Consider the following 144179-nt stretch of genomic DNA (forward strand, 5'->3'; position numbering starts at 1 on the left):
TGGTTATACAGGCAGTGGTAAGTTTGTGTTGAATGGCCAGTGGTAAAATAACTGGTGTGAAAACTCTTTCTCTTGAACTTGGATAGGTAACTTGGAATGGAAGGTAGAGTATAACTATTGGGCAATGACAACCAGAACCATAATAATTCCAAGATAATCAACACAGTATGGAGGGTAGGGTGAATTTTCCTATTGACTTATTACAATAGTCCTTAAGCACCCTCACAGATGCCCTGTTTTATCCTGGGGTATCCACAGTCACTGAGTGGGGGACATATATTACAGTAAAAATCACAGGGACTGCAAAAAGTTAGGTACACGCCCATATTTCTCAGTCACTGCTAAGTTATGGTGTTATTCTTGTGTCATCTCTCTCTGTTTCACACATCAGTTTTTACCCATTATTTCCAATTCCAGTTATCTCCCCGGTATTAGTCTTACTCTAATGTTAAGCAGAATGTGACACCATGTCTTCTGTTACTGTTTATTATTATTGATTTTAGAACATAGAGCTTTGTGCTTTGCAGGCCTGGGTTCTAACACTCAGCTACTTTGTCGACACTCGTCCTATGTACCACTGGAGAATATTTAAGGAATCTCTTTATTCTGATTATTCTTTATAACCTAACATACACTATCTGAATTTTAAATCAACATGAACTTCATTATACTATATAAATCAGTATAATAATAATAATAATAATAATAATAATAATAAATTATTCCAGTTATTGAGATGCCTAACTTTTATCTAATCATTTTTAAAGCATGGATAGGAAGGTCTCTGTGAGTTTGAGAGCAACATGATCTACATAGTTAGTTCCAGGATAGCCAGAGGTACATAGTGGCACACTGACTTGAAAATAAAATCAAGAAGCTATGAGCAAATAAGTGCAGAATTTTCAGTCATTTGTTTTAGTCATTTAGTTTTATTCTCATGCTGTTATTTGTTATTCATATGTTATTATTTTATATTGCATTTTACAGAGTAATAGTATTAGTAATTCCTCATTAGTTCCCACTGTAACTTTTATATGTGTAATGATAAGAATGCATATTTCTGGTAGAATCATAAAATCGTGGTGTATCTCATACTTGTGAAATTAAACTGAGAGCTGGGGCAGTATTCTATTATGTCAAATCACACTTAGAACACTGTATTTATTTACAATCTTGAAAGCCTTCTTTGCACCTTGCACTTTTTTATGGAGGGAACATTCATGTTGAAGTGAAAACTAAATTTTAAAAAGATGTTTTTATTTGTCTCTTTTTATTTTGTGTATATGAATGTTTTGCTGCCTGTATATTGTGCAATGTGGGAATTCAGTGCTTACAGTGGTCATATGAGGGTTTCAGTGTCCACTGGAATTGCTTTCACATTTAATTGTGGGCCACCAAGTGGGTACTGGGGACCAAACCCAGGTCGTCAGCAAGGGCAGCAAGAGTTCTTTAACACTGAGCCATCTCTCTAGTCCCCTCAGATGAAAATTAATACCAAAAAGCATACAAGTACATAACAACAAAATAAAAATATCAGGTGGTGGACACAACTGTGTAAGAAGTAAATGTGTTTGACAGCATGTATCACGGCCTTATAATCACAGACTGAGGTCACTGTGTTTGTGATACACTTGCCACTTTCATGAGCTTTTTGTATCCACTTTGCAACAAAACAGCTGTTGGATTAAAGAGGCATTTATCCTCAATGTTTTTCAGGTCAGATCATGACAATATCCACGTAATACAACAAAAAAAAGGAAAAAAAAAAACAAGGAAATTGTCAAACTAAAAGGATAACAGGGACTCAAATATTTCCACGGCTATCTGCCATATATACACTTAACTCATAAAAATTTTATTTACCTTTATACACTCAATCCTTAACAAATAAACACAGTGACTATTTATTAGTGAGAATATTGGGGTTCAGTGGATGTGACCAGTACCTTCTTGCCTTGTGTGCAATGTACTACGCCTGTGAAAACAAATATTCATTACCAGAATTGGGCAGAGTGACCTTACAGATGTGTGCATAGGAGTAGTCACAAACAGTCATGGTCTTTGGTCCCTATTTACTTTACCATTTTTCTTCACTAAAATGAATGCAGGTGGCCACTGAAATACTCAACTCTAAAAGATGTGGTACAGACATTTCCTAGTCACTGTCATTCAAGGAGTCTTCAAGGCCACAGCAGGTCTTAGCGTGGAGCATCTTGTTGATACTTCTCCATCCTCACAGATGCAGTGGGGTAGGTACATTGGCATCAATTTCCTAGAAATGGGCCTGGCATCTCAGCAAGGAAACAGTGCCAGGAAGGTAGACCTTTGAAAAGGATCCTGGGATGTTGTGTTTTTAATGTGTCCAGTGTTGGATGGTGTGTATCCTAAATAATGTCAAATGTCCTATATACATGATCATCATATGAAGCAGCCAATGCATAAATAAAGAAGATACTTATGACACTGTTCTGACAAACATTTCAATGAATTCACAGGTCAGTCAGTATCAGAGTTCACAAAAAACTGTATGGTGTTTGTTGGAAAATTGGTATCAAATTGTTATTACATGAGTTTCATGTCCAGATATCAGCTGCCATTCAACCAACAAAGTTAAACCATTCTCATTTTTATTTATGATTTATACTTTATACTTTTTTAAGACTTAAAACTAATAACCATGAATTGCATGGGATTTCTCAGGGAACCCATCGTTGGGAACTCAGTGGTATATAGCAAAAACCAACAGTGTAAGTTTTTAAGTGGTGTCCATGTATATTAAAGTCTATTGTGTGTATATTGATTATTTTATCATGGGCTGTTAATTGATCATGTGGGTGAATTTCATGGTGATGCTCCTAAGACTACTACTATATTGCACATTCCAAATTTCTTCAGTAACAAAAAGAAATTTACTTTGGTGTTGTGTTGGTTTGAATAGGTAGGTATGTTCCCCACAAACCCATGTGTTTGAAAGCTTGGACTATAGGTAGTGACAGTGTTAGGAGGTGTGGCATTGCTGGAGCAGGTGTGGTCTTGTTGGAAGAAGAGTGTCATTGTGGGTCAGGCTTTGAGTTCTATATGCTCAAGTTATGCCCAGTGTGGGACTGAGTTCACTTCCAGTTGCCTGTGGATCCTGATGAAGAAATCTCAGCTACCTCTCCAGCTCCATATGTGCCAGCACTCTGACATGTTTCCCACCATATAGATAATGGACTAAACCTCTGAAACTGTAAGATAGCCTCAATTAAATATTTTCCTTTATCAGGGTCATAGTGTGTCTTCACAACAATGGAAACTATAACTAAGACAGAAGTTATTCTTAGGCCTGGAGTTATTGCCATGCACATTTGTATTTCTTCTTCTTAAGCAGATGTGATCAGTTTTGCACAACATTGGGTGTTACATTCAGGCACATTGCCACGATAAAAGGTTTATCTACAAACAAGCCCAAACTTGGTATTTCATCCTTTATTTTTCATTTTATTTTCTTTTATTTTTAGTTAGCTTAAATGTACCTAGCTTCTTTAAGGCTTCTTCATATTTAATGTTTTAGTTGAAACAATCCTTCCTCTCCTCATCTCACTGCTCCTATTCCATTTATCCATTGCATGCACATTATGTTCCTTCTATTCTCAGACCTTTTATGCTTTCTTTCCTTCCACAGCCTCTCTCATGCAGACTCTTTTTAACTCTCTTATGGCCCAATTCTAGTTTGTTGGGACCAACATAGGTTTGTTCCACATAAACATGTATATCTTACACCTATATAATGAAACCACGTTGAGACAGAATATATGCCAGTTACCTTAATGGGACTGTCCTACCTCACTGAATAGAATGCTTTCTATATTCTGCTGTAGACATCCCCTAGGGTGTTCCACAATGCCGATGAATGGAGAGTGTGTACTGTGTATCTAATAGTTCTTAATGTTATAGCTCTTATATCCACTTAATTTTAACTTTTTCAGGTCCCAAGATTGTTACCCAATTTTGTTCCACTTCTTGATTGTTCAGTTGACTGTCTTTGCATGGCTGATGATTATTCAGAGCAATTGTGCCTTATCTGGGACTGTATGGTTCAGCCTGGTATTGATTTACAGCTGTTTTTGTCTACTTCTTCAGGGTAGTCTCAGCTACTTAAGAGGATTTCAGACACCTGGAAACCTTGCAATATATTTGTTCTATGGGCTGTCATTTTTCACTGTCTCTCATGGGCCCATGTAACATCATCATGAATGTTTCATTTTCTATGAAACTTGTTGGCTCTCATTCCATCGTTATGGACATCCTGAGTTATTGCTCATCCTCATAGTGATTGATATACATGGAAAGTAACTAAACTTGTCAAACTTTTGAGGAAGAGGTCGGTTTAAGTGTTCAGACTGGCCTTGAACACCTTAGCTTCAAAGAACTTTTGTTTCAGTGTTCCAGTAGTCCAATCAATTTAAGGCTTTTCCTCCACTACAGGTTGTAAATATTTGTCAGTATTTTTCTGACCAGATGAATTGTGTGTCCATATTCTGAAGGTAATTGTACCAAATCACATAATGGACTTGTGGAATCTGGCAATCAGAATTCTTTTCTTATCACAAATTACAATTGGAATGCTGGGAAATTCCTCTCTAATTTTCTACTATCTAATCCTTTACTGTAGAGAATACACATTAAAGCCCACAGATTTGATTCTCATGCACCTAATGGCAGCCAATGCCTTGATCATTCTCTCTGCAGGAGTGCCCCAAACAATGGCAGCATGGGGATTTAAACATTTCTTGGATGACTTTGGATGCACGCTCCTATTGTACATTCAAGGATTTGTTAGGAGTGTGTCCATTGGCATCATGTGCCTCTTGAGTGTCTTTCAGGCCTTGACCATTAGTCCCAGGAAGTCCTGTTGGAAGGATCAAAAAGTCAAAGTTGAAAAGAACATTGGCTGTCACATTTTCCTCCTCTGGGTCATGTACATGTTGATAAATTTCATTCATATTGCATACACTTTTGTCAACAGGAACAGCAAAAATGTGACAAGAAGACGAGACTTTGAATACTGTTCCATCGTAGTTCAATATGAAATTTCTGAATATCTCTATGCAGCACTGGTGGTGCTCCCTGAAGTCTTCTTTTCTGTGCTCATGGCCTGGTCCAGTGGATCCATGATTGTCATTCTTTATAGACATAAACAGAGGGTCCAACACATCCGTTGCACTCATGGTTCCAGGAGAATTTCCCCTGAATCCAGAGTCACCCAGAACATTCTGATCTTAGTATCTACCTTTCTAGCTTTTTATACTTTCTTCTCCATCTTAAGAGGCTTCATTAGTCTTTTGTATTATCAAAATTGGTGGCTGATAAACATCAATCGCTTAACTTCTCTCTGCTTTCCATCTTTTGTACCATTTTATCTCGTGTATCATTACTCTATTGTATCCAAGCATTGTTTGGTCTGGATAAGGAATAAAAAGAATGTAATCTCATTTTAACTGTGGAAATGATATGTTTTGCTTGGTACTTAGTTGTTTACACACCTTTCACACTCAAAAGGTCAATACAGGAAGTTACATTGGTAAATTTTTGTCTTTTTAGGAGTAGCTGAATTGATTATGGCCATTTGTTAGGTGATTAAATAGCAGCCTGTAGGATCAAATCCTAATGTGTGAGGCCCATTGTACTCTTCCACTTGAAGGGCTGAGAGTCTTCCCTTTGCCCATCTGATACACAAAGGAGCCAGCAAAAAGATGCCAATAAAAAAAAAAAAACTTTTATGTGGCTTTCATTCTGTCAGGGAATCTTGGCTGCTTGGTGATTTCACTGGGAGCTGTCTATCCTATATTCTAACTGCACAAAGATGGAAATAGGGCATGGCCATGAACTTGGGACAAGGTGCCCATGTCCCATCAAAACTGCTGTGGTCTGCACCAATATAAGAAGAAAATAGGATTGATATTTTTCATCTATACAAAAAGCAATTCAAAATGACTGATGGTTTTGGAGTAATTCTGAATTTGGTTTGCTAGTATTTCATAGAGAATTTTAGAATTATCAGAGATATTGACTTGGAATTTCCTTTGCCGTTGTTCTGTCTTCTCTGGTTTGGCATCAGTGTAGTGCTGGCTTCACCAAAAGAGTTTGATAGAATTTAAAACATCCATAATAGAAATCATTCTGTTGCTTCTCAAATAAACAGAAAATGGAACAACTATTTGTCCCAGCATTCTGTTCCTGGGCATATACCCAGATATCTCCATATCATTCCCTAGAGACATTTGTAATTCTATTTTCATTACTGCTCTCTTTATTATCAAAAGGAAATGTGGGCCGCTTACATATCCATATATGGACAAATTGATAATCATATTTGTGTCCATATACAAAATGGAATATTATTTGACTACAATGAAGATGAAATCACAAAATGTGCATGAAAATGGATGGAATTATAAGGGATAATATTCAGCCAGGTCACTTATCATACAGATATGTTAAGATAAAAAGGTAGATAATTGAATCTACTTCTAGAAAGCAGCTTCTAGTTTTTAATATTTTATATTGGATTAGATTTTTGTATGTTGTATACAAATTATGTATATTGATACAAAATGGAGTTGATTTTGTTAGAAAATACTGTACACATACTTCTAATCTTGTTCAAGGTATTGGACCTATACAGCACAATTAAAAATGTAATGCAAATTGCTAGGCCTTGAAAATTATTATTACCTACTAATTAGGATATAAAGAAATCCAAGTTGTATTTAGTCACTCACCTATTACAATTGAAGTCACATTAGGTATATTTTCAAAGTCAAACAGAAATGTATTTTAAATAAACATGTCATCTTCAAACACTTCAGAGATCTACAGAATATGGCATTTAAGATGTTTTAATAATGTAGATTATTTTTTATTTATGAATATGAGACATGTCTTCACCTGGCAGCACCAATCTACTTCAGAGTAGACGATGGGCATCAAAGAAACTCCATATGGAGTTTACTTTCTTTGTGGCATGGTAGCCACTGGGCGAGAAAGTGTCCTTGCCTCAACGACTGACAGTATGCTGTCCAAAATGGACAAACAGGACAAAAATTGAAGGACTGCCAGTCCTTGCCAAGACAAGGTAGGAAGGCCCTTTAAAAAATCCTATTTCACAGGAGTCTGTCAGATATGCTAGGTCTGTAGGCCAAAGATGAACACTCCAACATTGCAGAGAGTTCTTGTGTGACTGTCCAGGCAGCCAATTATTTGTCATAACTCATATTTTTTTGGAAGTTGCTTGCTTGCTCTTTGCTTTCTTAGGTAACATTATTTCTTTCTTGGATCTCTGAGGGAATAGAATATTAGATAGTTATAGTTATTGTTATCCTTGTTAACATATTCAGAAAAGAAACTCACTAAAGATATATAAAGCATGTAAGTTTGGAAGACATCAAAAGATAGATCCTTCTGGTTCTCTCTGAGTTCAAGGCCACAGTGGGCTACATGAAATTGATCAAGTATAGGAGAGAAACAGAGCCAGGCAGTGGTGACACACACCTTTAGCCAGCACCTGAGATCTCATGCCTTTGTTTGGGAAGCACACACTCCTTTAATCCTAGGAAGTAATATGGCAGGGCAAAGAAAGATATATAAGGCATGAGGAAACAGGAACTCACTCTCTTTAGGCTGGGGATTTTGTAGAGGTAAGCACTAGTGGCTGGCTGTTCTGCTTCTCTGATCGTTTAGCTGTCACCCTGATATCTGGCTCTGGGTCTTTTATTAAAAGACTATCTAAGATTCAAACATTATCTCCTGTTTCTACGTCTTTGCTAAGTTCTATTATACTATGTTTTATTATATTTGGATCTTGATATGTTACATTCTCTAACATTCCATCTTTTCTTATATCAAATAGGCACCCTGTTATATTGAAAATTTTATGTATGAGGACTGTATTTACCTCCTTTCCTCCCATTCTCTACTCCAACTTTCCCTTGGTCCCCTCTGCTTCCTCCCAAATTCATAGGCTCTTTTTAATATATATATATATATATATATATATATATATATATATATATATATATATATATATATAAAATTATAATCTTTGAAGTCTACATAGTATTGGTCATATGTTTATATTTTTATGGCTGAGGACTTGGTATTGGATTAACATTTAATGGATTCATTCCCAGGGAAGACTAATTCTCCCTCTTTCTGAGCCCATTAATTACCTGTGGCTTTACTTTTTTCTTTGGTTTCTTTTCTTCTTTTTTCATGGAGATTTTTCTTTCTTCTTGAATATAAATTCATCATTCATACATGATGTGACATTGATTAAGATGCACTCTCATGAGAATTATATATTGGTGTGATACATGTAGTCCAGGTGTTGACATTTTTCTACTGGTAATGATCCTACCAGAAAGAATTGCTAACACTTTTCATATTTTCACCCAACAATAGGCATTTTCCTGTTGAAATTTTAGAAAATGTAAGCTTATACCTAAGTCTTACATTATAAGCACAATAAATGGACAGAACCAAAAGAATGGGAATAGGATTTGCAGTGTAAATGTGAGATCGCTGAATTCTGACATTTGTTGTTTGATATTACCAAGTCCATCAGAGCCTGAAAATTGAGTTGTAATTCTGATGATAAGAAAGGACAAAATGTTGGAAAGCATGCAGCTGTTGGTGCACTGGCATTGACCAGCCACCTAGTGTTTCTATTTACAAAGCATAAACATGGTTAAGATGCCAGGAGTTGTATAAAGACCACAAACCTGCTCACCAGGACAAGGATGGTTTAGGTGGCTCTAGTCACAGGAGATGGACAACGACACAGAATTCTGAAAAGTTTTGGATCCTCTGCTTGTGCTTCAGCAAGAAAAGCACCAGGGAACCATTGGACCACATCATGATTACCAAACACATGACATCCAAAGTTCTCAATAAGATGACAAATAATGTGTAGATTAGATTTTTAAGCTTTGGCCATACCGAAATATAGAAACTTTCTAATCCCTGTGCAGTTTCTTCCATCGCTCATGTCTGTCACAAGCACAGGAATCAAGCCATTTACCATTAATTTCAGGGCAAGCACAGGCAGCCAGAACTTCTAATGATGTGTCTCTGTCTTTGAACTGTACTTGGCAGTCCATGAGGTGATCAAGATCACCTGGAATAAATTTAAGATTGATTTGGATCCAAGGGATACTCCTCTGGCAACTTTATAAAAAACAAGTTTACATGCAATGTTATCTAGAAAATATGTCTAACCAAAAGCAGCCATTTTCTGAATGATTCCTTTACAGAGAAGAACCATGAAGTTAGCCGTGGTCAGGTGATTGACAATTAGGTCGTTTGGCCTGGCTCTGATACCAGAGAATACATCAGTGATGAAACGGCAAAGCAAGGCTGAGTTAAACATTGTCCCCAGTGCATTCCGAGTCAGGAAAAGGATCCCCATGGCCATGTCTGTAGATGACATTCTGTTATATTACTGTGACTATCAATAAATGTAAGATCCAGAGAACACTTGATAGACACACAGGACTACTTTCTTCATGCCATTCTAAATACTGTGTTCACCTTCAACCAGTACATTCCAATCTAGAGGAATTAGAAAGTGTCTCATTTTCAGAAGAAGCTTCCTAAGTTTAAAAGTGTGCAGACTGTAGTGAACGGGCATCCCTATAGTGTCTTTCACTTTGAGTTGGCATGTTGCACAGTGCCTCATTTCAATATTTGATTTGAATTTGTTGCAGCACTGATAGATGGATACAGTTAGTGAACAGCTCACAGGAGACATGTCTCCCTATCAACCATGTAAGTCTCTGGAATTCTCAGGATTGGAGGCATGCATTTTACTCACTGCACCATCATTCTAACTCCAGATTCACCAGATCCCACCAAGGGTAGAAGACTTAACTAGCCTGAGAACAGCTGCAGCAAATGAGATTACAATGTTTGGAATACATGCAACACTACCATTCATCACCTTTTAAAACATTTCTTGTTTGAATATAAAAAAAATTGTTCATCTGGCTTTTCTTTCTTTGTTCCATTTTATAAATTCCTTCCCTGTGTTATCAAACAATCCTATTGAAACCTGAAATATTTTTAGACCTGTATTATGAAGGTATAAAATAAAATAACCCCAGGACAACAATGCTGTTCATGTGAAGATAAATTTTACATACAAAATGAAATAATTAAAGGTAAAAATAGTCTCATAGTCAGAATTGCAGTCTCGTGAAATTTACCTATATTTTTATAACTAAGGTACCATTATTCACACCTAGAAAACGATCAGTAATATACTACAGTTGTCTAAACATGTTGCAAATTAAATTAAACATACATATTTACAATATATAATATTTCATATTAAAAGGGACAACAATATGTTCTTTGTCTGTATATATGTCCAAGGAAGTACACAGAAGACAAAATAATATCTAGCAGTTAGAAACTCAAACAGTAGCATTGCTGTGAATGGTCAGCTTCAACTATGAAAATGTGAATTTGGTACAGAGAGAGAAACCCCATTAGAATTATTTGCTATTGGTTTCTACCGATGTCTGCCTTTTCTACTATTTATATATATGTGTGTGTGTGTGTATATATATATATATATATATATATATACACACATATATAAATATGACATTAGATCCTTGTTACTATTGCTTTCCTTTACAATGTGAACACAGCCCTCAATTCCTACTGGACACTCAGATTTACACTAGGAAAAAGAAAACCATCAACTTCTGGAAGCCAGAGTTTGTACATTTAAGCAGGGGTGGCTCAAGTCTGTACGAATCTCCTCCTTTAGCTCACTGTTGCTGCTAAGCATTGTAGTATCTTCCTGAATACCAACTGATATTTTTCAAAGGGAAAGGGAGAAGATGTGAACCCATAAGCACTGTCACACTTTGTTTTATTCATAAAGGTCTTACTTCCCTCTTTCTGGTACAGACCTATAGCTAAAACTATAGCAAATAGTTTCAAGAAGAGCTGAATAGGACTGTAAGAGCATCTCATGTACAGGTTTCTTTAACCCTTATTATTCTGAAGCACATGTGGGATCATTCCCTCTGCTTACAATCTGCCTTTTGCTGTGTCTCTCGGGAAAGGAAAAGACCAGTTCAGAGCTGCACTCACATGGCATGCAGCAGACTGTCCTAGCTTCTATAATTCTGAGGGAAGAATTTAAGACTTACTTGTGAAAGCAGATTTCTGTGATGGCTGATGCTGCCTGCATTGGACCTCAGTGGTCACAGGACAGACAGCCTGCTGTGGGATGTTCTGTATGGCAAATGTGTTGCTCTGATTGGTTAGTAAATAAAACACTGATTGGCCAGTAGTCAGACAGGAGGAAGTATAGGCAGGACAAGGAGGAGAAGAATTCTGGGAAGTGGAAAGCTGAGAGAGAGACACTGCCAGCCATCGCCATGACAAACAGCATGTGAAAATGCCGATAATCCACGAGCCATGGGGCAAGGTATAGATTTATAAAAATGGATTAATTTAAGCTGTAAGAACAGTTAGCAAGAAGCCTGGTATGGCCATACAGTTTGTAACCAATATAAGTCTCTGTGTTTGCTTGGTCGGTTCTGAGCAGCTGTAGGACTGGCAGGTGAGAGAGATTTGTCCTGACTGTGGGCCAGGCAGGAAAACTCTAGCTACAAACAGCCTGTCTCCATATAGGTGAAATTTCCTGATAGAGTGTGACTGATATGTCGTTATGTCATGAACTCATCTCCTTTCTGGTCAAGATGAGGTCATAGGAGGTAACCATGACATTGCCCGCTGAGGGAATTGATGTCACCCCTGAATAAACCTTATTTCCATCACAAACACTTAGAAAGATTCACATGTTATTGATCTGCAGAGGGACATGCTGAAGATTGTCTGCATTCTGCTCTGCTGGGTGTTAGGACACAAAGGCAAACCAGGGAGCTGGAGAATAGGGATGGATTTTGAGGAGGAGTGAGTGATGGTGAAAAGGGAAGCAGTTGGATGGGTTTTGAAATGTAGAGCCAATCTCACCAAAATTACTGAACAAACCAATAGAAAATGGCCACCTCCCCCCCACAAACAGAATATCAAACCAAAATATTTTCCCAGGATGCCAAACACCACCCACAACAATTTTTTATAGGAGCAAGATGGGATTACATAATGCCACTTTCTTCAAGTTCTGTCACAACCTAGGGAATATATTCTTATTCTGTTTGACAATTTCAGTATTCCCTATGAAAATGAAAATTCCACGTAGCATAGCTTGCTTCTGTTATGGGTTAGGGTTGCTCAGAGATTCACCCTGACTATGAATAAATGTTAATAAGTAGAAGCTTTTTATATAGTTACTGGAGTGATTGGGGGGCCTGGTCTGCACCTGAGAGCTCTGCTAAAATACAGAACTAACCCTATCCATCCAGACATTGTAAAGGCAAAACTCACAAGACATATACTCTGCTTCTGTGTAGATAGAGGCTTATTTCAAAATATTTTCTTGTATATGTCCTAGTCATTTCTCTGAGTAGAGTAAGGAAGTTTGATTACAAAAGTAGAAGTATCCATTATTCTTATCTATTTTCTCATAAGAACATGAGATTTTATAAGCTCAATCTCTTTTAAAAATAGGTTCCTATGTATGGAAAAATGGGAATGAGCTGTTAAAAAAGCTTATACAATTTAGGGATATTTGAGTTTCATATATGCATCTTGAGCATAGTAATTGAACCCTTAAATGTATTGGACAAGAACCTGGCATGGTCATATCTGATGAGAACAGAAAAAGTCATAAAGCCAGCACATCTGCTTGACAATGATCCAGGAATGCTGAGCCCCAAGATGGCTGACATGCCACCTATTTTCATCTCCACCTGTTGCATACTTGAGGCACTTTTAATATTTGTACAATTGGGGATATTGGATTGATGGGAAATTTCTTATAAATCATTTATGCCTTCTCCCAAGAATGTTGCTTCTAAGCTTTCCCAGAACAGTCATGAACATACTATTTCCCCCTGCTTTAAAGAAGATATCCTTATCTACTTGAAGGTCTTCCTTATGCCTTGGAGGTTGTGTCATGAGATTTGGTGGGCTAGAGGAGTTGCCTACAGATCAGATTACAAGCCTCTTCCCAGTATACACTCAGACAATTACATGGTAGTAACAATGTAGGTTATCTCTGCCCTACACAGAGACTTATACTTATGGGCAAGGAATGATGTAGAATGATGATAAAAGTATGAAACATCAGGATCTCTCTTTCTTAGAAAAGTTAGCTCATGCAGCACCTCTATGGTGACACATGACCAAGGAAGAACAGAATGCCAGGAATAGACATATAAACAAAATTTACAAAGATAGAAATGTGAACATAGTACAGACCAGAATTTGAATAATAACTGCAGTAGCTTTGGCCTGAGGATTTTTTTTCCTGGGCACTCTGACCATTAAAAGTTAATAATACATGTCTTGGGACATAGCAGTATGCCTGGGTTGGCTTGAGAATTTTGTTTCGGTCTAGTGTCTTGAAGCAACAAGAGATAACAGCCTGAGAAAGGACTGTCATATGCCTCTATATTCTTAAAAATTGGGTTACGGAGTCAATGAATAAAAATGATAACTCTGTTTACCAGTGATGTTAAAACTGAGGGAAATGTTTGGAACAGATAACTGTTCTCCTATGGTTTATCAGTGATGACTAAAAGATGTGCAAGAGGTAATGATTCTTTGTATAAGTAAATCCTGCGAGAGAGACGGGTTGCCAGACAGAGTAGGAAGAGTCATACTGAGATGTGCTTTCTCTCTGTCAATCTCTTGTAAAATGAAACTCAGAAGTATACCATGTCTGATTTATCTGCTGCCAGTTTTGCATTCACCCATCCCTCATCTGGACCTGTACAAAAGCAAGAATCTACTTCTGTAAGTAAATTACAGGACTTCTGTATGTAAATTACAATTCGCAGAGACCAAAATCTCAGAGGCCAATGTGTTCATTCTTTTACTATGTGGTCAAACGGAATGTTTAGCATGTGTTGCACTGTAAAATTAATAGATCTGTAGGGTTCTAAATCGTAAAGAATGAGCATTTAAAAATATGGTGAAATAAAGTGTTTGGCCCACACTGGATAGAGAAACCTCAAAAAGATGAGGGAAATGATTTAAAATTATGTGGAGGAGAAACCTGAAATAAACTTACACAAAATCAGCTAAGTCAGGAGGTAAAGGAGGAGTGTTAGTTAAACCATAAATAAATAGCTCTAAGGTATTTCTGGAAACCATTAGGTTGTATCTTTTCCACACTCAGGTTTATACATAAATCACTGAAACAACACAGAGGGCTTCCACTTCCTATGGCTCCTCACATCCGTGGAAACAAGAAATCAATGCCCAGAGGTGCAGAAGGAGAAACAAATTGCTTATGCTGAGAGACTTTTAATTGAACATTTTTAATTTCTGAAATAATGCAGGGGATATTTAAAGCAACAGGAGAACAGTGTAAGAAAAATAGCAGTACTCCGACAAAATTTGGTTACAAGTAATAGCCAAGGTTATTCTCCAGGAGAAGCTTAATATCACAGATTTGTCGTGGGTTCAATGCTCTTCTACATTTCATCTAGTAATGTTTCCTGTCTCTTCCATCCTCTCCCCTAGCGTCATAACTCCTCCCTACTCCTGTTTTCCTCTCCTCTCCCCTCACCTCTCCTTTGCTCTAATTTCCCCTGAATTACTCTTTCTATCCAGGACCAAGTCCTGGTCCCCAGAGATTTCTTTTCAGGAAAAGAAGAATGAGGACCACTCTTGAACTACAGATTCTATAAACTGATGTTTTTCTGCTTAAACTCCTTCTGCTGGCACCCAAGTTCACAGAACTTCATCCAACAAATGTTGCTTCTCCTTCCAAGCCATCAGACCTTTTATACATACATCAACACTGAATGTTACATGGGTCACCAGGATACTATGATAGTGGCAAGCTATTTGGGGTACACAAGATTAGTGTTCAGCCATATTTCTACAGTTTTCCAAGACTTCTAGTGAACACAGAGATACTCGTGTGGACTGAATGCTTCAAAGTCTGAAGGACTTTGCCTTGGTTTCTCAGGACATGAAAGGCACACAGTGCCACAGGGGCCATGGACTCTACTTTGAAATAGCTATAATGCATTCCTGTCAAGGTAACTATACCAGTCCAACTTCTGCACAGAAGGCGAAACTTTTTGTCACAGCAGCAAAATGAGAAAAAGACAATGAAACCCTTGAAACTGGAGTTTTGTTAGGATGAGGAAACAAACACCACTTTATTTTATTTTACTTTGTATTATTTTATTTTAGTTTTATCAATGTTCATTGTACATGAATCCACATTACAGTAGAGCTTTTCATACAAAAATATATTTCACTGAACACATTTCCCTCACACTCTTCAGCTGCCATATTCTTGCTCCTTCTGTAGGTCTGCATTGTTCCCCTGGACAATTTTGCATATACATACATATATATTCATCTATATAACATCTATGCACCATAAACAGGAAAAGAATATGTGTGACTGGGTTTTCTTTTCATTTATTTCTTTTCCTTTCTGTTTTCTTTTTTTCATTTTTTTGTGTCAGTGTCTCTCTGCATTTATTTGCTATTCAGGAAATCAATACATAAGCCAGGGTGGCCTTGAACTCACCAATATGCCAACCTTGTCTCCTGAATACATATGTTAAAGGTATGTGCTGTCATACCTATGCTGTAATTGCTTTATCTATGACTGTCTTTATTCGCTTAATGTTTACATCAATTTTGCAAGAGCAATATAAAGTTGCCCTAGTTAATGGTTGAGAAGAAAACTATGGAGTATATACAATCCATTTTTGTTGGATCTCTATCTGGTTTTCATTTCAATGAAAATAATGGATGTGTAAATGGAATTTTGAAATGTTACTGCTTTATGGAGGGAAATCACCCTTGGTGCTTGAACCCAGAACTAGTCAGTCAGTTCATCGATTTTAGAGGAGAGTTTGTATTCTCATTTTTACTAAAATAGAATAATTGCTTACTGCATTCTAGATGTCTATTTTTATACACACAGAATAATATAGGCTTCTCACTTCATCAAAGGAATGTGGTTGAGAGGCATCTAGGCTGTTTACAGTTTCTGGTTATTATGAATAATGCTGCTATGAATATAGTTGAGCAAGTGTCCTTGTGGAATGACTGAGCATTCCTTGGGTATATGCTCAAGAGTGATATAGCTGGGTCTTGAGGTAGATTGATTTCCAATTTTCTGAGAAACCACCATACTAATTTCCAGATTGGCTGTACAAGTTTGCGTTCTCATCTACAGTGGAGAAATGTTCCTCTTGCTCCGCATCCTCTACAACACAAACTGTTATCAGTGTTTTGATCATAGTCATTCTGACAGGTGTAAGGTAGTATCTCAGAGTTGTTTGGTTTGCATTTCCCTGATGACTAAGGATGTTGAGTTATTCCTTAAATGTCTTTTAGCCATTTGTGATTCTTCTGATGAGAATTCTCTGTTTAGCTCTGTAGCCCATTTTTAATTGAATTGTTTGGTATTTTGATGTCTAGTTTTTTGAATTCTTTATATATTTTGGAGATCAGCCATCTGTCAGATGTAGAGTTGGTGAAGATATTTTCCCATTCTGTAGGCTGTCATTTTATTGTACTGACTGTGTCCTCTGCCCAACAAAATCTTCCCAGTTTGAGGAAGTGCCATTTATTAATGGCTGCTCTCAGTGTCTGTGTTACTGGTGTTATATTTAGGAATTGGTCTCCTGTGCCATTGAATTCAAGACTATTTCCTAATTTCTATACACTCAAGTTGATTGTAACTGGATTCATGTTGAGGTCTTTGATCCACTTGGACTTGAGTTTTGTTCATGGCGACAGATACTGATCTATTTACAATCTTATACATGTTGACATCCAGTTATGCCAGTACATTTGTTGAAGACGCTTTTTTTCCCCCATGGTACAGTTTTGGCTTCTTTGTCAAAAAATCATGTTTTTATAGGTGTGCAGATTAATGTTGAAAAAAATCATGTGGTTTCCATGTTATGGATTAGAGGCAGTAAAGAGAGTGGGAACTGATTAGAGCATAATCAGTTATGCTTAAATTTCATAAATAAAAGAGATAAATCTTAATATTTAAATTGTGTGCTTCATGACAAAATCCACATTTTTTCCACTTTTCCCAGAATATTTTCATGCCATCATTATAAAATTAATTTGTACTACATAATAATAAGTATTCTAATGCTGTGCTCTCTAATTGTGATATCATGCTTTTCCTTTTACTTCTACTTTAGTAGATCTTCTTCTCAAATTTAACTGACTATGTTCTTCTCCTGAGTCCTCTAAAATGAGTCCAATTAGACATTTAAATTAAAGACAACCAAGAACAATGTCAATATCCTATAAGGTTTAGGGGTCTATGGTACTTAGATGGCATGTCCCTGTTGCTGAAGATACCATATACTTGAGCCATAGACCATGAAGAATCAAGCTGATGGTGAACTGGAAGTTTCATCCCTACTTGCTAGTTTTCATAGTGCTTGAAGTAATCATAAATTTTACCCAAGAGTCAATCCTGAGAGCTATAACAACAAACCTGTTGTAATAGGGTCATGAACATCATGGGAGTATCCAAACCATTTTATAATTGATTTGAAGACCAAGTTCATAAGATGGAACCTATGCCTGGCACCACTACCAGAGATAAGAATATGTGCCTAGAGAGTACATAGACGCTGGCGAAGCAAATAATAGTATTATTCTGATAAGTTTTTATAGTAACAATCTGCTTTCTATACTCTTATGTTCATAGAAAGAGATTAGTAGAACTCTCAACCTTAACCAGAAAAGCTTCATTTTGCACTCCATGGTAATTATCACATAGATTCACAATTATTCTAGGTTATGAGAATAAAAGATTCTGGAGGGTTCAGATTAAAATGGTGAATCTATATCACCCCCTTTCCTCAAAAGTCTCAGGGATCATCATGGAAGGAGAGGCAGAAAGAGTCTAAGAATCAGAGTTGGCAGATGATTCCAAGGAAACTGGTTTTGTTCAGACTCAACAGGGCACTTGCACATATGAATTTACTTGTTAGGACAGTATGTACAAAACCTGCAAAAAATCAAGCCAGACAAAATCCCAGCACAGTGAAGTATTGAGAGATGCTGGTAGCAAAAGGCCATGGGCGTATACAGCAGGTGATGACTAGTGTTCAAAATGTTAACCAATCAGAACCAAAGGTTCTGGTAGGGAATGAAGCCTTCACTCATGGTGTGTTTGACTTATTGCCTTTTGAATGAACTGGCTGTTTCTTGTAGAATTTTTTATGCAATTAAAGCTATGATATTTTCCCATTACCTTGCATCTTCATGTAATGTGTATATGTAATCTCATGATTCCGTGTCAATCTTACGGGCACATATATCTGTGGGTGGTCAGGAAGATGACATTTCATGTAGCTGTATATTGTTGATATATAGGGAATATACTAGGATATGCCTCATGGACAGATCCATTGTCCCACAAGACTGTAGACACTTAAACCTGCTTTGTTCCTTTCCCTCAGATAACAGAACATAATAATCTCTGATCAGTCTAACACAAACTGCATGCATCTAGCTCACTTGTACATCAGAGCATGTTCAAACTAGACTAAATACCTCTGTATGTAGATCATCAGTTTAAAAATATACAGCTATGACGAAGGTCAGATTTTTAGTGGTCTTACCAAGGATACTAACACAAAACACCCTAAGAAAACCCTGCAAATTATTTGCTTGCCAAGTATGCTGATAAAAGCCTATGTCTCAGCTTTTGTCGTCCTGGGCACTACACCCTCTCCCTCTGTCCTTAGACCTTGGAACCTTGGATTACCATGGTAACAACTGTGCAGTTTATGATCTAATCTGGAATGTGCTATGAACTTGAGGGTTTTGAAAAACTTTTCTCAGGATTGCACGGAGTCTCCTGTTATAAATGAAAGGATAGATAGACAAGAGAGGAGCTACGAATAAGAGCTGAAAAGAAGATGTAGAGAAACAGTAGCACAAAGAGAGAACAACAGAGAGATCAGAAGCTTACTTGAAACAATAAAATGGATGGACTGAAAGTGCACGATGTGCATACATTTATTCATACCCTCAGATAACTAGAGTTTTCTAGCTGTTTGTAGATTCTTCCTGGACACAGGGAGAAAGCTTTTGGGGCAGGATCCTAAAAGCTTTTGTTAGTGGAGGAGGTCTGGAAGTACAACTTCTGGCTCAATATCTATTGGCCAGAGATGACTTCTGGGAGACAAAGTGTCAGATTTCTTTGAGTGTTCAACCTTTAAGAGGCTAACAGTGTTTCCATGTGTGTCCCTGGATTAGGCACACACTAGATTCAGTAAGTAGACTCAGTGTTTGTTTTGAAGACATGAGATTTGGAGAGAATGCTGGTGGAGGGTATTAAAAGTAATATGGAAAGGAGATAATGGGAGTGCACTGGCCTAAAACTTATATACATGTTTGAAATACTGAAAGAAACATTTTAAGTAATAAATTTTATAAATCTTTCTTTAAACAAATTTGATTTGTGCTCAAGAAGTCAGTGAAACCTCTATTCAAGGAGACAGATAAACTTCACTAACTTTTTTTGAAATAGACCATAAAGTTTTTTTTGTTTTTTTTTTTTTTTTTTTTTTTGGTTTTTCGAGACAGGGTTTCTCTGTGTAGCTTTGCGCCTTTCCTGGAACTCACTTGGCAGCCCAGGCTGGCCTCGAACTCACAGAGATCCGCCTGGCTCTGCCTCCCGAGTGCTGGGATTAAAGGCGTGCGCCACCACCGCCCGACCTGACCATAAAGTTTTTAATGCCATTCGCAGGAGACTTATTCAGCCTTGAGAGATTATGAAAACTCAATGCCTCCTAACAACACTTTGCCTCTAGAGAGATAATAATAAGAAACTCAGAAGTGTCTTTGTTAATGAGCATCTGGAAAAGTTTCATGAATTATTTTGTCTCCCAAAGCCAACACTGTCATTGTCACTGCAGATGAAATGAAAATTGCAGTTCTGGAGGGAGGTGAGGTCACAGACCTCTCCTTCAGGTTTAAGCTGACTCTCTTGCAATTGCTTCTTAAGAGTCAGGATCAGCAATTACCCCACCATCCTGCAGATGATGAAACGTGGTGAGTACTTTGTATTTCAGGTGGAGTGGAAGATCCAGCAAAAGGGCAAGACCTGCATAAGTGCTCATGTCTGGTAATGGGATTCTGCAGTAGAACCAGGTCTGTGGAACAGAGGGAGAAGGCACAGGCCTAATTCATTAACTAAAGAGTGACTGAGAAATACAGAAGTGTTCCTAACCTTGTACCCCTCCTTTTTGGTTCTTACTGCAATGTAAGGTCCCCACCAAGAGTGACTGTTGGTGGAATAGGACATCTGCAAAGGTGCTGAAGGACAATTGTAATAAGTCAATGTGATAATTCTGCTTACCTTCCATGAGTGTTGATTAGCTTTGAAGTATTATTATTATGAGTGAACTTATATTGGTTTTGTTCCCATGGTGGACAATAAAATGTGACTATAAGAAGCACACAATCCTGGGAATATTCCAAATATGAATATGTTTCTAGAGTAAAAAAAGTATTGTTATGTGACACTTCATTTATCATCTGGTTATACAGGCAGTAGTGAATTTGTGTTGAATGGCCGGTGGTAAAATAATTGGTTTGAAAACTCTTTCTCTTGAACTTGGATAGGTAACATGGAATGGAAGGTAGAGTGTAACTATTGGGAAATGACAACCTGGACCATAATATTTCCAAGCTAATCAACACAGTATGGAGGGTGGGATGAATTTTCATATTGACTTATTACAATAGTACTTTATCACCGTCACAGATGGCCTGCATTATCCTGCTATACCCACAGTCACCCACATTGTGGAACTTAAATTACATTAAGAACCTCGGGGACTGGCACAAGGTTAGGAACACTTCAGTATTTTCAGTCACACCTAAGTTATGGAACTATTTTTTGTCTTCTCTTTCTGTTCCTTGAATCAGTTTTTAACCCCTTATTTCCATTTCCATATATCTCCCCTGAATTAGTCTTACTCTAATCTTAAGCAGAACTTTGATTGTTGTGTGGGTTAGCATAGGTAGGTATGTTCTCCAGAGATGCATGTATTTGAATGCTTGCACTATTGGAAGTGGCATGGTTGGAGTAGGGGTGGCCTTGTTGGAGGAAGAATGTCAGTGTGAAATTGAGCTTTGAGGTTTTCTAATCTCAAGCTATACCAATTGTGGGACTCAGTTCACTTTCCGTTGGCTCTGGCTTATGATGTAGAATTTTCAGATGCCTTTCTGGATCTATAACTGTTGGCACATTGCCGTATTTTCTGCAATGAAGATAATGGACTAATCCTCTTAAAGTGTAAGGCAGTCTCAATAAAATATTTTCTATGAGAATTGTCGTCAAGGGCTCTCTTAACAGCAATAGAAATCCTGACTAAAACAGAAAGGGCTATCAGTGATTGGGGTATTGTTCTGATATGGCCCACAATGTTTTTGTTATAGTAAAACAGACTTTGGGAATATGGACTAGAAAATCAGTTAAATGCTTTAAGTGAGGTATAATGGGCCATTCTAATAGGATTATGGAAGACAGTAGTGCTAAGTATGATCTGAAAAGTGGGGGCCTGACTCAAGAGGGCTCAGAGGGGAAGGATGTTAGTATTTGTCCTAGATATTGGTCTTGTGATATTTTGGTGAAGAATGTGGGTGCTCTTTGCCCTTGGCAGAAATGTTTGCATGAGGCTGAAATGAAGAATTTTTGGGTTAATTCCATTGGCAAATGAATTCTAAAAACAGCCTAGTATTGACTGTCTTCTATCTATTAGAGTTCAATCTTACTCAGATTTATAATGAAAAGGAGCAAGCTGAGCAGGGAAAATACAAAATGGGCAATTTGATGGTGAAAGTAGTATCAGGATATGGAATGGAGCTAAGTCCTGCGTTCAAGGAGATAAACAGATTAAGAAGGGGAATAATGGGAAAGATGACCTCAGGGCAAGATCCCACTCAGGTCAATTTCCAACTCTTACAACATAAATGAAAAAGCCCTAGAGCCAGGTGTGGTTGTGCCCACCATTAATCCAAGGATTCTAAAGGCAGGTGTCTGTGGATCTCTGAGTTTGTGGCCAGCATGGTCTACAGAGCATGTTTCATATTAGCCAAGCTAAGGCAATGAAGGAAACCATTAAAAAAAGAAAGCTGTTGAAGATGTAATTGAAAGATTTCTGACTTCAAGGCCAGCCTGTTATGCAGAGGAAGTTTAAGGACATCTAAGATTAGGAGTGAAGGAAATTTTGGAAAATAGAAAGCTGGTGAAGCTTCATTCAAACAAGGTGTATATTTTCCAGCCTCAGAAAGCAGCAGAATTTGGCAGCTAAGAACATGTGGCTCTGGCTTTAGAGTCAAGCATAGAAGACAGTGGATATGGACTGGAAAGCTGCTGAGGCCAATCATGTTAAATGTATGTGCTAGCCTTGGTGCCTGGAGAGAACATTGTCTAAAGCTGTCAAGGTGAATCCTGGATTTCTATGCAGACCCTATATGTTATAGATTCCAGAGGTGTGGTGTACCTGCCCAGCAGAGCTGCTAAGGGGCAGTGGAAACACCCTGGGACAGAGAGTGATTTGTACTCAATAATGTTGAAAGAAGTTGGAGATCTAAAAGCATTTTGATATGGAGATGAAGGATTTGATATTGGCCCATGAGGTTTTTGAATCTTGCTCAAATCCAATATCACATTATCCTCCCTATTCTCCACTGTTCCAGTGTATGTTAGAAGCATGTGATCTGTTTTTGATTTTAATTAAATAGGAGATTACAGTTAAGCAACTGCATGAATCTCAGTAGAGAATTTTAACTTCAGACTTTAAAACATTGTTGAGACTCTGATAGACTTTGAGGACTCTTGAAGTTGGACTGAGTGCATTTTGCATTATATCGTGGTTATAAGACAATGGGAGCCATGCAGTGTAGTGTAGTGGTTTGAATAAGTATGACACCCATAGTTTAATGTTTTGAATATTTGGCCTAAAGTGTGGCATTATTAGGAGGTGTGGCGTTGCCGGAGTAGGAGTGGCATAGATGGAGGTGTGTGTGATTGTGTGGGTTGATGTTTGAGGTCTGTCTCATATCCTCAGGCTATGCCCATTGTGGGAGTAATTTCACTTCCTGCTACTACAGATCAAGATGTAGAACTCTCTGCTGCATTTACAGCAGCATTTTTGCCTGCATGTTGCTATTGTTCACACCATGAGAATAGTGGACTAAGTCTCTGAAACTGTAAGCCAGTCCAAATCAAATATTTTACTTTGTAAGAAGTGCTCTCATCAAGATGTCTCTTCACAGCAATAGAAACCATAACAAAGGCACAAGTTATTCTTAGGACAGGAGTGATTGTCGTGTAGGTTTGTGTTTGTTCTACTTCAGCAGATGTAACCAGTTTTGCAGTGTTTGTAATTAGACTGAGGGGCATTGACAGACTAACAGTTCTTAGTTTATCTCAAACAAGTCAAAGCTTGGTATTTTCATGCTTTTTTCCTTCATTTTTTTGTTCATGATTTATATTTTAGTTTATTTTAATTAGCTTAGATGTAGTTAGTTTCTTTTAGTCTTTTCATATTTAGTGTTTGGTTTGAACAATTCTTTCTCTCCCCATTTCTCTGCTCCTATTCCAGCTTATCTGTTGCATGAACATCAATTTCTTTCTGTTCTCATATCAGGTCTGTTTCTTACCTTCTCCAGCCTCTTTCAAAGAGACTCTTTTTAACTCTCTTATGGGTTTTCTTCTAGTTTATTGGCTCAACATGCAATTATCCCCCTTAAACACATTTTTCTAATACCTATAAATAGTGAAATCACATTGGGACAGAATATGTGGTATTGATATTTCTGGGCCTGTCTTACTTCACTTAATGGAATACTTTCTATTTTCTGCTCTAGTTATTCCACAGAGTGTTCTACAGTGCCAATGCATTGAGTAGGGAAACTGCTAGTATTTTGTAGTTCTTAAAATCTCACCTCATTTACCCATTTTGTTTTAAGTCCTTCGGATCCCAAGACACATAGACATTTTGTTCCAGTTCTTGATTGTTCAGCTGTCTAACATTGCATGGCTGATGATTGTCGGGAGCACTGGTCATTTCCTGGGACTGCATTGTTCAGCCTGGTACTGATTCACAGCTGCTTCTACCTGGTTCTTCAAGGAGATCTCACCCTGATTAAGGACCCTTTAGATACTTTCTTCTACATGAATAGCATATGGTGTGCTGAGAATTAACTCTGACATTACTGAACTGATAGAATATCTGACCCACTGCCTTCTTTCTTAAGATTTCCACACTGAGACTAAGGATTGGTTCATGATTTTACAAAACACTGTTTCAATATAGACTCTAAAACTTCCTGCCTTATCTATCATTCATCAGATGTTGTCATCCTTTTCCATTTATGGTAGCATTTTTGCCTTACTCAAACTGTTGTGCATTATGTCAGATGTCATCATATCCGATATTCCAGTCTCTCTACCAGCACTGACATACATGTGCTGGCATGTATGTCTATGTGGTATGATTTCTTAAAGTCATTTCTTAACATGATGTTAAGTTTTCATTTAAAGCATTATTCTAATGTATATTGTGCTTTCAATAATTTTTTTCTCTTTGGCACTCAGCATGACAAATGTCCAAATTGTGAGTCTGAATTAAGTGGACTTGCTTACTATATGGAGAGAAAACATCTCACAGTGAAGCCTCACATTCATTTTACAGGGAACATTTAAAGGCAAACATACCAGGACAAGTATATTCTTGTTGGCCTTTTGCAGGGGCGAGTAGGTAGTAGAGCAAACAAGCAGTTTAAAAGAAGCTAAAACATGTAGTTATTTGGGGGCATTTCAACATAGGTTTGTAGAACATGGTTGGGTACATTTCCAAGAGACTTTTGCTGGAGGGAGTAGAAAAGGGAGAGTGAGTTTCCAATTAAACCAAAGATGGCTCTCCCTGAGTCAAGATGAAAGATCCATTGTCATGTCAGAAGAACATAACTATGTTCTGAGTGGTTTTATAAATCTCTCATTCCATATAATTTATTTTTAGTCAAAATATACATTATTCAATAATGTATTTATTTTTTCTAGACTTTATTGATGTTTTCTTTTATACTATGACTAGAAAATATCCATATATTCTGGAATTCTTGCAATATATTTTGTTCTATGGGCTATCACATTTCACTATCTCTCATGGGCCAATGTCACATCATTGTGAATGTTTCATTTTCTATAGAACTTGATGGTTCTCCTTCCAACTTATGTATGCTCTGAGGTATTGTGCAGTCTCACAGTATCATACATGGAAAGTCTTGTCAAATTTTAAGGATGAGATCTGTTTAAGTGGTCAGATTGGCCTTGAACACCAGAGCTTAAAAGACCTTTTGTTTCAGTCTCTCAGTAGTCCCATCAATTAAAGGCTTCTTCCTCCACTACAGACTGCAAATATTTGTCAGTATTTATTTGAGCAGAAGAATAGCAGTTCCATATTCATAAGGAAATGATGCCAAATCACAAAATGGACTTCTGGATTCTGGCATTCAGAATTATTTTCTTATCAGAAACTACAACTGGAATTCTGGGAAATGTCTCTCTAATATTCTACTATCTGGTCCTTTACTGCAGAAAATGCGTAATAAAGCCCACAGATTTGATTCTCATGTACCTATTGACAGCCAATGCCTGGATCATTGTTTCTGATGGAGTGCCCCAAACAATGGCAGCTTTTGGATTTAAGTATTTCTTGGATGATTTTGGATGTAAGCTCCTAATGTACCTTCAAGGAATTGGTAGGAGTGTGTCCATTGGCACCACCTGCCTCCTGAGTGTCTTTCAGGTCTTGACCATTATCCCTAGGAAATCCTGTTGGAAGGAACATAAATTCAGATTTGAAAAGAGCATTGGCTGCTACATTTTCCTCCTCTGGATGACATACATGTTCATAAATTTCATTCATTTTGCATACATATTTGTCAATAACTATAGAAAGAATGTTACCAGGAATTGGGATTTTGAATACTGCCGCATTGCAGGGAAGGGTGACATTGGTGGCTCACTCTATGCAGCTTTGGTGGTGTCACCGGAGGTCTTCTTTTCTGTGTTCATGACCTTGTCCAGTGGATCCATGATTGTCATTCTTTACAGACATAAGAAGAGGGTTCAACACATCCGTAGCACTCATGGTTCCATCAGAAACTCCCCTGAATCCAGAGTCATCCAGAACATTCTGATCCTGGTGTCTACCTTTCTGGCTTTTTATAGTCTTTCCTCCATCATAAGAGGCTACATTGCTCTTTTCTATAATCAAAATTGGTGGCTAATGTACTTCAAATCCCTCATTTCTCTCTTTTTTCCATGTTTTCTACCATTTTTTTTTCTATATCATTATTCTTTTGTATCCAAGCTTTGTTTGTTCCGGAAAAGGAATAAAAATCATTTAATCTCATTTTAACACTGGAAACAACATGTTTTGCTTGATATCTAGTTTTTCTCCTATGTCACACTTAAAATGTCAATGCAGAAAGTTATGTAGGTAATATGCTTTTTTTTGATTTCCTGAAATGAATATGTCATTTTGTCAGCTGGCTGAATGTGCAGCCTACATGAGCCAATCCTATTCTGTGAGGCCCATGGTAGTCTCAACTCGCAGCTGTGAGACTTCTGCATTTGCCACCTGATGTGTAGAGGAGCCAGCATAGTGCTCACAACAAACATGCCCTCCTTTTGGTTTCATTGTCTCAAGGAACCATGGCTGCTTTGAGATTTCACAGTCAGCCTGTTTACTTTAATCTATCTGCATGAATACTGAAATAGTGCCTGGCCATGAACTTGTGATCCCAGATCAACGACCCATCACATCTGCTCTAGCCGGCACCAATACCAGAAAAAATAGGATTAGTATCTTTTTCCTTGTACAAAAACCAATTCAAAATGACTGGGGGTCTTTCCTGTAACCCTGAATTTTGTATGAATTTTACCCTTCCTTTGCCTTTGCTCTGTCTTTACCTCCTACGGCATCAGTGTAATGCCCTTTTCACCTAAAGATTTTGGAAAAATTTAATATAGCAATGATACAAATCAATTTTTTGGTTTCTCAAATAAACTGAAATTGGAACTACTATTTGACCCAGGTATTCCACTCCTGGACACATACCAAGAGAACTCCATATCATACCCTAGAGACAACTGTACACCCATATTCATTGCTGCTCTATTTACTCTGACAAGGAAATGGGTCCATGTCCATGTGCATAAACAAATAAATTGATAATTAAATTTGTTGTCATGTCCAAAATAGTATATTATTTGACAATGTTGAAAGGTGAAATCAAATGGGTAGGAAAATTGATGGACTTACATGGGTAATATTCAGCCAGATCACACATCTCAAAATGAACATAAAAATCATGTTTTTCATCATTTGCAGATCTTATCCAATAATGTCTACAAGTATATATTCAAATGGGTATCAGTATAACATCAGTATAAGATTTAGAAAGGAGAGCTGGACAGGTAGTATTAGGTGATGACCTGATAAAAAGATCCAGGATTTATAAAAAGGATATAAACATAATTATTTTTCAATTTTCTACTTTGTAATTTTTTTCAATATTTCTGGTGCAAGAGTCATAAAATACAATTATCAGTGACAGTGTAAAACCATAAGCAATGATTAACGTCTTTTATGACTATTCTAGCTGTATCAAATTTCAGTGAAATGTACAGAATTTTTCCACAAGCAAATGTTGCTATCATTGGTTATTTCATTGTTGCCTTTTAACACATTTATTTGTGAATTTATTGCAATAAACTGGTGTTAGTTGAAAATGAAACAGTATCAAAATCTTTCCAAAGATGCAGGAATGGTTCCACATATAGCCATCAGTAAATGTAAGGCACAGATGGACTCAAAGTCAGCAATGACCTGATAATGATATTAAATGCCAGAAAAAAAATTTTGTTTTTCTTTTTGAACATATTATTGAAAATGGTTTGTACTCTCATATAATATATCCTTATTATAGATTTATTTCCCTCAGTATTTCCCAACTCCTTCCACCCTTCCATTCCATGCAGATCCACACCTTTCTGTCATTAGGAAAGAACAGGCTTCTAAGACACTACAACAAAGCATAAAAAATAAAATATAACCAGATAAAACCATCACATGGAATTTGGCCATGATAAACTAACAAAGGATACAGCCCAAGAGAAGGCACAAGAAACTTAGACCCATTCATTCACATAACATGAATTCTATAAAAAATATTTAAATGAAAGGTATAACATTTTTTTTCAGTCTCTGTGAATTCATATGAGATTTACTTATTTAATTTAGAGGACCTTTCACTCTTGGTGTCATCCATCCCTTCTGGCTTTTATGCCTTTCCAGTCTCCTCTTCCATGGATTCCCTAATCTCTCAACAGCAGGATCAAATTACACAGTCCACTTGCCAGACCGGATGTCAGAAATATTTTAAAAAATACCCTTCATTATAAATGCTATAGAGTGTCTAGGGATCAATAGATCATAACGTGACCTAAGAGAAACTTCATTCTATGAATCTACATGCAAGTGTTAGGACCAAAGAATCTTATATATAATAGCCACATGATTACTGACGACCTCCAGTTATGTTTAATCTTCAAAAGTGTACAATAGTTTTTGGGATAGTACTGTAATTAGGGAATGACCTGAAAAACAAGGCATTTTTCTTTTTTATCTATATTTATAAAAGGAACAGGTTTGGGGAAAGATAAAGTCATGTGGATGGAAAAATGAACACAATAAAATGAAGGGAACTGGGAAGGACAGAGCAACTGTGGACATGAGCTGAAAGATTTTCCAAAAACAATGACAAAGACTCTATGTGTCAAGAGTATATACTAGTGCCATAGAGGAGTTATAAATGCCCAAAACTTGAGCCACAATGCATTTGGAGTAGAATATGGAGGACATAGGGGATGATCTAAGATATTTGAGTTGGACTGAGGCAGAGAACAAGAGAATGGAAGACACAGATGATTGACAATGGTCTAAAGGTTATGAAGGTCACTACAAAGTAGTTTAAACTAATGAAAACACCTACTACCCCAATGAGTTTTTAGGGTGGAAAAGGGATGCCATAGAGACTAGTGACATATGCTGCTATGTAGTGAATTTCTAAAAGTCACTATGGTAGAAAGATGATGGAGCTAGACATTGCTATCTCAATGGCACCACAAAGCATCTATTCTTTTTCTGACACAATATATGTCTATAGTACAAACCACCCATCATTTCTGAGAAGGTATATGACACTAATATTGTATTATCTGTATCCATGCCCTATGAATGCCCAGTTTGAGACAGGCTAATAGCTATCAACAAGTTCAGATGTCTTCTAGATGCTGAGATGGTGGATGTAGAGCTATGTGATGAAATGATTGTGCCTGTCTTTGGAAGGGTACATGCATGATGAGACTCACTGTTTGTGTAATTATTATGCTATAATAAAGAAGATCTAACATCATAGGGGTCCATGCTATGCTGAAATCTCCCCATCTGGGAAACAGTGACTGACAGTCCAGATGGAAAGAAGCGGTCAAACTATTGCTGTGATTTGTCCACTTTACCAAAAGCGTTTATGAGATTCAATAGAACCCAAATGAGAACACACATCCCATTCTTCATATAAATAAAAAAACAAACCGTAAAATTCATGTGCAACACAACAGACCTAGATAGAAAAAAATCCTGAACCAAAAAACAATACTAGTGGAATTGCTATTACAGATCTTAAGAAATATTACAGAGACAATAAAAAAATGTTGTTGACATAAACACACACATGTAGAACAATGGGACAAATTTGAAACCCAACATAAGGACACATAATGAAGCCAGTTAGTATTAAAGAGTGTGCCAAAAGTAATAGGTGGAGGGAAGAAAACATCTACAACAAATGATTTTGGAAAATTGAATTTCTACATTGGAAGAATGAAATGTACCTGTCACTTCACTCAAAACCTAACTCCAAAAGGAACAAAGGCTTCAATGTGAAACTTAAAGACAGAAACTGCTAGGAGAAAATATAGGCAGGATCCTGCATGGCATAAGTGTAGGAAATGATTTTCCTTTTTTCATTTAATAAAATTTTTCATTCATTTTACATGTCAAACACAGATCCCCCTCTCATCCCTCCTCCCACTCATCCCCAGCTTCCTCCCCCGAACCACTCCACAGACCCTACTCCAAAAGGTTAAGGCCTCCCAAGGGGAGTCAGCAAAGCCTGGTACATTCACTTGAGGCAGGACCAAGGCCCTCCCCACTGCATCAAGACTGATCCAGGCATCTGAATCATCGCTAATGTGCTCCAAAAAGCCAGCTCATGCAATGGGGAAAGATCCTGATCCTACTGCCAGGGCACCCTCAGACAGACCAAGCTACACACCTGTCTCCTGTATGCAGAGGACCTAGACCAGTCCCATGCATGTACCACAGCTATTGGTCTTAAGATCATGAGTTCCTACCAGCTTGGTTCAGTTGTTTCTAGAATCCTCATCATGAACTTGACCCCCATTATATATTATACACATAACCCCAATATACAAATTATATATATAAATATAAATAGATATATAAGCAATATATATGTATATATATGTTGCTTTTATATATATATATATATATATGTGTGTGTGTGTGTGTGTGTGTGTGTGTGTGTGTTGCTTATATAAACCCTCTTCCCTGTCTTTGATTGGACCACCAAGGCTCAGCCTCTTGGTTGCCTGTAGTTCTCTGCATCTGTCTCCATCAGTTACTGGATGAAGGCTCTATGACAGGGTATTCACCAGTCTGATTAGCAGTATAGGCCGTTCAGGCAAACTTTTTTGTTGCTAGCTGTCTGATCTGGGTTCATCATGGTGGATTCTTGGGAATTTCTCTAGCACCAGGTTTTTCCCTTACCCCATTATGTTTCCCTCTATCTATCAAGACATCTCTTTCATTGCTCTCCCACACCATCACACCCCCATCTTGACTATCCCATTCACTCATGTTCTCATCACACCTCCCCTCCACTCTATTGCTTGCCTCATCCCCAGGTTACTCATGGAGATCTCCTCTGTTGCCCATTTCCAAGGTGATTGATATGTCCCTCTTAGGGTCCTATTGTTTCCTAGCTACTCTGGATCTGTTGGTTGTTGTCTGATAATCCTATGCTTTTATTTAGTATCCACTTACGAGTGAGTACATACCATGTTTGTCTTTCTGAGTCTGAGTCTCTTCAATAAGGATAATATTTTCTAGTTCCATCCATTTACCTGCAAACTTCATGATGTCATTATTTTTTACTTCTGAGTAATACTCCATTGTGTATAAGTACCACATTTCCTTTATCCATTCTTCGCTTGAGGAGCATTACAAATAATGATGCTATGTACATAGTTGAGCAAGTGACCTTGTGGTAGGATTGAGTATTCCTTGGGTATATGCCAAAGAGTGGTATCAATGAGTGTTGAGGTAGATTGATTCTCAATTTTCTTAGAAACTGCCATACTGATTTCCTAAATGGCTCTATGAGTTTGCACTCCCATCGATATTGGAGGAGTGTTCCCCTTGCTCCATATTCTCTCTAATATTAACTGTCATCAGTGATTTTGATCTCAGCCATTCTGACAGGTGTAAAATGGTATCTCAGTGGCATTTTGATTTGCAGTTTCCTGATGACTAAGGATGTTGAACAATTCCTTAATTGTCTTTTGCTCATTTGAGATTCTTCTATTGAGAATTCTCTGTTTAGCTCCGTATCTCATTTTTTCATTGAATTGTTTGGTATTTTCATGTCTAGTTTCTAGAGTTCTTTATATATTTTGGAGATGAGTCCTCTGTCAGTTATGGGGTTAGTGAAGATCTTTTCCCATTCTGTATGCTGTCATTTTGTCTTTTGCATTACAGAAGCTTCTCAGTTTCAGGAGGTCACATTCATTAATTGTTGTTCTCAGTATCTGTGCTACTGGTGTTATATTTGGGAAGTGGTCTCCTGTGCCAATGTATTCGAGGCTAATTTGAACTTTCTTTTGTATCAGGTACGATGTAGCCTGATTTATGTTGAGGTCTGTAATTGACTTTGACTTAAGTTTTGTGCATGGCAATAGATATGCATCTATTTGCAATTTTCTATACATGTACATACAGTTATGCTAGCACCATTTGTTTAAGATGCTTGCTTTTTTCCATTGTACAGTTTTGTCTTCTATGTCAAAAATCCATTCATAATTATGTGAGTTAATGTCAGGTTCTTCAATTTGATTCCACTTGCCCTCATGTCAGATTTTATGTCAACACCAAGCCCTTTTTATTAGTATTTCTCTATACTAGAGCTTGAATTCAGGGATAGTGATGCCTCCAGAAGTTTTATTTTTTTATTTTTATTTTATTTTAAAGGATTGTTTTACCTATCCGAGTTTTTTCTTTTATATGTGAAGGTGGCCTTCTACTTGGGGCATAAATGTTCAGAGTTGATGAATTTTTGATTCATCATCTTGATATTTTTTCATGTGATGAATATGTAATGTCCTTCTTGATTTATTTTGATTAATTTTATTTTGAAGTCCATTTTGTTCAGTATTAGGATAGCTACACCAGCCTGCTTTTTAAATCCATTTGATTGGAATATCTAGAAAGCATTTTCTTTTTAGGACTCCCATTTGTTCAGGAATTAAGGAAAACAATATATTTTTCTTATTAATTATAATTGTTTCAGATAATTTTATATATATATATATATATATATATATATATATATATATATATATATATATCCAAGAAAGTCTTTATTTCCTGTCTTTCACACCTTATATCCCTTTCTCTGGCAAGCATTAAAGTTGTGTATGCTTCCCAAGTACTGGGATTAAAGGTGTGTGCCATTACTGCCTGGCTCTGTTTCTCTCCTAGACTGAATCTATATCATATATTCCAGGGTGACTTTGAACTCACAGAGGTTCATAAGTATCTCTGCCTGGTGAGTGCTAGGATAAAAGGTGTGTGCCACCACTGTCTGTCATCCATGTTTAATCTAGTGGCTTGTTCTGTTCTCTAATCTTCAGACACACTTTATTAGGGTAAAATATATCACCACAGACATGTGCACAGGTATGGAGAGCCATGTTGATAGAGGGTTGCCCTGAGGGCTTAATGTGTATAGAGTCAACACAGCTTCTTCTCTACAACCAGGAATATGCTTGGCAGAGTTAGTAGTGAACTTGGGCCAGAAGTTAGAGCAGCTATAGCTACAAATCCTGAGAAAACAACTCTTAGCACCCTAAGGGGCAATGGTAATCATTGCAAGACCACTGTGTGCTTGATCTCTGATGTCCTTGAGATATCCCATGTCTCCATGTGCAACATTGCTTAATTCAGCATCCCATTGACTTTGTCTTATTGTATAGCAGTGTCTCCTTCTTTATCTTACTTCCATTGTCTTCATTACTCCTTCCAGGAAAACTACAGATAAGATGTACTTCTTAATAAACTTGTTTGACATGAGACATATCTTTTGTAAAGCCATCTAGTCTCAAACATTATATTTCTTGTCCTCCTATCACCTTATCTTCTGACCCCCTGTTCCCTTCTCCCAAGACTCTGACACTGATGAATGACTTACTTGTCCAGGTCCCAAGGGAATACACAGGAGAACTTACACATACCCAGAAGCATATGCACCATTTTTAAAATATTATATGCAATTTTCATATCATTATCCAAGGTGTTTTTTTAATGCTTTTTAAAAAATGTCTTGGAAACTTCATTCAGTTATATAATGAAATATGAACCTTTATATATCCTCTATTCACTCTCTCTGATCCTTCTTGTATCCCTTTTTATATCAACCATCTCTAAAATCCTATCATTCTTTTTGACAGCGTATAACACCATTTAGTGCTTCCTAAACAAGCATGAGTGTAGGATCATCCACTAAGTATAGGAAACCTACCAGTGACTATAAACTCCAAAGATAATGATTTCACTTATCCAGTAGCTGTCAACTGCCAATAGCTCATCAGTGAGGCATTGGTCCTGAAGAACTTGTGCTCCACAAATGCATAAAATTAAAACTAGTATTATAACTAAAGACCTCTGTATGTAAATCATAAGTTTAAAACTTTACAGTTATGGCCAAAGTAAGAGTTGCAGTTGTCTTACCAAAGATATTAACACAAAGCACCCATAGAAAACTCTGCAATTTCTTCATTTGCCAAGTATCCTGAAAAATGGCTATGTCTTGGGGAATTTGTCACTCTGAGCATTGCACCCCCTCCATCTGATTTCAGACCTTGGATCCTTGGTTTACCATGGTAAAGGCTATGCTCTTTATCATCTATTCTAGGAATGTGCAGGGAACTTGAGAGTTTTGAAACTTTTCTCATCATTGCAAGGAGTCTTCTGTTAGAAATAGGTGGATAGTCATACAAGAGAGGAGCTAAGAATGAGAGCTGAAAAGAAGAGGTAGAGAAGCAGTAGAACACAGAGAGATGAGCAGAGAGATCAGAAGCTTACTTAAAACAATAAAATCAGCCGGGCGGTGGTGGCGCACGCCTTTAATCCCAGCACTCGGGAGGCAGAGCCAGGCGGATCTCTGTGAGTTCGAGGCCAGCCTGGGCTACCAAGTGAGTCCCAGGAAAGGCGCAAAGCTACACAGAGAAACCCTGTCTCGAAAAACCAAAAAAAAAAAAAAAAAAAAAAAAAAAAAAAAAAAAAAAAAAAAAAAAACAATAAAATCAATGGACTGAAAGAGAATGGTGTTGCATAGATTTATTCATAACCTCGGATAAGTAGAGTTTTCTAGCTGGTTGTAGATTCTTCCTTGCACACTGGTTGAAAGCTTTGGGTGCAGGACCTTAAATGTTTTATTAGTGAAGGGTGTCAGGAAGTCCCACTTATGGCTGAATAATATCTATTGGCCACAGATGACTTCTGGGAAACAAAGTGTTAGATATCTTTGAGTATTCAACCTTTAATAGGCTAACAGTGTTTCCATATGTGTCCCTGAATTAGGCACATACTAGATTCAGTAAGTAGACTCAGTGTTTGTTTTGAAGACATGAGATTTGGAGAGAATGTTGGTGGAGGGTATGAAAAGTAAACTGAAAAGGAGACAAAGGGAGTGCACTGACCTAAGATGCATACACATCTATGAAATAATCAAAGACACATTTGAAGTAATAAATTATATAAATCTTTTTTAAACTAATTTGATTTGTGATCAAGAAGTCAGTGATACCTGTATTCACTGAGATAGAGAAACTTCACTAACTTTCTTGTGAAATAGACCTCAAAGTTTCTAATGCCATCCACAGGGGACTTAGACTTGAGGAATCATGAAAACTCAATGCCTCCTAACCACATTTTGCTCTGTGGAGATATTCACCAGAACCTCTTAATTATCTTTGTTAATGAGCAATTGGAAAAGTTTTGTGAGTTATTTTGTTTTCCAAAGTCAACATTGTAATTGTCACTGCAGATGAAATGAAAATTGCAGTTTTGGAGAGAGATGAGGTCACAGACTTCTATCTCAGGTTTGACATGACTCTCTTACAAGTGCTTCTTAATCCTCAGTATCTCTCCTATGACCCTACCTTCCTGCAAATGATGAAGCCTGGTGAGTACTTTGTATTTCAGGTTGGGTAGAATATCCATCCAAAGGGCGAAGTCTGCATAAGTGCTTATGTCTGGTAATGGGAATCTGTGGTAGAACCAGGTCTGTTGAACAGAGAGAGAAAGCACAGGTATAAATCATTAACTAAAGAGGGACTGAGAAATATACACATGTTTTTAACATTGTTTCCTCCCTGTTGGTTCTTACTACTATGTAAGGTCCCCACTAAAGATAACTGTGGGTAGAGTAGGATAATGCAGGCCAACTGTGAAGGTACTGAAGGACAATTGTAATAAGTCAATGTGATAATTCGGCCTATCTTCCATGAGTGTTGATTATTTTTGAGGTATTATTATTATGAGTGAACTTATTATGATTTTTTTCTAATAGTGGACAATATAGTGTGACAATTAGAAGCACACAACCATGGGAAGGTCCCAGATGTGAATGTTTGTGGAGTTAAAATATATTCTTATGTGACACTACATTTTCCATCTGGTTATACAGGCAGTGGTAACTTTGTGTTGAATGGCCAGTGGTAAAATAACTGGTGTGAAAGCTCTTTCCCTTGATCTTCGAAAGGTAACATGGAATGGAAGGTAGAGTATAACTATTGGGCAATGACAACCTGGACCATAATAATTCCAAGCTAATCAACACAATATGGAGGGTAGGATGAATTTTTCTATTGACTTATTACAATAGTCCTTAAGCACCCTCACAGATGGCCTGCGTTATCCTGGGGTATCCACAGTCACTGAGTGGGGGACATATATTACAGTAAAATTACAGGGACTGCAAAAAGTTAGGTATACGTCCATATTTCTCAGTCACTGCTAAGTTATGGTGTTATTCTTGTGTCATCTCTCTCTGTTTCACACATCAGTTTTTACCCATTATTTCCAATTCCAGTTATCTCCCTTGTATTAGACTTACTTTAATGTTAAGCAGAATGTGACGCCATGCCTTTTGTTACTGTTTATTGTTATTGACTTTAGAACATGGGGCTTTGTGCTTTGCAAGCCTGGGCTCTACCACTCAGCTACTTTTGTCAACACTCGTCCTATATACCACTGGAGAATATTTAAGGAATCTCTTTATTCTGATTATTCTTTATAACCTAACATACACTATCTGAATTTTAAATCAACATGAACTTCATTATACTATATAAATCAGTATAATAATAATAAAATATTCCTGTTATTGAGGTGCCTAACTTTTTTTTTTTTGTTTGTTTGTTTTTTTTGTTTTTTCGAGACAGGGTTTCTCTGTGTAGCTTTGCGCCTTTCCTGGGACTCACTTTGGAGACCAGGCTGGCCTCGAACTCACAGAGATCCGCCTGCCTCTGCCTCCCGAGTGCTGGGATTAAAGGCGTGCGCCACCACCGCCCGGCTTTTATCTCATCATTTTTAAAGCATGGGTAGGAAGGTCTCTGTGAGTTTGAGAGCAACATGATCTACATAGTTAGTTCCAGGATAGGCAGAGGTACATAGTGGCACCCTGACTTGAAAATAAAAAGAAGAAGTTATTAGCAAATAAGTGCAGAATTTTCAGTCATTTGCTTAATCATTCAGTTTTATTCTCATGCTGTTATTTGTTATTCACATGTTAGTATTTTATATTGCATTTTACAGAGTAATAGTGTTAGTAATTCCTCATTAGTTCCCACTGTAGCTTTTATATGTGTAATGATAACAGTGCATATTTAGGGTAGAATCATAAACTCGTTGTGAAATTAAACTGAGAGATGGGGCAATATTCTATTATGTCAAATCAAACTTAGAACACTGAGCCCTGCTGGCAGGGCAGCTCTTTTGGTGGTGGCTGGGCTGATTCACAGGGCCACAGAGAAAGTCTCCTGTGCCAGCATCCCTGGTGCTGGAGCAGCCTGACTCTGGCCCAGAAACTTTCTGCTAACCTCCCTGCCCCAAACCCTTCCCTACCAAGCGCCCTGCCTGTCTCTGTCCCTACACTCTGCCCATTAGACACAGATCTCCTCCCTGAGAGGTTCCTCCATAGCAGCAGAGTGCTGCCTTGGCTGCAGATGGAGGAAGCTGTCTGAAGGCCTAGATAGCTGCACTCAGCATGATGCTGATGCAGCTCCTGGACCTTCCCTACAGGATTTCTGGGGCATCAGCAGAATTCGCACTCTGCAATATAGTTCCTGAAGGCTCTCTGGGCACTTACAGGGTCCGGACCATGCTCTGCAGCTTCCTGGTTATGCACAATTCCTCAAAGAAGATTAGCTGGCCACTGGAACCTGTGAGAACCCTAGACATGGAGAGCAGCCCGCCCCAGAAGAAGATCACCTAGCAGAGAGCAAGCTGTGCATGCAGAAAGGGCCAGATTGCAGGCACCATGGGAGGTTCATCTGCTTGTGTGGACAAGACCTGACAGGCCAAGCCCAATATTGCCTGTGCAGCATCAGTCAAGGCCTCTCAGAAGCTAAAAGTGCTATGTTCTAAGATGGGCATAGTCTGTCTTCCAGAACATTTACTGGCAGCATGAATCTGTTGAGAATGCTGTTCTCATGAAAGAACTTCCATGGCTCACCATAAGGGGTGGGGTTTAGATTTCAGTGTGAACACTGGGGGACACAATCAAGATTTGGCATTTTGCAATTATGCAAACTGTTAATGCACTTGTGCAGCTTCAGGCAGGTCCCCTGGTGTCTCTGATTTGTGGGCAGAGAAGAAGCAGAAAGCTGTGGTGTGAAGCCTTCCTGCAGCCTGGCCCCTCCTTTGTGGCTTGGCATCATTGTCTCCCTGCAGCCAAGATCTGCACTGAGGATCTGCAGCTGACTCTGCTAACATGGGAGAACCACAGGTGAAAGTTTCAGCTTTGCACTTTGACAGGTACACACAGCCAGTATTATTATGTATATGTATCACCTGTAATTGAGCTACCCAAACAGTGGTAGGCTTCTGACCATGCTAGGAAGACGAGAGCAGACCACATCCAAATTTAGCAGAAGAAAGAAGCAGTAAAAGTATGGATGAAAGTAGGGAACTACCAAAAAAAAAAAAAAAAGAAGAAAAAAATGCTTTAAAAGCCGGGCGGTGGTGGCGCACGCCTTTAATCCCAGCACTCGGGAGGCAGAGCCAGGCGGATCTCTGTGAGTTCGAGGCCAGCCTGGACTACCAAGTGAGTCCCAGGAAAGGCGCAAAGCTACACAGAGAAACCCTGTCTCGAAAAACCAAAAAAAAAAAAAAAAAAAAAAAAGAAGAAAGTAGGGAACTAGACAAAGAGTGAAGTTGGCTAACTTGGAGTTGGTAAATAATAGAAACCAGGGATGGGGCAGGAGAGGAAAGGCAGAAGGCTCAAACCATCACATCAGGAACAGGGGCAGGTGTGTCCAACTTAGAGACATCGAGAGGGTTAAAGAGAACATTGCAGACAACTGTCTGAAGATGTCTGAAAAGGACACTGACATCCACAGGAAGACATAAATAACCAATCTGAGGTGAAGAATGACAAGAAGAATGAGAGAACTGATGAGCTCAAAGCCTCCTAATGAGAAAGTCCCAGTATGCCAGGCAACAGTGGCACATGCCTTTAATCACAGCACTTGGGAGGTGGAGGCAGGAGGATCTCTGTGAGTTTGAGGCTAGGCTGGGTTACAGAGTGAGTTCAAGAAAAGGCTCCAAAGGTACACAGGGAAACCTTGTCTCAAAAAACAAACAGACAGACAGACAGACAAAAAAAGTCCCAGGCCATGATATTTCTAGTGAAACAAAAAACCTTCAGAGAATTGGAACCAATTGTCTTCAAAGTCTTGGGAACATGGACATGTTGAAACCAATTGTATAACTTGCTCTGAGTCAGTCAAAGTTCTTTAAAAGAGCAGAACCAATGAAAGAAAAACAGTATTTTTCAGATTTGGCATACACACTGTGGTCTGGGTAGTCCAAACATAGACATCTTCACATTGAAGAGGCTAAGAACCCTCTAAGTGATCAGTCCACAAGGCTGAATGCCTCAGCAGTCCCATTGGGATGCTGGAGGCCTGGAGGATTCTGGAGACCCACTGTTCTTCAGTCCACATTGGAAGGCCAAGGAGCTGTTCTGGTGTCATCAAAAGGTTCAGAAGTCAGGCTGGTAGCAGTCGCAGCAACAACAGAGCAGCTATCAGCAAGAAGGCCAAAAAACAAATCTTTTCTTACACTTCCTTCTATCTGAGTCACCAATGAAAGGTTCCTCCACATTCAGGCTGAAGCTTCCCATTCCAATTAACATAATCAAAAGACTGATCACAGACATGCCCAGAGGCTAACCTAACCTTGACAGTCTCTCCAGGATATACCCAGAAGCTGACAGTATTAACCACCACATTCTGTGAAGCTGGTATTATTCTGACAGTAGAAGAAGCAGCAGACATTTGAAGAAAAACTGTAGGCCTTGGACACCTAAACACAAAAGCTATTCATGCTGTAAGAAACCACATTTGGTTGGAAGGACCAGGTACCATATCCCTGTGGAACTCCTCTCAGGAATGCAAGTTTGGCTCAACACATGGCAATTAGAAAACTAATCTTATATTTCCCCTGGGAAGAGTGACTCAGGACTTGCAATTGACTTTAGAGAACATAACTTATGAATAATAGAATAACACCATTAGAGATGAGAGAGAGACAAATGACCTAAGCCATAGTCCAGTGCAATAAGTTAGAAGGCACTTTTAGTTTGTTACCCACAGATCCACAGATTCATTGACAATAGTCTCTGGATTTTTTTATAGGTTCATGTCCACATGCAGGGCAGGAAGCCCATTTTTCTGAGAATATGTCCTTAAAAGAAGTCATTAGCCTTCTGAAAGATCAGCAATCAGCAAGAACTTCAACACAAGAGAATGCAATGACAGCTTTGCCAATCTCCCAGACATGTTATTGGCAAGAGTTGAGTGTCAGGAAGCAGCATAGAGGAGGAGTATTGTGTAGGGAATCCTTCTTGGGCACAGTTTCATGCACTGTCTTATTTCTACAGGACAGGAAAACAGTGAAGATATCCCAAGCAATCCCTGGAACACTAGTGAAGTAAATGATAGTGTTAGTAGTCCTGGAAATGAGATGGACTCCCTTTCCATTATCCAAAAAGGTCACTTTCCTGAGCCTAAAGACAGAAGTGTTTCTGATGGAAACCCTCAGAATTCCAGAAGATCAAGTCAAGTCAACTGCAGTTACCAGGAAGAATCTCAGAAGGCAACTTCTTCTGAAGATAGATGTCCCTATGGAGGTACAACCAGAGATTGTCTCCAGGCCAGAGCAGACTGAAGACTGCTGGGGTCATGATGCAAGCTCCACATGTGTGGGTCATAAAGAGAAAAGCCATAGAGACCCAAAGACATATAAATGTGAGGAATGTCAAAGAACCTTCAAATATCCCTGTAATCGTGCAGTCCACCAGAAAGTACACAAAAAGAAGAGATCATTTTTCCATGCTGAGTGTGGTAAAGGTTTGTGTAGGCACTCAGACCTGAGAGTACATTAGCTCATACACATGGAAAATAAGCCTTTCCAATGTAGTACATGTGGAAAGTCTTTCAGCAATCAAACAAATCTGAAGGCTCATGAGAGGATTCACACAGGAGAGAAGCCCAACACCTGCTCCCTGTGTAACCATAGCCTCCACCAGTCAGCCACATAACACCTTCACCTGAGGAATTGCCACAAGTCAGACTGAACTGTGTCCCTCCTCTCCAGAGGTTAGCAGGGCTCCAGCTCAGTGTCTCATGTGCACATGAAGAAGCATGTAGTTTCAAGACAGCAAATAGCGATTGAAGTTGTGACATGTAACTTCTGGATTGTTCCATCTACCTGTTGTCACGTTCCAGTGCCATGTGTGTAAAGAAGATGAGTCTGTTTTCTGCTCAGTAACATTTTTCTAATGACTTAAGTTAGCTTGCAATTTGTTACTGATATATATATATATATATATATATATATATATATAAAATAAAAAGATGGAACTGTAATACAATTGGCTCTTTTTTTATTAAAGAAATTTTCTACTCATACTAGATACCACTCACAGACCCCACCTCCTCCCTCCTCCCATCCCCCAGTCCTCCCCACCAAGACACCCCCCATCCCCACATCCTCCAAATCAAGGTCTCCCATGGGGAACAGTAGAGACAGGCACACAGAGCCTAGGCAGTTCCAAGCCACTCCCAGCTGCACCAAAGCTACACAAGATGAGACACAGCAGGCACCGGGCTCCCAAAAGCCTGCCCATGCACCAGGGATGGATCCCAATCCCCCCAGCCCGATTGTACCCCAAAAAGTTCAGGCTAAACAACTGTCTCCCTTAACCAGAGGGCCTAGTCCAGTCCCATGGGGGTTCCACAGCCACTAGTCCACAGTTTATGGGTCTCCACCAGTGTGGCTGGTCATTTCTGCATGTCTTCCCATCAGAGATAGGGGCTGGGGATATAACTCAGTGGTGGAGCACTTGCTTAGCAAGCATGAGGCCCTGGGTTAGGTTCTCAGCTCTGAAGAAAAAAAAAAGGTATGGAATCTGAAGCCAGTTCCCTAAATAAAATTGTCTCTTACATATATTTTGTGTGGAGTGTTTGTGATTTTGTATTTGTCTGGTTTTTTGCCTCAGTTACCCAGGATGAGAGTCCAACAGAGGACTTAGTTTTCATTTCTTTATTTTTGTCTTGTTTGAACAGGGTCCTTCTTATCAGGAGCTTTGTACCCCAGTATATCTGGTACTACAGATTGTAAACATTCTCTGGTCTCCTGCTCTCCATGTGAAAGGGGTTCAAGTCAGCACCCTGCCATTCCTTCTAATTTTTTTCTACACTGTGAAGATTTCAGACTTATGTCTTAGGCTTGCATGGCAAGTGCATCACTCTTTCAGACATTTCCTCTGACTTTTTCTACCAGGCAATCACAATGGTTCAGAGGAGACTGCCATACTTATTCCAATGTTGTAACACCATACTTTTCATAGCTCTATCTACATGACACCTAGAATATAGGGAGTAGAGTTGGTTATATGGAAGCTGGCCAGACAGGAGGATAAATAGATTACAAAATGCAGAGATTTTTCCATGAATAAACTCTAAAAACTGTAGCCAAGAAAGGAAAAGGGAATAATAGCTATATTGAGAAACTGGAACTCTGTACATAGTTGAACCCAGCCTGCATAGAGTCACTGAGTTGATGATACCTTTATGTGGTTGATTTCATTGAGGAAGCTGAGCTGAGTTCCAGTGTCATGTAGAAATGTTGAGGATGAATTATGACTTTCTCCTGATGTTCCTGGTTCAGCCTTAGAGTAGGAAACCAGGAGGTTTCAATTGTTAAAATCCAGAATTTATTCAGTTGACATAAATTCCAACAGAATTTATGCATTTCCACATTGAAGTTATTATTGTTGGGGCCCTTGTGACTGATTTCTCACCCAGCATTTTCCTTCAAACCCTCTCCTTATGGTGGTGTGTTCTCTAGTCTTTCTTTCCTTGTGAGACTTTGTAAGTTGGGTGATTTAGGCTTCAAGATTTCAAAAGTAAAGTTACATAGATTATGGTTTGGGGGATATTTCAGTCTTTATAATCTTTCAAGATTCTATCTTTTTGGTGATTACAGATTTTGGATAAGGATCATAATGTTCCTTATGTTTCCAAATAAAACATAGCCTAAAGACGGTGGTTAAGTCCTGTACATCTGAACACCAGAGGACAGAACTCAGCTGATAGCAATGAGATATCCTGATGGCATGAAGCACTCCCACCATCTTTGCACCTGGGAAGTGTGAGCCGGGGGATCAGACGTTGAACCATTCTCTGCTACAAAGTGTGTTCAAGGCCACCTTGGCCTACCCAGAGGAAATCAATAAATCCCTTAATGAATGACAAGAAAGCCAAGGGAAGAAAAACAAACATTTCAATGAAATCCCTAAGACAGCTCAAAAAGAAGCAATAAAGCAAATAGAAACTGTGGGATTTCGGGAAATGTAAAATCTAGGTAAGCAGATGGGAACTACAGATGCAAACATCACCAACAGAAAACAGAGATGGAAGAATCTCTCTTTTTATTTTCAGACAGAGTTTCTCTGTCTAGTTTTGATGCCTGTCCTGGATCTTGCTGTGTAGACCCAACTTGCCTCAAACTCACAAAGATCCACCTGTATTAGAGTGCTGAGATTAGAGTCATGTGCCACCACTGCCTGGCCTGGAAGAGAGAATCTTATGCAATGAAGACACTATAGAAGAAATAGATACTTCATAATTTGTGAAAGAAAATGTTAAATCTCACATATTCCTGACATAAAACATCCAGGAAATCAGGGAGTGTATGGAAACAACAAGCTTGTTTGTTTTTCTGTTTAGTGCTGTTTTGAGAGACATTCTGTTTCTGTAGCCCTGGACTAATCACTCTGTAGACCTGGGTGACCTCGGCTTAGATATTCACCTGCCTGTGTTTACTTAGTGCTGGGATTAAAGGTGTGTGTTGGGATTAGAGGCCACTGACTTCTTCCAAACATTCTAATTGTTAGGATGAATTGTATCGCCTGCAATTTTCAAGAAGGAGGTAAACAGTGACACACAGTGGCATGTTTATTATTCTCATGAAAACAAATATTTTCATTGGAATATTTCTTCTGACTAACATGGTGTTAATTTACTAAAATCCAGAATATCATCAACAGGAATAAATATTAATGCAGAAAAAATGAAATTTTTATACTGAAGATTCAATCATTGTTGCACCTTTTGGCTAATCCATATGCAGAATTTGGAATTCTTTCCCTAGCACACGACAATTTTTATTCTCCCAGGAGAACTGCAGCTTGAGGTTTAATATTCAAAAATTTTGGTGTTATAGTTTAGAAGACTTTAGACTTTATAAATTTTAGTCACTGAGCATCCAGCTTGTCTTGGAAGATGGCAATTTGAATTTTGCCTTTTGTGTGGATATTAAGCACATTTTGCTAAAAGATCAAAATCTTAGATAATAAGACCCCAACCATGAATTTCAGGTGATACAATTGAACCTAACAATTAGCATGTTTGGAGAAAGCCATTGCTAATGGCACACACGTTTAATTCCAGCACTGAGGAGACAGAGGAAAGTATATGTGAATTTGAGGTCAATCTGGTCTACATATTAGTTCCCGTGTAGCCAGCGGCACATAGGGAGACAATATTTCAAAAAGCAGAACAGCAGCAGCAACAACAACAAAAATAAAAACAGACAAATAAACAACAAAAAAGACCCTTCAAGCAGTGAGGCAACTCTGGAACCCCAGACCTGAGTGGTTTGAAGCCATAGGATTGTAGTGCAAGGTCATTCTCAACCACCTAATGAACTTGTGAGCAGGCTAGCCTACAAATCACTTGTTTGTAAAAACAAGCCACACCTGTTGTATGATATTTTGTTTGTGTTCTGACAAATAAAGCTTGCCTGGGGATCAGAGCACAGAACTAGCCAATAGTAATCCATAGAGGCCAGAGAGTGGTGGCACACACCATTAATCCCTGCACTTTGGGGGAGGAAGCAGGAAGATCAGGAGTTCAAGGCCACCTAGGTTACTGCAGATTGATTCAGTCCAAAAGAGAAACAGAGCCAGGTGGTGGAGCCACAAGCCTCTAATCTCAGCACTAGGAGGTGGAGACAGGCTCATAAAGCAGGTGGAGATAGGCTCTCAGTGCCAGTCCAGGCTGAGGATTTGAGAGACAGGAGCTCCCCCACTCAGTCTAAGGATTCACAGACACAGGATCTCTTCACATTCAGTCTGAGATTTCACAGAGGTAAGAAGTGGCTGGTTGCTCTGCTTCTCTGATCTTTCAGCTTTCACCCTCAATATCTGCCTCTGGGGTTTTATTGTTAAGACGATTTAGGATTGCTTTTCAACACCAAAAAATATTTTTTAAAAAGAAACAAAAAGGGATGAAGACTATAAAAGGAAGTCAACTTGAAAAGTACTTCAGATTAAGCAGAGCAGAGGACTGTAAACACTTTCTACCACCCCCTGCTTCCTGGAATCATCCTTGAGATTTATCCAAGAAAGAGTTAAGTTTGGAGAATAGAAACATTACCCTTCTTTGTTACCTTGAGTATGTGTGTGTGTGTGTGTGTGTGTGTGTGTGTGTGTGTGTGTGTGTGTATGTGTGTGTGTATGTGTATGTGTGTGTGTGTATGTGTGTGTGTGTGTGTGTGTGTGTTTGCATGATTACTTGTGGGTTGTAGGATATTCTACATCACAATTATGGGAATATATTTTAAAGTCATAATGCAGTTTTTCTGATAACCTTTATTTTTATTTTTCTTTCTTTCATTTTCTTTGTTTTTTTTTTCAAGCAGGTTTTTTTCATGACACATACTGGCTATCCTGGAAATCACTATGTAGACCAGATTAGCCTTGAACTCACAGAGATCTGCCTGCTTTTCAGATATCTGCCTGCCTCACAGAGATCTGTCTGCCTCAGCCTCCTAAGTAATGGAATTAAAGGCATGTGCCAGCATTCCCTGGCTAGGACATTCTTTCTGATCAAGACTGTTGCATTTAAAATTCTGAGGGCTACTCAAGAATAGACATGTGCTTCTTTTTATTAAATCCTTTGGTACCTTGGGAATTGAAGTTTGCCCGTCATTGACTTTTATCATTTTGTATTAAAGTGTTGCTCTGGGGCATTTAGAATGGGAGACAAGGGTGAAACTTAAAATTTGTGGTTCAGCAACAATAACTCTGCATTTTACAAGGGTGAACAGGTACCCCTGTGCTACTGCGTACCTTGCTGTTTCCTTATTGCAGGTCTTGCCATCCTCAACAGAGGATATTTCTCCCTGCTGAGTCAAGTGCTGTTACACTCACATCTCCTCTTTGTTGTGGTTGCTAGAAGAATTTGTGTGGGCATACATATTCTTAAGAAATAATGATAATACCTGTGTCAAGACTCTTAGTTAATCTTTGACTTAATTATGTGTCTTTTCTCTTTTTCACTTATAGAATTAACACATCCACAAATTGCTTAAACAGTTCTTCAAGTCACAAGACAGATACTTGACTGACAAAGTTGAATTTTTTGAGGACTCTCAACAGAATGGCTTCACACCTCAGAGACTCCTCTAAGCCCCAGTTACCAGAAAATGACCCTTTATTAGACTGCATGGAGTTTATTCCAACCCAGGTTTCTCCTGTGCAGTGGGAAGAAGGTATCTCTAACTTGCCAATTCCTCAGCTCAACTTTCCCCCAAATGACAGTGTCTCCTGTGCAAAGAAGGAGCTGTCAGCACTCTGGGAGATGTTTAACTCCTGGTTGCAGCCAGAAAAGCATAGCAAGGAGCAGATGATTTCTCAACTTGTCTTGAAGGAGTTTCTCATCACTGGTAAATGCAAGGACAAGTTTGCCTTTAAAGAGAAATGGGAATCAAGTGACAGAAACATGGGGAGATTCATGGAGGGTTTGATTGATGAGTGCTTGAAGCCTCCTGTCATGGTGAGTACCTTGGTTGAGAGATAGTTAAGTCAGCAATTAAGACAGTCATTTTTTTTTGAGGAAACTTAGAAAGTTGTTTTTGTTTTTAAATTGTTAAGACTGTATCACTGCACCACCACCAACATGTTTCAAAAAGAGACTACCAAATGTTCTATATTACTATGAATAAAACAGAAAAGAGCCCATGGATTGTTGGATGGATATAATTATAATTAAATTATTTACATGATGGCAGAGACATTGGGATAAGACATCTGAGCAAAGCCTTTATCAGTTTAGAAAAGATACCTTGGGCTTTGAAGTTGGCTCATTTAGGGTGCTGGTTACATCCTAATCAGGAGTACTGAGTTGCCATCTCAGCACACATTTAAAATTCTGATTCTCAGAAGTAGCCTGTGATCCCGGGACCTGGGGGGCAAAAACTTGAGATTTAATTCAATTAATAGTCCTCCAAATTATCTACTACAAATCATTAAGAACACCTGTATATATGATTCCTAAGTTTCAGGATGCTAGAATATTATTTCTGATGTTAAACTATAGCTATCAAATACATATTTAACACTGACATACCCGTAAGATATACCTTGATGAATAATGGTGAAGAAATGCAAATTTTGAAAACCCCAAACTGAACATAGATGTAATTACATTGGATCTTTTTAAACATCTAGGTTTGCATAATGCTTAGTCACTGACAGAAATGGCCAATGTGGTGACATTTTTTAAACACCCCATAAACACATTTCTAATGTCATTGTACAAATCTCTTCCTGATTAGACCTATCAAACCTTACTGTATTTCACTAAGACAGAAATTTTGTTATAGTTTCCATAACTTGGCATGGGGAAAGGGGACAATCCTTAGAATAATGAGAAGCCATTCTTTAAGGATAAAAGTCCTTATTTTCCAGTTTGGGCCAACCTCATCTTTCCACAAATACAATGACCAGTTGAAGAAAATGTTGTGGCCATGCATTGCAGAAATATAACTTTACCTTTTCCCTGGGAACTGTGACTCAACACTTGCAAATACATTGTGAATAGGGACTTTAGAGAACATAACTTGTGAATGACAGAATAACACCATCAGATATGAGAAATAGACAAATGACCTAACCAATATTCCAGTAATGCCATACAGTCAGTTGGTGGGCAGGATTTCTGTCATCCACAGATCCACAGATTCATTGGCAATTGTCATTTGGCTTTGTTTACAGGTTCACATCGCCATGCAGGGGCAGGAAGCCCTCTTTTCTGAGACCATGTCCTTAAAAGAAGCCATCAACCTCCTGAAAGAGCAGCAATCATCAAGAAGTTCAACACAAGAGACTGCAAGGACACCCTTTCCAGTCTCCCAAGACATGTTATTAAAAACAGGAGAGTGTCAGGAAGCTGCACAGAGGAGGTGTATTGTGTAGGGATCCCTTCATGGGCACAGTTTCATTGAGTATCGTATTTCCACAGGACATGAAGACAATGAAGATGGCCAAAACAATACCTGGAACACTAGGGATGTAAATGGTGGTAATAGTAGTCCTGGAAATCAGATCGACTCCCTTATCATTATCCAAAAAGAACAATTTCCAGAGCCTGAACATGGAAGGGTTTCTTATAAAAAAAAACCCTCATAATTACAGCAGAACAAGTCAAGTCACCTCCAGGTACCAGGAATAATTTCAGAAGGGAACTCCTCCTGAAGATGTCCCTATGGAGGTACAATCAGAGATTATCTCCAGGCTAGAGCAGACTGAAGACTTCCAGATTCATGATGCAAACTCCACTTTTGAGAGTCACCAAGACAGACTCCACAGAGACCCAAAGACGTACAAATGTGAGGAATGTCAAAGAATCTTCAAATATCCCTGTAGACTTTCAGCTCACCAGAAAACACACAAGAAGAAGAGGTCATTTTTCTGTCCCAGGTGTCATAAAGGCTTCCATACTTGCTCAGACCTGAGAATACATGAGGTCATACATAGGCAAAATAAGCCTTTCCAATGTAGTACATGTGTGAGGTCTTTCAGCAGTCAAACCAAACTGCAGACTCATGAGAGGATTCACACAGGAGTGAAACCCTGCACCGGCTCTGTGTGTAACCGTAGCTTCCGCCGGTCATCCACATACCGACGTCACTGGAGGAGTTGCCATAGGTCAGACTGAACTGTGTACCTTGCAGAGCTACAGCCTGTGTCTCGTGTGCACATGGAGAAGTATGTCGTTTCCAGACAGCAAGTGTCCATTGAAGATGTGACATGTAAGTTCTGGATTGTTCCCTCTGTCCAGTGTCACATTCCTGTGCCATGTATAGGTAAAGAAGGGGTGTCCTTTGTTCACTAACATTTTTCTAAGGCCTTAAGGTAACTTATAATTTGTGCCTGTTGTATATTAAATAAATCAATAGAACTGTAATACAATTGCCTCATGTATATTTTGTGTGGGGTGTGTTTTTGATTTTGTGAACTTTTTCTGTTTTTTTTTTTTTTTTTGCCTCAGTTCCACAGCATGAGGAAACAACAGAGGACTTAGTTGTCAGTTCTTCACTTTTGCCTTCTTTAAAACAGGGTCCTTCTTATTAGGAGCTTTGTACACTGGTACATCTGGTACTACAGATTCCAAACATTCTCTGGTCTCCAGCTCTCATCAGTACAGAGGTTCATGACAGTGCCCTGTCATTCCCTCTGTTTTCTACCGTGTTAAGGTGTTAAACTCAAGTTTTAGGCTTGCTTGGTAAGTGTATCACTCTTTCAGCCATCTCCCATCCCATAAGTGCTTACTGCTTACAGTCCAAGAATGTACCCCCACATGAGTGGGCAGGGTTCCAAAGTAGTATAAAAATATTCAGTCGATTGCAGTGGTTCAGAGCACCCTCCATACTTATTTCATTAAGACTATAGTCTTCATTGCTCTATCCACAGGACACATAGAAAGTTGGATATATGGAAGTTGGTCTGACAGGATGATAAATAGATTACAAGATGCAGATGTTTTCCATGAGTGAACTCCGAAAACTGTAGGCAAGAAAGGAAAAGAGAATAATAGCTATTTTGAGAAACAGGAACTCTGTGCTTAGCCTAAGCCAGCACGCCCAGGGTGATTGAGTTGATGGCACCTTTGTGTTGTTTTTATTGAGAAAGTTGAGAAGAGTTTCCAGCATCATGTAGAAATGTAAAGGATGATATAGGACTTTCCCCTGATGTCCCTTGTTCAGCCTTAGAGTAGGAAAACAAAAGGTTTCAATTATTAAAATCCAGAATTTCATCAGCTGACATCAATTCCAACAGAATTTATGCATTTTCACATTGACGTTTTGATTCTTTTCTTTTCTTTTTATTAAGAGATTTTCTATTTATTTTACATATTGTAGCATGAATCTTAACAGGTCTTATTAATGAAAATGAACCTGGAGCAAGGTATTGGGGTGAAGGGTGGAAGATCTGAGAAACAGAATAAGCTACAGCCACTTCACCTTGCCAGTTCCTCAGCTCATCCTGTTTCCTCAGACTGGAAGCTCTGAGTCCTCATCCAGAATGAATCTCAGTTGAACTGTTGATCAAAAGCCTAAAAGCTTAACCAGCCCAGTTCCTGGTTTTCATGCCTTATATACCTTTCTGCTTTCTGACATTACTTTCTGGGATTAAAGGTGTGAGTCACCATGCCTGGCTATTTCCACTGTGGCTTTGAACTCACAGAGATCCGGATGGATCTCTGCCTCCAGAAGGCTAGGATTAAAGGTGTGTGTGCCACCATTTTCTGTCCTCTATGTCTGTCTAGGGGCTGTTCTGTTCTCTGACCCCAGATAAACTTATTAGGGTGTATGATATATTGGGGAACACAATATCACCACAATATATCAACCACAGATTCCCAGTCTTCCCTCCTCCCACCCTCCAGAATTCCTCCCCAACCCACCCCCCATTCTCACCTCCTCCAAGGCAAGGTCTCCCCAGGGGAGTCAGCAGAGCCTGGTACATTCAGTTGAGGCAGGTCTAATACCCTCCTCCCTGCACCAAGGCTGAGCAAAGTGTCTCATCACAGACACTCGTTTCCTAAAAGCTGGCTCATGCACTAAGGACAGGTCCCAGTCTCACTGCCTGGGTGCCCCCTAAACAGTTCAAGCTAATCAACTGTCTCACTTATCCAGAGGACCTAGTCCAGTGCCATCGGGACTCCTCAGCTATTGGATCACAGTTCATGTGTTTCCACTAGTTTGGCTAGTATAGTCTCTGTACTTTTTCCAATCATGGTCTTGATATTTCTTGCTCATATTATCCTTCCTCTCTCTCATCGACTGGGCTCCTGGGGCTCCTCCTGGGGATCAGCTATGGATCTCTTCATCTGCTTCCCTCAGTTACTTGATGAGGGTTCTCTCATGACAGAGTGTTCGGCCATCTGATCACAAGAGTAGGTCAGCTCAGGCACCCTCTCAGCCATTGCCTGTAGTCTATAGTGGAGTCATCTTTGTGGCTTCCTGGGGACCTTCTAGCACTCTATTTCTTCCTATTCGCATGGTGCCTTCATTTAAGGTGGTATCTCTTTCCTTGTTCTCCCATTCTGTTCCTGATCCAACTAAGACCTCCTGCTCCCCTAAGATCTATTTCCCCCAACACTTGCTCTCCATTACTCCCCACCCCCCAGTTTGCTCATGTAGATCTCATCCATTTCTCTGTCGCTGGGCAAACTGTCTTTTCTAGAGTCCTCTTTACTAGCTAGCCTCACTGGAGCTGTGAGTTGCAGTCTGGTTATCCTTTGCTTTACCTTTAGTATCCACTTATGAGTGAGTACATAACATGTTTGTCTTTCTGAGTCTGGGTTACCTCACTAAGGATGATATTTTCTAGTTTCATCCATTTGACTGTAAACCTCATGATGTCATTGTTTTTCTCTGCTGACTAGTACTCCATTGTGTATATGTACCACATTTTATTTATCAATTCTTGAGTTAAAGGGCATCTTGGTTGTTTCAAGGTTCTGGTTATTACAAATAATGCTTCTATGAACATAGTTGAGCATGTGTCCTTGTAGTTTGATTGAGCATTCCTTGGGTATATGCCCAAGTGTGGTGTAGCTGGGTCTTGATGAAGATTGATTCCCAATTTTCTGAGAAACTGCCATACTGATTTCCACAGTAGCTGTACCAATTTGCACTCCCACCAACAGTGGAGGAGTGTTCCCCTTGCTCCATATCCTCTCCAACATAGCTAACTACAGTGATTTTGATCTTAGCCTTTCTGACAGGTGTAAGATGGTATCTCAGAGTCATTTTGATTTGCATTTCTCTGATGGCTAAGGATGCTGAGCAATTCCTTAAATGTCTTTCAGCCATTTGAGATTCTTCTGTTGAGAATTCTGTTTAGCTCTATAGGCCAATTTTAATTGGACTGTTAGGTATTTTGATGTCTAGTTTCTTGAGTTCTTTATATATTCTGACTATCAGCCCTCTGTCAGATGTGGGGTTGGTGAAGATCTTTTCCCATTCTGTCAGCTGTTGCCCCCGCCAGCAGGGTGTCAATGGGGGCGACCCACCTGTGGGAGATAATGAGAGGGATAGGGGAGACATGAAAGGACAACAGCAAGACAGTGTGTTCTGATCAAGCTGCAAATTTTATTCTCCTCAGCAAGGCTTATATAGCATGAGAGGGGGCAGGAAGGAGGGAAGGGGTGCACAACGTGCCGTACATGCAGGTGAAGGGGGACGTGCAGGTGAAGGGCTACGTGCAAGTCGTGCAAGTCGTGAGGCTGCTAGGTGGTAAGGTCACTGGTCAGGGCCCATTGTTCTGTTGCTATGCTACCTGACCTGCCTGACCTGTTCTTTATCTTTGGGGACATCCAGTTTAGGGTAGGGGCTTGGTCTCTGGCTTAGCTAGTACTTTTCCATGGTCCATGTGTGGTCTCTGACACTTTTCCCATTCTGTCAGCTGTCATTTTGTCTCATTTACCGTGTCCTTTGCTTTACAGAAGCTTCTCAGTTTCAAGAGGTCCCCTTTATTAATTGTGCTATCAGTGTCTGTGCTACTGGTATTATATTTAGGAAGTGATCTCTGGTGCCAATGCATTCAAGACTACTTCCTGCTTTCTCTTCTATCAGGTTCAGAGTAACTTTCATAGTACCTGAGATGCATGCAGGGTGCTGGAGGAAGAAAGCCACTAATAGTCCTACCCAGCGGTGAACACTTCGATCTACAGTAATGATTGGCATAAGAAGATACTGACATGGGTAGATTTTTTTTGTGACAAAATTATTATTTGGATAACCAGCAACTTTCTGATTGTGTTTAGGGATTCCTCCACAGGAAGCCTGGTGCTGCATATCTGGCCAGGAATCCATGATTGAGGATATACAGATCCCATGGATGACATTACTGCTATTACTTTGCTAAATGGACATAGTGTCAAACAACCCTCTACAATCATATATCTTTACCTCTAGATTATTACAATATTCCAAACTCATCAGAGAAGTTACTTTGTGCTGTGAAGGGTGGTCTTCACACTGACCAAAGTGCAGAGAATAAGTGACTCTGTAATGATATGTCACAGGTAGGATATCTGTATCTTCCTCCTAACCCCAAGGGTCAGATATCATCATGGAAAAGGGGGTGGAAAGATTGTAAGGGACAGATATCAGGGAGGATCAGAGAAAAAACAGTATTGCTCTCTATGACAGAAACACTGCACTCATGAACCCAAAACAACTTGGATGCATGCATAAGACCTGTACATGATCAGGCTTCTCAATATTCTAGCATGAGGAAAGTATTCATGATACTCCAGCCATGACTGAGGAGCTATTGACATTTCAAGGGTTCTAGAGAGGGAGGGTCAGTTTTCCTTAGGAGAGGCCCCAGTAGGTCAAACGAGGTCCAGTGCATGGCCTCACACACTATGTGTATATGGACAACAGAAATTGGATGTGGTTGGTTATAAAAATAGAGGACATGAAGTGCAAGGACTTGGGAATGTGAGGGTGGATCTAGAGGACTTGGGAGGACAAGGAAGTGGTGAACATATTAAAAGTACATTGTATTCATAGATGATACTCTCAAAGATATCATAAAAATACTTTATTTAAAAACTATAGCAATAATCTTAATTCTCCCTTCAGTATGTGCTGACAAATATGCAGGTATACACTACAATTAATTGAAAGGAAGTTCAGTGCAAAATAACCCTATATAAAAGGCCATACATTCCCTATCCATACAAATTACTTCATGTGTGGAATGGAGTACAGCATAGTTCAAAAACAATGAATGACATTTGCACAGTGAAATTAATCTAACTTTTAGCAAGTGTTCCTTGAAGAGAGGGAGACAAAGATTATTCACTGCACCTCTTTCTTTCACACCTATTAATTCAATTGTTCTTCAGAGTTTAAAATTACCTGTAAGGATGTCTGAGCATTAGAAAATGCTCTCAAATTGTCCTATTAAAATGATCAAGCAGATCCCATAGGAGGCTGCTCAGTCTTCTCTCAGAGATCAGGCCTCAATGTCAGTTTCCTGAGACTGAGCAAGCAGTTTCTGGGAGGGACATGAACAAAAGACAATTAATCAAGATGTCCCTGCCAGCAGGACCGGGAGATAGGACACACCAAGCCTGTGCCACTGAGCCAGCCCCTACAGTCAGCACTTGCTAGGCCAGCCAGTCTCCACAGCAGATCAAAGACAAAACCTGGGACTTGTCCACACCTGCCCAAAAATGGATAACTATAACCCCAAACAAACCCTAGCCAATTAAAGTTACTAACATAATTGCCACTCACATAAACCAATCCCAAGTCTGTTCCTATGTAGTCTGAAGACACTAAGACTCCCCTTGCTTTTCCCCCTAGGAAAACCCTGCCCCATTGCTACTCAGAGACTCTCCTGATCTCCTGCTACATCAGACAGACAGAGACCAGGGTTAACCCACAACAGTAAAAAGACTTTGCTTTTGCATCAGATTTGGTCTCTTGGTGGTCTTTGGGGGACTCTGAGTACAACACTATATTCAGCAAATTCATATTTTTAACATGGGCTCTTTGCATGTTCTGCATCCCTCCTTGAGAAACTGTAGACTCCTGGAGATATTTTCTTCCTAATTCTTCATAATTGCTTCATTGGAATTGTTCTTTTGTTTGGACAAATTTGAACTGACACCTAATTGGTAGAGAGTCATTTAAAATTTCCTCATTTCTTTATGTACATGATATTACAAATTGAGAGTTGGGTTGAAAATGACTTCTGTAGTAAGAAAGGGGACCAGGGAATAAGAAAGCAATAAATCAGGGCCCCTTGTATCATCTCAACAAAGGATAGACTCAACAGTTCAGCAGAGCACTTGCTACTGTGGCATCACACAGTGTGAAGGTGAGAATTACTTTCATGTGTAGATATAGATAAATAAATATAAACTTGAGATTTTCCTGGGTAGGGTGAATTGACTATATTGCTGTGATTAGAATTGAGATGAGAAAGATTTTAACAGCAACTGTCTAGTATTTACTGCTAGATGTAGAATGAACTGTGTCCATGCCTTCCTGTGAAAATCTAGTTATTTTCACAAGATCCCAAAAGTAATCCTGATACCTTTACACATTAAAATACAATCTTGTAATCTTCTCATTTCTTCTTTCTTTCCTTTTCCTATATATTCAATCCATCCTTTTTCCTTCAGTTTTCAATGTACTTTTGATAAAAAGTTGCTAAATTTCCATCAGTAACCAAGGAGCTATTTGTGATTGATTGTTGCTAGGACAGGTAAAATCAATTTTCTTCAATCTAGTGAACCCTTGGCACTGGAATGTGACAGAGGGCAGGAGGCAAGCAGGAGAGTCTGAGACACAACATAGAAAAAACAGGGACTGAAGCAGGTTCATTTCTGTTTGCAGAGAGAGTGGCACGTATTTTCTTTTTGGAAAACATGAGGTTTGATAGACATGAGATGAAGACTCTGGTCTGGGGAGGAATTAAAATTGCGTGACCAAAAAGTGCAAGGTGATTGATGGTGTTCTTTTCCCTTTCTTTACTTTTTTCCCTGTCCTTTGTTTAACTTTTTATCTTTGATTTTGTTGTTGCAACATGTTTTCTTTCAGTCCTTTCTTCTCATAAACTCACAAAATCATTGTGGTTGGCCTTGCACTACAATTCTCATCTGGGGTTGAAGATTGCCTCCCTCCTTCAGGCATCCTTTTTGTTTGTTTTTCTCTTTAAGGCTCTTTTGAGAGACTTTCTGTCTCTGTAACCTTAGCTGGACTGGAATTCACTCTGTAGTCCAGGTAGGCCTCAGTTCAGATAAGCTCTTGCTTCTGTTTATTTAGTGCTGGGATTAAAGGTGTGTGCAGAGAATAAAGGCACCTGACTTTCTCCAAGCATTGGAATTGTAAGGCTGAATTGTGTCCCGTGCAATTCTCATGAAGGAAGGGAATAGTGAAACACAGGGGTATGTTTATGATTCTCTGGAAACAAATGTTTTCACAGGAACGTTTCTTCTGACCAACATTGCTTTAATTACTTAAAACCCAGACTATCATCAACAAAAATGAATATCTATGCAGATAAACCATGCATTTTTGCATAGAAGATTCAATCATTGTCACACCTTTTGGCTAACCCATTTGCAAACTTTGATCATCTTTTCCTATTATGTGGATTTTTTTATTCTCCCAGAAGAACTGAGGCTTGAGGTTTCAACATTCAAAATTTTAGTGTTATGGTTTTAAAGGACTTCAGACTTCAGAAATGTTAGTCACTGAGTTTCAAGGCTTCTCCGGGATGATTGCATTTGGGGTTCTGTCTGTTTGTTGGGATTAAGCACATTTGGATGTAAGACCACAATCTTTGGGGACAAGACCTCACCATGTGGATATCAGGGAATGATATTAAACCTAACAATCAGCATGCTTGGAGAAATTAATTCATAGTGACAAAAGCCTTTAATCCCTGCACTTTAATCCCAGAGCAAGCATTTGTGAGATTGAAGTTAAACTGGACTACATAATAGTTACAGTACAGCCAGGGATACATAGTAAGACAATGTCTTAAAAAAAAAAGAACAACAGCAACAACAAAAAGTAAAGAACAGACAGAAAACCAAAATGAATTCTTGAAGTAGTGAGACATCTCTGACCCCCAGCACTGAGTACTTTGAAGCCACAGGATTGTAGTGCAAGGTCACTGTCTATAAACTAATGAGTTTGTGAGCAGACTTGGTGACAAGGCAGCCATTTGCAAAAACAAGCAAACCTCAAAAAAATGAATAGCAAATTAAAAAGACAGGAAAATTCTAGTTTTGTATATACATTTTAATTCCACCTCAAACTACAATCCTCCTCCCATATCTATCATACATCATGTAAAACAAGTCAAACATCTTCACTTTGTCCCTAGGAGATGAGCCCAGGAAAGCCTGTCTTTTCTATGTTGTGCTTCAGACACCTCCTGGACTCTTCTCTCTCTGTGTCTCATTCCACTGCCAAGGGCTTTACCTTGTTCACTGCAGCATTTGAATTCCAAACCCTCTGGATATCAGAAAATTTTAACTAGTTTGGAATGAGACGTATGTCAGAAGTCATAGTAGGTGGATGACAATCTTTATATTCCTTTCAGCATGTTACTGTCCCCTTTCACTGCAGTGACTGACTATGCTTGCTTTGGATGTGTTCTCCTTCCATGGCATAATCCAGGATTGCATAGAGATGCAGATCTGGGGGCTGAGGAAGGATTCCATGTGTAATTCAATCAGAGGGGCAAGTGTCTTTCCCGTTTGGTTAGCTGGTTTTGTTTTTTTTTTTCTGCTCTAGTGAGGCTTTTCCCATAGGCCAGCCTGAACTTGGTCTTCCCAGGCTACTAGACCGTTCTGGGACTGGAGACCCTCCTGCTCTACTTAGTGAATGCTAGGATGAAAGTGGTGACTGCCACACCCACACACAGGAGGTGTGGTCCAATCTCATTTATTATCAAATTTATTGCCATCTCAGATTGAATTACTGAAGCCAGACACTATAAAAGGAAGTCAACTTGAACAAAACCTCAGATGAAGCAGAGCACAGGCCTGGAAACACATCGGCTCCTAGTGCCAGCTGGAATCACTGGAGAAATTCACTGCAGAAAGAAGTAACTGAGAATAGGAACATTTTCCTTCTTTGTTGCTTGAGTATTTATGTTTTGTGATTATTTGAGTGTTTGGGGAGAGGCTGCTTCACAATTTTTGAAGATCTCAAAGATGTAGTGTGGTTCTTTGGACCTTACTGATCAAGGGTTTGACCTTTAAAATTCTGAAGGATAGAATATGCTTTTTTATAGACTTGTCTTTGCTATTCTTTGAGTTTAAAGTTGTTATTCATTCAGTTTCAAAGTTTTTCTTATGAAAGTTTAGCTTTATGGCACTTTAGAATTTGAAACAAGTGTAAAACTTAATATTTGAGTTTCAGCAACAACAACTTCACCTTTTATAAGGAGGGAACAGCTACAATTGTGCTACTGATCACCCTGCCAGCATCTACATTCACATGTTAATAGGCATCTCAGCCATTTGTCTTAAGTTTCTTTGGGGCAAAATAATACTGAGACAGGATGCTGGGTGATAGGGAAAGGCCCCCCAGGAGCAAGATCATGCCACTTGCTTATACTTTAATAGCAACGAAGTCCCATTCCTTCTGCATAATTCTTTGCCATACCCTTTGTGCTCCAAGGACTGACAGAAAAGTTCTAATCCCAATTCCTAATTGCTTCTTTGGAGTTTCTCATGTAGTTTGCTTCTCTCTCTCTCTCTCTCTCTCTCTCTCTCTCTCTCTCTCTCTCTCTCTCTCTCTCTCTCTCTCTCTCATTCACTCACCTTTTTGTTTTCTGAGAAGAATTCAGGACCAAGGTGTTTAAACGTTCCTTAAGACCCTTGTGGAGATGTTGTCATGTGTCTAGGGTTGAGCTGGAAATCACCTCTCCTCTGGGAAAGAGCACCAGGAGATCATGAACATGTAAATGAGGGAGAATATCTCATCACAGTTACAGCAGAGTCTCACTTCTCACGGTGATGCACACCATCATGATACCATCCAGCACTGAGGTGAGTGACCAGAGCTAGACATTAGAAAGCACTCCTCGGAGTTGCCATGCTCATCTTCTTGAAATCACCTTACTTTCTTCACTAGTGCCCCTCTTTATCTTAGTTGTACTTAATATCTACATTAAGAATTATTTCAACTGCTCTGCTGAAAGGAAGCAAGATGGGAGGGGATGAAGGAAGTAGAAATCAAACAAACAAAGATGATTCAAGGAGTAGATAGGGTAGGGAAAAGGGACTCTGGTATTAGCTTTGGAAGTGGGAACTTGAAAAGGCTTTTGGATAGAATTGGAACTATTTTCAACTCAGGGAAAAGTAGATGGTCTCTAATTCTCCCTAGGATGTGTCAACCCTTTTCTTCCATAAGCTGTTACAAAGCCTCTCTTATCCCTGATATCACCTCCTTCCATGCTTCTGTCTTTACTTCGTCAGCCTGTGTCTCTGTCTCTGTCTCCATCTCCCTCACCCTTTCTCTATCTCTTTCTGAATGTCTCTTCCAAGTTTTCAGTTTTTTTATTTTGTTTTGACTTGGTTTGGACTTTGGGTTTTTAAGATAGGGTTTATTTCTTTTCCTTTTTTTTAAACGTTTGTAGCTGTAAGCTTATTTTATTTTTTATTTTTGTATTAAGAAAATATTTATTTTACATACTGACCACAGATACCTCTCTCTTCCCTCCTCCCACCCCCTCAGTCTTTACCCCCAAACCACCCTTCAGTCCCTCCTTGGCCAAGGTAAAAAGCAAGACAGTTATGTAGCTTGATCTGCTTAAGGGCCCCCCTAGCAGTAGGAACAGGATCCATCCCTGGCTCATGGACTGGCTGTTTGGAGCAAGTTACCTACGGTGGGACACCTTGGACAGCCTTGATGGGTGGTGGGGCTGGGATTTGGACCTGCCTCAACTAAATATAGGGTTTCTCTGTGTAGCCCTGGCTGTCTTAGAACTGTCTTTGCAGACCAGGTTGTCCTCAAACTGTCATTATTTAATAGCATAATTTACTATGAAAGCAAAATCTTATTTTAATTTAGCTTCGTTTTTAATTATCATATATAGTATTAGCTTTCATTATGACATTTTCAAATAAATTTATTTTTGATTTTCCTCTTCTCTTCTGTTCCTCCTATAGCCTCTCACACCTCTACTTATTCTTTAGAATCCTTTTCACTTTAATGACACATTTGCCATTTCCCTCTTCTTCAATTCCCAACAGTTTTTTTTGTTTGTTTGTTTGTTTTTGAGACAGGGTTTCTCCATGTAGTTTTGCTGCCTGTCCTGGATCTCACTCTAGACCAGGCTGGCCTCCAACTCACAGAGATCCAGCTGGCTCTGTCTCCCGAGTACTGAGATTAAAGTTGTGCGCCACAGCCACCCGGTTTCCCGAATAGTTCTTTTTCCTTCATCTTTTGATCTCCTTTCTGGTTGCATAGCACATAACCACTTTTCCATGTAGTTTCAGAAAATTTTGTGATTTCCTTTTCCTTTATAGATGAACAAAATTCCAGTTCTATTATCTGCAGATGAACATCTAGGATGGACATCATTTCCTTACTATTGTGAGTACTGTAGCAGCTTATGTGGAAGTGGAAGCATCTCTGTGGTAGGACATAGAGTCCTTTGGGTGCATTCCCAGAAATTACATGGCTGGGTTATATTATAGTCCTACTTTTATTTTATTGAAAAGTCTTTGTATTTATCTCTATAATGAACAAAGTACTTTACCCTCCTACAAATATAGAGTGAGGATTCCTTTTCCACATCATCAGCAGTATTTGTTGTTGTCTATTCTGGTGTTGTTAATCATTCTAAGGGGTGCAACAGAGTCTCAAAGTATTTGTAATTTGCATTTCCCTGGTACCTAAGTATGTTGTACACATTTTTCTTTAGAAAAATTATTCATTTTACATACTATCCACAGATTACCTATAGGCGGGACTAACTGAGAGGAGAAAAGAGGAAACAGAAAGGCAGGAGAGAGACCTGCCAGCTGCCACCATGACAAACAAGATGTAAGGTAAGCCAGGAGCCACGTGGCAACTTATAGATTAATAAAAATGGGTTAATTTAAGATATAAGAACAGTTAGCAAGAAGCCTGCCATGGCCATACAGTTTATAAGTAATATAAGCGTCTGAGTGATTATTTTATACGTGGGTTGTGGGACTGCAAGGGCTTGGTGGGACCTGGAGAGAAGCTCTCCAGGTACATAACCCTCTCATCTCTCCTCCCGCTGCCCCTATCCTCTCCCCCACATGTACCCCCATCCCCTCCTTCAAAAAGAAAAGACCTCCTTTTTTCTCAACTGAATGTACCAGGCTTTGTTGAATACTTTTAAGAAGCATTTACTACTAATGTGTAGTTTTTCTTTAAAGAAATTCTTGTCCATTTAATTAAATGTGTGTTGAGTGGAAAGTGTGTGGAGCGACGGTTTCACCTTTATTTTATGTATATTCTAGGTTTTAAGCCACTGAGTGAAATACAGAAGTCAATGAATTTCTTCCATTCCGTAGGTTATATCTCCACTCAGCTGATAGTTTCCTTTAATGTGCAGAAAGCTTTTAAATTCCTGAAATTCCGTGTATTAATTCTTGGTGCATTTCCTGCACCCTTGAGCCTTGCTGCTTCCACCTATACCTTATATTACTAACATTTTCCACTGAGAGTTTTAGCATTTCAGCTTTTGTGTAATGTATCACTATTTTTTTCTGCAGGGTGAGGGGATATGGACATAGGCCCATTCTTTTACAGGTGGATATCAGTTTTACACATAGTCATTCTGGATCAGAAGATCTGACCACTGAATCATACCAAATATTCAAGAAAGAAGTGACTGTGTCCTCATGAGATTCTTCCTGAGAATAGTTGAGACTCTGCATGGTAGTAGGGAATACCAGATCTCTCATTTATCCCTCTTACTCAACACCGGTCATTCCCTGTGTGGCTATGTATCTGCCTAGGTCCCCAGATCCTTGAACAGGATTTGCCATTAAGAATCCCCAGGGGAGACTTCGCCCTGGAGGAGATGGGAATGAGGGATGGGGGAGGGCAGGGTGCGGGAGGAGGGAGGACAGGGGAATCTGTGACTGAAATGTAAAATTAAATCAAATTATAAAATTTAAAAGAAATAAAAAAAGAATAACAAAAGTTGATGGCACAACACAAGGGAGATGCATTAACACTCCAAATGGAACTTGGTTATCACTTTTAAATTTTGTTGAAGAATAACAATACTAATTGTATAGTGTTTACAACATTTTACTTTCCCGTGCATTCTGCACTACAGTTCGTTTCCTACATTTGCTTAGCAGCATTATCTCCTACTTTTATTTATGTTTACTTGTTTTAATTATATCTGATTGTACAGTATGTGATAATCTCTCAGTGCAACTTAGATGTGCATCCCCTCATTGTATTCCCTTAATTACTGGTGATGTTGAGTCTCACTTTGAACACATGTTGGACATTTTTGAAATGATTTTAGGAATTTTAACAAAGTCTGGAACCCATCTCTTGTTTGTTTTACATTTTAGGTTTTTTTCAAGTTTAGTTTCAAATATTCACTTTATGCTAGAGTGAGTAAGCATTGGTTAAGAGTACATACTGTTGTTAATTTGGATCTGAGTTCAGTTCCTAGCTCCTACCAGTGGCTCACAATTGTATACAAATCCAGCTGTAGCAGATGCCAAGCTTCTGGTCTCTGTTGTCACTCACACTCATTTGCAGGCTCCCAAACACACATATAATTAAAAACAAGACAAATCTTAAAAGCCATTAAGCTGATTAACACCAAGTAAAGATCCACTTTGGACTACAAACTGGTCAGGACAATTTCGAGATGACTAGCTCAGATGTTCCAGCCTGACAGACTAATCGAACAAGGACTTGTGACAAGCCTTGAAATTTCCTGTTATGCAGAGACTGGACAACTGATACAGGACTTGACAATTAACCCAAAAGTTTTCTGTTCAGGATGCCCTAAAGATGTCTTCACCCCTAGAAAGAGGAAGTAATTTTAAGGAAAATGACACCCACATTCCCAAGAGGTGGGATGGGAGGTTTTTGGTTGTTTAATGAGTTTTGGATATTGTCATTGTTTATGATGGTTGGTTACAAGTTGTTAATTGCTAGTGGTTAGGATAAAAGCTGATCATGGAGATTAGATTCAGAGTTTTTGTTTAAAAATAGATAAAGAGCCGGGCGGTGGTGGCGCACGCCTTTAATCCCAGCACTCGGGAGGCAGAGCCAGGCGGATCTCTGTGAGTTCGAGGCCAGCCTGGGCTACCAAGTGAGTTCCAGGAAAAGGCGCAAAGCTACACAGAGAAACCCTGTCTCGAAAAACCCCCCAAAAAAAAAAAAATAAAAAAAATAAAAATAGATAAAGAAATAATAGGACAAATGGGTAGATCACTGAATCTACACTAAAAAAAGGGGGGAAGATATAAAAATGACAAAAGGTAGATTACTGAATCTATTATGAAAAGAAAAAAAATACTTTTAAAAAGGAACTACTTGTTTTAAATAAGATAAGTAATGAAAAATTTTTGTCTGAGTTTATCAAATGTTACTGGACGTTGTTAATATATATAATGGAGTTTTTATCTGAATCTGTCAAATTTTAATGGACTCGACATCGATAATGTAATCTTGACTGTATATACTTATTGGATAGTTTTTCTTGTATTAGTTGTAAGCTTTTTTCAATTTTAGACAAAGAGAGAGGAAATGTGGTGGTATTGTGTTCCTCAAAATATTGTGTACCCTAATAAACTTCTCTGTGGTCAGAGAACAAAAAAGCCACTAGATACTTAAGATAGGCAGTGGTAGCACACACCTTTAATCCTAGCTTTCGAGGCAGAAATCCATGTGTTCAGGATACAGCCAGGCATGGTGACACAAGCCTTTAATTCCAGAAAGTGAGCCTTTAATCCCAGGGAGTGATGGTAGAAAGCAGAAAGGTATATAAGGCGTGAGGACCAGAAACTAGAAGCATTTGGCTGGTGAAGCTTTTAGGGTTTGAGCAGCACAGTTCAACTGAGAGCCATTCGGGTATGAGGACACAGAGGCTTCCAGTCTGAGGAAACAAGATCAGCTGAGAAGTTGGCCAAGTGAGGTGGCTGTGGCTTGTTCTGTCTCTCTGACCTTTCAGCGTTCACCCCAATACTTGGCTCCGGGTTTGTTTTATTAAAAGAGACTCTTTGAGATTCCTGCTACATGGATGGAACTAGAAAAAAATTATCATGAGTGAAGTAACCCCGAACCAAAATGATAAATATGATAAGCATTCCCTTATAAGCAGAGATTTGCCAATAAGTAAAAAGTAACCAAGCTGCAATTCATATACTTAGAGATATTAGGGAAAAAAAGAGGAGTCTAGGGGTGAAACATGGATCTCCCTGGGAGGGAGAAATAAAATAGATATTACCTGCAGACTGGGTAGGTAGGAACAAGAGTGGAGTAATGAGGTGGTGAGGAGGATGGGGGGCAAGGAGAGATTGCAGGGAGAGACTGTTGGAATTCCGGGCATTTTGAGGTGGTATGGAAAACTAGTACAGTAGAAATATATTGAAATTTATGTGGGAAATCCTTTGAGAACTTCTAATAATGGGGGATTCAGAGGCTCAACTGGCCATCTCTTGTCACCAGTCAGGGCTCCCAGAGGCAGGACTAGGTTGTATTTAATTGAGTTTTGGCCAATGGAGTTCCATGGAAATCCCCAAACAACCTAGGCTGTTACTGACACAAAGGTTGTTTTCCTCAAAGTGGCTCTGGGGTCCCAATGCTGAGGACAACACACACACAAATCATTGAACATGGAGAAGGAGAACTGGTGTCTACATAGAGCCTTCACATTCTACATTCTAGTCTCTTTGGTGCAGGAAGGTACTCTGTAGAATCCCAACAGAGAAATGTAAACACCAACACAGTCACAAAATTTTTGACCTGTAATCTTTCCTGCCTGCAAAATACTCTAGGGCAATTGTAGAACAAACTTGTGAGAGTAGTCAACCAACACCTGATATGATGTAAAGCACACTCCATGAGAAAGACGACTATAACCAACATTGCTTGAGTAAGCAAGAACCAGAGACTTAATGGCCAGAGAACTAGGGTAAAACTGTTTATGAAAAAAAAGTATCAGTACAAATGACTCCTAATGATATTCTGCTATTCTCACAGAAATTTTAACACTCAAAATTCACAGCATTGTGGTTTTAGAGGACTTTAGATTTCACAATTTTTAATCACTGAACTTCATGCCTTTTTGGGGATTATGTCATTTAGGGTTCTGTCTTTTGTGTTGAGGTCAAGAAGTTTTTTCAATTGAGAGCACAGTCTTTATGATGAAAATCTCAGCATGTTAATTTCACAGCATATAATTCAACCAAACAAATAGAGTGCTTTTAGAAAACCTGTCATTGTGGCTGTGGTAGTTTGATTGTAATTGACCCCCATAATATCATAAGGAGTGGCAGTATTAGGAGGTATGGCTTTGCTGGAATGGGTATGATCTTTTTAAAGGAAGTGTGTAATTGTGGGTGCAGGCTCTGAGATTTCCTATGCTCAGTATACTGCCCAGTGTGTCAGTTGACTTCCTATTGCCCCAAGATGTAGCACGCTCAGCTCCAGTACCATGTCTGCCTGCATGCCACCATGCTCTCTGCAGTGATGATGATGGACAGAACCTCTGAAATTGTAAGTGAACCATCCCATTGAAATGTTTTCTTTATAAGAGATGCCATATCATGTTGTCCCTTCACAGCAATGAAATCTCTAAGAGAGAAGTTAGTACCAGTGACTGGGGTATTGTGATAAGCCTGACCATGTGTTTATTTGGAGTAATATGGACTTGGGGACTATGGATTAGAAAAGCAGTTGAACATTTTAAGAGCTGCTTGATGGGCCATTCTTGGAGGAGTGTGGAAAAAAGTGGTACTGACTGTGATTTGATGGACTATGGGGTGTGGGGAGGGATATATCAAGAGGTTTCAGAGGAGAAGTATTTTATTATGTTACCCAATGTTCATTCTTGTGATATTTTGGTGGAGAAAGTGGCTGCCTTTTCACTTTATTCAAAGAATCTTTCTGAGGCTCAATTGAAGAGTTTGGAATTAATTCTGTTGGCAGAAGAAATCTCAAAACAGCATAGTAGACTCTGGTAACTATAATGAACATTTATAATGAACAGGAACAAACTGAGCAGGGTAAAATACAAATGTAAATTTCAAGAAAAAAAGAACAACAATAAGTGGAATGGAGCTAAATCCTGTGTTCACAGAGATAAATGCATTGAGAAATGGAATAAAGGTAATGGTAACCTCTAGGCAAGATCTCACACCAGGTAAGTTTCCAACTTGGGAAAGGAGCTGAAGAAAATCTTAGAGTCAGATGTGGTGGGGCACACCTCTATTCCCAGAACTGGAAAGGCAGAGGCTGGCAGATCGTTGAATTTGGGGTCAACATGGTTTCCAAAGCAAGTTTCAGGACAGCTAAGCCCAGGCATAGAAAGACAGAAAGCTGATGAAGATGTTGTTTAAAGTGTGTGTGGGGAATCTTCCAACCTAGTAAGAAGAAGAACTTGGCAGCTTCAACCATGGGGATCTGGCATTAGAGTTAATGATAGAAGAAATAGAATATGGAATTAGCCTCTGAGCCAAAGGAAAGCTGCTGAGACCAAGCATGTGTCAGAGATGTACTTGAACGGAGGCCTAGAAAGGCCATTTAGTGAAGGTTTGAAGTGAAAGCCCAAATTGCCTAGGAGAACCCAAGGTATTATAGATGCCAGAGTTGTGGGATACCCACAGAAAGAGCTGCTAAAAGAAAGTGGAACCAGGCCAAAGGTAGGAAGTGTATTGCAGTCAACAAAACTGAACAGAACTGGACATCTGAAGATCATTTCAACATGAGACATGATGGTGCCGTTTGGAGTTTGCCCAGCTGGATTTTAGTCTTGCTTTGGTCAGTATTTCCTCACTATGCTCCCTTTCCTATGTTTGGAATGATAATGAATATTCTGTGCCATTATATTTTGAAAGTATGTGATATGTTTTTTCTTTTGATTTTATAGAGGATTATATTTAAGTGATTGTATGAATCTCAAGAGACTTTGAACTTTGGACTTTTAATCATTGCTGAGACTGTGACAGACTATGAGGACTTTTAAAGTCAAACTAAATGCATTTTGCATTTTGATATTATTATGATGCAATGGGGGCCAGAGAGTGCAATGTGGTAGTTTGAATATAATTGTCCCCCATAATCTCATAGGGAGTGGTACTACTAGAAGGTATTGTGAGGTTGGAGTAGGTGTGGCATTGATGGAGGAAGTGTGACATTGTGGGTGAAGGCTTTGAGTTTTCCTGTGCTCAGGATACTTACTTCACAGTGTGTCAGTCAACTTCCTGTTGCCTGCAAGATGCCTGCACTCTCAGATCCAGTACCACATCTGCCTGCTTGCCTCCATGCTCCCTGTCATGATGATAATAGACTGAACCTCTGAAACTGTAAATGAGCCACCCTAATTAAATGTTTTCTCTGTAAGAGTTGCTGAGGTCATGGTGTCTCTTCACAGCATTAAAAATTCTAACTAGGACAGTGCCACACACCTTTAATCTGAGCACTCAGGGTACAGAGGCAGGTGAATCTCTGTGAGTATGAAGGCAGTGTGCTCTACATAGCAAGTTCCAAGACAGACAAGACTATACAAGGAGACACTGCATCAAAAAGACAAAATAAAACAATATAGACTAGCACAAAATAGGTTGCTTGAAGTAGTGGAACAGCTCTGAAACCCCAGAACTGGGGAGGTAGAAGCCATAGAATTAGAGTCCAAGGTCATTCTTAATTACTTAGTGAGTTTGTATGCAGACTGGCTTACAAGACACCTTTATGCAAAAACAAGCAAACACCAAATAAATAGAAAAGGAAAGAAAAAGATGAAGGAATAAAAAAAATCTATTCATTTTGACCACACAGTTTTATTTTCTCCCCAGACTAGAGTGTTCAAGTCATGTCTATCAAACATTATGTTTTCCCAAAATGAAACAGTTGCCTCTCTCTGCCTACACTGCTGAGCCTGGTCCAGCCTGTCTTTTCTATGTAGGGCTGCAGACACCTCCTGGGAAATGCCTTCTGTCTAATTCCACTGCCAGAGGTTTTCACCTGTTCATTGCAGCACTTGGGATCAAAACTATGGAAATCAGGAACTTCTGACAGGTTTGGAATGAACACTATATGAGAGCACAGGATCAGAATTCCTGGGAGATGGAAGTCAGTCTTGATGCTCCCTAAGTGTGGTACTGTCCCCTTTCACTACAATGACTTGCAATGCTTGCTTAGGATGTGATCTCCTCCCAGAAAAGCCTCAAGCATTGCACGTGAGACACAGAGCTGGGCCTGAGTTAGGATTCCATCTGTGACTGAACCATCTGGAAAGGTTAATTTCCCCTGTTTTGTTTCCTTGCTAGTTTTTGCTGCTGTTATGTATGCATCTGTCAGGTAACAATGAAACCAACTATAATGGTTAAGCTTTACTCTTTTTTTTTTACTTTAATCATGTGTCTCTTCTCTTTTTAATTCATAGGTTTTATACATCCACAAATTGGTGAAACAGATCCTTAAGTCACAAGGCAGATATGGAACTGTCATGGTTGACTCTTTCTGAGGATCCTCACCAGAATGGCTTCACTGTTCAAAAAATCTATTAAGCCAGAGTCACCAGCAAATGACCTTGAATTAGACAATGCAGAGTTCATTCCAAGCCAGTCTGGAGAAGAAATCTCTAACTCCTCAGGCACACAGCTCAACTTTCCCCCAAATAATTGGGCAAAGCAGGGGCTGCAAAGATCCTGGGAGATGTTTCCCTCATGGTTGTAGCCTGAAAAGCAGTGCAAGCAGCAGGTGATTTCTCAACTGGTCTTGGAGGTTTTTACCCAAAACTGTAAACTATGAGGACAAATTTGTCTTGAAAGAGAAGTGGGAATCAAGTGGCAGGAACCCTGGGAGGTTCACAGAAGGTCTCTTTGATGAGTGTTAGAGCCTCCTGTCAAGGTGAGTTCCTGGTGTGAGAGATCGCTAACTCAGGAAGACAGTCATTTTGAGAAGAAGTACTGAGAAGGTGTTGTAGTTTTTTTATATTCATGAGAAAGTACTGCCCCCAACAAAACCATTACCAGGGAGAATACCAAGTGCCCTAAATTAGCATAAATATAGCAAAATAAACCCTTTGCTGGTTTGAGGGACACACTTAAATGTAATTTATTTACATGGTGACAGAGAGACTGGGGAATTAATATTTGGGAACTAAAGTCTTTATCCAAGCAGCGTGTAGTCCAGAAACCTCTTTTTTTGTTTTGTACCTGCAAAGGCTAAATCCACCATGCAGCTTAATGTGCCACTTGCAGAGGCCTCATTCCTGCCATACTGCAGGTCGAGCGCACACGCTAGGAACCTACCAGTAGCTCAAACCAGCAGCTGCCGCTCATTTGAGAGAGACAATTAGGAACTGTTTTTAGCTCCGTTTTAGAATCTTTTTTCTCAGTTTTTAGATGGAAACTCTTGCCACCACGTTGGACGCCATTTGTTGCTAGAGTTTTCCTGCCTGGCCCACAGTCAGGACAAATCTCTCTCACCTGCCAGTCCCACAGCCGTCAGACCCAACCAAGTAAACACAGACTTATATTGGTTACAAACTGTATGGCCATGGCAGGCTTCTTGCTAACTGTTCTTACAGCTTAAATTAATCCATTTCCATTAATCTATACCTTGCCACATGGCTCGTGGCTTACCGGCATCTTCACATGCTGTTAGACATCGTGGCAGCTGGCAGTGTCTCTCTGACTCAGCCTTCTACTTCCCATCTTTATTCTCCTCCTTGTCCCGCCTACACTTCCTGCCTAGCCAATGGCCAATCAGTGTTTTATTTATTGACTAATCAGCAACACATTTGCCATACAGAACATCCCACAGCATACATTGCACAATCATTGCACAAATCACTTCTGAGAGTTATGGTGTTTTTGTTTAAATATTTGGGTGGTTTGGTTGGTCATTTGTTGTTTGAGACGTGGTTACATTGTGTAGCCCTGGATGGCCAGAAACTCAAGGAAATTATACATCCTATGTTTCCCAGGTACTGGAATTGTCAATGATGACCACCACTTACTGAGGTTTATTTGAGGTTCTTACTCTATACACAAGTTCTCACTTCACATTTTGTTTAATTCCACATTTATACTCTTTACAGCTTTGGCTTTGTTTTAAATTGAGAATTTCATGACTGAAACCAATTCCAGGTAAACTGCTACCATAATGTCCAGTCATGTTCCTAAGAGCAGAGGCGGTGTGCATCTGTGGAGACAATGTATGTGAGGTATGTGAGGGAGGATCAGATGAAGTTAGGCCCATGTGGTAAACAGAGGCTAGCCCCTAAAAGAAAGGCTAATCATCCTTCAATGTCTTGACTAGTTGAAGACAACACTGTAGCCTGAGCTCACAAGAAACTAACTTTGTTCCCCCCCCACTTAGGAACAGTGATTCAACACTTGCAAACACAGTGTAAATAGTGACTTTAGGGAAGAAATCTGGGGATGTCAGGATGACATCATTAGAGATGAGGGATAGACAGATAAACCAGCCCACAGTCTGGGGATCCTGTGCAATCAGGTTTAGGTCAGGGATTCTGTCTTCCACAGATTCATTGACAATGGTCATCTGGCCTCCATTACAGGTTCATTTCTCCATGCAGGGACGGGAAGCCTGTAATTGGTTTTCTCTTTACACTTTGGGGGCCCAGCACCCAGCTCCCAATTAAATGCATGGAGGCTTATTCTTACTTATTAGTGCCTGACCTTAGAGTGGCTTGTTTCAAGACAGCTTTTCTAACTTAAATTATCTAGTTTCTCTTAAACTACATTATGACTCTGGGTTTTTTACCTTCCTTTATTCTATATAGCGTTCTTTCTTTCTTAATTCCTAGCTTTCTGTGTGACTGCCCCGGCATCCTCCTTTCTTTCTCCTTTTCTCACTCCTGGTTTTTCTATTCTATTGATCCTAGATTTCTCTTCCTGTTTATCTCTCTGCCCAGGGCAGCCATGCCTATTCTTTTTTATGCTTAGCTACTGGCCATTCAGCTCTTTATTAGAACAACCGGTGTTTTAGACAGTAAAATAACACAGCTTTACAGAGTTAAACACAGGCAACATAAAAGAATGCAACACATCTTTGCATCATTAAACAAATATTCCACGGCATAGACAAATGTAACACATCTCAAACTAATATTCCACAACAGAATCCCTTTTTTCCTCAGAACGTGTACTCAAAGAAGTCAAAAGCTTTTGAAACAACAGAAATCAGCAACAACTCCAGCACAAGAGAATGCAAGGACACCCTTGCCGATCCCACCAGATACATTCTTGGCGACAGTTCAGCAGGGAAACTGGACGGCAGAGGGGTATTTTGAGGGTATCCCTTCCCAAGCACAGTTTCACAGACTCTCCTATTTCCCCTGGGCATGTAAAGAGAGATGATGGCCACAACTCTCTCTGGAATGCTGAAAGATGTGGTTGTGTGCATATTCTCAAATGTGATTGGCTCCCTTCTCATTATCCAGAGAAGGCAGTATCCTGAGCCTGAAGATGTTGATTTTTCTTTTGGAACACCTCAGGATGTCAGAAGAGCAATTCAAGGCACCTCCAGCTATAAGAAGAGTTCCTATGGGTCCCTGTATACCAGAACCATGAGAAAATTTCCACATGTACAGGTCAAAGCTCCACAGAAACCTCAAACCTTACAAATATGAGGAATGTCCCCAGATCTTCAAATATCCCTGTAACCTTTCAGTCCACCACAGAAGACACAGAAATGAGAGGCCATTTGGCTGTCCCATTTGTCAGAATGGTTTCTATCAAGCCTTAGATTTCTGAGTTCATGAGATCTGACATAACCAGAGAAGCCTTTCTCACGCAACACAAGTGGAAGTTCCTGCAGACACAAGACCAGCCTGCAGGCTCACTAGAGGATTCACACAGGAGAAAAGCCCTACACCTGCTGTCTGTGTAACTGTAGCTTCTGCCAGTCATCCACATACCACCATCACCTGAGGAATTGCCACACATCAGACTGAACTGTGTACCTTCCTCATTAGAGGCTAGCAGGACTGACTCCTGCTTCAGGGTCTCATCTGCACATCAAGAAGCATGTGGCTTCTAACTAGCACTTAGCCAGTGAAAATTTGTCATTTCACTTCTATGTTGTTCCATCTGTTGTCGCTTCCAAGTGGCATGTAAAGAAAATGAGTGATTTGACAGTTTGTTCACTAAAATTTACCAAATGCCTAAATATTGACTGTTATCTTAATTCTCATTAGTAAATAAATGTTGATGCTTCTGTGTATCTCCTGTGTGTTATGTTTCATGTGTGTATGTGTGTGTCCTATGTGTAAGTGGGTACCTCTGTGTAGGGCTGTTGGGCCTTACCTTCCACCTTATTTGAGACACACTCTCTTCTATGATTTGAACCCCAGGTGAGGTGACTCAGAAGCTCACAGAGATCCTCTTGTCTTCATTCTCCAACCTCTTAGGAGCTCATATGATAGATGTCTCTGCCTCTGGATCTGCCTTTCAATTTTTTTTTTTATTTCACGTGTGTGTGCTTGAGTATATATATATGTACATATGTGAAGAAGCTCCTACATGTCAAAAGGGGCATCAGATCCCCAGGATCTGGAATCACAAGCTCTTAGGAGCTGTTCTATCTGAGCTTGGAAGTGAACCTTGGTCATCTGCAAAAGTGGGAAAGGCTCTTAACCACTGAGCCATCACTGCAACCCTTGGAAATGTGTTCTAATGTTGTTCCTTAGATACAAACTCAGGTCATCAGATTTCTACAACAAACACTATTATCCACTGAAATATTGTCCCATCTCTTGAATGCTTCTCCTTTGATATGTTAATAGGCACCTCAGGTAGGCATTTTTCCTGACTGTCTTTGCATCCTAACAGTTTTGAGTTGTGGATACTATCTAGGATACAAGGTGATAGGAAAAGTACCTCTTGGGGCAAGGCCATGCAGCTTGCCTCTATTTTAATAACAATGGGGCTCTGTTCCTTCTGCATGCCTCTCTGCCATATGCTTTGTGCCCAAAGGACTGACAGAAAAGTTCCCATTCTAATTCCTAATTGCTTCCTTGGAGTTGCTCATTTTGTTTTCTTTTGTGACATGACCAAGGTGTTGGAAAGTTACTTCAGATCCTTGTGGAGATGCTGTCATGAGTCTAGAAGTGAGTTGAAAATCACCAATCTTCTGGGAAAGAGTACCAAGAGATCATGAACCTTTAAATCAGGGAAAGTGTACCATCCCAGTTATAGCAGAGTTTCACTTCTCATGGCAACACCTACCATCATGGTGTCACCGAGGACTAAGGTGAGTGACCAGAGAATAGGCATACCAAGAACTAAATACATTAGAAAGTACTTCTTGGAGTACTTCTTATGCTATTGGATAAGTTTTATTCTCTAGCTCAGTACCTATCTTAATTGTGCTTTTTCTTAAGAAATCTTTATTAAAATAATCTTTCAACAGCTCTGCTGAAAGGAAAGAAAGGAAGAGGTGAGGAGGGAAAGAAGATAGAAAGAGAGGAAGAAAGGAGGGAAGGAAGGAAGAAAAGAGAGAAAGAAGGAAGTTAAGATATAAAGGAATAGGTGGGGTAGGGGAAACTGGTGTTGGTTTAAGAACAGGGAATTTGAATGGGTTTTTAGATAAAATTGGGGCTATTTCTATCTCAGGGCAGAGTCAACTGTCTTCTGTCCTCTCTAAGGTGTGTGAACCCTACTCCTCCCATGAGTCTCTCGTAGTAGAAATATCTTAGTAATGTATCTCCTAGTGATATCACCTCATTTCATCTCTCTAGCTTCGCTTGGTCGCCTCTGTCTCTATCTCTCCTCTCTGGCTCTGGCTCCATCTCCCTCATCTTCTCTCTATCTCTTTCTGTGTGTCTCTTCCTAAGTTTCAGATTTATTGAGAAGATTTATTTGGATTCTTCTTTTTGTTTACTGATAATATTGGGGAATCTCCACCAGGGCATTTTGCCAACTGGACAAGCCTTGAGCTATATCCCCATCTCATTCTGAATGGCTTGAAGTACTTTTAATCTTTTCATTCCTATTATGAATCAATTTATATATTTCTGGAAAATGCTATATTCTAATTTTATATCTAAATATCTAGATTATAGGAATTTGTAAATTTTTTATCAATGATAGAATTATAGGGTGACTATTCTACTAGGAAAGATGAGTTTTATAGAAGCTTGAAAATTAAGAGTTAAAAATGGAATGAATTACAAGTAAGGAATAGATGCATACTAGGAATATTATTTATTTCTTGGTATTTTAGCTATTCTTAAACATGAATCTTGTTTTCCTGATTCTGTATCTATGTTTCACTAAATATACCTCCAAACTGGTTGTTATGTGGTTCCAGCTCACGTGTTATCTGCAAGAACATAATGATAAAGTACTATTGTCATGTGAAGAATTAGGCCTCTTCTCTTCTGGAAAAGACACACAAGTATGTTTGGCTTTCCTTACTTCTCTTGTCTTGTCACTGTCTAGAGTTTCAAAGCTATCATATATTTCCTCATGTCATGTAATTCTGTGAATAAGTTAATCTCAAACCAAGATAACAGCATCAAAATTTTGTCATATTATATATACCTATCTAATACTCTTCTAACTCTTGCTTGTAGACAAAAGGCAAGTTTATCAATGATGCTAAGCTTTATAACACTGACCTATGAGTCCAAGTCAGTGTCATCTTAATTGACTGCCATCCCCTTAGTTTTGCAGTACACAACATTGCAAGAATTTCTCATTTATTGACCACAGTGCACTTACTTTTTAAATTAGAATCAAGTTTTAACTACAAATATTTATCATATTAACTATTGTCAGTGCATAGTGCAGTCATGTGAAAAATGATCCTATTGATATGCAGCTGATTTCCAGAACATTTCACCACAAACCCAAAATTCTGTGCCCAAGAAACAAACACTCATCACCTTCCCTTTGCATCCCTGCCAATCATCACTCTAATGTCTTTTAAATTTTCATCACATGATTCAGGGACTGTTGGGAAGGAATGGACACATCGCACAGCATGCATGTGTGGAGGTTAGACGATGTTTGGGGAGCTGGTTCTCTCCTTTCATCATGTGGTTTAATTTTTAAATATTTTAATTAACAAACATAGTACTTGATGTCATTATGGTATTTTCAAGCAAATTTATTGATTATCCTCTTCCACTTTCCTTGTCCATTTCCCCCAAATCCACAGGCACCTCTCTATAAATTTATAATTCTTTTTACTTTAATGATACATTTGTCCTATTTCCTCCCCCCTGACTCCTCAATACCACTTTCTTCTGCATCTTTTGACCTCCTTTCTGGAAGCATATCCTATAAACACATACTCTCAACACTTTTGTACATGTGGACATTGTTATCCATGTCCCTCTTTGAGAAAGAACATGTGGTTTCTGTTTTCCTGTGTCTCTGTCACCTTCTTGACTTCTTTGTAAGTTTTTCCTGAGTATTTCATGACTTCATTCTCCTTTACAGATGAACAAAATTCCACTGTGTATATATAGGAAACTTCCATTATCTACTGATGAATTTCTGGATGGACATAATTTCCTTGTTGTTGTGAACAATTCAACAGTTTACATGGATTTACAAACTTCTCTTGGGTAGGACATAGAATCCTTTGGGTACATGCTCCAAAATTATACAACTATGTTACCTAGTAATTCTATTTTAGTATATTGAGAAAGCTTTGTATTTATTTTTATAATGAACCCAATACATTCTATCCCATCAATATAGAATGCAGAATCCTTTTCCCCACATTGTCAGTATTTGTTGTTGTCTATTTTCTTGATGTTAATCATTTAAAGGTTTCAATAGAGTCTCAAAATATTTGTAATTTGAATTTCCCTGATAGCTAAATATATTGAACACTTTTAAAATTCATTAACCCCCATGGATATCTTCTCACTGCCCATTTCATTAACCTGTTTGATGGCTGGGAAGTTTGTTAAGGGACTATTTAATCTTTATTTTTCCATTATATATTCTAGGTAAAAATATCCTGAGTGAAATACTTAAGTCAATGATTTTCTACCATTCTGTAGGATATATCTCCACTCAGTTGGTAGTTTCCTTAATGTGCAGAAAGTTTTTAATTTCACTCATTTCCACTCATTAATTCTTTGAGCATTTCCTGAATTGCTGATCCTTGCTACCTCTACTACATATTATATTACTAACATTTTCTTATGAAAGTTTTAGTATTTCAACTTTTGAATAATTTAACATTAATTTTGTGTATTGTAGGGTATATAATGATATCATGGTTCTTATGCAAATGGATATACATTTTATGCAAAGCCATTCATGGTCAGAAGGTCTGACCATTGAGTCACACAAAACATTCACGAAAGCAGTGACTGTATCTTCCTGAGATTCTTCCTGAGAACAGTTGAGTTTCTGGAGGGAAATGGTATAGAATGTCAAACCCCTCTTTTATCCCTCTTACTCAACACTGGCCACTCTCTGTGGGGCTTTGTATCTGCTCATGTTCCCTGATCCTTGTACAGCATTGGTCATTATTAATAACAACAGTTGATGACCCAACACATGGGAGATGCAGTAACACTCCAATTGGAACTTGGTAATGATTTGTAAATTTTGTTGAAGAAAACCAAGACTAATTTGTAAGTCTTCTACAACATTCTACTTTCCTATAGAGCAGAAACAAGGGTTCTTATTTTACCTATATTAGGCAGCTTTAACTCATGCTTTTATTTATGTTAATTTGCTTTGATTAATAACTGTTTATATTGTATGTGATGACAGCTTGTTGCAACTTTGCTTGACAGCACCTCATTGTATTCCCTTAATTATTGGTGGTGTTGGGCCTCATTTTACATACATTTTTAACATTTCTGAATTGTTGTAGGAAATTTATCCAGATCTGGAATCCATCTCTCATTTGTTTTAAATTTAAGATTTTTCAAACTTAGTTTTAAATATTCTTTTTTAGGGTAGAGAGATGAGTCAGTGTTTCAAAGTGCATACTAACCTTACTTTGAATTTGAGTCCAGTTACTGACTCCTACCAGTTGCTCACATCTGCCTGAGAGCCCATGCTTCAGGCCCCTGCTGCGATTCATATTCCTAGGCAGCCACCCCCAGTACACACACAATTAACAATAAAAATATATCTTAAAATAAAATATTTTTTATATTCTGAACATTTAATCCCTCATTCCAAATATGACTTTCACACATTTTCTCTTGGTTTTCGCAATGAATTTTGTGTTTTGGTCATGTGAATTTCAGAAATTATGGGATGTTTTAAAAATTCTTTCTTTGAAAATTGACCCTAAATCACTGTGTTTAGTCAAAAGCAAAGAAAACATTAGTTCCTGGGGAAGGTCTTTTTGAGACAGTTTCACTTTGTGTAGCGCTGGCTGTCCTCGAAGTCACTCTGTAGATCAGGTGAGCCTCAAATTCACATATATGTCTGCCTCTCTTTATTGCTATTTTGAAGGTCATGTGGCACCTGGTCCTGTGAAAACATTAATCTTCAGTAAACATATTCAAAACTTTCCATTTAAAGAGTGCAGATATGTCCTTCAATAAAGAACAAAGTTTTAGAAATTCTTCTTTAATGAGAGAGCTATGTAAATACAGCAAACTGATAAATATATTATTTTAGCTAACATCATGAAATAATGTACATCCATAGTATATTTCCAGGGTCTGTTGACCATAATAAATTTATTTACATTTTTAATCGCATTGAAAATGGCTTCTGACAACTTGGCAATGGGAATTTTCCTCTTTTCCCTGATTACAGTGGGAGTGCTTGGAAATTCCTCAATACTATTTTATTATCTCATTTTGATACTCAATGGAAGGCATTTAATGCCAAAAGACCTGATTATAGAACACTTGGCTTTAGCCAACTGCTTGTCTCTCATCTTAAGAGGCATTCCACGGACAATGTCAGATTTTGGATTTAAATATTTTCTAGATGATGTTGGATGTAAATTGATAGTGTATATTTACCGCATAATGAGGGGGGTGTCCCTGTATGCCATGTGCCTACTGAGTTGCTTCCAAGCGATCACAATCAACCCCAGCAACTCCAGGTGGATAACTCTTAAACACAGAGTGACCAAGTACATTGGTCCCTCCTGCTCACTAGGCTGGCTTGTGCATCTGTTCCTAAACATCTTGACTCCAACTAGAGTGTCAGGCCCTATTTACAACAAAAATACAACTAGCAGGATGAAATATGGGTACTGCTCATGGTTTACTTTTGACAATGTGGCAACTGGACTGTATGTGTTCTTACTGTGTTTCTCTGATGGCCTGTGTCTGGGTGTCATGGCCTGCTCAAGTGTCTCCATGGTGAGTCTCCTCTCCAGACATAAGAGACAAGTCAAGTACATTCACAGTGTTCAGAACTTTCTGAAAGTCTCACCTGAGGACAGAGCTGCTCAAACTATCCTCACCCTGGTGTGCATATTTGTCATCTCTTACTCATTCTCATCCATTATGGTCATCTTTGCAACCTACTCCAAAGGTCCAATGCTATGGGGAGTAAGTGTATTTCTAGTTCTAGAAATATGCTTTCCCATAGTTTGCCCCTTTGTTCTCATCAGCAATATCAAGTCTAGTTCCAGCATATTTTTACCCTGCTGTGGTAGGAAAAAGTTTCTTCCAAGTTCAACATGAGCTCTGCTTATCTGCCTTTGCTTATATATTGGCATATTCTTTTATCTGTTGTAGACTGCTAAGACTCTAGTTTGAAAATATTGAGCACCCTCCTGCATCCATCTCCTTCAGCAGAGCTAATTGGTGTGTGCCACAACAACTGGCAATAAAACTCCAGTCCATGTGGATGAAAGACCTCAACATAAAATCTGATACAATGAACATTGAAAATGAGGAATAGCATTAAACTCATTGACACAGGGACAATATCCTGAACAGAATAGGGAGAGTGCAAGCACTAAGATCAACAATTAATAATGAGACCTCTTGAATGTAAAAAACTTCTGTAAGACAAAGGACACCACAATAGGACAAAATGACAGCCTGCAGAATGGGATAAGATTTTTCACCCATTCCACATGTGATAAAGGGCTAATATTCAAAATATATAAGTAACTTAAGAAACTATACATGAATAAACCAAACAATCTAATTTAAAAATAAGGTATAGATCTAAACAGAGAATTCTCAATAGAGGAGTTTCAAATGGCTAAGAAACACTTAAAGAAATGTTCACCATCCTTAGCCATGTTGAAATGCAAGTCAACACTACTTTAAGATTCCATCTTACACCTGTCAGAATGGCTAAAATCAAAAACACAAGTGACAACTCATGCTTGTGAGGATATGGAGCAAGAGTAAACCTTCCTCCATTGCTGGTGGGGGTGCAAACTTCTATAGTCACTATGGAAATCAGAGTTGCAATTCCTCAGATATCTTTTAATGGATCCACCTCAAGATGCAGCTGTGCCACTCTTGGACATATAACCAAAGGATGCTCCAAAAAGACACTTGATCAAGTATTTTCTTAGTAACTTTATTTATAATAACCAGAAAGTAGAAATGGCCTAGATGACCCCCAACTGTAGAAAGTATAAAGAAAATGTAATGCATTTAATGGAGTAGTATCAGTGGTTTAAAAAATGGTGTCATGAAATTTGCAAGCAAATGGATAGAACTTAAACAATCATCTTGAGTGACAAAACCTGTTGAAGAATATTTGTTTAACCATGCAAAGATGTGTTGCATTTTTATGTTGCAGAATATTTGTTTAACTATGTAAAGATGTATTGCATTTGCTTAATTATGTAAAGATATGTTGCTGTTTAACTTGCCTGCCTAAGGGACCTGATTGGTCTAATAACAAACTAAATAGCCAAGAGTGGGGAGGAGGTATAGTTCGAAATTCTGAGCAGGGAGCATAAGTAGAAAAAGGAATTTAGGTTCCAGAGAGTAAAAAGAAGGAAAAGGAGATGACAGAGAGATGGCACAGTCAAGCCAGCCAGACAAAGAGGAAACAGGTAAATAGGACATACAGAATGAAAGAAAGGCAAAAAGCCCCAAAGCAAAATTTAAATGAATAGATACAGCTTAAATTAATTTAAAAGAGTTAGTGAGACAGGGCTAAGCTAAGAGAGATCGTTCCTAATTAATAATAAGTCTCCGTATCTTTGTTGGGAAGCTGGTTGGCAGCTCAAAGAAAACGCCAACTCCAGTAACCCATAGGCAGAAAGTCAAACATGGTATGTGCTCATTGAAAAGTGGATATTAGCTGTAAAGTAAAAGGATAACCATGCTACAATCCACAGACCCAGAGATGCGAAGGAACAATGAGGGCTCACGTGGAGATGCATGGATCTCCTTGGGATGGGAAATCGAATAGATTTTTCAGGTGGAATGAGGGTGGGTAGGGATGGAAATTGGTGGTAGCAGGTGTAGGTGGAGGGATGGAGGGAAAGAATATGGGGAGAAATGACTGAAATTAGATAGCTTTTGGTGAGCAATGTGGATACCTAGTGCAGTGGAAACTTCCTGCAATATACAAAGGTAACCCTAATGAGGATGCCTACTAATGGAGAATATGGAGCCTGAACTTTGGTAACTAAGCAAGGAGTTCCCTGAGATCTGAGGAGAGGGACAAGAGGAATTGTGGAAAGCAGAGGGGTCGAAGACACTGGGGGTGCATGGCCTGAGAAACCAACTAAGCAAAGCTCATGGAGGCTCACAGACACTGAAGCTGCAATTGCGGAGCCTGCATGGGTCTGGGTTAGGTCCTCAGCATATATCTTATGGTTGTCGGCTTGGGGTTTTGAGGGACTCCTGACAGTGGGACTGGGGATGTCTCTGACTCTTTTGCCTACTCTTTGTCCCCTTTTCCACTGAGTTGCCTTGTCCATCCTTGATGTGAGGGTTTGTGCCTGGTCTTATTGTATCTTATTGTGCTGTATTCAGTTGATGTTACTGGGATGTACTCTATAATAGAAGAATAAGTATGATGGGTGGATGACTACATGTTAACACATGGAATTTGTGGGTAGCCCTTTAATCCTGACTTTTGCACCATTATTGACAGGCATTGACATATTATTTCTAAATAACAGTGACACACCAAGCCATGATTACCCTCCTTGAGTCTGTTTAGACAGTCTGTTTCTACACTTTTAAGTTTATTTCATTCAGATATCTCATCTTCAGTTTTATTTACACTTGCAAATTTCACAAAACAGGACAATTTTCCTCATTTGTGTTTGTAGGAAATTGACCATTTTAAAGTCTTCTCTGATTTAATTATTTGGCTTTTGTCTAATGCATTATCTGTGAACTTCCTCTGCATATTACAGAAATCATCACTTGGTCCTCCAGCTCTAATACATCTGAGAATTTCATCCTCATATTGTGTTTCCTCTGGGTAGTAGTTTGTATTATCTTATTACTGTATCATTTTTTTTTTTTTTTGGTTTTTCGAGACAGGGTTTCTCTGTGTAGTTTTGCGCCTTTCCTGGAACTCGCTTTGTAGACCAGGCTCTTATTACTGTATCTTAATTCTATAAAATACAATTTGTATGTGAATATGCTCTAAAGAAGGAAGGTTGCTAAATGTTGCAGCTAATCATAGCTTAGGTTTTTCATAAAAGTAATTTGTTTTTTTTCAGCCACAAATGAAACCATTATGATAAAAATGTTAAAGATGATAAGAGATTAGACAATATTGCCACATAGATATAAATAATCCAGGTTTGATAATACAACTGGGTTATTATGAGGTAATGTGTGTTTCAGGTAGGATTGTATAGTAAGTCCTCTGAATATTTAATTGGGGTTATCCTATACAGAGTATTATGCTAATTTCAGAAGCCACAGGTTGACAACTAAAATACCAGTCTGAGATGCCTCTCCCTGTTTGTTTTTTTTTTTTTTTTTTTTTTTGAGTGTCCTGGAGAACCCCAAACAACACATTGCTCTTGGTTGCCATCAAAAACTTTATGGCAGGAACTTTTTCCTGAAAATACCACACACTTTGGATGTGAACATGAGGAATCAAGTTCATATTGACCAAGATGTTTCATCCTTGCGATGCATTCAGGATGTTGGAAGAAGAAAGTCACCAATAGTCTTATCCAGCTGTGAACACTGTAAACTAAAACAATGATCAGCACAGTAAGATACTCCATGGGTACATTGGTGGCACAATTATTATTGGAGTAACCAGCTGCTTTCTGATTGGATTTAGGGCTTGCTCTACAGCTGAGGTTCTCAACCTGTGGTTCGTGACCATCAGAAAACACATATTCCAATCTATTAGGAACTGAGACACCACTCTGTAGAAAATTATAGTTATGAAGCAGCAACAAAAATAAATTTATGGTTGGGGATTTCTAAGACCATCTTAAAATGTGTTTTTCGTGCTCACCCCAGGTTGAGAACCATTGCTCTAGAGGAAGCCTGGCAATGCAAATTGGGCCTGGAATCCATGGCAGGGGACCTCATAGCCCTATTGATGAAAACAATGCCGCTATTTTGCTAAAAGGATTACGTGTCAAATTACCCTCTAAATTCTTATGCCTGTAGCCATAGATTAGTGCAGCACTCAAAACTCATCAGGCAAGTTTCTCTGTTCTGTGAAGGTGATTATCACATTGACCTAAATGCAGAGAATAAATGGCTCTAATAGGTGAAATCACAAATGGAATATCTGTGTGATACTCTTCACTGGAGGGTTCACGTAATATCATAGAAAAGGGCATGGAAAAATCGTGAGTCTGCTGCCATGGAGGATCCCAGAAAAGCAATACCTGCTGGCTATGACGGGACCACTGCACTCAAGAACTCTCAACAGCTGTGGTTGCCTGCATAAGACAACCACAATCTGGCTACGATTTGCTTTATATCTACTATTCACTTATGAGTATGTACATACCATGTTTGTCCTTCAGGACTAGGCCCTCTGCATAAGCCAGACAGTTGTGTAGCTTGGTCTGCTTAAGGGGCCCCCTGGCAGTATGATCAGGATTCATGCCTGGTGCATGAGCTGGCTTATTGGAGCCCACTACCTATGGTGGGACACCTTACTCAGCTTTGAGGGTGGGGGAGGGACTTGGACACTTCATTGCTTCTAGACAGGGAGAGTCAGTTTTCCTTAGGGTATATCCCCTACAAACCAAGTTCCAGTGGATGACCTCACACACCAGTGAGTATATGGACCTGCCTGTAGTTAATGTACCAGGCTCTGCTGACTCCCCATAGGAGGCATTACCTTGTTGGAGGAGGCAATGGAGGGTAGGTTGGTGAAGGCTGGAGGGGTGGGAGGAAAGAAGAGAGGGGGATCTGTGGTTGGCATGTAAAATGAATAAAAAATTCCTTAATTAAAAAAAAGACAGGCATAGAATTAAGGGAGTCACCTTTCTAGCGTGAGTGAGGGTTTTGTTAAACTCCATCCCTAACTGAGGACATATGGCCCAGACAGTAAATAAATAAATAAACAAACAAATAAATAAATAAATAAAATTACTAAGGAAAAAATAGTAACAAGAGTTATGACTCAACACGTGGAAGGTGAAGTGTTGTGGGGGCCTGCATGAGGTTCCTCTGGGAGTTTCCCTAGTACACAGGCAAACAATTACTTTTTCAGCTACAGGTGCAGTAACACTACAATGAATGGGGGTGGGGTATAGGGCATGTGCCTACTGAGTTGCTTCCAAGCAATCACAATCAGTCCTAGCAACTCCAGGTGGATGAAACTTAAACACAAAGCCACCAAGTTCATCGTTCTCTTGTGCTTACTCAGTTGGCTTGTGCACATGCTTTAAAACATTGTGAATCCTGCAAAAATGTCAGGTCCTGTTTACAATAAAAATGTGACTAACGGGGTGATTCACAAGTGCTGCTCATAGTTTGCTTCGGGAAATGTGGCAGCTGTACTATATATGTTCTTACTGTGCTTCCCTGATGGCCTCTGTCTGGATCTCACAATCTGCTCAAGAGTCTCCATGGCGATTATCCTCTGCAGACATAAGAGACAAGCCAAGCATGTTCCCAGTGCTCAGCACTTAATAAAAGTCTCATTTGAGGACAGAGCCACCCAAACTGTCCTCATCCTGGTGTGCATATTTGTCATCTCTTACTCATTCTCTTCCTTTCTGTCATCTTTATGAACTACTCAAAAAAGTCCAACGCTAAGGGGAGTAAGTGTATTTCTATTTCTCGAAATATGCTTTTCCATATTTTACCCCATTGCTGTCATCACCAATATAAAATACAATTCCAGCATATTTTTACCTGCTGTGGTAAGAGATAGCTTCTTCCAAGTTTGGCATGAGTCCTGCTCATCCGTCTTTACTTATATATTGGCATATTCTTTTATTTGTTGCAGAATACTAAGAATGCAGTTGCAAAGTATCAAGTATCCTGTAACTGACACCGGTGCCATGTAGTGTGATATCCAGATATTTCATTATAATATTTTCTTACATAATTTACTATTCAGCAGTGTAGAACCAGCAGCATATTATACAGTTATTATGTTATAATATGGATACTACATGTGAACATGAGAAAATGCATGTGAAAGAGCAAACATCATTGGAATACTCAGAAAAGATTTCCTGCTCATTTGGGGGGGAGAGGTGTTCTTATTTTACATGTATGTGGATTTTTACTGCATATGTGTCCATGCATCACATGCATAAAGTACCTGCAGATGTCAGAAAAGGGTATTGAACCTCTTAGCACTGGAGCTACCTTTGGTTTTGAATCACCATTTGAAGCTCCTGGATACTCTTAACCACCAAGCAACTCTCTAGACCCAAGATGTTTTGATCAGATTTTAAAATTTTTATTTCATATATGCATGTGTGTGTGTGTGTGCCTCAGGGTATGTATGTGTTCCTTCACTGCCCACTGCCCACAGAGGCAAGAAGAGCACGTTGGATCCTCTGGAAAAGGAGTAACATCCAGTTCTGAGCCACTGGAACTCATTTCCTCTAGAAGATCACTACATGGTTTTACCCACTGAGCCAGCTCTGCAGCTGTCCTGAAAATGCTATAGAAAAATGGATAGAATTCACCTTAAGAAAATTAGTCAGGCCTGGGTGGCAGTGGCACAGGCCTTTAATCCCAGCACTTGGGAAAGCAGAGGCAGATGGAACTCTGAGTTCAGCCTGGACCTGAGGCCAGCCAGGTCCACAGAGTGAGATCCAGGACAGACAGGACTGTTACATAGAGAAACCCTGTCCAAAAAAATCACAAAAAAGAAAGAAAATAGTAGTTAGCTTCACAAAGCCAAAGGGTACACTTTCTTTCATGTGAAGTCCAAGAACAAAAAGGAATCAGCGTAAAATATGGACTACTGAGAAGAAGATAAGAACCAGAGAGGAATGCCGGGCGGTGGTGGCGCACGCCTTTAATCCCAGCACTCGGGAGGCAGAGGCCGGCGGATCTCTGTGAGTTCCAGGCCAGCCTGGGCTACCAAGTGAGTTCCAAGAAAAGGCGCAAAGCTACACAGAGAAACCCTGTCTCAAAAAACAAAAACAAAAACAAAATAAAAAAAAAAGAACCAGAGAGGAGAAAAGAATGACGGGTAAATATAACACAAGCACATAACACACATGTATGAAAGAATCATGATGCGACACCTTAGTATGTAGCATTAATACATGATTAAAACAAAAGTAGATAAAACCTGTCACCACAGCCCTGTGGTCCGCTTGGTTCATTTTCCTCATATGCCCATCTCCATGACTGTAGATGCTGCATTCTATATGCTCCAACATCTACTTTCTAAAGATTACCAAAAAGTTTTAGTTGTGTGTAATTCTATTTTTTATATATATTCATTTCTTCAAACAGTAAACCTCTGGCCTCCTGCTTTCTCCTGAGAAGTTACCTTATTAATGTAATGAATTTAAAATAACTTTTCCTAGGAGAAAATTTCTTTATCTGCAAAGAAGAAATGGGTCTAATCTGCTGTCTTCTTGTCCCCAGGGAGTGCACACCCCAATAACCCAAGTCCTTAGCTCTGGGGGATAAAAGCTCCATCTTCTCTATGTTGTTGGGTGTTACATGTTAACACATGGACTTGGTAGGGAGACCTTCAGTCCTGACTTTTGTTCCATTAATAACGGGCATTAACATATTATTTCAACATAACAATGACACCCTGAAACCATGAGTACCTCCTCAAGTCTTCTTAGAGTGTCTGAATCTACACTTTAAGTTTTTATTCAATATCTCACCTTTAGTTTCACTTCCATTTGCCCATTTAACAAAATAGGATATTTTTCCTTATTTATGTTTGTAGGAAACTAAGTACTTAAAATCTTAAAGTCTAATGCAATATCTGTGAGCTTTCTCTGCATATAACAGAAATTGTCACTTGGTCCTCCAGTTCCAATACATCTGAGAATTTTATTCTCATTTTGTTGTTTCTTCTGGTCAGTAGTTTGTCTTGTCTTATTAGTGTATCTTATTGCATAAAGCACAATTTGGATGTGAACATGCTCTTAAGAATGAAGTTTGGTAAATGCTACATTGAATCTTGGCTTGGATTTTTCATGAGAGTGTTTTGTTTTCTTCTACCACTAAAGGCACCATTGTCATTATTCTGAAAATGTGAAAGGAGTTAAGAGATGAGATATATTGCTACATAGATATAAATACTCTGGATTTGATAATTCAGCTGTGGTTACTTGGTGTGATACTGTTTCTAGTAGGAAATGTGTAGTAAACTCTGTGTGACACATGCAGCAAACAGGACTAGCTAGGGATCAAGGGACTGCATTTAATAAAGCATCAAAGACATGCAATAAATGGCACACATTTAAACTGTATTTTAATAAGTTTACATTCCCATAAAACTACCCTCAACATCATCATTATAGACCTGATCATTACTCATACATGTACCTTGTGCATTAATATTTCTTTTTGTGTCCACCAGACAACCACTGTTTTTTTCCACTGCACTTGACTCTTAATCCATAAAATTTTGTATGATTGAAATCATGAAATGCATTGTAATTTTCTTCTGAGTGCACTCAGAATTGTATCATGAAATTTATCAGTTATGCTTATATACACACTTAGTTCTTTAGTGCTGAGAAGTGTAGTCCACTATATTTTTAGTCATCTATCTTGTCATGGATATTTTGAGTCTTCAGTTTTCATTTATTGGCAGTGTATCTACTAGAGGGGTTTAAGTACAATTCTTCATATAGATATGTTTGATTTCTCTTAGTACTTCTAAGTGCCAAACGGGTATGGCCTCCCATGGGGAGTCAGCAAAGTTTGGCACATTCAGCTGAGGCTGGTCCAAGCCCCTTCCCTTCTGCATCAAGGCTGTGCAAGGTGTCCTACCATAGGCAATGGGCTACAAAAAGTTGAATAGCTTTGTCTGTTTGTGGGGCCCCTGTGGGAATAAAATCTGTCCATAATCCATGAACTGGCTCAATGATTAAGAGCACTGGCTGCTCTTTCAAAGAACCTGAGTTGGGTTTCCACACCCAAATTATAAAACTCACTACCACCTGTAACACCTACTCCAGGAGATCTGATGCCCCTCTGGCCTCCATGGGAACTGTATTCACTTGCATATATCCCCCCTACACATGTACTCATAATTCTAAAAAATTTAATTAGTTTAATTCAAATAGCCACATCTTCATTGACTTTATATATCTTTTACAAAGATAAACACTGTCCAAAAGTTGGCTGATTTTATTAATGAATATTTCGTGTCAATCTTGGTGGTACTTGTTATATACAATTAATGAAATTTAATGATGATTTCAGTGTTCTCAAGTTTTTAAAGTTTTACTCATTAATCTTAACATATTTGTTATATATATTATACACTGTTCATTGTTGTGGCTATTTTGTATAGAGATATAAATATCTTAGATATAGTATAAACAAACTGTAGAATTTGTTTAATAATGCCTTTGTAAAATATATTCTGATAGGATTCAAAGATTGTTCCAGAGGATGACTTTGAATCAAGCTTCTCATCTTTTTTTTTAATCCGTTTTTTCGAGACAGGGTTTCTTTACGTAGCTTTAAGGCTTTCCCAAAAAACTGCCTGCCTTTGCCTCCTGAGTGCTGGGATTAAAGGCGTGTGCCGCCACCGCTGCCGCCGCCGCCACCACCACCCAGCTGCTTCTCATCTATGTTAAAGTCAGAAATAAAACTATACTATTCATGAACATCATAACTGTTCAAAAATAATCATGAAGTCAATATGGCAGAAAATTAAAAATAAAGACAATGTTTATGTTTTAGCAATATACTTTAATTTATGTGTGCATGTGTGGGATGACTCATCCATAACAGACTTGAGGGCCAGCCTGCCCAAACCAGTAAAAAAGATACTTTCTAGCCGGGCGGTGGTGGCGCACGCCTTTAATCCCAGCACTCGGGAGGCAGAGCCAGGCGGATCTCTGTGAGTTCGAGGCCAGCCTGGACTACCAAGTGAGTTCCAGGAAAGGCGCAAAGCTACACAGGGAAACCCTGTCTCAAAAAAAAAAAAAAAAAAAAAAAAACCAAAAAAAAAAAAAAAGATACTTTCTGAACCCAACTTGAGTTGGCCTAAGGACCTTAGCAACAGTAGCTGAGACATGATCTGGAGATGACCTGTACCAATGAGAAGCAGCTATGTCACACCAGCTGATGCATATTCATCAGACCTTCCCCCAGGGTGGGGTGAAGGTTATAAAAGGCTTGCCTCTTCCTGAATAAACTGAGCTTGTTGTTTCAACATTCTCCCAGAGTCTGTGTCCTTGACTCTGTGCCTACTTGGCCCCCTCCCCCAAAGGGAACAACAGCACAGTACCCTGCCACATGCTTGGATGTGTGTGCCTGTGTTTATGTGTAAGTATGCCATGTGTTTGCAGACCACAGAAAGATATTCAGATCTCCTGAAGGTGGAGTTACAGGCATGCACAAACCATCTGATGTGGGTGCTGGGAACTAAACTTGGTTCCACTGGAAGATCAGCAAGTACTCTTACCTGCTAAGACACCTCTCTAGCCCCAAGAAAAATACTTCTAAATACTCTGTTTAAAGTCTAGCTTAACAATTTTTCTATTATGATCAATTAAACAGTGCACAATAAGAATTAATGTAAAAATTAATTTTTCTCACAGACATTAATAGGAATAAAATACTGAACAGTGATGTCAACATATCAATTTAAATATATGTCAGGAAACTTGAGATGGCATAAATTACTGTTGCATGAATTAAAAAACACAATAGGATATGTTTATATTTTGAAAGTTATTTTAAATATTGATTATCATTGATATCCTAAAATAATTCAACCTCTATATAAGTCTTTGTCTCTTTGATTTAAGGAAGAAAATAGATTTACATTGGAAAGGTATAATGCTAAGTTTCTAAGAATGCCCAGATCACCCAGAGAAATGATGAACATATTCCAAATAATGTCATGAGACTTGGGATAGTTGCCTGAATTGCAAATCACTGTCTCAACAATGCGTCAAGATATTTTAAAATGGTAAGACAGACCATCAGATAAAGAATGTTAGTGATGGCTCAGTGGTTATAAGCACTTGGTACTTTTCAAAAGGATCTGAGTTCAGTGCCCAGTACCCATGGTAGGTGGCTTACAACATCCTTTAACTCCAGTTCCAGTGGATCTGACATCTCTCTGGCCTCTGTCCACAGGTCCATATGGGCAGAAAAGCAGACAAAGAATAAAAATACTTTTACTAATTGTATTAAAAGATGGGTTTCAAAAGACTATCAATGCTCAAAAATCTTTATGCTTGAGTAACCATCTACACAAAAAATGTAGGTAAAGTGAGAGGAAGATAAAGAAGGAGAGCAGAGAGAGAATGATGGAAGATCTGTTATGAAGGATTATTACCTAAATGTAACATGGCTGTGATAAAGACACATGGAGTAGATCTGTGTCTAGGAAGCCACTCAAGAATGGTGTCTCATTCTTCAGCATTTCTAGTGGTAGAAGTTTAGTGAACAGTGGCACATTCATTTAATAAATGTTCCATGACTGAGTGTGATCAAGAATCGAAAAAGCAGTGAACAAACATATATTGATTATAAGGAGTGTTTAGCACAGTGCAACACAAAGCAAGAAAATCCACAGGAGCAAGGGAAAATGTGAACCATTTTATATCATAGATTAAAACATGTCAGGATATGACACAATTCTGAATGTGGTTTTAGACACAAAAGTCCCAACTGAATAGCAGTTAATGGTAAAAAAAAAAATTATATATACCAATTGTTTTCTTTTCTTTTTCTTTTTCCTTTTTTTTTTAAGCAGGGTTTCTCTGTGTAGCTTTGTGCCTTTCCTGGAACTTGCTTTGTGGGCCAGACTGGCCTGGAACTTCCAATCATTTTCTTAATCTAAAGGGCATAGAAAGCAATTTATCTGAAGGATAGGGACTAGACTGTATAAGGAAAGAAAGTAAAATATATAGTCATTAAAATCTGTATTCTTAGGCATCCAGGACTATATTCAAAGTCTTCAGCACTATGGGAGAAAACTTGGTTTAACTCCTCACCAGAAATAAAAGAATGGTGCTTTTATTGAAATGATGCATGATTGAAATTAGATGGACATTGAGGAGATCAATCTCAGTAGAGTTCTAATGAAGCTAAAAACAAACGAACACATGAGGTTTTATATAAATGAGAGTTGTAGGAACAGTGTTTTTGAACAGCATAAATTCACAGAGAAAGGGAGATGTCTTCAGATACAGCAGTTCCAGGAATGCCCTGCTCCATGTGTGGTGCTCCTCATTCAATCCCAGGCTTTGAGCTTAATTTGTCTCCTCCTGGATGACCTGTCTTCAGGAACCCCTGGTATGATTCACTGTAGCACAGAATGGTGGAGGTCTTTAGGGTCTTGATGTATATGACAAAGAAACTTTTTACTATTCCTTCTCACATCTTAGCTTCATGTCCCAAAACTCTCCCTTAGATTCAGAAAATACAAGCACCTCTAATAAGTCAGTGATCGGCTTTCCCCATTTAGACTCCAAGAAAAGATTATTTTTATGATTTTGATCAACTATGAAAGTCTAAGAATAATAGTAACTCCGTCCTCACTCTGAAATGAAAGAAAATTTGTGACTCCTAAAGTTTTTTTTTTTCATGTAAGTAACTGAAGGCAATCTTTATTACAAACATTTTTACATAGACTTTCATGCTGAAACCACAGGGAAAGAAAACCTGGTCAGTATGGCACTAATCTGTAATCCTAACACTCTGAAGGCTGAAACTGGAGGATAAAGAGTTTGAGGCTAGCATGTACTTACTACACAGTGAAACTCAATTTCACAAACAAAAAAGAAAAGAGGAGGGTTGGGTATAATCCATGTTCCTAAGCATGAATATTTCCTATTTAATTTAATTTTTTTTGTTTTTTTTGAGGTTTTTCATCCATGTACACAGTGAAATATGATCATATTTATCTTCCCATTTCCCCATTCTAACCTCCCCCGTGCCAGACTTTTTATATTGGACTACCTTGAAACCTAGCTCAGGGGTACTCAGAGAAGTGGGCAGAGAAATATTGTAAGAGCCAGAGGTGGATGACTACAAGAAAACAGTACTTTCTGGACACTGCAGGGCAGGTGCATGTATGAATTTACAGAAGGTGAGACAGCATACACAAGATTGAAGCCAACTCAATCCAGACAAAATCTCAGCATGGAGGAGGAAGGCGAGCATGAACTCCCACCCTTTGCTGAGTAGATATTGGCAAGGATAGCTCTGGGAGAGGGAGAGTCAAGTTTTCTTTAAGGCTATGACCCCTAGTAGGTCAACTACACTCTAGGTGATGGCCTCACACACAAGAGGCAGCACAAATGGGACTTCATGGGGAAAGAAGGACAGAAGTAGAGAGGAACAGAGGGAGATAGATAGAAAGATGATAGATAGATAGATAGATAGATAGATAGATAGATAGATAGATAGATAGATAGATAGGAGTGCACCTGGAAGGAGTTTGGAGTACGAGATTCTCCAATAATTAACAAAAATGTTTTGGAAGAAAGCTGAAAATGGAACACTTTGACAGGTTTTATGTAAGATAACTGAAAATTATGATAAGTGCATATGCCAATAACTACTTTGTGCATATGATTTCAAGACTATTTTCTTTCATCAACAGATATGGGATTAGAAGAAGATAAGAACAGGAGAAATCTAAGGAGGAGTCAGCCTGATGAAGAGTGATAGCAAGAATCATCTCTGACAGCCTGTGGTAAAAAGTGGATTTGTTGGGATTCGGTGAAGTAGAACCAGTCCATCCCCCACTGGAAATCCTTCCCATTTCATGTGAAAGCCCTTTAAAGATTTGACATTCAAAACTAAGAACAGAGTCCGCGTCCCAAGGTCTATCTAAAGTTCTAATTTCTGATTGCCTGAGTCTTATTATAAAAGGAAAACATTCTTACGTTTATGCTCGGTGATACCAGGATGCTGAGCGACTCAACAAGAATCTGATTCTGTCCTGTAATTGGGATGATAGTCTAGTCCTTGATTTATAAGTTTATTCTTCCCTAGGTCCCTGGCCACATGGAGATCTAGATATGGGACATCAGATCCAATCCAACTCTAGATATGTGACCTCATCTACATGAGGTATTGTGGGTGATTTTAAACAATTTCTCATGTTCATGTAACAGTGAAAAGAGATAACAATTACATAAGCAATTCAAAGAATCAATTATGAAGAATTCAGAGAAAAACTTTGCTTTGAGCCCTTGGAGTACACAGATGTTGAAGGGATAGGGCAGAAGGCGCAGAAGTCAATTTTAAAAATCAGAGGCCTATCACGTGGCTTGTCTGACTTTGGGTCAACCTGAAGTCCTTCCCCAACACCATACTATCCTGTGAAAATCCATAAATTTGAAGAACACCAGCATTAAGGAGCTTCCATGAAGGACAAATCAATGATCTTTGGAGTTTCTCTTCTTACAAGTTACATTAAAAATTATCCATCCATGTATTTTTTAAAGTTGAAGTTTGTTCAGTTTTATGATGTAAATAAATTCCATCCGTTGCATAATATAAGACTATTTATGTGAACAGTTGGTGTTGGACTGCCTGTGTACAATTATTTTATAATTCTAAACACTCTTGTAAAGTGCTTAGGTGCAAACCTGATGGCATTTTGAAGATACAAACTTAAAAATGGAATTTTTGCCATAGATCCAACTCAAGTGATAATATTGAGCTAGCATATATAAAATCCTAGATTCAATCCCCCACAACATAAACACACATATACACCACAATTCCTGAGTGCTGTGGTTGTCATTGTCAAGGTCATGTGATCACAATTTATACTCCTAACAGCAATATTTATGGATTTTCACTAATTTTTATCTTGTTGACACTTCACAATTATATAATTTTAACTACTGTCAATTATATATTGAGTTGACTAATTCCTTTTTAATACATATTTTCCTCAAAATTATGAAGTTGTGATATGCAAGATAGTGTATACTTTCAATCCTAATACTTAGGAGCCAGAGACAGGTAGATCTCTGTGACTTTCAAGACAGGCAGGGATGTATAGTAGGGCCATTTCTAAAAAAAAAAAAAAAAACCTATTAAGTTAGATAAACACCTTATTTTTTGGTTATCAAACCAATTATCTTCATTACTATTACACCAATGAGCATGTCTTGCAAAGCTATTTATTGTCACAGTGCACAGTGTCACAGCTGGGTGTAACTGATGATAATTTTTCAACTCCAGTAATGTAAATAGAACTCTCCTGTACTGTGAAGGTTATCCAGTAGGGATGAAGTTTCCAGGTCTATACCAGACTGCTTTCTCTGTCACTTTCTGGAGGGTAAATAAGAGCAATGGCAATACTAAGTCCTATTATTTTTTTAACTAAGACAACTTTTAGTTCTTAGTCTTCAATTTTTTTGGTGGTGGTGCTGGTAATGGTGATAGTGGTTTGTTTTTTAATGTTTTGTTTTGAATTGCTTGGGTCTCATAAGGTAGGTTGCGATAGCCTCAAACTTTCTATCTTGTTTGGGATCACCTCAGATTCATAACAATCCTCTTGTCTCACTCAGCCTGCAGAGTGGTAGAATTATTGTACAAAAACACTATAACAGACAGTACTCATGTTTTCAACAAATTATCTTTAAATGATATTCACCTTATTTAGACTTCTACTATCTGGGAAATTATGGAACTAAGTAATCTCTATAACCTATCCCATTTTTCATATAGTCCAATTATTCAGACAAAAACACAGGCTTCAATCCCCCCAAAACATGTAAATTAGCAAAAAGAAGTAGATGAAAGAAAAAGTACTTCAACAGAATTAGATATTATTAGATTAGTGTAGCATGAATTTGTTAAATGATCTTATTAATAAAAACCTAGGAGCCAGGCATTTGGGTGAATTCTGAAAAATAAGAGGAATAGGAAAAGCCACAGCTAACCATCACCTCGACAACTTCTCAGCCAATCCTGCTTCCACGAATCCTCAAAATGGAAGCCTCTGAGTCCTCATCCAAATGGATCTCAGCTGAACTGCTGCTTAAAAGCCCAAAAGCTTAAAAGCCCCAGTTCCTGGTCCTCAGGCCTTATATACCTTTCTGCTTCCTGCCATCACATCCTAGCATTAAAGGTGTGTGTCTTTCTCCAGCAAAGACATGAAATCTCAACTCCTAGGATTAAAGTTGTGTGCCACCATGCCTGGTTCTATTTTCCAGTGTGGCCTTGACCACACAGAGATCCAGAGGGATCTCTGCCTTTGGAATGCTGGGATTAACGGCAGGTGTGCCACCATTTTTTGGCCTCTATGTCTAATCTAGTTGATGTTCTGTTCTCTGACACTCAGATAATTTTTATTAGGGTATACAATTTATTGGGGACACAATATATCACCACAGATTAGAACTATATAAATCTTAAAAAATCATGGTGGGAAAACTTTCAGTTTTATAATGAATAAAATTATTTATTACCATTGATTTAAATGAACTTGGTCCTTGTTTACATTCTTATTTCTTTTATTTCATAGAAAGAGGAAAAGAAATAGTTGTTGTCTTCTCTAAGTTATGTACATTTTTATCTTGTATATACAAAGCTGAAATTCTAAGCATATCTTAATCACATAAGTTGGAAAAATATTGACCCCATTCTACATAATGTTGTAAGTCCTAGAGGATGAACTTGACTTGACAGCCTCCCAAAAGTTGCAGTATTTGCCATCTGCTGCCAGCAGGAATTGAGATTTCTGTTTTACAGCAATGTAAAAAGAAAAAAAAAGCCTCAGATTTTAACTCCATTGAAATATGCTGTAGTCACTACAATGACTCTTATGGTTTTATCAGTATAATTTAGAATGCTATTGAGTTACTTAGTCAATTTTCTCAATGTTTTCACAAAAAATGACAAAAATAACAAGGTGGGAAGGGTTTATTTCAGCATTCAGTCTAAGGACACAGTCCATCATGGGAAGGAATCATGGTATTAGGAGGTTGATGCAGCTGATCACATGGTATCTCTAGACAGATAGCAAAGGGAGATGCATGCCAGTTCTCAACTTGTTTGTCCTGGTTTATTCAGTCCAGGAATATAACTAGATGATTGATGGCTATGCCAAATTAGATTGGGTTCTCTACCTCCATTAACCCATCTTAAAAGATACCCACAAAGATGTATCCAGATGTTTGTTTCCTGGGCGATTCTAGATCCCATCAAATGAACTATCAACATTAACCATCACGTTGCCTAATACAGTCTCATCCACAATGAGGCTTAGACAAATAATAAAGAACATATGTATATATTCATGAACAGAAATCAACAACTTGTGACACATTGAGAGATTAGAAAAATATTATCTTTTCCATGGCAGGGAAAAGAGAGTATGGAGACTAAGTTGGGAACACTGATGAATAAAATAAGACAACATATGGAGAATGCTTGTAGAAATGTAGAGGTTAACCTCCAGAGCCTTGGATTGTCACAGACTGTCAAACAGAATGCCAGGTGCAAGCAACTGAGTAGGAGATGATAATGGTTCACAGCAGAATTGGGATGACTAGGGATGTCCCTGTCTTCCCAGGGAAGTCTGAGGAAACAATGGGCACAGCAAATAGACAGCATTTGTCTTTTCTTCCCATAGAGGAACCTGGAAGTGGAGCCACAAACCCACATCATAAGATCAGATGCAGAACATCAGTGAAGCTAAAACGTGAATGAATAAAATGGAATTGATCACATAAACATGTTATTCTCACATGCCAAAGATTCTGGATTTCTCTTTGCTCTTCTTTTCTATAATTCAGTTGCAGCAGTGGGATCAGAGTCCAGGCTGTGCTTGAAGAGAAATTCATACCTCAACAGCTGTCTTTAAGCATAAGATATGCTAAAGTACATGATGATCCCTAATATCTTAGCTTTTGGAATAAAAGCAAAAGGATATCTTCGTGTCATGGAACTGTTTAGGCAGCATTATAACAGCAGTAACAACTGGCAATGGTTATTTAGAGAGCCATAGACTTGCTAAACAACACCTGGTCATGTGTGAGTCTAATGTTCAATAATAGATGAAAGAATATTTAAATTTATCATAACACACAAATCACCATGTTAAATTACCTTCTCCTACAGCAGGGAAAATGATTCTTGGGATCTGATTTGTTATTACGGATGAGGATGAAGGGGCAAAATGTGGGGGAAGCATGTGTCTAGGAATGTAAATATGTTGATCATCCACAGCCTTGCATTGTCAAATGCCACAGTATAGATAACTAATATGAAGGACATTGAGTAGGAGAGGACAAAGGTACAGACAAGGGTCAAGATGGTTTTTGTGGCTCTGTCTTCAGGTGATGCTCTGGGGGTGTGTTGTGCACTGTGGATGTGCTGTAACTGACTCTTGTGCCTACAGAGGATCCTCACCATGTACTCGCTGGCCCAGATCATGAGACCCAAACAGAGACCATCAGTGAAACAAAGCAATGACAGGTTTAATAAAGTTACAGTATTGTCAAAAACAAATGTTGAGCAGTACCCCAACTTGATTTTCTTGGTGAAGTTTTTGTTAGTATCAGGTCCAATCACATCTATAGCTGTCTTGCTGTTTAGAAGCAGATGCACAAGCCAGCTGAGTGAGCAGGATCGAGCCATGTATTTGGAGACTCTGTGTTTAAGCTTCATACACCTGGAGTTGCTGGGGCTGATTGTGATTGCTTGGAAGCAACTCAAGAGGCAGGTGCAGTGCAGGGAAATGGCCCGGGCCACTCAATTACTGTAGAGAGTGAGTTTACATAAAAGGTCACCCAGGAGATATCGCAAGCCCAGCTGTACCATTATGTGAGGAATTACCCTTGAGATAATGACCAAGGAATTGGCTAAAGTCAGATGCCTTAAAATCTGGTCTTTGGGCATCAGACTTTTTCCAGTGAATACAGACATGATATAAGGAAGAAGAACTGACCAGTTGCCAAGAATCCCAACAGCTGTTAGAGAAAAGAAAAGAATCCCCACTGGCAAGTTCTCAGGAACCATGTTCTTTTCACCTGAGATAAACAAATTTAATCACATCAGTACAACCAGGAAGAAGACATTTAAATGTGTATTAATTTTTAGGAGCTCAAATTGTTTTATTGTCTCATCAGGCCAATTGTCTGTCTTAGCTCAAGTTACCCAATAAATAGGATCCAATGCCATGATCAAACACATTGTGGGTTATCAAATGTGGGAGTAAAAAAAAGATGGAAATTGGACTCACAGTTTTCATAATTCCTCTAATGCTTTATAGTCTTCACAGTTCCACTGATGCTCTTTGTTCTAAATTAATATCCCATATATACCTCTAACATTCTGAAAGAATTGAGTGTATTAATGTCAACAATAGACTTAATTGACAAAAGTGGAAATTTAACACTATTCCCAGAGACACCGAAACTGGTGAGAAGAAGAGTGACAAGGGTAAATACACGTCAACACACAGGCTGAGAGAAACCAGAAAGAAAATGGTCAGAAATCCTGAAAATTTGAATCTGGTGAAAATTATTACTAGCATTGTTTTATTTTTAAAAATACAACCATTTATGTTCATATTTCCCTAATTTAAAAGAGAGAGAAAAGGTTTTCTTCCTATGGGTCTCTGATTTTATTTTCAAAACACAAAGAATATGAAGTCTATAAGTTATTTGAGAACACCCAACTAGAAAACATTAACCATCCCTCCATAGGCAGAGTTATTAGCATGACTCTGTTGCATATATTAAAATTTCAGTGCCTCAGCAATGTGAAGAAACAACATTAAATGTTATCAAGACAGATCTAACAGTCAGTTAAACAGACAGTCAGAAATTGTACTACAAATGTTAGGGTTCAAAACTATCAATGCTTGCACAACACACTAGCATGAAATTAGACAGGGAGAAGGGGATAAGACAAAATACATTGGTTCACAAGGTAAAAACAGTCTGGCTACTAAACAGTGTTGGAAAATCAGGCAATGTATAAGATACAGTGTTCAAACAAGACAGCTCCAATGAGTCAGATTTTGTGATACACGCCATATTTGGGCTCAGTCATTTCATCAGTCTAATGAATAATAAGCAGTTCATCCAAAATAATAGGAAGTGGAAGATGTAAAGAGATAATGGAACATCCAGAAAGGGAAGACTTTGTCAGTAGACAGATAGCTCAATATGAAATTTCTTCAACAATATGGAAGAAAAGCAATAGCAGGTCCAAACAAGAAAATGACTGCTAGTCATCTCTCTGTTGTAATTCAAAGGAGAATTCTCCATAAATTCATTTGAAAAAGCCAGAAAAGTACCTTTCAGCCTGGCAATCAAGGGAGTTGGAGAAGCTGTGTCTGCAATCACAGAGAATTCACATACAGAGGGAAGCACTCAGAAGCAACAGTTCCCAGAATGCCCCCCTGCCCTGCTCCGCTTGCAGTGTTCTTTGTTTGAGTCTGGCCCTGTCCAGCCCGAGATGCTCTTTGTGTGATTCTGGAAGTCTAAGGACTCTCCATTACCTTTTCCCTTGAACCCTGGGCTCATGTCCTAAATGTCTCCTGAGTTTCTGACTGCATCAAGAACAGTCAAAAACACACCAGTCAACAGTTAGCTTTCCCCTTTGGGTTTTCAATCAAGAAAATCTTCACAGTTCTAATCATGAGATGCTGAGGATAATAGTAACTGTGTACTCTGTACATCCTTTAAACTGGTGCAGAAAGGTATGTATTGTCCCAAACTTTTGTAAAACTAACTGAAAGAATTCTCTGTTGAAACACAGGAATTCTGATAGAGTCTGCAAAGAGAAGGAAGAACCAGTCACACTGTGTATGCAATGATGCTCAATATGCACACTGTCCATTTAGTCACACAAAAGCTGTGGTTTAAAGTACTTATTTCTTTAAGAAAATAAATCACCTTTTAGTTACTTAAAAGATTTTAGGAAGTCATTAATGGCTTTCACACCTGTGATTTTAAGATTGGTAACATTGGGGGCTGGAGAGATGGGTTAGTAGTTAAGAGCACTTGCTATTCTTTCAAAGAACCTGGGTTCTGTTTGCAAGACCCACACAGAATGCCTCACCACTGCCTGCAACTCCGGCTCCGGGAAGAATCTGATACCTCTGGGCTCTACTGGCTCTTGCACTCATGTATGCACACACCCACAAACAGATAGAAACACAAATACCTGTAATCTAAAATAATTGAAATAAATCTTAAAAGGAACATTTCTCTGAAAGGAGAGAAGAACAAGAGCAAAATTCAACCCTTAAAATGGGCTGAATAGATGGGGTAACAGGTAAGAACATTTGCTGCAAGTTTTAGGACCTGAGATAAGATCACACTGCCTAAAAGATATTGCTGAGGGTTGTTGGCCGTCAGCTTAGAAAAAAAAAACACCCAACACACAAGCTCCAGATTCAGCCAGAGATCTTGTTAAAATAAATAAGGCACAGAGGAATATGGAAGGATATTCAACCACTCCTCTGGCAGCCATAAACATGTACTACATTCTCAATCATCTATCTACCTATCCATCTCTATGTATCTATCTCTCTATATGTATCTATCTACCTACCTATCTATCAACTGTCTGTCTGTCTGTCTATCTATCTATCTACCTGTTTATTATCTATCATCTATCTATCTCTATCTGTCTGTCTATCTGGATATTTTCATTTGCATGTATATTTGTATTACATACAGAAATGAGAGGTGACAATGTATTACAAGATAGGAAGGGACCCTTTGGAGCTTGTGGAAGGCACAGAGAGGGAAGACAGGAGACTGTCCATTCTTTGCCAGCAGGAAATAGCTTCCATTTCATGTGAAATCCTTTTCATTGGCTTACTTCAATATTTAGCAGTAGTTATTTCCCCTTATTCCCTCTACTCATAGATTCTCCAGTCACCTGTGACTTGCTATAAAGAGAAAATGTACTTACAGTGTGTTCTGTGAAACACAGAAGTTGTTGTAGTGAGTGTTGTACTGGGCGATTGAGTCTGTTTTGTTGAGATGAGACTCTGATCCCTCACTTACAGGTTTATAATTCCCTGGTCTTTTCCCTCACAGGACCTGTGATTTTCAACTCTAGATCCATAACAGCATCTACATGGGGAATTAAGAATACCTTTTCAACAGCCTTGCTCCACTTACCTGTAAATGAAAAACGTCCAGATTAAGACAGCAAATCCACAGAAGCAATTATAAAGAGTTGGGAAAAACTTTTCTATGAGTCCTTAGAGTACATTGGGTGTCACAAGGAGAGCCACACAAGTTTCATGCCTAGGGCAGGGGAGGGGGCACAAGGGAAATACGTGGCTCTGTCTGGATTTGAGCAGACTTGTCAGCTTTAACTCACCACCTAATATCTTAGGTGATGTCAGAAGTTAATAACCAGCACTAAGGGGCATTAAAACTGGAGATCCAGGAATCTTTTACATCTCACTTCTTTGAAGATGCATTTTCTAAGAGCTTATTGTTTGATTGCTGTGCTGCTAGAGTACATTCATTTTCATGTCTGAGGATACTCTAGTGCATGTGTTTACAGTTATGTACTTGAACAGTTGATGTGTGGATTCCAATTTTGAGCTTGCCTAAATGAGGATTCTCTGAACTTCCTAGCAAATGGATTCTATTTGCAATGTGCATGTATTTTGATGGCATATATTTAAGAAAGAATGATCAGTTTGGGGGGTCTATGTTTATTTTAAACTACATTTATGATTTTAAAACTTCATATATATGTAAGATTTTATACACACACACACACACACACACACACACACACACACACACACACACACACAGTGTAGCCTGGTCATACCTATTCCCCCACTTCTTTTCCAATATATGCCCTCCAGAATATCTCACTCTCAACTTCACAGCCTTTCTACTTTTGTTCACTTTTTTTCATGTGACCCACCAAGGCCCATCAGTACTACCGATAGCTCATGGGTGTGGGTCATCACTGTTATTTGGGCAACTTAGTTCTCAAACACCCAAGGAAAAGTCACTCTCCTGCTCTTAGCACTGGTCACTTGCCAATGGTGCCATATACAGGAGTAGGGCCTTAGTAACCCTTCCTCCATCCATGCTGGAATCTTCACTGGCTGAACATTGTGTAGATCTCATGCCTGTAACAACAGTGGCTGTGAGTTCATATGGGAAGCAGGCACGTCTTATATGGGGGACAGAATTCATAGCTCTCCTCTGTATCTTCTAGTTTGTAATTTTCTTTCTGTTTCTTCTTATATGCTGTGTCCCCTGCACCTGGAGTAATGGATGTCTAGAGCTGAGTACTCACAATCACATTCTCAGCACTTGACTAGTTATAAGTTCACGCATTAACCACTACAAAAAAGAAGCTTCTCTGACTTAGGTTTAGTGCAACACAAATCTATGAGTACAAACATAAATATTTAAAAGGCAGTAGTTGGACAATATGACTACTTAACAAAACAGCTGTTGTAGGTTGCCCTATAGGGTCTATGATCTCCCAAGTCTTGGAGATTTGACCAGATTTGCAGGAATAGCCATGAATTCCCTCTTGAGATATTAGCCCCAGAAAAAATCAGAAAGCAACTGGTTATCTGAGTAACAACCACGGCACTAGTGTACCATTTGCACATCTTGCTTGGGTAGGTCATTATTGGACCCCTGCAGGGTCCAGTGCTGAATTAGACCATTAATGTCTCTTATCTCCCACAAGCTGATGTAGCACCTCCAGTACTATGCCACCTAGACAACAGGAGAAGAGTTTTCTGGTCAGTTCAGACTGATTTTTCTATGTTCTGCAAGTAACCTGTATGGTGTACTCAGCAAGAGAGTCTTACCATCCAGTTTAAGTAAGCAACCAAGAACAATAGCCATATCTCAATGGTTTGGGAGTCTCAGGAGTGCAGCACACTTTCTTGTTGGACTATCTTTGTACCCCCAGCCCACAAATAATGACCCAGAGATTTATTATTAATTATGAAGCTTCCCCTTAGCTTATGCTTTTTCACAACCAGCTCTTATAACTTAATTAACCCATGTATTTTCGAATCTATATTTTGACATGTGGCTCTGTTAGCCCCTCTTAGTTGGGCACATCTGACTTGTTCTGAGTCTGCTGGCAAAATCCCAGTTTCCTGCTTCCTCTGTCTGGAAGTCCTGCCTATTCTCTACAGTCTAGCTATTGTCCATTTAGCTCTATATTAAACCAATCAGAGCAACACATCTTTATGTAGTGTACCAATATTCTGCAACACAGGAGTCTCTCCAAATAATAAATAAAGGAATATATATCTCATCTAGAAACAGGATTTTTGTTTGAAAATCTATGGCTTCTGGTAAATCATGCTGAAAATCTCTGTTAAAATTCCTTTTTAAATTGTATTTTCCAATCAGATTATACACTGGAAAATTATTACATGAGTTTCCCAAACATCTTTAGTTTTGGTTGAATCACACGTCTCCCAAATAGCTCCCATTCCTCTTCTACCACCTCACTGGCACAAATGATTTAGAAGTACAACTTTACAACATTGGCTTTAGGGTTCACCTAGGCTACTATTTCCAGGAGTTATTACTTCTGATCTATTCTATTAAGTTCAGTTTCTCAACATGAGTTGATCTTCAACCCATCTCAGCACATCCCTCAAACCCCAAATTCTCTATTTCCCAGCACCAACCCTTCATATAAACCCCATATCTACTGATAAGACTCTCACCAAACTTCTGCACTTAGAGGAATACAATAAAATACTCACTTCAAGATTAAAACAGACAGCCAGGGAACTCTGACTGAACTCAGGAAAGGTTAGTCCATCTGATATATTTTCTCAGGGTCACCATTACTTCACCAAAAAGTAATCAAAAAATTTCAAATTATGCATAATTTGTACATATATGTGTTAAATGCTGGGCACTGCCTAACACTGCACACATTTCACAGACAATTTTGAGTGGTGAATGCTGTCACAGGATAGATATCAATGGGTTTATAAAGCCAGGAGCCAGTTCTATAAAGATGCTGTTTTCAAATGACTGAAATTCCTAGATACTTTGCAGTGTCTCCTACTTTCATGTAAGTCATTCAGCTGAAGGACTAAGACTACAGACAAGGCTGTTCCTGTTGTGAAATTCATATAAAACATTCTGGTTGATCAGGTCTAAGGAGGCAGAGCCATGGTTGATGAAGGAACACGTGAATATATTAGAGAAAATAAGCTACTAGAACATGTGACAAATATTTTACATTTTCTACAATGAAGAAAGTACAGCCTGGAGGCAGAATTTTATTTCTGAGGAGAACGAAAGGGCTGGATGTGGAGAAACATGTTTGTAGGATGCAAGTATATTTAGAACTGACAGACTTGGATTATCAAAGAACACCATATAAAGAATCAGGATGGAAGTAGCAGGTGACAAGGGTCCACACAAAGATCAGAATGGATTGAATGTCTCTGGATACAGGGGAGACTCTAGGGCAGTCCTGGGCACTGTGAATATGCTGTACCTTCTCTCCTGTGCCTGTGGAGGATGCACACCATGGTGACACTAGTCCAGACCATGAGACCCAAATACAGACCATCACTGAAACAGAACAGTGAAGCTGTAATGGTTCCAGAAACAAACCCAGCACAGTATCCAAAACTGAATCTGTTGGTGCCATTCCTGCTCTTATGAGGATCTGTTACTCTCACAGCAGTTGTGATGTTGAGGATCAGATGCACAAACCAGCTAAATGAGCATGAGGAACCAATGTACTTGATGGCTCTGTGTTTAAGCTTCATCCATCTTGTGCTGCTGGGGCTGGTTGTGATTGCCTGAAAGCAGCTGAGGAGACACGTGGTGCACAGGGAAACACCTTTTGGTAGTAGATTAAAGTACACAACAAGTTTACATATAAAGTCATCCAGGAAAGATTTCAAACCAAATTCTGACACTGTTTGTGCAATCCTTCTTGAGATAATAACCAAAAAGTTAGCAAAGATTAGGTGTTTTATAATCATGTCCTTCAGCATCAAACACTTTTCAGTAAATATCAAAATGAAATAATGAAGCAGAAGTGACCAGTTGCCCAGGATTCCTATGGCTGTCTGGGAGAAGAGGATACCCACTGCTACATTCTCAGGAGTCATTCTTTCTCTATAGAGAAAAAGAAAAAGATATGGATAAATTACTGATATTAAAGAATCAAGGGGAGGAAACTTGATACCTTATGTTAAGGAATATTTTCTGTTGAGATAAATAATATAAATTTTAAACACTGAAGGCTTTAAACTATCCTGCATTCTCAACTTTGGAAACTTCTATTCATCAATCAAAAGCCTTTCCTTGTGTAGGGCAAACATTCCTCTTTGTGTTGGTATTGCTCAGTCTCCTTTTTCATTTTCTAATCTTTTAAAAATATATTTAAATTTATGTATGTGTATGTGTGTGGGCTTGTGTGTATGTAACCATGTTTTTTAGTTCCTACAGAGATCAGAAGTGCCAGGCATTACAGGCTGTTGTGAGCCATCTGACACAGATGTTGTGAACCAATAGAAGTCTTTTACAAAACCAGCCAGTTATGAACTGCTGAGCCATCACTTCAGTCCCCTAGCACCTGGTATCTCCCTAGCCACATGATATCTCTTTCTATCATGATATCTCTTTCGTTGTTCTCCCACTCTGTCCCTGTTCCAGCTTGAACATCCCATTCCCTTATGTTCTCATCCCCATCACCTACCCTCCATTGCCCCCCATCCCCATTTTACTCATGGAGGTCTCATCTATTTCCCCCTCCTATGGCGATCCATGTGTCCAGCTTAGAGTCCTCCTTGTTAGCTAGCTTCTTTGGAGCTGTGGGTTGTAGTCTGGTTTTACTTTGCCTTACATTTAGTATCCACTTATGAATGAGTACATACCATGTTTATATGTACTTCTGAGTCTGGGTTACCTCATTCAGGATAATATTTTCTAGTTCCATCCATTTGCCTGCAAATTTTATGATGTCATTGTTGTTACTGCTGAGTAGTACTCCATTGTGTATATGTACTACATTATCTTTATCCATTCTTCAGTTGAGGGATATCAAGGTGGCTTTCAGGTTCTGACTATTACAAATAATGCTGCTATGAACATACTTGAGCATGTGTCCTTGTGGTAAGATTGAGCATTCCTTGGGTATATGCCCAAGAGTGGTATAGTTGGGTCTTGGGGTAGATTGATTCCCAATTTTCTGAGAAACCGCCATACTGATTCCAAACTGGCTATACAAATTTACACTTGCACCAACATTGGAGGAGTGTTCCCCTTGCTCCACATCCTCTCCAACATAAACTGTCTGCAGTGCTCTTCATTAGCCATTCTGACAGGTATAAGATGGTATCTCAGGATGGTTTTGATTTGCATCTCCCTGATGACTAAAGATGCTGAGCAATTCCTTAAATGTCTTTCATCATTTGAAATTTGTCCTTTGAGAATTCTCTGTTTAGCTCTATAGACCATTTTTTTAATTGGACTGTTAATTATCTTGATGTCTAGAGTTCTTTACATATTTTGGAGATTCTGTCAGATGTGGGGTTGGTGAAGATCTTTTCCCATTCTGTAGGCTGTCATTTGGTCTTATTGACAGTGTACTTTGCTCTACCTTCTCAGTTTCAGGAGGTCCCATTCATTAATTGTTGCTCTCAGTGTCTGTGCTCTGGTGTTATATTTAGGAATACCAGTGTGTTCAAGGTAGTTTCTCTTGTATCAGGTTCAGTGTAACTGGGTTTTTTTTCCTATAAAATTTAAACCATTTATCTTTTTTTTTATTTTGAAATACAATTCATTTCTACATATCAGCCACGAATTCCCTTGTTCTCCCCCCTCTCGCCCCCCTCACCTTCCTCCCCAGCCCACCCTCCATATCCACCTCCTCCAAGGCAAAGCCTCCCCCACAGACGGAGATCAACCTGGTAGACTCAGTCTAGGCAGGTCCAGTCCTCTCCTCCCAGGCCAAGCCAAGCGATCCTGCATAGGCCCCAGGTTTCAAGCAGCCAACTCATGCAATGAGCACAGGACCTGGTCCCACTGCCTGGATGCCTCCCAAACAGATCAAGCCAATCAACTGTCTCACCCATTCAGAGGGCCTAATCCAGTTGGGGACCCCTCAGCCATTGGTTTTATATTGAAGTCTTGGATCGACTGGGACTTGAGTTTTGTGCATGGTGATAGATATTGATCTATTTGCAATCTTCTGAAAGTTGACATTCAGTTATGCCAGCACCATTTGTTGAAGATGCTTTCTTTTTTCCATTGTACAGTTTTGGCTTCTTTGTCAAAAATGAGATGTGCATACGTGTGTGGATTAATATCAGGGTCTTTATTTCTATTTCATTGGTCCATATGTCTGTTTCTATGTCAATACCAAGCTGTTTTTATTACTATAGCTCTATAGTAGAGCTTGATGTCAGGGATGGTAATGCCTCCAGAGGTGGTTTTGTTGTACAGTATTGTTTTAGCTATCCTGGGTTTCTTGTTTTTACAAATGAAGCTGAGTATTGTTTTTCCAGGTCTGTGAAGAATTGTGTTGCGATTTAATGGGGATTGCATTGAGTCTGTAGATTGCTTTTGGTATGACTGCCATTTTTACTATGTTGGTTTTACTATGACCATGGGAGATCTTTCCATTTTCTGATGTCTTCTTCAGTTTCTTTCTTCAGAACCTTAAAGTTCTCGTCATACAGGTCCTTTACTTGCTTAGTTAGGATTACCCCAAGGTATTTTATATTATTCGTGGCTATTGTAAAGGGTAGTTTCTCTGATTTCATTCTCAACCTGGTAATCATTTGTATATAGGAGAGCTACTGATTTTTTTTAGTTAATCTTGTATCTTGCCACATTACTGAAGGTGTTTGTCAGCTGTAGGAGTTCTCTCGTAGAATTTTTGGGGTCACTTATGCATACTATCATATCTTCTGCAAGTAGAAAAATTTTGACTTCTTCTTTTCCAATTTGTATAACCTTGATCACCTTTTGTTGTCTTATTGCTCTAGAAAGAACTTTGAGTACTATTTTGAATAGATATTGGTAGAGTGGACAGCCTTGTCTTGTTCCTGATTTTAGTGGAATCACTTTGAGTTTCTCTCCATTTAATTTTATAGTGGCTGTCTGCATGCTGTAAATTGCCTTTATTATGTTTAGGTATGTTCCTTGTATTCCTGATCTCACCAAGATTTTTATCATGAAGGAGTATTGGATTTTGTCAAAGACTTTTTCAGCATCTAATGAGATGATCATGTGTTTTTTTCTTTCAGTTTGTTTACATGGTGTATTATTGTATTGACAGATTTTCATATGTTGAATCATCCTTGCATCTCTGGGATGAAGCTGACTTGGTCATGGTGGATAATTTTTTGATGTGTTCTTGGATTTAGTTTGCCAGTATTTTATTGAGTATTTGTGCTTCAATGTTTATGAGGGAGATTGGTCTGTAATTCTCTTTCTTTGTTGCATCTTTGTGTGGTATGGGTATTAGTGTAACTGTAGACTCATAAAAAAAGAGTTTGGTAATGTTCCTTCTGTTTCTATTGTGTTGAACAATTTGAGGAGTATTGGTATTAGTTCTTCTTTGAAATTCTGGTAGAATTCTGCACTGAAACCATCTGGCCCTGGACTTTTTTTTGACTGGGTGTCTTTTAATGACTGTTTCTATTTCCTTAGGGTTTGTAGGTCTATTTAAATTGTTTATCTGATCTTGATTTAATTTTGGTATGTGGCACCTATCGAGAAACTTGGCCATTTCTTTTAGATTTTCAATTTTGTGGAGTACAGGTTTTGAAGCATGACATGATGATTCTCTGGATATCCTCATTGTCTATTGTTATGTTTGCTTGGTTTCTTTATTATTAGAAACATGGTTTTACTGTGTAACCTTGAATGGCCAGGAACACAGGGAAATTATACATCCTCTGCTTCCAAAATGCTCAATTAATGATGCTGACAACTACAGAGTACTATTTATTTGAGTTTCTTAATCTGTACTCAAGTTATCATTTCACAATTTCTTTTATTCCACATTTACACTCTTTTGAGCTTTGTTTTAAATTGAGAATTTTATGACTGAAACCAATTCCAAGTACACTGCTGCCATAATGGCCAGTCATGTTCCTAAGAGCAGAGGCAGTGTGCATCCCTGGAGAAATTGTATGTGAGGGAGGATCAGATGAAGTTAGGCCCATGTGGTAAACAAAGGCTGGTCCCTTAAAGAAAGGCTGATTCTCCTTAAATGGCTTGAAGACTGGAAGACAACATTGTGGCCAGAGCTCATAAGAAACTAACTTTATTTTCTCTAGCAACAGTGACTCAAAATTGGAAACACTGTAAATAGTGACTTTAGAGAAAATAACCTGGGAATGCCAGGATGACATCACTAGAGATGAGGGATAGTGAGATGAACCAACCTTTAGTCTGGGTACCCTGTGCAAGCAGGTTGAGGGCAGGTTATCTGTCTTCTGAAGATTCATTGATAATGGTCATCTGATCTTCTCTAGAGGTCCATTTCTCCAACAGGGACAGGAAGCCTGTAATTGGTTTTTTCTTTACTTTTTGGGGAACCAGCACCCACCTCCCATATAAATACATGGAGAATCATTGTTACTTATGATTGCTCAGCCTTAGTGTGGCTTATTTCAAGACAGCTTTTCTAACTGAAATTATTCCATTTCTTTTTAACTACATTTTGCTTCTGGGCTTTTTACTTTTCTTTATTCTATATATCTTTCTTTTCTTCTTACACCCTGGCTGTCTATGTAGCTGGCCCCTGGATTCCACCTCTCCATCTTCTTTTCTTGCTCCTCCTTCTATAGAGCCTAGAAATCTCCTCCTATTTATTCTCTCTGCCTGGCATCCACGCCTATCCCTCTTTACTGCTTAGCTGCATTCCATTCAGCTCTTTATTAAACCAATCAGGTATTTTAGACAGATAAAGCAACACAGCTTCACAGAGTTAAACAAATGCAGCATAGAAGAATGCAACACATCTATGCATCAATAAACAGATATTTCACAGCATAAACAAATGGAACACATCTTAAACTAATATTCCACAACAAAAGCCCTCTTTTCTCAGAATATGTCATCAAACAAGTCAAGAGGCCTTTGAAACAAAGGAAATCAGCAACAACTCTAGCACAAGAGAATGCAAGGATACTTTTGCAGATCCCACAAGATACATTCTTGGCAAGGTTCAGTAGGGAACCTGGATGGCAGAGGAGTGTCTTGTGGGGTTCCCTTCCCAAACACAGTTTCATACACTCTCTTATTTCCACAGGGCATGAAAACAGAGACTATGGTCACAACTCTTCTGCAATGCTGAAGGAAATGGTTGTGTTAGTAGTCTCATAAATGAAATGGATTCCCTTCTTGTTATCCAGAGATGGCAGTATCCTAAGCATGAAGATATGGGTGTTTCTTTTGGAATTCCTCAGGATGTCAGACGAGCAAGTCAAAATACCTCTAGCTGTTAGAAGAATCCCTCTGGGACCCTGTATACCAAAATCATGAGATAATCTCCACATATGCAGATCAAAGCTGAAGAATCCAGCTAAACCTCAAAACTACAATTTGAGTAATATCCCAAAATCTTCAAATATCTCTGTAAACTTTCAGCCCACCACTGAAGACACAGCAATAAGAGGCCATTTTGCTGTCCCATTTGTCAGAAAAGCTTCTATCCAGTCTCAGACTTCCTAGTTCATGAGGTCTAATATAAACCACAGAAGCCACAAGACCAACCTGAAAGCTCATGAGAGGATTCACACAGGAGAGAAGCCCTACACCTGCTCCCTGTGTAACCATAGCTTCCACCAGTCAGCCACATACACCATCACCTGAGGAATTGCCACAAATCAGCCTGAATTGTGTACTCCCTCCCCCGAAGTTAGCAGGGCTCCAGCTCAGTTTCTCATCTGCACATGAAGAAGCATGTAGCTTCTAACTAGTACTTAGTCAATGAAGATGTGCCTTTAACTTCTGGATTGTTCCTTCCATCTGTTGTCACTTCCAAGTGGCATGTGTGGGTAAAGAAGACAAGAGATTTGACGGTTTGGTTTGGTCACTAAAGATTACCAAATGCCCAAATATTGGCTGTTATCTTAATTCTCATTAGTAAATAAGTGATGAGGCTTCTGTGCAACTCCTGTGTATTATGCTTCATGTGAGTATGCGTGCGTCCTATGTGTTAGTGGGCCTTTGTACTGTAGGGATTTTGTTTCACTTTATTTTGTTTCATTTTATTTTGTGTGTGTGTGCCTAAGTGTATATATGTTTACATTTGTGAAGAATTCCCTGCATGTCAGAAGGGGCATCAGATCCTCAGGATCTGGAATCACAAGCTCTTCTGAGCTGTCATATCTGAGCTTGAAACTGAACCTTGGTCATCTACAAAAGTAAGAAAGGTTCTTAACCACTGAGCCATCACTCCAGTCCTTGGAACTGTGTTCTAATGTTGTTCATGGATACAAACTTTGGTCATCAGATTTCTACATCAAACACATTTATCTACTGAAATATTGTCCTATCTCTTGCATGATTCTGCTTTGATGTGTTAACAGGCAACTCAGGTAGGCATTTTTCCTGACTGTCTTTGGGACCTCATAGTTCGGAGATGTTGATAGTATCTAGGATACAAGGTGATAGGGAAAGTCCCTCTTGGGGCAAGGCCATGCAGCTTGCCTCTATTTAATAGCAATGGAGCTCTGTTCCTTCTGCATGCCTCCCTGCCATATGCTTTGTGCCCAAAGGACTGGCAGAAAAGTTCCCATTCGAATTCCTAATTGCTTCCTTGGAGTTGCTCATTTTGTTTTCTTTTGTGACATGACCAAGGTATTTAAAAGTTACTTCAGACCCTTGTGGAAATGCTGTCATCATGGGTCTAGAAGTGAGTTGAAAATCACCAATCTTCTGGGAAAGAGTACCAAGAGATCATGAACCTTTAAATCAGGGAAAGTGTCCCATCCCAGTTATAGCAGAGTCTCACTTCTCATGGCAACACCTACCATCATGGTGTCACCCAGCACTAAGGTGAGTGACCAGAGAATAGGCATACCAAGAACTAAAGACATTAGAAAGCACTCCTTGGAGAAGCCATGCTTGTTATTGGATAAGTTTTATTTTCCAGCTAAGTGCCTCTCTTAATCATACTTGTACTTAAAAATATTAAAAAATTCTTTCAACAGCTCTCCTAAAAGGAAAGAGAGAAGGAGGTGAGGAAGGAAAGAAGACAGAAAGAAAGGAAGGAGGGAAGAAAGGAAGGAAGGAAGGAAGGAAGGAAGGAAGGAAGGAAGGAAGGAAGGAAGGAAGGAAGGAAGGAAGGAAGAAAAAAGATGGAAGGGAGGAAAGAATATAAAGAAATAGTTGGGGTAGGGGAAACTCTGGTATTGGGTCAGGAACAGGGAATTTGAATGGGTTTTTTGGATGAAACTGGGGCTACTTATAACTCAGGGCAGAGTCAACTGTGGCCAATCCTCCCCAAAGTGCGTGAACCCTGCTCCTCCCATGAGCCGGTACTGAGTCTCTCATAGTAGAAATATCTTAGTAAAGTATCTCCTAGTGATATCACCTCATTTTCATCTGTCTAGCTTCACTTGGTCGCCTTTGTCTCTATCTCTCCTCTATGACTCTGGCTCCATCTCCATCTTTCTCACCTTCTCTCTATCGCTTTCTGCATTTCTCTTCCTAAGATTTAGATTTTAAAGGGAAGATTTAGTTGGATTCTTCTTTTTGTTTACTAATGATACTGGGAATCACAACCAGGGCCTTGCACCAACAGGACAAGTCATTAGCTGCATCCCCATCTCATCCTAAATAGCTTGAAGTACTTTTAATATTTTCATTCCTATTATGAATTTATATACTTCCAATTTATATACTTCTGGAAAATGCTATATTCTATTTTTGTGTCTAAATAGTTTGATTTAGGAATGGGTGGAATAGAACATTGATACTGGTAAGTAAAATTTTTATCTATGATAGAATTATAGTATAGTTTTCTACTGGGAAAGATGAATTTTTTGGAAGCTTGAAGATTAAGAGTTAAAAATTAAATGAATTACAAGTTAGGAATAGATGCACACCAGGAGTATGCTTTACTTCTTGGTATTTCAGCTATTCTTAAACCTGAAACATGTTTCCATGACTCTATTTCCATGTTTCACTTAATATACCCCAAATTGGTTGTTAGAACCTTCCAGCTCATGTGTTATCTGCAAGAACATAAAGGTACAGTACTCTGGTCATATGAAGAATTAGGCCTCTTCCCCTCTGGGAAATACACACAGGTGTGTTTTGCTTGATATATTCCTGTTATTGGTCCCTGTCTACAATTTCAGAAGCTATCATATATCTGTCTCATGTCAGGGAATTCATTAATAAGTGAATCCCAAACCAAAATAACAGCATCAAAAGTCTATCATATTGTATACCTATCAAATACTTTTCTAATTCTTCCTTCTAGGCAAAAATGCAAGTTTATCAATATGACCTCAAGCTTTGTATCACTAAACAATGAGCCCAAGTCAGTGTCATCTTAAATGACTGTCATCCCTACAGCTGTGTAGCACACAACATTGTAAGAATTTTTCATTTATTGACCACAGTGCCCTTACTTTTTAAGTTAAAATCAAGTTTTAACTACAAACATTTATCATATTAACTATTGTCAGTTTATAGTCCAGTCATTTGAAAAATAATCCTGTTGTTCTGCAGGTGATTTCCAGAACATTTCATCACAAACTTAAAACTCTGTGCCCAAGAAACAAACACTCATCACCTTCTCTTTGCATCCCTGTCAATCATCACTCTAATGTCTTTTACATTTTCATCCCTTGATTCAGTGACTGTTGGGAAGGAATATGCGCATCACACAGCATGCATGTGTGGAGATTAGAAGATGTTTGGGGAGTTGGTACTCACCTTTCATCATGTGGTTTGGTTTTTAAAATTTTAATTAGCAAACATAGTACTTGATATCATTGTGACATTTTCAAGCAAATTTATTGATTATTCTCTTCCACTTTTCTTGTCCATTCCCCCAAAACACCCTTCCACCTCCCTATACCTTTGTAATTCTTTTCACTTTAATGACAAATTTGTCCTATTTCCTTCCCCTTGACTCCTCAATACCACTTTCTTCTGCATCTTTTTTTTTTTTTTTTTTTTTTTTTTTGGTTTTTCGAGACAGGGTTTCTCTGTGTAGCTTGGCGCCTTTCCTGGAACTCACTTGGTAGTCCAGGCTGGCCTCGAACTCACAGAGATCCTCCTGGCTCTGCCTCCCGAGTGCTGGGATTAAAGGCGTGTGCCACCACCGCCCGGCTTCTTCTGCATCTTTTGATCTCCTTTCTGGAAGCATATCCTATAAACACATACTCTCAACACTTCCATACACGTGGACATTGTTATCCATGTCCCTCTTTGAGAAAGAACATGTAGTTTTTGTTTTCCTGTGTCTCTGTCACGTTCTTGACTTCCTTGTAAGTTTTTCCTGAGTATTTCATGGTTTCATTCTCCTTTACAGATAAACAAAATTCCACTGTGTGTGTGTGTGTGTGTGTGTGTGTGTGTGTGTGTGTGTGTGTGTGTGTGTATCACACTTCCATGTCTACTGATGTATATCTAGGATGGACATCATTTCCTTGTTATTGTGAATAATGCAGCAGTTCACTTGGATTTAAAAACTTCTCTCAAGGAAGACATAGAGTCTTTGTGTGTGTGCTCAGAAATTATACAGCTGGGTTACATAGTAATTCTACTTTTAGTATATTGAGAAAGCTTTTATTTAATTTTATAATGAACTTAATACATTCTATCCCACCAGTATAGAATGTAGAATCCATTTCCCACATTGTCAGTCTTTGTTGTTTTGTATTCTCTTGATGTTAATCATTCTAAGGGTTGCAATGGAGTCTCAAAGTACTTGTAGTTTGAATTTCCCTGATAGCTAAATATGTTAAAGGCTTTTAAAAATCATTTACTCCCATATGCGTCTTCTCACTGCCCATTTCATTAACCGGATTGATGACTGGAAAGTTTGTGAAGAGACTGTTCATTCTTTATTTTACTTTATACATTCTAGTTTTAAAAGCTCCTTAGTGAAATACAGAAGTCAATGACTCTCTCCCATTCTGTAGGATGTATCACCCCTCAGCTGGTAGTTTTCTTTAATGTGAAGAAAGTTTCTAATTTCATGCAGTTCCACTCTTTAATTTTTGGTGCATTTCCTGTGATATTGGGCCTTGTTGCCACTACCTACATCTTGTATTACCAACATTTTCCTGAGAATTTTAGTATTTCAACTTTTGAATAATAAAACATTAATTTCTGTACACTGTAAGGCTATATAGAGATGTTGCTATATTTATGTGGTGAATATTCATTTTATGCAAAGCCATTCAAGATCAGAAAGTCTGACCACTTAGCTACACAAAAAAATGGTCAAGAAAGAAGTGATTGTATCTTCCTGAGATTCTTCCTAAGAACTGCTGAGACTCAGCAGGGCAATGGTGGGGAATGCCAGACCCCTCATTTATCCTTCTTACTCAACACTTGGTAACGATTTATAAATTTTGTTGAAGAAAACCAATACTAATTTGTAAATCTTCTACAACATTCTATGTTCCTATAGAATAGACACAAGGGATCTTTTTTCACCATGTTCTCGGCAGCTTTTACTCCTGCGTTTGTTTATGATTATTTGTTTTGCTTAATACCTATTTATACTGCATGTGATGATAGCTCATTGCAACTTGGATTTCCATCACCTCATTGCTGGTGGTGTTGAGCCTCATTTTGCACACATTATGGACATTTTTTAATTGTTCATAGGAAATTTATCCAGGGATGAAATCCATCTCTTATTTGTTTTATATTTAAGATTTTTCAAACTTAGTTTTAAATCCTCTTTTAGGGTAGAGTGATGAGACAGTGTTTCAGAGTGCATACTGCTCTTACTTTGAATCTGAGTCCAGTTACTAGCTCCTACTGGTGGCTCATAACCATCTACAAATCCAGCTGTGGGAGAACCCATGCCTCTGGCCCCTGCTAGGATTCACTTTCATATGCAACCACCACCAGCACACACACAATTAACACTAAAATATATCTTAAAATAAAATATTCTTTATATTCTGAATATTTAACCCCTCATTCTAAAAATGATTTTCCTTATTTTCTCATGTATTTTTTGATGAATTTTGAGTTTTGGTCATGTGAATTTCAGAAATTATGGCATGTTTTAAAAATTCTATCTTTGAAAATTGACCCTAAATCACTGTGTTTGGTCAAAAGCAATGAAAATATTAGACTTCGGGGGTGGGATTTTTGAGACAAAGTTTCACGTTGTGTAGCACTTGCTGTCCTGGAACTAACTCTGTAGAACAGGTGAACCTCTAATTTATATGTATGTTTGCCTGAATCTCTTTATTACTATTTTGAAAGTTATGTGGTACATCATCCAGTGAAAACACTAGTCTTTACTAAACATAGCCAAAACTTTCCGTTTAAAGAGTGCAGATATGTCCTTCAATAAAGAACAAAGTTTTAGAAATTCTTCTTCAATGAGAGAGCTATGTAAATACAGTAAATGGATACATATATTATTTTAGCTAACATCTTGAAATAATTCACATCCATAATGTATTTCCAGGTTCTGTTGACCATAATATTTTTTCTTTTCTTCTTTTTTTAATTAAGAGATTTTCTATTCATTTTACATATCAACCACAGATTCCCCTGTAATCCCTCCTCCCACCCCCCAGTCTTCCCTTGCAACCCACCCCCCATTCCCATCTTCTCTAAAGCAAGGTCTCCCATGGGGAGTCAGCAGTGCCTGGTACATTCAGTTGAAGCAGGTCCAAGCCCCTCATCCCTGCACCAAGGCTGCACTATGTGTCTCAGCATAGGCGCTAGGTTCCAAAAGGCCAGCTCATGCACTAGGGATAGGTCCCATTCCCACTCTCTGGGGACCCCCTGAACAGTTTAAGCTAAACAACTGTCTCACTTATTCAGAGGGCCCAGTCCAGGACCGTGGGGCTCCTCAGATACTGGTCCACAGATCATGTGTTTCCACTAGTTTGGCTAGTTGTCTCTGTACTTTTTCCAATTATGGTCTCGATATCTCTTGCTCATAGAATCCCTCCTCTCTCTCATCGATTGCATTGCTGGAGCTCCACCTATGACCTGGCCGTGGATCTCTGCATCTGCTTCCATCAGTCACTGGGTGAGGGTTCTATGATGACAGTTAGGGTATTCAGCCATCTGGTCATCAGAGTAGGTCAGCTGAGGCACCCTCTCAACCATTGCCAGGAGTCTATGGTGGAGTCATCTTTGTGGATTCCTGGGGACCTCCCTAGTACTCTGCTTCTCCCTATTCCCATGGTGCCTTCATTTATCAGACCATAATAAACTTATTTACAATTTTAATAGGAATGAAAATGGCTTCTGACAACTTGACAATGGGAATTTTCCTCTTTTCCCAGATTACAGTAGGAGTGCTTGGAAATTCCTCAATACTATTTTATTATCTCATTTTGATAGTCACTGGAAAGCATTTAATGCCAAAAGATCTGATTATACAGCACTTGACTTTCGCCAACTGCTTGTCTATCATCTCAAGAGGCATTCCACGGACAATGTTAGATTTTGGATTTAAATATTTCCTAGATGATGTTGGATGTAAATTGATAGTGTATATTTACCGCATAACAAGGGGGATGTCCCTGTATGCCATGTGCCTACTAAGTTGCTTCCAACAATCACAATCAACTCCAGCAACTCCTGGTGGATGACTCTTAAACACAGAGTCACAAAGTACATTGGTCCCTCCTGCTCACTAGGCTGGCTTGTGCACCTGCTTCTAAACTTCTTGACTCCATCAAGAGTGTCAGGCCCTATTTACAACAAAAATGCAACTAGAAGGATGAATTATGGGTACTGCTCATGGTTTGCTTCCGGCAATGTGGCTACAGCACTGTATATGTCCTTACTGTGTTTCTCTGATGGTCTGTGTCTGGGTGTCATGGCCTGCTCAAGTGTCTCCATGGTGAGTCTCCTCTACAGCCATAAAAGACAAGTCAAGCATATCCACAGTTCTCAACACTTTCTAAAAGTCTCACCTGAGGACAGAGCCACCCACACGATTCTCACCCTGGTGTGCATATTTGTCATCTCTTACTCATTCTCATCCATTGTGGTCATCTTCACAATCTACTCCAAAGGTTCTGTGCCATGGGGAGTAAGTGTATTTCTGTTTCTAGAAATATGCTTTCCCATAGTTTGCCCCTTTGTTCTCATCAGCAATATCAAGTCTAGTTCCAGCATATTTTTACCCTGCTGTGGTAAGAGAAAGCTTCTCCCAAGTTTGACATGAGTCCTGCTTATCTCCCTTTGTTTATATATTGGTGTATTCTTTTATCTGTTGTAGAATGCCAAGACTCCAGATTGGAAATATCAAGCATCCTCCTGCCTCCATCTCCTTCAGCAAATCCTGCTGGTGTGGGCCACAACAGCAGTCAATAACACGCAAGTCCATGTAGATCAAACACCTCAACTTAAAATCTGATACAAAGAACCTGACAGCATAGAAAATGAGGAATAGCATTAAACTCATTCATGTAGGGACAGCTTCCTGAACAGACCATGTATAGTGCAAGTGTTAAGATCAACAATTAATACTGGGACCTCATGAAACTGAAAAGCTTCTGTAAGGCAAAGGACACTGGCAATATGACAGAATGGCAGCCCATAGAATGGGAAAATGTCTCAGCAATTCCACTTATACAGACAGCTTATATCCAAAATTTATAAATAACTGTAGATGAAATTCTAAACAGTCTTATTAAATAAGAAACACAGAGGGAAATGCAGAGTTAAAAGCCCAAAAGATCAGAGCACTAGCAAAGCCTTTAGTTTACCAGTCACTGCCGTCCTTCCCCTGAGAGACCTGTGTGACCCATCTTTTTATTGCCTTTCTGTTCTCCCTTCTCATTGGCTTTAAACCCAACCACATGATTTCCTCGTCACTGCCTGTCTATACAGACTTCCAGGTCTCTATGGTTCATACTGAGATTAAAGGTTTGGGTCACCACTTCACTGTGTCCTTGAACACACAGAGACTGCCTGCCATGTGATCGGATTAAAGGCATGTGCCACCACCTCTGAACTTCTGCTAAATGCCTTGCTTTTAGCTCTGACCCCCAGGCAACTTTATTTATTAACATACAAATAAAATCACATTTCAGCACAAATAAAATGTCACCATAAATGGCTCAAGAAACTAGATGTGAATTAACCATATAATCTAATTTTAAAATGAGGTACAGATCTAAACAGAGAATTCTCCCTCAAGGAGATTCAAATGTCTAAAAACCACTTTAAAAAATGGTGACATCCTTAGCTATTGTGGAAATGCAAATCAAAACTTCTTTGAGATTCTATCTTACACTTGTCAGAATGGCTAAAGTCAGTAACAAGTGATAGCTCATGCTGGCGAGGATGTGGAGCAAGAGGAACACTCCTCCATTGCTGGTGGGAATGCAAATTTGTTCAGCCACTATGGAAATCAGTGTTGCAGTTCCTAAAAAACATGGCAATGGATCTACCTCACGATGTAGTTTTCCACTCTTGTGTATATACCTAAAAGATCCTCCATTCTACCAAAAAGATACTTGATCAACTATATTCAGAGTATCTTTATCTATAATAGCCAGAAACTGGAAACAACTTATATGGCCCCCAACTGTAGAATGGGTAAAGAAAATTTGATATATTCACATAATGGAGTAGTATCAGTAGTTAAAAATGGCATAATGAAATTTTCAGGTGAATTGATGGGACTTTAAAAAGTAATCGTGAGTGAAAAAACCTGTTGCAGAATGTTTAGCTACTCAAAGGTGTGCTGCATTTGTTTAACTTTGTATAAATGTGTTGAATTTGTTTAACTATGTAAAGATATGCTGCATTTATTTATGTTGTGGAACATTTGTTTAACTATGTAAAGATATTTTGCTGTTTTATTTTGCCTGCCTAAAGCACCTGATTGTTCTAATAAAAAGATGAACTGTCAATATTGAGAGAGGAGGTATAGGCATAACTTCCATGCAGGGAATGTAAATAGGAGGAGGAATTGAGGCTCCAGAGGAAAAGAAAAAGGAGAAGAAAGAAAAGGAGACATCAGGGGCCAGCCAGCCACACATAGAGGAAACAGGACAGTAGAACATACAGAATGGAAGAAATTAAAAAGCCCCAAAGTGAAACACAGCTGAATAGGAATAGGTTAAACTAAGTTAAAAGACTTAATGTAAGGGACAAGCCTAAGATAAGGCTGAGCATTCATAATTAATAATAAATCTGTTTGTCCTTATTTGGGAACTGGTTAGTGGCCCAAAGCCAATGCCAACCCCAGTGACACATACCCTGAAAGACAACCAGGTATGTGCTCACTTGTAATTGGATATTAGCTGTAAAAAAAAGGATAATCATGCTACAACCCACAGACCCAGAGACATGGATCTCCTTTGGAAGAGGAAATTGAATAGATTTTGCAAGTTGCCTGGGGGTAGGTAGGGATGGGAATGGGTGGAATCAGGTTTGGGTGGAAGGAAGGAAGGAAGGAAGGAAGGAAGGAAAGTGTATGAGGGGAGAAGACAAAAATTAGACAGTTTTTGGGGGAGGGGTGATTTGGAAACCTGGTAGAGTGGAAACTGCCTGGAATCTACAAGGGTGACCCTAGTAAGGACTCCTATTAATGAAGGATGCAGAGCCTGAATCATCTTCTGTATCTAGGCAAGACTTCTAGTCATGGAACTGGGACACGAACCCAGCCACATAACGCTCAACCTACAATCTGTCTTGACTGCAAGTTGTGCTGGGGCAATGGTTGCACAGAACTTAGGGGAGTGGCAAAGCAATGGTTTAATTTGAGGCCCACATCACAAGAGGGAGTCCAAGTCAACATTGCCTGGATGACCAGACATGGAGCCTGAATTGTCCAGAGACTAGGATTGGTGCCTAGTCCAGCCCTCATCAGAGAGGCTATCTCTGGCAACTGTTGGGAACTGATGCAGAGACCCAAAGCCAAACATTAGTCAGAGAGAGAGAACCCTGGTTGGTGGTCTATGGGGACCCACAGAGACTTCCTAGTAAGGCCTTACTCAAGGTCAGAAAGTCTGAGCTTGCTTTACCCAGCAGGACTGCATAATAGGATGATTTGGCCAAATGCATGGTTACCAGGTGTTTTGAAGGGTCTACACTTGGTGTACATTATGCTTTGATCCTGGAAATGGGAGGTTTTTGCTCCTCTTCTTGCTGATGTGTAAAAAAGCCCATCATGATTAAACTCTGGGCAGCTGAGTATTGACCTAGAGTCCTCCCGAAGCTGTCCTGTGCCTCTATCATTTTTCTTCACCTATATTTCTAATACTTCCTCATTCCTCTCTCCTCCCCCCAAGATCCCTGGGATAGGTTTTCTACATATGGTGCCCAGTGGTGGGACTTGGGGAAGGAGGATAAATAGAAGGAACATCACAGGTTAAGGGAGCATGCTCAGATAATTAATTAGGGTGAGGTGATTCTCTTTTTCAGGAGTAAAATTGTAGATATAGAACAGAGCAATAGTATACACTTGTTTGTACTTTCCTTGTAGATAACTTGAAAACTAGGGGAACTAAGGTTAGGCTGCAGCAATTCTCTCTCTCTCTCTCTCTCTCTCTCTCTCTCTCTCTCTCTCTCTCTCTCCTAAGTTAGGTCTGAAAAATGTAGACTTAGGTATAAAAGAAAATAATTTAGGATAGAATAGATTTTCCCCAGTGTGGGAGCCAGTATGCAGAAATCAGTGTCTGGCCTGAGCAGCCACAGCTAGACCAAGCAGCCACTGAAAATTTAGCAGTACAAGAACAAGCAGTGACTTCAGAAGACCCCTCCACAAGCAGGAGCAGCAGGAGCAGCAGCTGACTTAGCATCTGCATTGCTGAGACCCTCAGGGCATTATTGAGCATCTCAGGTAGTAGAGGCCAAGAGGGCCAGCTCAAGCAGTAAGAGTCTGTGCATTTTCTGACATGAAGGAGCTTTGGTAAGGAGTGCACAGTCAGCCAGGGCTTGCTTGCAAGCACCACACAGACATGGCTGGAGGCTGTGCTCTGTGGCCTTAACAAGCAGGGCATGAGAAGACATATAAGCAGTGGTAGAGGCTTTGTGCCCCAGTGGCTGGAGTAGGTCTGTCACCCAGGGCCAGAGTCCTCAGTAGCCAAGGTCAAATGCAGGGACACTCTAGAAGATTATGGGCAGAATTTTGATGTCTATTTTCTTGAATTCTTTATATATTTTGGAGATCAGCCCTCTGTCAGATGTGGGGTTGGTGAAGATCTTTTTCCATTCTGTAGGCTGCCATTTTGTTATATTTACTGTGTCCTTTGCCTTACAGAAGCATCTCAATTTCAGGAGGTCCCATTTATTGTTTCTCTCAGTGCCTGTGCTACTAGTGTTAGATTTAGGAAGTGCTCTCCTGTGCCAATGCATTCAAGACTACTTTCTACTTTCTCTTCTATCAGGTTCTGTGTAACTGGTTTCATGTTGAGATCTTTGATCCACTTGGACTTGAGTTTTGTACATGGCAATAGATATGGATCTAGTTGCAATTTTCTACATGTTGACATCCAATTATGCCAACACCATTTGTTGAAGATACTTTCTTTTTTCCATGGTACAGTTTTGGCTTCTTTTTCAGAAATCAGATGTTCATAGGTGTGTGGATTAATGTCAGGGTCTTCAGTTTGATTACATCGGTCCACATGTTGGTTTTTATGCCCATACCAAGCTGTTTTATTACTATAGTTCTAAAGTAAAGCTTGAGGTCAGGCATGATGATGCCTCCAGAGGTGGCTTTATTGTACATGATTGTTTTAGCTATCCTGGGTTTTTGTTTTCTCATATGAAGTTGAGTATTTTTTTTCCAGGTCTGTGAAAAATTGCCAACACATTTCTTTACAGATCTCTAAAAACAATATTCAGTTTTATATAGAAACACAGAAAAATCCAAGGTAGAAAAAATATTGAATAATAAATGAACTGTGGGAGGGTCCATTATCCCAAATTTCCATTTGTACTACAGAGCTATAACAAAACAAAACACTAAGATCAACAATTAATAAGTTTGCAAAGTTGTCCTATGGGAATCCCCAAACAACCCAGGCTGTTTCCAAGTTTATAGGCTACTCCCCACAAACTGACAGCAAGGCTCTATTGCTGAAGACAACACCTACATAACTTTTTGAAGGTGAAGAAGTCAGCTGATGCCTACATAGATAGAGCCTTTACCACCTCTATGATCTAATGTCTTTAGTACAAGAAGGTACTCTGTATCCCACCAAAATAGAAGCATAATCATCCCCCATCTCTAAACGTTTTATCTACAAAGGTGTTTTGCCAAAGTGGCACAAAGCTTGGGAGGGTAACTAACAAATACCTGATTTTACTTGAAGTTCACTCCACATAACGGAACCCATTACCAGCACTGCCAGACCAAGAACATGAGACTAGATACCCCAGGGACCTAAGGTCCCCAAATACAAAAAAAGTAGTAATAAAATGACTCCTAATGGCATTCTGCTATATTCATATATCAGTGCCTTGCTCTGTCATTATCAGAAAATGTTACTTCTACAGGAGACAGGAACAAATACTAAGGACATTACACAGAAAGTGAGAGATCTTGGAACACTCTACCCTAAACAGGATGTCTTTATCAAATCCCCGCTCCCTCAGGTCTCAGAGAACGCCTCAGAAGAGTGTAAGAGCCAGAGGGGAAGGAAGGCAACAAGAAAATATCAAAGCTCAAATTAAATGAAGCAGCATGGCAAGGATCTCCACAGATCTGCACCAGATCCTCTGTGTATATATTTTGGCTTCCAGGTTGGTGTTTTTATGAGATTCCTGAGTGTTTGGATGAGTAGGTAGGTCATCTTGTGCCTTCTTATGGGCTCGTTTCCTTCTGTTTGTGTTGTCCAACTTCAGTGTGTTGCTTTTTGTTTTAATCTTATACTTCATTTTTAGGAAGGGAGTGTATCCAAATGGGAGGGGAGGGGATGAGGAACTGAGAGAAGTAGAGAAAGGGGAGGAACAATACACCATTTTCAATAAAAAGGAAAAAAAGAAAATAGAGTACCAAAAATGCCTCTAAATACTTTTCTGTAGTGGTATCTTCCAAAACAGCCAGCAGGTGAAAATCGTTTTCATGTTCACCAAAAAAGAGTGCATGGACATAATATGGTGGAGTAACAAAAGGGAATAGTATCCAGCCATAAAGTAGACAAACTTTTCCTGTGTAAATAAATCTTCAAGTGCATGAAAGCAGCTATAAATACTGTATCATTCAACCTAGGTACTCAGGCCCTAAACAGAAACTAAATTGATGAAGCTAATGAGTTTTTTGGGGTTTTGGTTTTGTTTTGTTTTGTTTTTTCTTTAAATAAGTAAAGTTTCCCAGTTTGCAATGGAAAGGTTCAGGTGGTTTGCCAAAGAGCAATCAGATTGTTCCTCAAATTGTTGATCTGTACAACCCAAATGAATGCCATGATAAATGGTCTGCTGTGTGTGTTTTTCAAAAACTACACAGGAGAAATAGAACAAAATAGTGGCAGAGGGACATGTTAGGTGGGAGATCCAAGAGGAGTGGGAGGAGAAAATTAGTTTGGAGATGAACAAGAGCCATTGTAAATATGCATGAAATCTTCAAAGAATTAAATAAAGGTATTTTTAATAAAATAAAAAAGATATTTGGACAAGAAATGATGGGTTTCTGCTTTGTTGTGTTGGTATAGAGATGAAGAATAGATTTCTACTTAGAAACGGCCTTTGCTTGGGTACACGAATCAGTGGTAAAAAGGGAAGAGTCCTGATGATGAACTTGCTTTTTTATCTGCAAGACAAAAAAAAACATAAAGGTATTAGACCAGAGGAAATTGTGGAATGTTTATGTTTTAAGATTCATTTAATAACAGCATTGCCTGCTGTTGGACTGTTATAACTGTCAAGGATCTAAATCAGTGGTTCTCAACCTTTGGGTCATGACCTTTTTGAGAGTTGAAAAACCCTTTCACAAGGGTCACCTAAGACCATCAGAATACATAGATATACACATCAATATCCTAACAGTAGCAAAATTACAGTTGTGAAGTAGCGACAAAAATCATTTTATGGTAGAATGTCACCACAACACAAGGAACAGTGTGAAAGGGGCACAGCATTAGGAGGGTTGAGAATCATTGCTCAAAGCCAAGACATTAGGAGTAGAGGAAACCCAAGAAATTTACAAATTTGGGTTTTGGTGGGTTTTCTTTGTTTCAGAAATTTCAAGAGAAAAATTTGTACAACGCACTTGATATCTATGTGTCTTTCCTTTCACAAATTAGATTGTGTACAATAATAATCAAAGGGTTTTGTTTAAAACAGAAATCCTAACAGAATGATATCAAAGGCCTGTCTGACCTCATATTGCACAATGAAGTACTCAGTGTCATCAAGTTTCCTTCCAATGTTTTAATTTCTAAATGATACATGCAATTTAATGCCCTAATGGCAATCATCAATGTAAGTACTTCCTGTAATCAAACCACTCAAACAAACACTAAATGAGAAACTCAAAGAGCCTCCAAATAGCTCATAATCTTGTAAACTGGAGGCCCAGCATCGACTTTAATCCTGGTACTCTGGAGGCAGAAACAAGCAAGTCTCTATACTATGTTCCAGGCTGGCCTGACCTACATACATGTTCCGGGCCAGCTATGGCTACATAGCGAGAAACAGTAAAAGCATGTTAAGAGTCTTCACATGAGATAAATTAAATCTGCAGCATGTAGAAAAATCACGATAGGAAATCTCAACATCTTAAATGGATAAAATCTCTTTCATTCTCACACTCGGTGTGTGGAGAGAGAGTAGGGTGTCCTAAAACTCTTTTTCCTTGAAGGGAAAAAGTGTCTGTTGTCCCTGTACTAAATGCCATTGATTTTGTGTGGTGGTAACTGAGTTAGAGAAACACAAACCACATTCTACATATTGTCTTGAAAGTTACAGAACCCATCTGTAAGGAGCATCTCTGATACACTGAATCACTTGAATCATGCACTGAATCACACTATGGTGTCTGTAATGTGAACAGAGAACATAAAACAGTAATAAGGCATGTGAACCTGGAAAGGAAGACAGAAGAGTCAGTAGTGGCATCATGAGAATTCAGATTTAAAGCTATATTAAAGCTTGTGAAACTCCATTATTGAAGAGCCAGTGTGGGGGGAGAGGTAAAGAGGGAGAGGGAGAGGGAGAGAAATACGAGAGGTTGGTGAAAGAATGCTTGAATACAGATATTCTACTGAATTCAACAAAGGAACGTTTTAATCATCTTAGCCTGATAAATCCATGTGAAAATGAATAAAGACTAGGAAAAATACCTAAATGGCTTCACAGCTTCCTGTATTTCTCTGCCTAAAAATTTAACACAGTGTCAGTTGTTCCTTTAATAACTGTTCTGTGATCAGGTGTGACTATTGGTAAGGAAGACAGTGGGAAATACATAAATCAAAAGAGATTAAACAAGACTACTTCCTACTTTCTCTTCTAGCAGGTTCAGAGTAGCTGGATTTATGTTGAGGTCCTTCAACCTAGATGCCCTTCAACTGAAGAATGGATAAACGAAATGTGGTACATATACACAATGGAATACTACTCAGCAGAGAAAAACAATGGCATCATGAGGTTTGCAGGCAAATGGATGGATGTAGAAAAAATCATCCTGAGTGAGGTAACCCAGACTCAGAAAGACAAACTTGGTATGTACTCACTAATAGGAGGATACTAGATGTGGAACAAGGATGACTGGACTGCTACTCACATCACCAGGGAGGCTACCTGGAAAACAGGACCCAAAGAAAGACACGGGAATTGCCCAATGACGGAGAAATGGAAGAGATCTACATGAACAGCCTGGACATGAGTGGGGGTAATGAAGGGCAAGGGGCGAGGGAAAGAGAGCTTGGGGGAGCGGGAGATCCCAGCTGGATCAACAACAGAGAGGGAGAACAAGGAATAGGAGACCATGGTAAATGAAGACCACATGAGAATAGGAAGAAGCAAAGTGCTAGAGAGGCCCACAGAAATCCACAAAGATACCCCCACAACAGACTGCTGGCAATGGTCGAGAGACAGCCCAAACTGACCTATTCTGGTGATGGGATGGCCAAACACCCTAATTGTCGAGCTAGAAACCCCATCCAAAGACTGAGGGATCTGGATGCAGAGATCCATGGCTAGGCCCCGGGTGGAGCTCTGGGAGTCCAATTAGCGAGAAAGAGGAGGGTTTATATGAGCGAGAATTGTTGAGACCAAGGTTGGATAAAGCACAGGGACAAATAGCCAAACGAATGGAAACACATGAACTATGAACCAATGGCTGCGGGGGGGCCCCCAACTGGATCAGGCCCTCTGAATGGGTGAGACAGTTGATTGGCTTGATCTGTTTGGGAGGCATCCAGGCAGTGGGACCGGGTCCTGTGCTCATTGCATGAGTTGGCTGTTTGAAACCTGGGGCCTATGCAGGGTCGCTTGGCTCGGCCTGGGAGGAGGGGACTGGACCTGCCTGGACTGAGTCTACCAGGATGATCTGTCCTCGGGGGAGGCTTTTCCCTGGAGGAGGTGTGAATGGGGAGTGGGCACAATATTTTGGGGAACACAATACCACCACACACATCAACATAATAAAGTCACTATACAGCAAGCCATTTTCATGCTAAGAAAAACTTGAAGTATGCCCAAGAAAATAAAGAATAAGATAAGGATATCCACTGTCCCCACTCCTGTTCAACCTGATGCTTGAAGTCTTACCTAGATCTAAGTGAAGACAAGTGAAGGAGATGAAGGGGATATAAATAGGAAAGTATCTTATTTGCAGGTGATATTATTCTATACATAAAAGACCTAAAGACAATCTACTAGCAAACTCCTATAGCTGATAAACATATTGAGCAAGAAGCAAGATACAAATTTAACACTAAAAACCAATGGCCTACCAACAAACAATAGACACACCAAGAAAGAAAACAAGATCATTCATTATAGCTCCAAAAATAACTGGGAATAAATATCACTAAGGAGGTGAAAGACTTAAAGACCTCCTGTGCTCATGGATTGGTAGGATTAATATTGTAAAAATGACTATCCCACCAAAAACAATATACAGATTCCACACAATCCCCATCAAAAGTCCAACATAATTCTTCACACAAGTTGAAAAAACAATTTGAAATTTTATATGTTAACGCAAAAGACTCAAAATAGCCAAAAACAATCCTGAGTAATAAAAACTCTGCCTGAAGAATCACCACATCAGATTTCAAGTTATACTGGAGAGAGATAATTATAAAACAGTATGGTGCTGGCACAAAAACAGACACGTTATTCAGTGAAATACACTGAGGCCCCTTATATAAGATGACACACAACCACCTGATTTTTTTTCAAAGTTCCCAAAGACATATGTTGGAGAAAAGAGAGCATCTTTAACAAATGGCTTCGGGGAAACTGGATGTCTACTTATGGAAGAATGAAATTGATCCTTATGTCTGAACTGGTACACAGATAAATTCCAAACAGATCAAACATTGTTGGGCCTAAACTCTGGAGCTACTAGAAGAAAGAGTAGGGAGTAGTACACTTGAGGATATAGGCTAAGGTAAGAATTTTCTTAATAAGACTATTATGCCAGCAAAACTATGCAACAGAATTGAAGAAAAAAAAAACTTTCCATGGTAAAACTACATTTTTAAAAATTGTGATTACCAAGTCAGCTATTCAGAGGATCCTAGAAGAATGCTCCCCATTAAAGGAAAATGACATGAAATGGCCACAGGGGTACAAGAAACAATACCAGGACAGTTATTTAAATAAGGTCTAAGAAACCACAAAATGGTAGGAGCTAGTACACATCATTCATTTACCATCTTGAGACGGTGTCTCATTGTGTTGTTCTTTACAGCCTGATACTCACTCTGCAGACCAGACTGGCCTGGAACTTGCAGAAATCTGCCTGCCTCCAACTCTAAACTGCATGGATTAAACGAATGCACCAACCTGCTCAGCTAAATTATTTTTTCAGTAGAGACATAATGTGAAGTTTATGGGAATAATCAGATGAACACACTAAAGAAACATTAACTATAATCTACACCATGCAATCCAACTTCAAGTGTCCATCTGAATGCAGAGCCTCCCACACACAGTGTTGTTTCCTGTGCAATCTAGTTTGCATTATAATGTACGTCTCTACAATGTGAAGAAACTACATGAAATGTTAACAAGACAAATCAGCCAGTTTGAGAGACTCAATAGTTATAATGTGAAGGTTAGGTTTCAAAATTTTATTAAGTTTTGCACATCTCTATTCTTGAGAAATCAGCTATATAGCATGACATAGAAACATAGAAAAGGGGAGAGAGAAGTATGATGAGAGAAAGAATATGAGGATCCACCTGTGCAATGTGAATGTCTTTGCAGATAGTGAATCTATCCAGGAGCTTCTGAATTAACTGAGGAACATTATCTCATCATCTTGCCATGTATACATCCACATAAACAAGATTTTTGTAGAGGAAGAGATCTCTGATGCTTCAAGTATAGGAAGGCACCCCTGATAGCTCCTTTTTCTACTCTCCTCCCATTCCTGAAAATTGACTACAAAGTCACACACTCGTTTACTAGGCAGTCTATGGTTAAACATTATTGTGAGTTAGGAAGATAATGAACAAGTAGATATTCTAAGTCAGGACAGACTAACAGAGCATACCAACATGAAGTGAGACAGGGAGAAAGACCAAATGTGAACGATGGTTCCGATGTAAAATTTATCAGTCCAAGGCACAATGTTGGCAAATGAGATGGCAAGGTTATAGGTGTGGTGTTCAAACATGGAAAACCATAAGTAGTACAATCTCATTACAGAAACAAAACTTAAGTCAGTTTTCCCTCAATAAATAGTCTGGAAAGCAGTTCGCCTAAAAGAATGGGGGATTTTGTTTCTCTTTAAATCTTCTGTCCCCCATTCTTTTAGGAGTCAATTATTTGGGAAGTAGCTGCCAGGTATTTGGGAGTTGCTGGCGAGAGAGAAACTTCTGCCTACAGTCAGTGTTTTACTACAGCAACAGAAAGAAAACAAAGATACCTTCATTCCTTTCTCTTTTTTCCTTTCTTATATTGAGTTTCCTATGGGGACTATATGTAACTACTCTCGAAATAGCGAAACAGCTGACCAAGTAGCCAAACTGCACTTCATTATATATAAAATGAGTAGCTCAATGCTACATCAACATTCCCCACATTATAAACAGGTCCAGGTCCACAGTGGATGCTCTGAGCCCATAGACCAAAAGACATCTTCCCCCATAGCCTCAACTCAAGAAGCAGCATCTTGTCCTCTTTCCAAACTATAAATATGTACAGTTGAAAAAACAGAATTCCTAGACAACAATTACATAGTTAACACCACTTTAGAGATTGAAAACAAAATGCCAGTAACATGTTCAAATGCCCTGTCATACCCACACAGACTGGGAACAACACAGAAGTACCTTTTCATTTTTAAAATGTTTAAAAATAGATGCAGCTTTTATAAGATTTTTGGGGTGCTCTTAATATCTTCACCCCTTCATATAACCCATTGACACCTTGAGAGGTGACTAAACCAGATATTTAATAATGCATAATGAATGAAATAAAATCTGTGTCCTATTACATGCACCTCCCTGACTCTATAGAGTCATTTTTTTCTTCCTTCTCCTACTTCTTCTCTTCCTCATCTTCATCTTCTTCTGGCTCCCCTTACTCACTTCCTCTTCTACCTCCTGCTGGGAAATTTTACCAAACCTCTGTGTTCCATCAAAGTTTCCTCAAGACTTATATATAGTTCATAATATCCTTCTCAGTGATATACACTTTCTTTTCACTGCTGATATGTTATTATAGCCCAGTTTTGCTCCATGTCACACTTGTCAGGTAGCTCCTCTGGCAAGGATGGGTGTCTCATGGGTCCTTTCTTATAGCCATGCTGGAATTTTGACTGGCTTGATCTTGTGCAGGTCCTGTGTAGGTAACTACAGCTACTATGAGTCGGTGCATGATACAGCCATGTCGTCCCAGAACTTGGCGTTCCCAAGCTCCCCCAGTCTACAGCTCTGATTGCATTCTTTCTATCCATTTTTTGTGATGTTCCTCTGAGTTTGAAATGGAGAGTAGGTTATATAGATGATTCATTCATATCTGTGGCTCTACACATTTCTAAACACAACCACATGCACAGATGCTTTTAATGGGGGAAAAAATCTTTTTTTTTTTTTGGAAAGAGGTTCTTCTGCATCCCACAGACAGACCTTGGCCTTTCTTTGATAGCTGAGCTTGACTTGAATTTCAGATTCTCCTGCCTCCATCTCCTGAGTGGAGAAATAACAGGTGTGCATCACCACATCTAGAGAATATATGTTTTAATTGACAAGATTTTTTTCTCATAGAATATATTTTGATCATGTTTTCCCTCAACCAATTCCTCCTAGGTCTTCCCCAGCTACCTACTCACCCATCTTTATGTTCTTCTCTCTCTTATCTCCATTTAAAACCAACAAACAAGTAAAACAAAACAAAAACAAGAAAACAACCCAAAACCCACAAAAGAAGAAATCAGATATACAAGCAAAAAACCAATAAGACAAACAAAATGCCCAAACAAAGCAAATGGAACAAAACAACTACAAAAATACTACAGAGTTCATTTTGTGCTGCCAACTACTCCAGGGCATAGACTTACACTTAAGCATGGTTAATATACCCAATGAGATGCCATTGGAGAAAACCACTTTTTCTTTGGCACAAAGTCTCAGTTGTAGCCAACTGTTTGATTGGGGGGGGGGGGAGCCTATACCCGGAAATTTCTTAAACTCTGTTTTTCAGTAATGAATGTGACTCCTAAGTTGTCAAAGAAATAAGACACCATCAGATGGTTAACAGATACTCCTGATTCTTTAAATACATAGATCATATGTATATATGTTACAAATTCTATTTCATCAACTTCTTGTAATGTATACATTATTGTGACTTTTTGAAAGACCAAGTGATAAAGCTCTTAATTTTATGGTAAAATTACATATTCTTGCTGATTTAAAAAAACAGACTTATGACATTACTAAATTTATATAAGATTAAAGTTTATGAAATAACAATTTAAAATTGGGAAGGGAGCTGGAGAGATTACTCAGCTATGAGGGTACTTGCTGCTTTTGCAGAAGACCCAAAATCAGTTCCCAGCACTGACATGGCAGCTTAGAACCATTTGAAACTCCAGCTCCAAGGGACCCAATTCCCTCTTCTAGTTTCTTAGGCACATGTGTGGTGCACAGACATACATGTAAGCAAAATACTCACACATATTGAAAAACATGAATAAATCCAATAAGTAAATAAAGAAAGAAAGAAGGGTTGGTGAGATAACTGGGTCAGTGAAGTGTTTGCATTTGCAGCCCAAAGAACTGAGTTGAATCCCTAAAACACACATTAAACACACACACACACACACACACACACACACACACACACACACACACACACACACGAGAGAGAGAGACAGAGACAGAGACAGAGACAGAGAGACAGAGATAGAGAGATGGCACACACCTGTAACTCCAGTCTATTCTACCTGAAGAGTTTCAGGACACCAGTAGAGATATTTTTTCAAAGAAACCCAAAGGACAACAGCTGGTGTTTGCTCTGCATTCTACATTCATGTTCACACACAGGCACACAAAACTGTTCATACATGAACATACACATGCACTCACATAAGCATGATAAAATTGACACATTCCTAAATGTGGTATATGTGTTAACTATGATATTATTTCCACAGATAATTTATTCGGCTAATAGCAGTGCCTTAGAATGATTTATGCTTCCTTATGTCTTTCCCCTTTCCTTCACTTAACCTGAATAACTCAAATTGCTTTCCAGCACAAACCTCCCTCTCTCTCCCTTTCCAACTTACTCTCCCCCTCTCTTTTTGGAATATATTTTTCAGTATTGTCTAAAGAATTTTTCCCATGAGGTTTATGGAACTAGCCATCATCCCTTCCCCTCGCTCTATGGTCCCAAAGACAAACCAAAGTTCAATTTCACCAAAGTTCCCAGTAGGGAACCAATCGGTTTATTGGGCTAACTTATAGAGCAGGTAAAGACTTTACTGTTAGGATGAAGGATGACCCAAAAGCAGTGGAAAGTTTTCACCCTTCATCAGTGAGGGATTTCCCATAGCCATGAGGTGCATATATAGAATGGAATACTACTCAGCAGTGAAAAAAATGACATTATGAAATTGGCAAGCAAATGGATAGAACAAGAAAAATATCATCCTGGGTGAGGTAACCAGGACTCAGAAGTACATACAAACATGGTATGTACTCATTCATAAGTGGATACTAAATGTAAGGCAAAGGATAACCAGACTACAACCCAGAGCTCCAAAGAAGCTAGCTAACAATGAGGACCTAAGATGAACCCATGAATCACCCTGGGAAGGGGAAATAGATGGGATCTCCACATGTAAACTGGGGATAGGGGGGCAATGGAGGGTAGGTGATGGGAGATGAGAACATAAGGGAATGGGATCATCAAGCTGGAACAAGGACAGAGTAGGAGAGCAATGAAAGAGATAGCATGATAGAGATATCATGTGGATAGGAAGAAACCAGGTGCTAGTGGACAGAAGTGATGGCTCAGCAGTTCATAACTCTTGCTGGTTTGCAGAAGACTTCTATTGGTTCACAATATCTGTGTGAGATGGCTCACAATGGCCTGTAACTCCTGGCACTTTTGATCCCTGTAGGAAATCAAAAACGTGGTTACATACACACATGCCCACACACATACACATAAATAAATTTAAAATTTTTTTTAAAGATTAGGAAATGAAAAAGGTGACCGAGCAATGCCACCACAAAGACTAATGTTTGGCCTACACAAGGAAAAGCTTTTCAATGATGAATTGAGGTTTCCAAAGTTGAGAATGCAGGATAGTTTAAAGCCTTCAGTGTTTAAAATTCATATTATTTATCTCAACAGAAAATATTCCATAACATAAGGTATCGAGTTCCCTCCCCTTGATCCATCAATATCAGTAATTTATCCATATCTTTTTTTTCTCGATAGAGAAAGAATGACTACTGAGAATGTAGCAGTGGTGATCCTCTTCTCCCAGACAGACATAGAAATCCTGGGCAACTGGTCACTTCTGCTTCATTATTTCATTTTGATATTTACTGAAAAGTGTTTGATGCTGAAGGAACTGATTATAAAACATCTAATCTTAATTTTTTGGTTATTATCTCAAGAAAGATTCCACAAATAGTGTCAGAATTTGGTTTGAAATCTTTCCTGGATGACTTTATATGTAAACTTGTTGTGTACTTTAATCTAGTACACCAAGGCTTTTCCCTGTGCACCACATGTCTCCTCAGATGCTTTCAAGCAATCAACTAGCCCCAGCAGCACAAGATGGATGAAGCTTAAACACAGAGCCATCGAGTACATTGGTTCCTCATGCTCATTTAGCTGGTTTGTGCATCTGATCCTCAACATCACAACTGCTGTGAGAGTAACAGATCCTCATAAGAGCAGGAATGGCACCAACAGATTCAGTTTTGGATACTGTGCTGGGTTTGTTTCTGGAACCATTACAGCTTCACTGTATCTGTTTCTGTTCTGCTTCAGTGATGGTCTGTATTTGGGTCTCATGGTCTGGACTAGTGTCACCATGGTGTGCATCCTCCACAGGCACAAGAGAGAAGGTACAGCATATTCACAGTGCCCAGGACTGCCCTAGAGTCTCCCCTGTATCTAGAGACATTCAATCCATCCTGATCTTTGTGTGGGCCCTTGTCACCTGCTACTCCATCCTGATTCTTTATATGGTGTTCTTTGATAATCCAAGTCTGTCAGTTATAAATATACTTGCATCCTACAAACATGTTTCTCCACATCCAGCCCTTTTGTTCTCCTCAGAAATAAAATTCTGCCTCCAGGCTGTACTTTCTTCATTGTAGAAAATGTAAAATTTCAAACTATTGTCACATGTTCTAGTAGCTTATTTTCTCTAATATGTTCATGTGTTCCTTCATCAACCATGGCTCTGTCTCCTTAGACCTGATCAACCAGATTGTTTTATATGAATTTCACAACAGGAACAGCCTTGCCTGTAGTCTTAGTCCTTCAGCTGAATGACTTACATGAAAGTAGGAGACACTGAAAAGTATCTAGGAATTTCAGTCATTTGAAAACAGCATCTTTATAGAACTGGCTCCTGGCCTTATAAACCCATTGATATCTATCCTGTGACAGCATTCACCACTCAAAATTGTCTGTGAAATGTGTGTAGTGTTAGTCAGTGCCCAGCATTTAACACATATATTTAAAAATTATACATAAATTGAAATTTTTTGATTACTTTCTAGTGAAGTAATGGTGATCCTGAGAAAATACATCAGATGGACTAACCTTTCCTGAATGTTCAGTCAGAGTTCCCTGGCTGTCTTTTAAAATCTTGAAATGAGTATTTTATTGTATTCCTCTAGGTGCATGAGGTTGAAGATAGTTTTATCAGTAGATTCGGTGTTTATATGAAGGGTTGGTGCTGGGAAAGAGAGCATTTGGGGTTTGAGGGATGTGCTGAGATGGGCTGAAGATCAACTCATGTTGAGAAACTAAACTGAATAGAATAGCGCAGAAGCAATAACTTCTGGAAATAGTAGCCTAGGTGAATCCTAAACCCAATGTTGTAAAGTTGTACTTTAAATCATTTGTGCCAGTGAGGTGGTAGAAGAGGAATGGGAGCTATTTGGGAGAGGTGTGATTCAAGCAAAATTATGATGTTTGGAAAAATCACGTAATAATTACTAGTGTATAATCCGATTGGAAATATAATTATAAAAGGAATTTTAACAGAGATATTCAGCATGATTTAGCAGAAGCCATGGGTTTTCAAACAAAAATTCTGCTTCGAGATGAAATATATATTTCTTTATTTATTATTTGGAGAGTCTCCTGCGTTGCAGAATATTGGTACACTGCATAGAGATGTGTTGCTCTGATTGGTTTAATAAAGAGCTAAATGGATAATAGGTAGACAGTAGAGAATAGGCAGGACTTCCAGGCAGAGAGAGAGAAACTGGGAGGAGGAAGCAGGAAACTGGGATTTTGCCAGCAGACTCAGAACAAGTCAGATGTGCCCAACTAAGAGGGGCTAACAGAGCTACATGGAAAAATGTAGATTAGAAAATACATGGGTTAATTAAGTTAAAAGAGCTGGTTGTGAAAAAGCATAACCTAAGGCGAAGCTTCATAATTAATAATAAATCTCTGGGTCATTATTATTGGGCTGGAGGTACAAAGATAGTCCAAAAAGAAAGTGTGCTACACTCCCGAGACGCCCAAACCATTGAGATAAGGCTATTGTTCTTGGTTGCTTACTTGAACTGGGTGGTAAGACTCTCCTGTTGAGTACACCATACAGATTAATTGCAGAACATAGAAAAATCAATCTTGAACTGACCAGAAAACTCTTTTCCTGTTGGCTAGGTGGCATAGTACTGGAGGTGCTACATTAGCTTGTGGGAGAGAAGAGACATTAATGGTCTTATTCAGCACTGGACCCTGCAGGCTACAATAATGACCTATCCAAGCAAGATGTGCAAATGGTACATTAGTGCCATGGTTGTTACTCAGATAACCAGTTGCTTTCTGATTTTATCTAGGGCTAATATCTCAAGAGGGAATTCATGCCTATTCCTTAAAATCTGGTCAAATCTCCAAATCTTGGGAGATCATAGACCCTATAGGGCAATCTACAACAGCTGTTTTGTTAAGTAGTCATATTGTCCAACTGCTGCCTTTTAAATATTTATGTTTGTACTCATAGATTTGTGTTATACTAAACCTTGGTCAGAGAAGCTTCTTTTTTGTAGCAGTTAATGCATGAACTCATAACTAGTCAAGTGCTGAGAATGAGTTGTGAGTACTCAGCCACAGACATCCATTACTCCAGGTGCAGGGGACACGGCATATAAGAAGAAACAGGAAGAAAATTACAAACTAGAAGATACAGAGGAGAGATATGAAATTTTGTCTTCTGTATATGACATGCCTGCTTCCCATATGAACTCACAGCCACTGTGGTTACGGGCATGAGATCTACACTACGTTCAGTCAGTGAAGATTCCAGCATGGATGGGGGAAGGGTTACTAAGGCCCCACTCCTATATATGGAACCATTGGCAAGTGATCGGTGCTAAGAGCAGGAGAGTGACTTTTCCTTGGGTGTTTGAGAACTAAGTTGTCCAAATAACAGTGATGACCCACACCCATGAGCTAATTGGACTCAGTGGAGCACACAAAAAAGAGAAACAAAAAAAAGAAAGGATGTGAAATTGTGAGGTAGATATACTGGAGAGGAGATACTGGAAAAGAAGTGGGGGGGGAATAGGTATGACCAGGCTATGTTGTATGTGTGTGTGTGTGTGTGTGTGTGTGTGTGTGTGTGTATTTTAAAATCATAAGGAAAAGTATTTTAAAATAAACATAAACCCCTCTAACCAATGATTCTTTCTTAAATTTATGCCATCAAAATACATGCACATTGCAAATAGAATCCCTTTGCTAGGAAGTTCAGGGAATCCTCATTTATACAAGCTCAACATTCTCATTTATGCAATCTCAAAATTGGAATCAACACATCAGCTGTTTAGATATATAACTGTAAACACATGCACTAGTGTTTCTTCAGACATGAAAATGAATGGACTCCAGCTGCACAGCAATGAAATGAGAAGCTCTTAGAAAATGTGGCTTCAAAGAAGTGAGATGTAAAAGTTTCCTGGAATCTCCAATTTCAAGGCCTCTCATTGCTGCTTATTAACTTCTGAAATCTCTTAAGATATTAGGTGGTAAGGAAAAGCTGACAAGTCTGCTCAAATCCGGACAGAGACACATATTTCCCTTGTTCCCTCTACTCCGCCCTTGGCATGGGACTTGTGTGGCTCTCTTTGTGACACCCCGAGTACTCTAAGGACTCACAGAAAAGTTTTTCTCAACTCTTTATAATGCCTTCTTGGATTTGCTGTCTTAATCTGGACTTTTTTCTTTTACAGGTAAGTGGAGCAAGGCTGTTGAAAAGGTATTCTTAATTCCCCATGTAGATGTTGTTATGGATCTAGAGTTGAAAATCACAGGTCCTGTGAGGGAAAAGACCAGGGAATTATAAGCCTGTAATAAATGGACCAGAGTCTCATCTCAACATAACAGACTCAGTTGCTTACTACAACTTCTGTGTTTCACAGAGCACACGGTAAGTACATTTTCTCTTTATACTAAGCCACAAGTGACTGGAGAATCTATATTTAGAGGGAATAAGGGAAAGTTACTGTTGCTAAGTATTGAAGTAAGATGATGAAAGGGATTTCACATGAAATGGAAGCTATTTTTTGCTGGCAAAGGATGATGGACAGTTTCCTGCCTTTCCCTCTCTGTGCATCCAGCAAGCTCCAAAGGGTCCCCTCCTATCTTATGATACATTGACTCCACTCATTTCTATATGCGTTATGAATATACATGCAAATGAAAACATCAAGTTAGACAGAGAGACAGACAGATAGATACATAATAAATAGATGATAAATAGGTAGGTAGGTAGATCGATACATACATACATACATAGATACATAGAGAGAGATATACATATAGATAGATAGATATGTAGATAGATGATAGATAATGTAGTATATGTGTATGGCTAGCAGAGGAGTGGTGGGATATTCTTCCATTTTCCTCTCTACCTTTTTTATTTAAACAAGATCTTTGTCTGAATCTGGAACTTGTGTTTTTTTTCTAAGCTGATGGCCAAAAACCCCCAACAATATCATGTAGGCAGTGTGATCTTAACTCAGGTCCTGATGCTTGTTGTAAGTGCTCTTACCTTTTACCCCATCTATTCTGCCCATGTATTATCCATTTTAGGGGTTGAATTCTGCTCTTATTTTTCCCTCCTTTTGGAGAAAAGTTCCTTTTAAGATTTATTTCTATTATTTTAGATTACAGGTATTTGTGTTTCTCTCTGTTTGTGGGTATGTGCATATATGTGTGCAGGAGCCAGCAGAGCCCAGAGGTATCAGATTCTTCCTAAAGCTGGAGTTGCAGGCACTGGTGAGGCACTCTGTGGGTGTTGCAAACAGAACCCAGGTTCTTTGAAAGAATAGCAAGTGCTCTTAACTACTAACCAATCTCCCCAGCCACCAAAGTTACCAATCTAAAAATCAGAGGTGTGTAAGCCATTAATGACTTCCTAAAAACAGATTATTTATTTTCTTAAAGAAATATGTAATTTAAACCACAGCTTTTTTGTGACTGAATGGACAGTGTGCATATTGAGCAACATTGCACACACAGTATGATTGGCTCCTCCTTCTCATTGCAGACTCAATTAGAATTTCTGTGTTTCAACTGAGAATTCTTCCAGTTAGTTTTGCAAAAGTTTGGGACAATAGATACCCTTCTGCATCAGCTTAAGGGAGGTACAGAAAACACAGTTACTATTATCCTCAGCACTTTAGCATGAGAATTATGAATACTAGACTTGATTGAAAACACGATGGGGAAAGCTAACTGTTGACTGGTGTGGTTTTGACCATTCCTGGTGCAATCTGAAGTTCAGCAGACATTTAGGACATGAGCCCAGGGTTCAAGTGAAAAGGTGATGGAGAGTCCTGGCATTTCCAGGAACCCAGTAAGAGCATCACAGGCTGGACAGGGCCAGACTCAAGCAAAGAACAGTGCAAGGGGAGCAGGGCAGGGGGGCATTCTGGGAACTGTTGCTTCTGAGCACTTCCCTCTGTATGCGAATCCACTTTAAATTCAGACACAGCTTCTCCAATTCCCTTGATGCCCAACTTGAAAGACACTTTTCTAGTTTTTCAAAATGAATTTATGGAAAATTCTCCTTTGAAGTGCATCAGAAAGATGACTAGCATTCATTTTCTGGTTTAGACCTTTTATCACTTTTCCTCCATGTTGTTGAAGAAATTTCATATTGAGCTATCTGTGTACTGACAAAGTCTTTCCTTTCTAGATGTTCCATTATCTCTTTACATCTTCCACTTCCCATTATTTTGGATGAACTGCTTATTACCCATTATAGACTGATGAAATGACTGAACCCAAATACGGCATCTCTCACAAAATCTGACTCATTGGAGCTGTCCTGTTTGAACACAGTATCTCCTACATTGCCTGATTTTCCACATTGTTTAATAGCCTGACAGTTTTCACCCTGTAACCAATATATTTTGTCTTATCCCCTTCTCCCTGTCTAATTTCAGGTTAGTGTGCTGTGTTAAGTCTCTTGTTCTACACAATGTATTTGATTGCTCTCTCCCTACCTCAGTACACACCTTAACCACAGAAGCTTTATTAAGCAAGTGTGTGACTTAGTATAAACTTCTATGAGTAAAATTTTCTATTCACTTTACATGCCAACCACAAATCCCCCTCTCTTACCTCTTCCCACCCCCCAGTCTTCCACCCAACCCACCCCCTCATCCCCACATTTTCCAAATTGAGGTTTCCCATGGGGTGTCAGCAGAGCTTGGCACATTCACCTGAGACAGGTCCAAGCCCCTCCCCACTGCACCAAGGCTGTGCAAGGTGTCACACCCTAGGCACTGGCCTCCAAAAAGCCGCCCATGCACCAGGGACAGATCCTGATCCTCCTACCTGCCCCCCCCCAAACAGTGCAAGCTAAACAACTGTCTCCCTTATTCAGAGGACCTAGTCTAGTCCTACTGGGGCTCTAAAGCTATGATTCTACAGTTCATGGGCTTTACTAGCATGGCTGGCCATCTCTGTATGTTTTCCCATCATGATCTCCACTTCCCCTGCCCACAGAATCCCTCCTCTCTCTCATCAGTTAGATTCCCAGAGCTCAGCCTGGTGCCCAGCTGTGAATCTCTGCATCTGCCTCCATAAGTCACTAGATAAAAGCTCTGTGATGACAGTTAAGGTATTCACTAGTCTGGTCACCAGAGTACACCAGTCCAGGCATCCTGTCGATCATTGCCAGTAGTCCAAGGTGGCATCATCCTGTGGATTCCTGAGAACTTCCCCAGCACCCTGCCTCTTCTTATTCCCATGATGTCTTCATTTTTATGGTATCTATTTCCTTACTCTCCCACACTGTCCCTGTTCCAGCTCGACCCTCCCATTTCCTTATGTTCCCATCCCCATTCTTTGCCTTCCATTACCCCCCCACACACACACACTCCAAGTTTGCTAATGTAGATCTCATCTATTTCTCCTTCACTCGGCTATCTATGTGTCCTTCTTAGGGTCCTTGTTAGCTAGCTTCTCTGGAGCTGTGGGTTGTAGGCTGGTTATCCTTTACCTTACATCTAGTATCCACTTATGAGTGAGTACATATCATGTTTGTCCTTCTGAGTCTGGGTTAGCTCACTCAAGATGATATTGTCTAGTTCTATTCATTTGCCTGCAAATTTCATGATATTGACAGTGATGTAATTTGAGCTACAAATAATTAATACACATTTACATGTCTTCTTCCTGGTTGTACTGATGCAGTTAAATTTGTTTATCTCAGGTGAAAAGAACATGGTTCCTGAGAACTTGCCAATGGGGATTCTTTTCTTTTCTCTAACAGCTGTTGGGATTCTTGGCAACTGGTCAGTTCTTCTTCCATATATCCTGTCTGTATTCACTGGAAAAAGGCTGATGCCCAAAGACCAGATTTTAAGGCATTTGATTCTAGCCAACTCCTTGGTCATTATCTCAAAGGGAATTCCTCACATAATGGTACAGCTGGGCTTGCGATATCTCCTGGGTGACCTTTTATGTAAACTCACTCTCTACAGTAATCGAGTGGCCCGGGCCATTTCCCTGCACTGCACCTGCCTCTTGAGTTGCTTCCAAGCAATCACAATCAGCCCCAGCAACTCCAGGTGGTTGAAGCTTAAACACAGAGTCTCCAAGTACATGGCTCGGTCCTGCTCACTAAGCTGGCTTGTGCATCTGCTTCTAAACTGCAAGACAGCTACAGATGTGATTGGACCTGATACTAACAAAAACTTCACCAAGAAAATCAAGTTGGGGTACTGCTCGGCATTTGTTGCTAGCAATACTGTAACTGTACTACGTCTGTTATTGCATTGTTTCATTGATGGTCTGTATTTGGGTCTCATGGTTTGGACCAGTGACTTCATGATGCGCATCCTCTACAGGCACAAGATTCAGCTACAACATATTCACAGTGCCCAGCATTCTCTCAGAGTCTCCCCTGAAGACAGAGCCACAAAAACCATCTTGACCCTTGTCTGTACCTTTGTCCTCTCCTACTCAATGTCCTTCATATTAGTTATCTATACTGTGGCATTTCACAATCCAAGTCTGTGGATAATCAACATATTTACATTCCTAGACACATGCTTCCCCACATTTTGCCCCTTCATCCTCATCCGTAATAACAAATCTGTTCCCAAGAATCATTTTCCCTGCTGTAGGTGAAGGTAATTTAACATGATGATTTGTGTGTTATAATAAATTTAAATATTCTTTCATCTATTATTGAACATTAGACTCACCCATGACCAGGTGTTGTTTAGCAAGTTAATGGCTCTCTAAATTAAGCATTGCCAGTTGTTACTGCAGTCATAATTCCGCCTAAGCAGTTCCATGACATGAAGATATCCCTTTGTTTTTATTCTAAAAGCTAAGAGATTGGGGATCATCATGTACTAGGTGGAGCTCCAGGAGTCCAATCGATGAGAGAGAGGAAGTGTGATATGATCAAGAGATATCGAGACCATGATTTGAAAAAGCACAGGAACAAATAGCCAAACTAGCGGAAACACATGAACTGAGGAGGCCCCATGGAACTGGGCTAGGCCCTCTGGCTAAGTGAGACAGTTGATTAGCTTGAACTGTTTAGACGGTCCCCCAGGCAGTGGGACTGGGACCTGTCCTTGGTGCATGAGCCAGCTTTTTGTAACCCAGAGCCTATGCTGAGACATTTGGCTCAGCCTTGGTGCAGGGAGTAGGGGATTGGACCTGCCTCAACTGAATGTACCAGGCTGGGCTGACTCCCCAGTGGAGACCTTGCCTTGGAGGAGGTGGGAATCAGGGGTAGATAGCAGGGGAAGGCTGGAGGCTGGAAGAAGGGAGGACAGGGCAATCTTTCGCTGATATGTAAAATGACTAGAAAATCGCTTATATAAAATTAAAAAAAAAGAATATCATATGCTTAAAGATATCTAATCAGCTGTTGAGGTATGTGTTTCTCTTCAAGCACAGCCTGGACTCTGGTCCCACTGCTGCAACTGAATTATAGAAAAAAAAAAAAGCAAAGAAAAATCCAGAATCTTTGACACGTGAGAATAACATGTTTATGTGATCAATTCCATTTTATTCATTCAGGTTTTGGCTTCACCGATGTTCTGCATCTGATCTTAGGATATGGGTTTGTGGCTCCACTTCCAGGTTCCTCTATGGGAAGAAATGACAAATGCTGTCTATTTGCTGTGCCCATTGTTTCCTCAGACTTCCCTGGGAAGACAGAGACTTTCCTAGTCATCCCACTTCTGCTGTGAGCCATTGTTACCACCTACTCAGTTGCTTGCACCCTGGCATTCTGTATGACAGTCTGTGACAATCCAAGGCTGTGGAGGTTAACCTCTACATTTCTACAAGCATTCTCCATATGTTGTACTATTTTATTCATCAGTGTTCCCAACTTAGTCTCCACACTCTCTCTTCCCTGCCATGGAAAAGAAAATATTATTCTAATCTCTCAATGTGTCACAAGTTGTTGATTTCTGTTCATGAATATATACATATGTTCTCTAATATTTGTGCAAGTCTAACATGAGGTAACATGATGGTTGATATTGATAGTCCACTTGACAGGATCTAGAATCACCCAGCAAACAAAATCTGGATACATCTTTGAGGGAGTTTAAGGCTGGGTTAATGGAGGTAGAGGACCCAGTCTAATTCGGCACAGCCATTGATTCTCTGGTTAGATTCCTGGACTGAATAAACTGGGAAAAACAAGTTGAGAACTGGCATGCATCTCTCTTTGCTATCTGTCTACAGATAGCATGTGATCAGCTGCGTCAGCATCCTGATACCATGATTCCTTCCCATGATGGACTG

General features: G+C 39.1%; 4 protein-coding genes and 4 pseudogenes across 4 annotated transcripts; 7 read left to right on the forward strand and 1 right to left on the reverse strand.

Annotated features, from left to right (window-relative positions):
• The first annotated feature begins 4538 nt into the window (after nucleotides 1-4538).
• LOC128124249 (vomeronasal type-1 receptor 4-like) lies at nucleotides 4539-5480 on the forward strand. The gene has a single exon (XM_052760427.1). It carries the CDS (start codon nucleotides 4548-4550, stop codon nucleotides 5478-5480), a length of 933 nt encoding a protein of 310 aa, XP_052616387.1. The 5' UTR covers nucleotides 4539-4547.
• Nucleotides 5481-37857: 32377 nt separating this feature from the next.
• On the forward strand, nucleotides 37858-41415 carry LOC128124250 (zinc finger and SCAN domain-containing protein 4-like; annotated as a pseudogene).
• A 5407-nt stretch (nucleotides 41416-46822) lies between these two features.
• LOC128124251 (zinc finger and SCAN domain containing protein 4C-like) lies at nucleotides 46823-72054 on the forward strand. The gene is made up of 5 exons (XM_052760429.1): nucleotides 46823-47218; nucleotides 48439-48604; nucleotides 48695-48825; nucleotides 71563-71706; nucleotides 71866-72054. The coding sequence occupies exons 1-5, from the start codon at nucleotides 46823-46825 to the stop codon at nucleotides 72052-72054; spliced, it is 1026 nt and encodes a 341-aa protein (XP_052616389.1).
• Nucleotides 72055-78066: 6012 nt separating this feature from the next.
• LOC128124252 (vomeronasal type-1 receptor 4-like) lies at nucleotides 78067-79056 on the forward strand. The gene has a single exon (XM_052760430.1). The coding sequence runs from the start codon at nucleotides 78121-78123 to the stop codon at nucleotides 79054-79056; it is 936 nt and encodes a 311-aa protein (XP_052616390.1). The 5' UTR covers nucleotides 78067-78120.
• A 4994-nt stretch (nucleotides 79057-84050) lies between these two features.
• On the forward strand, nucleotides 84051-84790 carry LOC128124253 (vomeronasal type-1 receptor 4-like; annotated as a pseudogene).
• Nucleotides 84791-96998: 12208 nt separating this feature from the next.
• Nucleotides 96999-97950, reverse strand: LOC128124721 (vomeronasal type-1 receptor 2-like; annotated as a pseudogene).
• A 19345-nt stretch (nucleotides 97951-117295) lies between these two features.
• LOC128124254 (vomeronasal type-1 receptor 4-like) lies at nucleotides 117296-118260 on the forward strand (annotated as a pseudogene).
• A 23327-nt stretch (nucleotides 118261-141587) lies between these two features.
• Nucleotides 141588-142532, forward strand: LOC128124506 (vomeronasal type-1 receptor 4-like). The gene has a single exon (XM_052760864.1). It carries the CDS (start codon nucleotides 141588-141590, stop codon nucleotides 142530-142532), a length of 945 nt encoding a protein of 314 aa, XP_052616824.1.
• The last annotated feature ends 1647 nt before the right edge of the window (nucleotides 142533-144179 follow it).

This window comes from Peromyscus californicus, unplaced genomic scaffold, assembly GCF_007827085.1.
Source record: "Peromyscus californicus insignis strain IS unplaced genomic scaffold, ASM782708v3 Scaffold_4__1_contigs__length_199733344, whole genome shotgun sequence".
Classification (NCBI taxonomy): Eukaryota; Metazoa; Chordata; class Mammalia; order Rodentia; family Cricetidae; genus Peromyscus; species Peromyscus californicus.

What these genes read in the sequence shown, in the direction of transcription:
- LOC128124249 (XM_052760427.1), top strand. Translation starts at nt 4,548, where the DNA reads ATGGACTTGTGGAATCTGGCAATCAGAATTCTTTTCTTATCACAAATT.
- LOC128124506 (XM_052760864.1), top strand. Translation starts at nt 141,588, where the DNA reads ATGCAGTTAAATTTGTTTATCTCAGGTGAAAAGAACATGGTTCCTGAG.
- LOC128124252 (XM_052760430.1), top strand. Translation starts at nt 78,121, where the DNA reads ATGGCTTCTGACAACTTGGCAATGGGAATTTTCCTCTTTTCCCTGATT.
- LOC128124251 (XM_052760429.1), top strand. Translation starts at nt 46,823, where the DNA reads ATGGCTTCACACCTCAGAGACTCCTCTAAGCCCCAGTTACCAGAAAAT. An exon ending in GCTTGAAGCCTCCTGTCATG is followed by an intron (nt 47,219 to 48,438) that starts GTGAGTACCTTG and finishes CTTTGTTTACAG; the next exon opens with GTTCACATCGCCATGCAGGG. An exon ending in GTTATTAAAAACAGGAGAGT is followed by an intron (nt 48,605 to 48,694) that starts GTCAGGAAGCTG and finishes CAGGACATGAAG; the next exon opens with ACAATGAAGATGGCCAAAAC.